The sequence below is a fragment of the Fistularia commersonii genome, chromosome 1 (genome assembly GCF_037954325.1).
Source record: "Fistularia commersonii isolate RoL2024-O1a breed Wild chromosome 1, RoL_Fcom_v1.0, whole genome shotgun sequence".
Classification (NCBI taxonomy): domain Eukaryota; kingdom Metazoa; phylum Chordata; class Actinopteri; order Syngnathiformes; family Fistulariidae; genus Fistularia; species Fistularia commersonii.
In genome coordinates, this window is record NC_141284.1 from 8,268,542 (window position 1) to 8,412,720 (window position 144,179).

Below are 144,179 nucleotides of genomic sequence, written 5' to 3' on the forward strand. Positions count from 1 at the left end.
CAATAGTATTGATAGTTGATACATAGAATTGAAATGAGCACTGATGGCAGACTGTACAAATGTACAAATATAGTGGTTTAGGAAAACCACACAAGAATTCTACTCTGTAAATCATGGGAAAAAATACTGACCTGGTTTTGTTATAAAAGCTCTGCCTTTGAAACCAATAAACACAATTTTCAGTGTATGTGCCTTCATTTACTAATCCACATATTTTATAAATAAATATCTGGATTTGGTTTATATTTTCAGAAACAAACTCGCAGTAAAAAGTTTAAAAAAAAAAATGGAAATCATTAACATTTCTAATTTCCAAATATACCAGAAGGAAGCTACTCCTTATATTGTTTTCGTTGCCAGATAAGTGCCGGTCACAACTCCGTGCGCATTCCAATTTGAATGAGAAGACCAATCAAAGACTTCTCCAAGCGGAAGCCGCCACCCCATACGTCACTCCTATCCAATCATCACGTAGCTCTGTTGTTCGCCATTCTTTTTGAATTGAGTTGTAACAGCATACTCCAACCTTCTCTGACCGAAACGAAGTAGTCACTTAGTTGTCAACAAACAACAAAAATACACGCTACGACAACCGGCATTAACTTGACGTTGTGAGTCCAACTTGCGCAGATACCGGAAATGATAAAGAGATGAAGCTGCAAGTTGTGGACCGAAAAGGATTTTCCCGTAACTGTTTATTAGCCTGCTAACGAGCTAAGTTAGCCATTGAAGTCGACTTCAGTACTCGACAGTACTGTTTTTGAAGTGAAACTATCAACTTATTCAAGGTACGATTCAACAAGACAGTACTGTAAGTATGTTGTGACAGAAGTGTGATTTTACTCAAAAAACAATCGATGGACGTTTCATGGACCACCCCGACGGTTACGTTACAACCCTTACAACGAGGGTGCAGTTTTCTCATTTTTTAAAAAAACAGGTAAAGCTTTAGAACAGCATTTAATTATAAGAAGTATGGCTTAACTGGGGTGTGGGGAAATGCGGAGTTCTTGCGAGCTAACGCTATATTTTTTGAGAATGACTTGTGAATCTTTTATGTTTATTTAGTTTCATTGAGGATAGTTTGGCTTGAATCTGGCATGTGCATTAGCAGGTGTAACTGATGTTGTATTACAGCAACAACAGATCGCAAGTTTCTGTAAAAGCATTTGCTGAAGTTTGCATACTTCAAATTTTCGTGCTATTTCGCCTGTTCTAGTTCATTTTCCTCCGTGTTGGTTTTCCTTCGCTCCCTTTTTCTGCCTAAATGTATTCTTTCCCCCTTTTCCATACATTCTTTTGACAGTTTGGACGGTTTGGTGCCTCCTCCTGTCCCAGCCATGGCTGACAGCAGCATATTGACTCTAGGGACAGCTCGGAGTCTGCTAGTGGATTCTTCAGTCTGTGACTCCAGGATTGGGGAAACCACCAAGGACAATGTTTTTACGGGCATGGCATGTGAGGATGGGGAAGGTCAGGCGTTTTGCTAATTACAAATCTTCGTTCTCTGTATAGAGGGAAATGTTTTGATTTAATTAATGAAGCTGGGGATGCATGCATCTGTTGAACAGAGATGTTGATGCGATGAGATAACAACTTTTATTAATCCCGAAGGAAATTGTTGTGCCAGAGTTTCAAGTAAAAAACATAACAGTAATAGATAATAGTAGAAAGGAAGAAGAATAAGAAATATAATGAAATATGAATTGTCTAAATACATGTCTTTTTAGCGTAATTATTTTGCTAATTGGTCAGTTAGCATTAATTAATATTTTACGGTCATTGTGTTACTTTCTTTCTCTCTCCCATTTCTCTTTCTCTTACATTTTTTTCAATATTTTCATAAAATGACCTAGTAATTAGGGGTGTTGCAGGTTAAAAGGAGCTTAAATCACAAGCTTCATTATTTAACAATTTTATTGTCGTTGTTTGAAACAATGTATGGTGTTCACTGCTAACAAAAAGTGCCGATTAATAAAGTATAAATTATAAATAATTGAGATTAACTCAGTCATATTTGCATCAACTCTCCAAGGGATACTAAAATTTCAATTAGAATAATTTATTACTGAGCTTTTACAAGAGAAACCTAAAATAAACTATTCCTTTGTCTGGTTCAAATATTGACAAAGAACTGCAAAAAAGGAGCATGCATGACAATACAGATTGATGTTTTATGTTTGGAATGACAGTAGTTAAGTATTTTTCATGTATCATGTAACTGACCCACATCGTGATGTATTTACAGTGTAAATAAGGACTCATCTAATGATGTGTTGATTTGCATTAACTTATAGAACGTAGGGGAAAAGATATAACACTCATGTTACATATTCTTGACAGTCTTGACGGGGATGGGGGGAGACGGGGGGTAGTAGTACAGTTGTATGTGTTCCTTCAGCTCACAAGTTTTCAGTATGCTTTGCTTTGTTTACATAGAGCCCAGTAACGATGCTGCTTGGAAAACATGAATATTATCAAATATTCTCTAACAGTATTATGATATCATTAATTTGTAATTTTATGTATTGGCACATAATTTGGCACATAATTTACATCATAGGGAAGTGTATTTTATTCAAAAACTATTTTAGTGATTAATGATGTTTTTTAGACAGTGCTACTGGTTGGCATTTTATTTCTTACAGACGTCATCAAATTATTTTACAAAAATACATTACAAATATAACTGCAACTTCATTCTTTAAATCATATCAAAGGTTAGAGTTGTGTTTAATGCCAGAATTAATTTATCCAAATGTTTTGCTGCCCTCTAAATGTTGCATTGAGCTGCAAGAGCTATTAGTGCTAGCAGTCTACCTGCACCCTTTTTCTGCCTTATTTATGTAATATTCGAAACTGTACTCCCACTGTCGCTCTCTGTCAGATATGCTGCCAAAAGTGGAGACCAGGATTGTGCTAGTGGGTGAGGCAGGCAAAAAAGGAACACTTCTCAGAGCACTGCAGGTAAATTGTCCCTCTATCAACCCTGCAGATCCACAATGGACCTTCATTTATTGATGCATGCTGAGCTTGTCAATATCACTGCTGTCTTGCTTTTGAAAAGCAAGCCAAGGAAAATTGAAAAACAATTTTATTTAGTCTAAACCTGTCATTACATTAGATCTTGGGAAAACACAAGATTAGCTTGGTGTGTGACGGAATATCATAAATACCAGCAATATGCTGAACATAATTTTTTATGAAATTACTTAGGGGGATTTAAGCACTCATATGAGAGGATCCTACATTACATGAGGCTCATAGCGTTAAAGTCTCATTTCAGTGTTCTGAAGGTTGTCGAAAGTCCTCATGCTCACCTCTGGAAAGATTTAAGATACTGATCTTAATCTATTGCTTTTGATTTTGTTGTACGATTCAGATGGACTGGATTCTTTGGAAGATAGGAAGATTGGATAGGATAGAACTTAATTGATCTCTTGGGAGACTCCCATTAGGAAATTGTGGTATTGGTTTTAAAACTGAAATGGCTTTTTGATTCCATCCCCAGCAGAAAATCTATACCTACAAAAAGTGAAGCACAGCATGTCACTAAAAGAACAGCTTGTCCACCTTAAAGGTCAGCATACCTGAAGTATGCCTCTGCAAAAGTTTTTCAGTTTTTCCCAAGCTGGAATGGAACAAAGGCACAGGAATAAATGAATAGTACATTTTTTCTATCTTCTTACAGGAGTTATGGTCCACTGAAACGGTGTGTGTGTGTGTGTGTGTGGGGGGGGGTACTTTTTCTGGTTTTACTTTTCATTTGAATGTTTACATTTTTCTCAATCTCTATGTTCACTGTTTTGTCAGTTGTGTGTTACTGTGTTTATATGGAGGTGTGGCAGCAGACTTAAGTGCTGCTACAATGACTTCTGTCCCTCTGTCTCTAGAGTCTCCCTTTCTCAAACCATCCACTTCTCCCTGCCAATCAGCAGTCCTGTCACCATCAGAGCCTCATAGACTGCCCAGACTGCTTGCTTTGTCTTCCCATTACTGCCCCTTTCCTATACTCTTTCTGCTTACTAAAAGCTTCCTCACTGAGTAAACCTCTTCTCGGCCCTCCCCTCTCTTCTCATCTGATGTTAATTCCTATGAATTTACTTTTGTCTGCAAATATATTTAATTTCCTCTGCCAGCCTTGTGCCCTTCTTTTTGTCTTTTAATGTCTCCTCTTATGTTCCTCGCTTGGTCATGCCTTTTCAAATGCTGGTGTTTTGATATCCTCTTACTGCTGGTTGATTTTCACAGGACATCAGAATAATGGAGGTACCGGTGGTAAAGATAAGAGGCAGGAAGTCGGACACTGAGGAGAAAATGATGATAAAATCTATAGTCAATATGGTACAGTACAGTGTGTGTCTCTGTTTGTGAGTGACACTTTGATGGGAACTTGTGCTGCATGAGAGTAAATTATCACTGGGGCCTCACACAATCATCCTGCTGATGGTGAATCAATTTCTGGGTGACTTTTTAAATAACGAGTATTTGGCATTCTATTCACTTGTGTATATCTTTTAATATGATGATTACTTTTACATGAACCAATAAAGATCCATTTGATCTTGCCAACAGTAGCAATGCACCAAAGAACCTTTAATTTTTGAATGTACCATGTAACATGTAATTTCTCATGGAGCTAGGGGAGCATAGACAACAATCTTGGTTTTATGGTACACTGTAGAGTCAACTTGTAATTAGATTATTAGAGACATCTTGAGTTCTTAAAACTTTGAGACATAATCAGACTTAAGTTCCTATACAGCTTCCAACAGCTAATGAGCTCACCAGTGATGACAAATTAATTTCATTAGAACAATATCATTCAGTGTCTTTATAAGGATTTAAATTATAAGCAACAGATACAAAAAGTATCAGATTCTGGTACATACTCACAAAAAAGTCTGTTAAACTTCTGCCTTGATTTCATAAAACCTTGTTTTATTGGCAATGGGACAAGTACTATTGTCTCCTTTGTAATAAAATTTCTGATTAACTCTGATTCAGTTATTTTTGGGATTTTAGTTGTTTCTCCCTTTGCTCTGCTTTTATCGTTCTATTGTCTTATACCTTTGCCTTTTTTTGTCACATGTATCTTTATTTCTAACTTTTTGTCTAAACTTAAAACCCATCTTAGTATTGATTTACTCTGTGGTTGAATTTACTTTAGTCTTTAGACACTGTAATTGTTTAAAAAATCTGAAGAAAACAAAAAGGAAATTAATAATAGTAATGGTAATAACAGGCAAAAAGGGTATATCACTGTTGAGCTCTATAGTTCCTGCACATGGTGGGAAGAGATTCCAATCAGCTTCTGCTGTCCTTTTCAAAATGATAATTATGATATATTACCTTGACATCAATTTTTTTCTAAGTGGAACTTCGATACAAACAAAAATAACTGCAGAACCACAGCATTGAGTTAAGCCATCAACAACATAAGATTACTGCCTGCCTTTGTGAGGTCTTTGGAAATTGCACTGTTACTGCACTGTTACTTTCATTTAATACACTTTATACATGGTAATATTAAGACTGTAACACTATGACTAATTCGGGGTTTGTATGTCACTTTGCTTCTGCCTCCCCACTTATCACTTGTCTTTGCCTGATTGAACCCATTTTTGACGTTTAATATGTTTGCAGGGTAGCCTTACAGATCTCAGGGCTAATTTAAGCTTTCGCTCTGCTTTGAACAGTCCAGCAGTTACCTCGTAATTTAATTTTTGCTCTCAGTTATTGAGGTTATTGATTTGTGCAACCCTGCTCTTAATTCAGAATAAGGTTTTCTCTCATCTCAGTCAAGCTTATCAATGTTGTAATCTGTGGCACAAAGAGAGAATTCAGTTGCCTCTGCAGTGTGAGTGGGTAAATGATTAACCACCACAGTTTTTTTTTTTTTTTTTTTTTACAATTTTCACTCTATTCAATGGATTGACGGTACAGTGTATCAAGGGTTCCTGAACTTGATCTATATATCTAATAAATAGCTATTTGAGGTGATATGGGTTGCCTTCAAGGATATTGGTGCTATACGTATTTTATGGAAATGTCAATGGAAAGAGTAGTAAAAAGGGCCTTTCTAACAATAGAAAAATACTGAAATAACTTACTACTCCCTGTATATATGGAAATACTAAATGTAACATTGAAAAGAAAAAAAGCTTGACAAAGTATTTACATTTTTACTGATACAGCAGTAGCAATTCAAGTTTTGCCTTCTTGTGTGTACATGTGTTTCAGAAGTTATTTTCTAAGATCATTGCAACTGTACATTGATGGGAACTGCTTATTTACTAACATGCTTTTTCGTGCACTATGATAATTTGCTGCTTTAAAATGCATGCTTCTTGGTTACCTTTAGTGTTAAGATCTATTATGTCGCTTAATGCTCCGCATTTTGACTCCCTCCATACAGGACATCAGTACTCCATACCTATTGACCGATAACATCAAGGAGTTTGGGGATGAAGAGAACACAGAGTTTGAGACCGTGTTTGTCCTGACAGATTTTAACTCTACTGACTATAACTACCTCTACAAGCGCGACAACCGCATTGTTGGACCTCCAGTTGTACTACACTCTGCTTTGAAGGAGGAAGTAAGTTGTCATTTCTAATAATTTTACTCAAAAGTAGAAAAGCAGGGCAATAATGTGTATTACAGATTTCCACAGATGGGAGTGCAAGTGAAAGAGGATTTTGAAATCTTAAAACCTGGCTTTGTTTTACTATATAAGTAAATAACCTGTCCAGATCCTGCAGTCGACTTAGGAGGAGCCTAATGAGACTCTGTTGTATAAAATATTATGAGACTGAATACAAATATTTTTCACACGAGCTATGGGCATTACTTAGTTTTCAAGAATGCCTATGTAACCATCAGGCAATTTATTATTGATTATTTCTATGAAATTAATTTGTGATTTTTGGGTCAAATTCCATTTTTTCTGACTGCAATTCCCTTGGCATTGAAACATTAAGTTAATTTGCTTGAGGACAGAAATGATAATGGAGGAAAAAAAAAAATCTTATAAGCATTTGATAAAAGAAAATATAAGGGCACAAATGCTATCAAGGGATAAAGTTGATGAGCCATACAATGAAGTTGTGGGAAAGAGTAGCAGAGAAGCCAGACTGAGATGGTTCGATCATGTAGAGGAGGGATAGAGAATATACTGGTAGACGGATGCTTGAATTGGAGCTGCCAGGCAAGAGGTCTCGAGGAAGACCAAAGAGAAGATTTATGGACGTAGTGAGAGAGGATATGAAGGTAGTTGGTGTGAGAGAGGAGAATACGGAGAATAGGGTTAGATGGAGAAGGTTGATTTGTGTGGCGAGCCCTGAAGGGAAAAGCCGAAAGAAGAAGATATGCAATACCAATGTCTATCATGTACAATCTACCCAGAGACAATTGCTATCAGAGAAGCAGCTTACTTTTCCACCATCAGATTGTTTCTCTAGACAGCAGGTATTATGCCATTTTTCACAGTTTTTATTCATAGGGTCAAAATTAACAGCTACCCTGTCCGACGTGGTTAGATTTGGTGAATAAATCTCAGACACTATCTGTCCCACATCAGAGAATATAGTCGCTGAATAAAACACCATACTGTGAGTCCCTCTGCGTTTTGATTCATAAGCCACACACACACACACACACACACACACACACACACACACACTCGCTGGAAGCCTCAAACAGCGGAGTAAAACCCTGAAACAATACGTATTATGGGTGTGGATACACAAATGGTCGCGAGAACTGAGGAGAAAAGATGGCTACAATTCTTTAAATTCCTTTATCTCACTGCGCTACTGAAACAAAAATCTATGTGGCATTATTAGGTCATTTATTTTCATTTTCTATGTGAAAAATACTGCAAAAGACTTGTGAACAGTCCAGGGTGTGCTCCACCTCTTGTTCAATGACAGCATGGACAGATTCCACCATCCCTGCGACTAAACAGGATAAGCGGTAGCTAATAAATGAATGGAGAAACATTTTTCAAGTGAGTGGCTAGTGAGTCAGTAGCTCATTTTTAGGGCCTGGGTTGTTTGCCTTACCTAAACAGCTCCTGCTGACTATATTAGAAATACTGTTTTTATTCACTTTTTTTTTTGTTCTTTATTTATTTTTCTCTTTCTTCTTTCTCTTCACAGCCTATACCATTTTCATGCCGGCCTCTGTACTCTACCACCATGCTGAACCTGTCATTGTGCTTCACTGGCTTCAGGGACAAAGACGAAGTGGTGGGTTAATTTTTCAACAAAATTGTCAGTAGGAATAGATAAAGTAATTACTATTTTATCTTTAGGAATGATCTGTTTGCTGATTGCAGGGTCTTTTAGGGAACATCAGGTTACTTGATGTAGAACACAAAGGTTTCTAGGAGGTACTGAATGAACAAGCTGTTTAGTTTTTTCAAGCAATTTATTTTTAATCACGAAGGCCTTCATACTTCTGACTAACTGGAGGAAAAATCCAGACTTCAGCCTGTCAGCCTGCTGTAATTCTTGTTTGTCTCTAGCATAATTTTGGAATACTAATAGGTAAATAACTTTATTAATTAGTAAATACTCAGGGGCGAAACTGTTAAGTATACTCGAACTTCTTCTTGTTCTTCTTCTTCTTTCGGCTTTTCCCTTCATGGGTCTTCACACCGAATCAACCTTCTCCATCTAACCCTATTCTGTGTATCTCACTCTCTCACACCAACTCCCTTCATATCCTGTCTCACTACGTCCATAAATCTTCACTTTGGTCTTCCTCGAGACCTCTTGCCTGGCAGCTCCAATTCCAGCATCCATCTACTAATATATTCACTATCCCCTCTGTACATGACTGAACCATCTCAGTCTGGCTTCTCTGACCTTTTCTCCAAAACGTCTAACAAGAGCCATCCCTCTGATAGACTCATTCCTGATCCTATCCATCCTGGTCACTCCCAAAGAGAACCTCAGCATCTTCATCTCTGCAACCTCCAGTTCTGCCTTCTGTCGTTTCGTCAATGTAACAGTTTCTTGTCCATACATCATCGCTGGTCTCACCACTGTCTTGTACACCTTTCTTTTTATTCTGGCTGAAAGTCTTCTATCACATAGTACCCCTGTCACTTTTCTCCACCCATTCCAACCTGCTTGAACTCGTCTCTTCACCTCTTTTCCACACTTTGCGTTGCTCTGGACTGTTGACCCCAAGTATCTGAAATGCTCCAACTTCTTGATCTCCACTCCCTGTAGCCTCAATGTTCCACCTGAGTTCCTTTCATTGACACACATATACTTTGTCTTGCTGCGACTAACTTTCATTCCTCTTCTTTCCAGCGCATACCTCCGCCTCTCTAGATTTTCCTCTACCTGTTGTCTGCTCTCACTGTAGATCACAATATTATCTGCAAACATCATGGTCCATGGGTATTCCTGACCTCATCTGTCAGCCTGTCCATCACCAGTGCAAACAAGAAGGGGCTCAGAGCTGATCCCTGATGGAGTCCCACCTCCACCTTCAACTTCTCTGTTACCCCTACAGCATACTGCACCACTATCTCACAGCTAACATACATGTCCTGCACCAGTCTAACATACTTCTCTGCCACTCCAGACTTCCTCATACAATACCAGAGCTCCTCTCTTGGCACCCTGTCATGATTTTTTTAGGTCTACAAAAACACAATGCAGCTTCCTCTGGCCTTCTCTGTACTTCTCTATTAGCATTCTCAACGCAAACACTGCATCTGTAGTACTCTTCCTAGGCATGAAGCTATACTGCTGTTAACAAATGCTGGCCTCTGCTCTCAGTCTAGTTTTCACTACTCTTTCCCACAACTTCATTGTATGGCTCATCAAATTTATCCCTCTATAGTTGCCACAATTCTGCACTTCCCCCTTTTTCTTAAAGGTGGGCACCATCACACTTTGTCTCCATTCTTCAGGCATCTTCTCACTCTAAAATCCTGTTGAATAATCTAGCCAGAAACTCTACCGCCGCCTCTCCTAGACACTTCCACACGTCCACAGTTAACGCATCTCACTCTTCAACCTCTTCAATGCCTGCCTCACTTCACTTTTATCAATCTCTGCTACTTTGTGGTCTACAATCATCACCTCTTCTACCCTTGCTTCTCTTTCATTTTCCACATTCACCAGCTCTTCAAAGTACTCTTTCCATCGTCCCATCACTCAAGCATTTGTCAATACATTTCCCTCCATCCTTAATCACCTGGACCTGTTGTACATTTCTTTCCATGTTTATCTCTGTTTCGACAAGTTGTTTCGACAATTGAGCATACAGGTCATTGTACACCCTTTGTTTTGCCTTTGCTACCTCTATCTTTACCTTACGTTGTATCTCCCTGTACTCTGTTTCTCCCTGTGTACTCTGTCTGTTTTCTTCAGTCCTCTTAATATCCCACTTCTTCTTTGCTAACCGCTTTCTCTGTATATACTCCTGCACTTCCTCATTTCACCACCAAGTCCCCTTATCTACTTTCCCTCCTGATGACATACCAAGTACTCTCCTACATGTCTCGCTCATAATACTAGCTGCTGTTTTCCAATCATCTGGAAGCCCTCCCTGACCACCAAGAGCCTTTCTCATCTCCTACCTGAAAGCCATGCAACACTCCTCCCTTTTCAGCTTCCACCACTTTGTCCTCTGCTCTGCCTTTGTCCTCTTGATCTCCCTGCTGATCGTCCTACAAACCAGCATCCTATGCTTTCTGGCTACACTCTCACCTACAACTACATTGCACCCACTGATCTCTTTCAGGTTACCTCGTCTATAAAAGATGTAGTCTACCTGCCTAGAAAAAAAAATGTTCACTACAGCCATTTCCATCCTTTTTGCAAAATCTACCACCATCTGTCCCTCTGGGTTCCTATCTTGTATACCAAATATGCCCATCACTTCTTCATCCTCTCTTTTGCCTGCACCAACATCCTCATTGAAGTGTGCACCAATTTCCACTCTCATTTCTGGGGATATTCTGCATGACTTGCTCATTCCAGAACTTCTTCTCGTCAAACTCACATCTCACCAGCGGGGCATAGCCACTAATAACATTGAGCATCACACCTTCAATCTCCAATTTTACAAACTATCTGACTTTTTTATCACTTCCAGAATGTTCCTAACGAACACCTCCTTCAAGATAACCCCTACTCCATTTCTCTTCTTGGCATTACCATGATAGTACAACTTAAAGCCTGCTCTAAGCTTCAAGCCTTACTAGCTTTCCACCTTTTTTCCAGGACACACAGTATATCCACTTTCCATCTCTGCATCATGTTGACCAACCCTCTACCTTTTCTTGTCATAGTCACAATATTCAAAGTCCCTACTCTTCAGTCCCAGACTGTTGCTTTTCCTCTTCTCACTCTGCTTCTTAACACGCCTTCCTCCTCTCTTTCTTTGAATATGTTTATTGAAAAAGCAATAATGCAATACTTGCCTGATATGGAAGTATGTATGTGTCTATTAAACCTCTTGACTTTTGCATCGGTGCCTGGATTTCCCTGGAAGACAACTTATAAACTGGTTGCAGGAATGGTTCTAACTGCAAGGCAAGGAAGGAATGGGCAAGAAAGGAGTAGGAACTCTCCTGCGGTTTGAAGGCCAGCAGGACCACTGTGGCAAGGCAACTAGTCATCCTGCAAGGCTTGAGAGTGGACTGAATGAGTACTACAATTAGAATGACAATTTAGAAAGTTATTGTGTTCATTTGAAACACAACTGGACAGACGAATCAGCTTTTGTTGGAAGGATACACATTGCCCCCCCCCCCGCACCCCTCAAATAAATAAATAAATAAATAAATAAAAAGTGTATTGAACTATGTGTAGACAAAGATTGGTAATTAATTATTCCAGCTGCACCACACATTCTGTGATCAAATCAGATATTTTCTTCCTCCCTTGTGTTTATATACTTTGTAATACCATGTGTCAGCTAAGTTGACTTGAAGCTATGTTTCTGTAATATGCAGTCTTATTGTCCTAAAGTGGGTTCCCGCCACATGCTATATGTATTCATAGGTATCACTATAACTGATAAATGAATGAGATGCCTGCCTGATCATGGGCACCTTATAACCTCAAAAACAATTGATCAATTTTCAGAAGCACAATAAACATGTGAAATACGGAAAAGAAAAAATATATAGCCTGTAAAACCTTGTGTTGTCCAGGAAAGTTGTTGAAAGAAATTAAACCGTCCCAATTTTCTCATTCCACTACATTCTGTATTATATTTTATATATTTTCTGGAGCAGAATCATTTTGAAATGGATTAATAAATGTAATTACAATCCTCTGACGCTCCAAAAATCTGTGCCTTCACACAGAAGACCTCACATCCACATTTGGCCTTTATTCCTGTCTACCATAGTGGCTGGCTTTCTACCAAAACAGTATGGACAAATCAGAAATGTTTATGAACCCTGAATTTATATATATGGTTTTTCCAGGGGAATAAAGAGTCACAGGTGTGCAGTAATATAACATTTTAGCAATAAAGAAAATAGTGTTGCCTTTAATCCTGTGCTTTGCATGTTGTTCCTGCAGAAGAACTTGGTGAACTTGGTCCATCACATGGGGGGAATCATTCGGAAGGACTTCAGTACCAAGGTCACTCAACTCATTGCCTACTCCACCCATGGAGAGAAATACAGGGTGTGTACAAGATTTGTTTGACATTTTTCCCCAGTCCTTTAAATGCCTTGGTTTTCCTAGGTTTTACAAAATACATTCATAGAACAAAGATCCTTTCTGTCTATACTTATCAATACTGATACTGTTCATACGGAGTAGAAATAAACTATATTTTGGCAGCTGAAAAAATTAATCAAAATCAGACAGACTGAAATCCAGATAAAATAATATTCCTTCTGTATTGTTTTTCCGAATAATCATAGAAATAGATAGAATGTAAATATATAACACTTTCCCCACACTTTAGAAAAGAGCTGATTTGGAAGTGGAGACCTGCAATATAACTGAACAAATTGTTGAGCACCAGAGACTTGTCTGTGACCAGGTCAGAGCTTCTGGAGGTGTTCTCAAAGTGTCACTCGCAAAAGAACTACTGGCTTCTATAGCCTCAGCCGGGATAAAATACTGGATGTACCTCGATTGACAAAGAAGGAAGCGAGAAGGTGTAATGTGTTGACTAAAAAAAAGCATTGAAGGATGAGCTGGGAGCACTGAGAAAGAAAACGATTGTGTTGACAGAGGTGTGCACCAGCCCTCAGAAGGATGCTGATGAACTTGCTGAGAAAGCTGAAAACAACACAGGCAGTGCACTCATGGCTCAAATGATGATGAAGTTATAGGACAAATGCTTTGAACTATTACACATTGAGAGATGGAGAAAAAAGGAATCAAACTACAAAATATGTACCAATAATCATACACAAAGTTATATCCAGGTGATCCTTAAGTTCCATTATCACTCAGAAGGTCATATGTACATATCTGCTGTTGCGTGAAAAACTATTCCAAATGTAAATGATTGACATTATTATAAATAAATATATCTGTAGTTGGACATGGGCAATAAGTTTGTTTACAGTGGCATTAGAAGCATTAAATTAGATTAACTGATACCTGCAGAAATCCTGTACTAAAAATTGGTTATTGACAAGAGCAAATTCCTCTCACTGGTAAACCTGATGTTTGAAGCATGTTGATTGTAAACAAAGTGCAACTTATTAAGACTGTCACATATCTACTTCTCATTGCCTTGACCATGCCTTTTACCATAAAGCTCAACACATGGCTTTCACGAGGTAGTAGTTTGACTAGAGATGTGGTAGAAGACTAGCGAGACAACCTGATGGGAAGGTTGCTTTGGTGGCTGAATGCTTCATGGACACTTACAAAAATGATTGGCTCACCCTTTTGTGATGCAGATGTAGCATGTGTGCACCAGGTACAAAACTAAAAAAACAGTCAAAGCTCTCCAGGTCTAATATCTGATGCCTTTGTTGTAGTATCTAATCTCAGGAGATTACACCTTGGTTCCAGTCAGTTCCTTTCTGATTAACCACCTTTGGCGCATCACAACCAAACAACCCCAAGAATGACAATTTAGATTCTCTTGTGATCTTACAAGTCACGTTTTGTCCCACTGTCTCTATTGTCACTTATTTGGTGTTGATTGCAAGTAGAACTAAGTTCCTTGTAAAGTTCTTTGGCATGGCTGGCTCAGTGTGCCTATTAATTATGTTGTAAACAGGAGCCTCCCTAGTCCAACCTACATCATAGTCATCATAGTGACTTTATTTGCCTAAAAAAATGGTAATTAAATTCTCACTGGATTTCTTTTCTTTTTCTTTTTTTAAAAATAATTATCAAGTGGTGTGATCCTTGGAGACAGATGAAGATGGGTGCATAGACTGACACAAGTCAGTCTCTTGCTTCTGTCTGAGAGAGATGATTGATGCTATACTATGTTTAATCATCTATGCTAGTGTTTTTCCATTTAAGATGTTCTTCCTTGTATTATCCTCTTCTTGGATATTAATTCCTTCCACTGTCTCTTCATCAAAGTGCCGGAATTTTATTTTCTTATTTATGTCAGACAGTAATATTTGTTTTAAAATGTGAAAAGTGGAAGTTTTTAAAACATGACAATTTCTGCTTGATCCTGATTTTGCCTGAAGTACTTTATCGCTGTATTTAGGATGTCAACATTGAGATTACTATCATGTGTCAGAAATAATTAGTCCTTTTCACTTTAACATTTCATTACTTTCAACAATTCAACTTGTGCCAATGTCCTGCAGCTTGCTGTTTGCATGGGGACGCCAATCCTCTCTCCCTCATGGATTTATAAAGCATGGGCTAGAAGAGATGATGTGTAAGTTTAACATATAATTTGGATGTCTAATTTTTTTAGTTTTTTCCATTGTAGGGCTGTGCCAGTATGTTACAACTGAAACAACTAGAATATTATGTTTACACTTATATACACTTTGACAAAATTTGAAAAGGCCACTTAGTCACTTAGACTAAATATTAATAGTGTGTGTGTGAGTAACTTGAAACAAATCCATTTGAAAGAAGCATGATGTGGGTCAATTATAACATATTTTTTTCCTCCTACCTCATGTACAGGTCCTTTCATGCAGGAGGGGAAGAGTTTCGAACAGAGTTCAAAGTGCCTCCTTTCCAGGATTGTGTCCTAAGCTTTCTGGGTTTTTCTCAGGAAGAGAAGGCCAACATGGAAGAGAGGACTCTCAAGCATGGTGGGTGCAAACTGTATTCTCAGAGACATTTTTTGTTTGGAAAGGTTGTAGAACTCATACTAGAATTCCTCGCCTCAATTGAGAAATCTTGTTTTAACAGGACTACTGTGGTAGGTAACACTGTAAAAGATGATTTGAGAAATCATATTTTAGTGAAGAAGTTAAATGATAGGAGCTATCAGAGTAGTTGTGATACTCCAAGGACATGGACCAAAACTAAATGAATGCTTGCCATTATTTGTATTCTGTGTGTCAGGTGGTAGCTACTTGGAGGTTGGAGATGACAAATGCACACACATGGTGGTAGAAGAAAACTCTGTAAAGGACCTGCCTGTTGTTCCCTCTAAGAAGATCTTTGTAGTGAAGCAAGAGGTGGGTATCTTGTTTTGAGAATGTAATATCTTATTTGATAGCATATTAATGAGCAGTCTTCGGGTAAGGCTTGAAATAAGTATATAAAGTGTCTGCATAATATAGTTTGTAAAATCCACACACTACCCCAAAATAAAGCTGCCAAAAATGTTGAACACTCCAAATCTGTACATTTTCAATAATTAAGACTTAATTATCTGGCTTTAAAATTTAGCAAGAACTTAAAACCATTATTAAAATATTTGCACATCAGGCTCTAATGCTATTTCTAACCTTTTCAATAAGATAACATAGCACTTTATTGATCCCCATATTGGAAATTTGTTGTCACAGCGCTCAACAATAACCATATCAATATTATGAATATATATGTATAAAATAGTAGAGACAAAAAATTGATAGCAATAACAGCAAAGATAAAAAAATAGGTAAAACGATGGAGAAAACAGGGGAAAATTTCGATAAGCTGGGTGAAAATGGACTTACAACAAAGTTTAAAAAAATTTGAGAGTGGATTAGGACATGACATGTGTGAATGAGTGAGGTAGTTGTAACCCAGATGCACCTCCGGCAAGTCAGAGTTGTGTGCTGTCCAGACTGCTGTCGTGCAGTCTGATGGCAGTAGGTACAAAGGAGCGTCTGAAGAGTTCAGTTCTGCAATGGGGTGGGACGAGCCATTTGCTGAATGACCTGCCCATCAGCCACAGCTAGTAGTGCAGTGGATGGGAGAGATTGTCAGGGATAGCTCCCAGCTTGTCCTTTACTCTACCCACCAGCCCCCAATTCAAGATGGTCCAAGCACACCCCGGGCTTGACCGGGCTTTCCTCACCTGCTGGTTGAGCCTATTGATCTCAACAGTCCAAGCATCACCCCACTAGCACATATAGAGAAGAAGAATGCGCTGGCTACCATAGACTGCTAGCCAGCGCTCCTCAAGACCTTCTACCAGTCAATGTAGCCAGCTTGTTAATCATTATTGCTTATTAATCATTATTCTTCTAATTAAGTGTTGACTTTGAAGGATTTTTTTTCTTGCTGATCAGCAAACATTTCTTAATTCAAACCTAGTGTAAAGTACTTTTTCTGGGCCTTTTGTACTGCTGAACAGTTTCCTAAGAAATGTTGAGGAACTGTCTTTCAAGGTTTTTTTTTGTTATTTCCGGCTAATATTAGCCTGACCTTTTTAAAGGATAAATTTAATTATAAAACAATAGCTTCGTACATTTAAATTATCAAAGAGAAGTAACTTACTTTTCTAATGGAATTTCAGAATATTCCTGGTTTGATTCCCACACTCCTCCTAGCCTGCTGACGTGTTGTTGAGCTGATCACTTAACCCCTAACTGCTCCCCTGGTACTGCTCATGCGGCTCACTTTCTGCTCATGTGTCATCCATGATGATTTGAATGCACTGGCCAAATTTCAATGAGGTTATGCTGTATGTATAACTGAATGTGACAATAAAGTGCTTTCTTCTTAAGAAGAAGAAGTTGCAGACACAAGGAAATGATAAAGCCGATGACTTCTGTTTTTTTACCCTCCCAACTAAGTGCTAAATAATTATCTGATCGGGTTTTTTTTTTTTTTTTTTTTTTTTTGGCTGAACCTCAATCAACACAATCCCTGCTCAACTATTTCAGAGCCAGTGATCAATAATAGATTTCCTTTTCTGGTGGATAATTAATGTGAACCAATGTAGAGGATGGTTTAACTCTTATTTTTATTTATTTTTTTTATTTTACGGGTGTAAAAGAGTGACTGATTGTGGTAGAAGTATTCGTTAACAGGCGGTTTGATCTTTTTTGTGTAGTGGTTTTGGGGAAGCATCCAGATGGACGCTCGGGCTGGAGAATCCATGTATGTCTATGAAAAGGTTAGTTCATTTTGCTAGTCCCCACGCACTAAGAAATGATTGGATGATACATAAAGGTTCTTGCTTTTCCTTTGTATTCTTTTTGACATCCTAAGGTTATGATTATCAAATAAACAGCAAATTGGCTATTTTGTTATAGGCCCATTGTGGTCAGAGGCAAACAAAACTTTCAGGTTGTGAGTCAGTATTTTAGAATAGGTTACATAGAAATTGATATTGAATCTAAAAAATTTAACTACTGCTTAACTCATTAAATTTAGTTCATTAATACGGTCACTGACATCCAATCCTTTTTAATGACAACTGGGATTTATTGTGGAAAAAAAAAATGCTATTTGGGCACTCCAGGAAGGTTTTGTGTCAACATCTATGCATTTTTTGTGCTTCAGAATGACAGTCCAGCCATGAAGAAGGCTGTGTCCCTCCTTTCTCTCACCACGCCCAATAGTAACCGCAAGCGGCGACGTCTTAAGGACACACTGGCACAGCTCACCAAGGAGACAGAGATCTCCCCCTTCCCACCACCTTATAAGAGGCCTTCAGCAGAGCACTCACTGTCCATGGGCTCTCTGCTGGACATTTCCAACACTCCTGAAACATGCATGGTCCTGGCAGGTAGGAAGAAATGGATGGTGGATAGACAAAGCCTGCCTTGTCCAAGCTCTCACTTTGTAGATATGTAATGAATTAATCTAATACCTTGAAGCATTATTTCTTCTTTTCAAGGGATGAAGGTTAGTTGCAGCAGGATGGAAAACATGTGAAACATGAACCAAAATGGAGCGGTGAAGCTCCAGGAAATAGAGATAAAGAGGATGGATGATATTAAGTACTTAGGGTCAACAGTCCAGAGCAATTGAGTGTGGAAAAGACGTCAAAAAACGGGTTCAGACAGGGAATCTGTGATTAGGTGATTAGGGAATGAAAGCAGGGCCTGAATTAAACTTTTTACTGCAGGGAAAAAGGGACCTGTTGCCTTTGAGAGGGAACAAATGGAAAAGTTGGAAAAAAATGCTTTAAGAGAGGCTACTCAACCTGTGGAGGCAGGGCTTGAAAACTTGTCATCCATGACCTGAGAACGGTAACAGAAATCCAAAGGCTCCTCTCTCTCGGGTTACCTGGTGTGAATGAGATTCATTCGGAGCAGTCACCGAGCAGTGCCCATGAAGCGGCTCAGCGTTCAGTATCTTGCTTATCAAAACTTTGACAGGCTGGGAGATCGAATGAGTTACATTACATTTTCAAGACACCCATTCTCCCATTATTGTTCAATTATCTTATAGTTTCACTCTGCTGGCTGTGCTTGAAAACATCTGAGCCTAATTTTCAAGTAGGAAAATCGGTTATCTCTCATATGAGGCTGCATTACATTTCATGAATTAACACAATGGCAGTCACAGAATATTACTTGTAGCTGCTGTTGGATTGGATGGTTGTAAAATGCTTTTACCATGAGTCTGTCACTTTGATACTGGCCAAATGGGTCTTGGCTTTGTCAATATTGCTGTGATCACTTTCAAGCATTGCTTCATTGAACTATTGTTTGAATGTATGATTAGCTACCATTACATTTAAATTTAAGTTTTGAAAACAGCCCTATCATTTTATTTTTAGAAATAGCAGTGGAGGAACTGTCCATATCCAGTCTTGATTGTTGATTTGTAATTTGTATTGTAAATTAATATAGAGTCCCCTCTGTAATTCAGGTCATGATTATTTATATATCAAAGGTTCCCTGGTGGTCTTTGAAGCACATATTAACACCCCCCTCCCCAGAGAGTTCCAGACCATCCAAGAGTTCAACTCCAGTTGGGTCCAAGCAGTCTGCACGATGGCAAGTTTCCAAAGAGCTCTATCAAACTGAGAGCAACTATGTGGACATTCTGAGTACGATACTACAGGTATGTGTTTGTCTGTTTTGGACAATGTGAATAACTATAGGGCTCGTAGGATAGGCAGTTGGTTTCCCCAGCAACAGTCTCAGGGCGTGCATGTGTGAGTGCGGCGTGCATGTGTGGGTGCGTGCGTGCATGCATATCTTTGTGTGGGGTTTTATCACTATCCCAAGTGAGTGTCACACAGCAGGCCAGTGAGAGGAAAAAATGACCTACTTGACCATCTCTCCCTCCTTTCTCTAGTCTTCTAAAGTTGCTTCCTTTTCTTTCCCATTTTTGGCCTCAAACATCTTACATATTTTTAGCCTTTATTTCAATCCTCTGCCTCTTACACATCCTCTGGGATTTACTTCTATTTTTAACCTATACATTTCTGTCTCGAACAGTGCTCAACACATACTGGTCATACACAGTATGTATAGTATACATATAGTATACATACTGTATACTGACAGTGAACCTGCATATGTTAAATTCACAATAATATCTTGCCTGTGTTATGCTTTTCATCAGAGGAAACTCTGTTGAAGATTTTTCCATAATCCAGGCATTTTGAAATCTGAAGGGAATGGCCTAAAGGAGAAGAAGAAGACATTTTATAATCACTGTACGTTAGGAAGGAGTCTTTTTGATGCTGATTTCTTGCAAGTGCAGTTCTTAAGTTTTATTCAGACCTCACCAATTTTCATTCTTAATGCTGTTACACTCTAATAACTCAAGCTACTTGTCTGAGTCCAGCAGCTTCTATTTTCACTTGAAGCAAATACTTCATGCAAATAGTTGTCGAGGTGGGCTACAGACCATAATTGGGTTTTGGTTGTCAACACAACCAGTTATGCTACTTGACTGTTAAAAATAAGAATTTCGATTTTTATTTTTGTCTCCAACCAATGCCAATTGTCATAATGGTACAAATTGACTTGAACACAAAGATGTGAAAATAGACAAATTAAGCCAGCGGACTCTTAAATTTTATTTCTGCATTTGTATTAATTCTAGGAGTTGTTGAGTGTATCTGAAAAATTTCTCTGCGTCATAATAAAACTTTCAGTAGTAGTTTGAGACCTTTCTCTCCTGCTTTTTTGTGGCTGTAGGCCAGGCCTTTTTTAGAAGATGTAGATAATGATACAGATTATTAAACATTACATACAGAAAATTCTAGCTATGGATGTGGTAGTTTGAGCATGGTTGAAAGAAAAAAAATGTTAAGATGAATCCTGATTGTGCTTGAGAAATATTTTTGGTAAACAATGCAACATATCATTGGATCATAGTGCCATTTTTAATGGCCTCACCCTTTATAATGATGCCTTTGCTATCAGGTTATGTTTGATATTACTTTCACAATTGAATGTTCCCTTTCTTTAAAGTCAGTAGTCTGCATGAAACCAACCTTCTAAGAAAAATGTTTTATTGATGATACCATGGAAAGGTGCTACTTTAGCAACAATAATGAGGTTGTATAATCACCTGTGTAACATTTTACACCTTCCAATGAACTGTGTATCTTCCCCTTTTTTTTTGGAATGGAGATATTAGTTATGGGGATTTAAGTTTAATAAAGTTGTTCTCATCTCATCTCATCTCTCATCTCAAGGTGTTAACATGCAAAACATCTGCTGGCCGGTTACATTTGACCAAGTACATCTAACCCTATTCTCTGTATCATCCTCTCACAAAAATCATACAATGTGATTTTCTGGATTTTTGCTTTACATTCTGTCACTCACAGTTGATAGATCTTCTTTTCCTTTCACCTTTTACCCTTTAGGTGTTACCACAGCGAATCAACCCTCTCCTTCTAACCGTGTTCTCTGGATCCTCCTTTCTCACACCAACTACCTTTATATCCTCTCACTACGTCCCGAGACCTTCTATTTGGTCTTCCTCTAGACCCCCTGCCTGGCAGCTCCAATTCCAGCATCCTTCTACCAATATATTCACTATCTCTCCTCTGTACATGACCAAACCGTCTTAGCTTGGCCTCTCAGACCAAAACATGTGCTCTTCCACTGATAGACTCATTTTGTATCCTATCTGTTTAGATAATGATGAAAATTGTTCCTGGAGACAGAGAGACTGGAGTCACTGGATTGGAGCTCTCACATCTGACTATATTCTCTTCTGCCTTAACTGTCATCCTCATTGAAGTATTGCACTGAGGAAGTTTCCTTTTACCCCAGTTGATATATAGCTTAGATATTGATTACACTTTAAGGTAGTGAAATGGATTTGTTTCAAAACCCTAGGCATAACAATTTTTTGGCACCCGTAATAGCAATCAGGAATCAAAAAATAATAATTTTACTGATTCCAATGAGTTATGCTGACTTTCTTTAAGGGGAGCTTATTATGGTTGCTAGGGTTTCCATGCACCCAGGGAAAAACTTAAGCTGTTGACCAGATCTAAATTTGTGGAAATCACATGGAAAATGGAAAATGGACTATAACTGAAATTTTCTATGGATATCTAATTCTACTGATATCTTGCAGTGTTTTATTGATATATGAAGATATCTAAATATGTCTTTATCTCTAGAAATGTTTGAATCTTTTGATTGGTTTGAAAAAAATAAAACTGCACAGGTCATATTGTTACTGCTAATACTTATGTACTGTCTTGTGTGTTTTTGCAGCTTTTCAAGCTTCCATTGGAAAAAGAAGGGCAGGTAGGGGGACCCATAATGGCCCAGGAGGAAATCAAAACCATATTTGGAAGTATCCCAGACATCTATGAGGTTCACACCAGAATAAAGGTAATGGTAATAAAGGTAATGGCAGTGAGCTCATGTCATGCCACTGTCACAACAAAGCAAAACCTTTTGAAGAATTGGCCCTGATTTGAGTGTGTTGTCCGTCAGAATGACCTGGAGAAGCTGCTTACTGACTGGTCAGAAGACAGGAGTGTGGGTGACATCATCCTCAAATACGTGAGTATACAAATTATCATTAGATTTTAGTTTGTTATTGATGACTTTCTTTACTCTTCCCAGAGTTTTTATACAGTGTACAGTGCTTTTGTACAAATTCAGTTACATTAAAATATTTAAGATTTCAACTGCTGTAAAAGTGTTTAAAAGTGAAGTTCTTTGATCATAGTTGTATATTGTATCCTATAAAAATGGAAGAACATACTGCAGGACTGAGGTATTTGGTCAGCTAAAAGTCCATCAAGAATTGCTTCTTGCCTCTTTGTCTGCTTTGTTTAAAAAAAAATGAAAAACTGCACAGGAAGGAACTGAAATTTGGCTCCATGATAATGAAGCTATTTTTGAGTTCCTTGTCTATGTGAATCACGTCTAAAATGGCTTCAGCAATTTGGTCAGCATTTTAACATCGATATAGACAGAAGTTTTCTCCTCACTTTGTTTCCAGTTATATCCCGTTTTAAATGCATAATAACCCTTCCTATTCACATAGATTAGAATAGTTTTCATCACTGTGAGCAGTAGCTAGAAATTTATAACTGAACGTAATGTCATTTAAATTGTGATACCCCATATGACTTTCAAATTTGAGCAAGACAGTCAGCATACAGCACATGCTACCTGCTAGGATTTGTTTCCCTTTTGTAATCAGAAATGTGTATTCAATTGTACCATTGCTATTACATGTCATCATTCTTTCATTCTAATAATGCATCCCACATTTCAAATGCAAATTTAGCTCGTATAAGAATAGTTGGTTCTAAAAAGAAAATTCCTTCATTCTTTGCGATTTAAAAGCATGTTGGATATATTTCCTGATACAAGCTGATGGAACCACTACTACTGTTTAATTTCCACCTTGTGAGGTTGTGCTCTGTTACTATAGTAGATCCAATAATTTGTTCTGAAGGAGTGCCAAAGTCACAATCATGTAACTTCAAGAAGTAGAAGTTGATGGAGCAAATAAGTTGTCTCTTTTGGGGTTGACTCTCTAAATTCCTCACACACATTCTCAGTATTCAAGTCAGCTACTTGATTATGCTGATTTGAGTTTGGCAGCTGTTTGGCAGTCTTGACATATCAGGAAAAAAGGTCAAGAGAGCCAATAGGTTGTTGTTTTGATGAACCAGACCTTTAAGTTGGTTTTAGCTGCCCAGTTGTTCCGGCAGTAATTCTAAAGCATTTAACAAAGCAAGGTAAGGCAAAAAAATTTCCCTCCCTCTTAGCTATCTTAGTGCTTTCTTTTTCACACACTTTTTCATGCACTACTTTGTTTCCCTTCTATACAGTCGAAGGAGCTGGTGAAGGCCTACCCTCCATTTGTCAACTTCTTTGAAATGAGCAAGGAGACGATTGTTCGTTGTGAAAAACTGAAGCCCCGCTTTCATGCCTTTCTGAAGGTAGTACTTTTCATTTGCTACCTGACCATAGACTTCAGGTTTCCTCATTTTAAGGGTGAGCAAATGGACATCGGTAAAATCATTAGAAAGGACGCCACTTACTTGATTCAAACCACTGATTCTGGTAATGATTTTAGGTGCCACAGACCATTCATTTCCCTGATGCTGCAACATATTGGACCATTTCCTATAACTGCCACCCCTATTAATCATTTGAATCGAATAATAGAAAAATCTGTCTCTTGTTGGAATTTATTGCACTGAAAATTTGTTAAATAAAGCAGAAATCTGGTTTTATTTTGGTGCTCTTTATTTTGAATATGAGCATTTGTGATACTACTTGCTTTAAGCACATTTTTGATAGTTTAGTAAATGCAGCCCCAAGGATGCATATGTCAGTGTTTTCCTTGGTGTTGGTCACAAGTCAGGACAAATGTGGAGGGTTATTTTAGGAAGGGCATTCCATGTAAAACTTGCGCCAAACTAAATATATGAATCACAACTGTGGCTTTATCCTTGTCAAATCTTGTGGCAACTGCACTTTCCATGAGTACTCTTTTTTTTTTGACATTGTGGTCTGTAGTGAGATTAGGTTGCAGTTTTAGGAAAAAAAAATCTGCAGGTGGGGGTATGCCCTGGAATGGAGAGGGATAAAGGTTAGCTGCAACAAACTAGAGGGAACCAAGTGTAACGGTGAGGCTACAGGGAGTAGAGAGAAAGAAGGTGGAGGATTTTAAGTACTTTAAGTACCCAGGGTCAGCACTCCAGAGAAATTGAAAGTTGAAATTGAAATTGAAAGAAATTGAATAGAAAAGGGGTGAAGAAATGTTTATAAACAGGTTGGAACAGGTGGAAAAAATGTCTGGAATAATGTGAGATAATAGAACGTCATCAAGTGTGAAACGTAAGCTGTACAAGACAGTGACAGAAGCAGCCATGTTGTATTGTCTAGAGACAGTGGCACTTAGGAAGACAGGCGGCAGAGCTGCAGGTAGCAGAGAGGAAAATGTTGATATTGTCTTTTGGATTGACATGAGATTTATGAATACCGTAAAAGAAGACATGAAGGTAGTTGGTGTGAGAAAACAGATCTTTAATCCATAAAAAAAGTGTTGAAACATCTATTAGCATATTTTTGTTGTTGATAATGAGGACTGAAGCCTTGTTTGTGATATTGATATTTATTATGAGGTCTTTTTAAAATTGGAAATGTAAAAGATTTGGATCCTCCTCAGCATATGGATTATTTTATTTTCAATTATATCTACATGTATAGAAAAGGCACATAAAAAAGAAAATTATCTCCTGTCCCTTTAAATGAATAAATTGTCAGGGGGTTATATGATTTTTTTTTTTAAGTTATTCATTTGTTTAAATGACTTTTGGTTGGATTTTCATTTATTTGCAATTCAGTTATTCTAGTGGTTATTTTTTCAAGGCATTGGTGCCAATTCTCATTAAGTGTTCCTTCCTAAAATATTAACTCATGTCAAATTGAAGAACCTCCTTATTTGCACAGCCTCTTGGTTTATAGACAGCTGTGTGAAGTGTCACCTTTTGTTAATGGGCATGGAACCACCCTTGCTGATACTGTTAATCAACAAAGAAATTCATTTGAAACAGTTGCCATCTGTCAAATACTCCCTGTGAGCAGGCATCACTTAATTGGTGATTAAGATGCAGAACAAATTTTAATTGTATTATTCTGTCTGTCATTTCGATAAACACTCACACTTGAATTTATAGATCAACCAGGCCAAGCCAGAGTGTGGCAGGCAGTCTCTGGTAGAGCTGCTCATCAGGCCGGTGCAGCGGCTGCCTAGCGTGGCCCTCCTCCTCAATGGTAAAACACAAACCTTCCTCAAACTTTTACATAGTATCTTGTTTCTTGAAAAAGTGCATCCTTCTCTCCTTATCTTTCTCTTCCCACACATGCTTCTTGTGTTATCTCCCACAGTTTTCTCCCTGTCAGTTCTCTAAACTCTTTCTAAACTCTTTATTTTTTTCATCGCAAACCCTCAATCTTTCACCTATACAGATATAAGGAAGCACACAACAGATGACAACCCTGACAAGATTACACTTGAGAAAGCGATCGAGTCTCTGAAAGAAGTTATGACGTGAGTCATGCATTCAATTCATCATTTTGTGATGACATTCTCATGATAATAAACGCAGCATTTGGCTGTATGAGGTCCTTTTCAGAGTGCCACATGCATATTTTGCTGTTAGTCTGCAATGTACAGTACAAGCAAAACACTGTCAATACTTCATTGAAAAAGTAATTATTTGTATTAACAACACTAACCTAATGCAAACCTGTTTATTAATGAAAGTCATACATAAACATTGTTTGTGTATGTATTGTCAACATTGTTTTGGGCCCATTTTTGTAGCCTTTTGTGTCATTATAAAGTGACAATGTCCTGGGTTCATCGGAGATGTTTGTGCCCAGAACACTAACAAATGGCATTTTGGAAGGTTCCTCTCTGGTGCCAAAAAGTTTCTCATCTACCACTTCTGAAATGAAAGAGCATCAACTATTCAAAGCTCCCCTTTAATGACTGCGCTTCTTGATTTGTCCATTCAATTGTATACGAGATCTGCCAGTTCTGGTCATGAACCAAAGTCACCCACTTTAAAACATAAATTGATAAATTTAAATAAATTGGGAGGTTTGCTTTCTACCTCACTCCATCTATTCAAGACAGACGGATGCAGCATGTGCATAACTACAGATACTGCAGTGCACTGTAAACAAATTTAATGTGCCAGAAAATTTTGACACAACTCTCCAAACGAAAACCCCATAGTATTCCCCATAGGACACCCCATGACATCCTCTTTCCAAGTCTAAAAAGCACATCCAGACAGAATTAGCATACTCCTGTGAACCCACAATATTAGTGTAAGAGTGAAGAACAAGTTCCTTATTCCACGTCATCAAGGATTCAGAAGCTTGATTGTCAATGTCCAGTGTCCTGCACAATGAAATTATTGTTTTGCTGTTTGCAATGCTTTTGGCCACCATGCACTGGGGAGCGAGAAAACATGTCAACCACGGTGGGCGCCATATTGTGTAAGAGAAGAGCGGAAATACAAGGACAAAGGAGGAAGGAGAGGGAAAAATAGGCCACCCCCAAACTAGGCTCCTGTAGGCAGGCTTAGTGTGGGATTAGGAAAAACACCTCAGCACTTAAGCAACGTAATAAGACATTACAACAGTACTCGAGACTTGTGTGGTGGGGGGAGGGTGTCGTAATGGTGGCGGCCAGATGTCACAGTACAGCCACTGGAGACTGTGTGTGCTGCCCAACAGGTGCTTGCACAGGCCCCGGTTTGCTGCTCTGCAACGAGGGGAAGGAGAGGGTCTGGGAGCCAAGAATCCAAATTGTTCCTCCTGAATCAAACTATAATAATTGGCCAGACTCTCAGTATCATGGTGTGAATTTTCCCTCAGACGCAAGCCTGTTGTCCTGTAGTTGGCAAACATCTTCCATGACCCCTTGGTGTTGAATGGAAATCACTCTGTAGTTAAACATTTTCATGTCAGTGAGAAATTTGTCTATGGATGCCAGTGAAATACTGCTGCATGTCAGTCCATGAAGAAAAAAGAAAGCTAAAAGAAGGAGAAAATGTTTCAGCATCACTGACCAATCTCTGACCAAAGATGGCGCCTGATATTCATGTCAACGATGTCCACTCGAAGGATATGGCTATAGGTGACTTAGGTGCACTTGTTAGCTGATCTGACAGGTTTCCTAATGGTGGAAACTTCAAAGACAGCCATGAATTTTGCAAAATAGTTTATTATCTGATTATCTTTTTATTTGCTATCTGATCATAGTTTCAGTTGACAAGAGAAAAAAGTGCAAACTTAACATCAAATGCTTCAAGAAACCTTTTTTTACTAGTGGAGGGACTCCGAACATAAAGTGGATCTGATATACCTTTGAATACTGTACATACAAATAAGATAACACTTCCCACAAACTAAGAATAATGACTGTTGTTTTTATCAATGGACTTCCAAGTATTGTCAGCAGTTTTTTTTCCCCTCTAATATGAGTCTTTGTTTATTTATTCTTCACAATTCTTCATTGCTTTTACTAAGTCTTCATCCAACACTTATTTAAAGGTTTAAGAAATAATTTGCCTTCAACCAGGTAATGTTGGATTTGGCCCTTATCCAAATTCCACCCAGTGCAGCCTTAGTTATTTATTAAACATACACACTTAATTGAATTGTGGGATTGTACATTTTTAGATGCTGTAATTTCCTGCCTGCTCCTTATACAAGAGCAAATACCATTTATTTAAAAAATGAAAGGTTGTCAGGATACCTCAACTATTAAGAACTTTAGCTGCAAGCAATTGGTGATGTCAACCAATATTTTGTACTGATAGTTTTTCACCAACGCTTGAGGCAGACAGATACAGTGACATAAGTCAAACCTCTTGATTTCTTGCTCTATTGGTCAAATGTCTGTCCTCCTGCCTGTTATCAAGCCTGAGCTTAATGTTAATACAATATCTCTCAATTCCAAGGCTTCTACAGCAAATTCAAGTCAAAATAGCAATTGGTCTGGGATGAACTCTGTAATGAGGTACTGGCTGCCTCTTGAGGGTAAAATGTAGCCTTGACAATGACATTTTGAGGTATTGGTAAAGATAATACTTTTAATTTTTTTCAATGTGCCCATATTTGAATTTTCAAGAATACGAACGCAAAAAAAACAACTTATCCAGCAATAGAAGAGGTTTTCTGTTTGTTCAGGTATTCAAAATCCTGCGTAATCTGTAGGGTCCTTACTCTAGTTTGGACAAAAAAAGTCCTTAATGGGACACGTACATTTCTTTTGACAAGCTGCTGTGTTTATAATAAAAAAAGGTAATAAGCTACAGTTCTTCATATTTATGTTGATGAGGTTTAGCTTAAAAAAAGGCGTTGAATGAATAAATATCTCATGTTTGTTTGTCACTTTGTGCAGGGATTTTCCTGACTGACCTGAGATTGAAATGCCACAAATATGCACACCCTGCAGTATTTAGCCCTCGCAGTATTTAGCCCATGCACATTCGTCTTAAATATTTTAATTGAATACTCCATAATTCTATTTTATCATCTCACTGAGGGGACTGCTAAAATAATTGAAAGGCACATATGTATAAAAAAGCTAGCATCAGACAAATGAATGGTATTTTTGGTCTTTTCCTTCATTAGCCACATCAACGAGGACAAGAGGAAAACTGACGGCCAGAAGCAGATCTTTGATGTGGTTTATGAAGTGGATGGCTGTCCTGTAAGTCAAGCTTCATGAGCTGCAACATCTTGACATGCTGTTAAGTGTCTTTTGAACATCAGACATTTAGGTCTGAACTCTTCAAAAATGTTTACACTCAGCCCAGATGCCCTCCCTGGTGGAGTAGTTAAAACATGTATGTATTTGCCAGCTGAATGGTAGTTTTATTCATTTTTCTATGTTTAAATTTATAATATTCTCAATTGCTAATCATCAACAAAAATTATCAGAGGAGCAGCACATGTTATCAGAGGAACAGCACATGTTAGATGTTTTGGAGAGAAGGTCAGAGAAGCCAGACTGAGATGGTTCGGTCATGTACAGAGGAGGGAGAAAGAATATATTGGTAGACGGATGCTGGAATTGGAGCTGCCAGGCAAGAGGTCTCGAGGAAGACCAAAGAGAAGATTTATGGACGTAGTGAGAGATGATATGAAGGTAGTTGGTGTGAGCAAGGAGGATACGGAGAATGGGTTAGATGGAGAGGGTTGATTCACTGTGGTGACCCCTGAAAGGAAAAGCCGAAAGAAGAAGCTAATCATCAACAAAAATGCTGTTTTTTTTGTTTTTAATAATTAGGTTTGTGCTAGTATTGTGCTTCATGCAATTGCTTTTCAACATCTATATTTTACGTCAGTTATCAAATATTTTTAATTTCTTTTTAATAATGTTCTGTTCTATGGTGTAACCTGTTTCAATGTCCTTTTTCGATCTTGCAAGATTGAAAAAAAACATACAAACTTTAATTATTCAAATATTACAGTCATTTATCTCTTCATTCGAATCCTCTCCAAATCTTCTGCCTACAATTGGTTCGCAGGCCAACTTGCTGTCATCACACCGCAGCCTTGTTCACAGAGTGGAGACTATTGCTCTGGGAGACCAGCCATGTGACCGAGGGGAGAATGTCACACTATTCCTTTTCAACGACTGTCTTGAGGTAAAACCACAAAACTGACCCATCTTACAAAGGAGATGCTCCCGTTTGATTTTTACATTTAACAGCTGTTCAATATCAATGCATCCATCCACCCATCATCTCTTATCCTGGATCGCAGAGATGCGAAGGCCAATCCTAGCTGTCATTGAGCAAGAGGCAGGGTACACCCTAGACTGGTTGCCAGTTGATTGCAGAGGCACATATAGAGATAAACAACAAATCACTCTCTCATCCACAGAACTGGGCAATTTTTCCATTTTTTTTCCCAATTAACCTTCTGCATGGTTTTGGGGTATTGTAAGAATCTGGACAACCCGCAGGAAAGCCACGTAAGATATAGGAAGGACATGCAAACTCTACACAGAAAAGCCTCCTGTGGGAATCAAACCAGGGCGGATGCACAATACTGTATTGTGAATATATTAATTCTGCAGATTCATTATAATTCATCATACTAAACCTCTGCCACCTCAACAACAAAATTTGATACTGTCCAAGTTTGCATTTCAAGCTTCACCTACCCAAACCCTTAAATTCACTAATATTTTTTAAACTCAGTGTTCCTAATGGTCATCCCCAGAGACTAGAGAGTGGTAATTGGTGCAGACTTCAATGGGCATGTAGGTGCAGGCAAAAGAGGGGTTGAAGAAGGCAGTCTTGATGCTATACCCATTAAGGTGTGGAAGTGTCTAGGAGAGGCAGCGATAGAGTTTCTGTCTAGATTATTCAGCAGGATATTAGAGAGTGAGAAGATGCCAGAAGAATTGAGACGAAGTGTGATGGTGCAAGGGGATGTGCAGAATTGCGGCAACAATAGAGAGATAAATTTAATGTGCCATACAATGAAGTTGTGGGAAAGAGTATTGGAAACTAGACTGAGAGCAGAAGTCAGTGAAGAGCAGTATGGCTTCATGCCTGGAAAGAGTACCATAGATGCAGTATTTGCTTTGATAATGCTAATAGAAGTACAGAGAAGGCCAGAGGGAGCTGCATTGTGTTTTTGTAGACCTAGAAAAAAAGCATATGACAGGGGGCCAAGAGAGGAACTCTGGTATTGTATGAGAAAGTCTTGAGTTGCCGAGAAGTATGTTAGATTGGTGCAGGACATGTATCCTAGCTGTGGGACAGTGGTGAGGTGTGCAGTAGGGGTAACAGAGAAGTTGAAGGTGGAGGTGGGACTCCATCAGGCTTCAGCTCTGAGCCCCTTCTTGTTGGACTATGATTTTTGCAGATGACTTTGTGATCGGTAGTGATAGCATAGAACAGGTTGAGGAAAATCTAGAGAGGTGGAGGTATGCACTCAAAAGGAGAGGAATGAAGGTTAGTAGCAGCAAGATGGAGTATATATGTTTGAAAAAGAGAAAACTGGTTGGAACGGTGAGGCTACAGGGACTGGGGATCAATAAGTTGGAGGATTTCAGGTACTTGGGGTCAACAGTCCAGTGCAGCAGAGAGTATGGAAAAGAGGTGAAGCGATGGGTTCAAGCAGGTTGGAATGGTTGGAGAAAAGTGTCAGGAGTATGATGCGATAGAAGACTATCAGCCAGAATGAAAGGAAAGGTGTACAAGACAGTGGTGAGACCAGTGATGATGTATGGTCTAGGGGATGGAGAAAAAGAGGGAGGGAGAGAGACCAGTGTTTATCAGTTCATGATCACCACATCATTCAAGTGGCCTGCCTTTTATTCAATCTTTCTATTCACTGCTTTACAAATTCTTAATTTTTCCTTTCTTTTTTTAAGATTTATAAGTATTCAATAACAAGAGCAAAGGAACCATTATCAATTCAGAGGCAAAGGAACATTTATGCTATAAAACAAATCCATTGCACTGTCTCTGTTTAGAGAACAGTTTTTGTCTGCCTTTGCCTGGAACCCTGCTGTGTTTTCTGATTAATCTGAGCTCAATGTATGTACTAAGTGAGCGAAATGTATGAACCAAGTATTTTTTCAGATATAAGTACAGCATATAAACATTTGTCATGTAAAATTGCATCATTACCCAATATTAACAAGTTGTCAGGTCACTGTGTTCTCTCGTTGTGTTTGTGTGTTTGTGTGTTTGTGTGTTTGTGCGTGTGTGCGTGCGTGCGTGCGTGCGTGCGTGCGTGCGTGCGTGCCTGTGTGTGTCTTAATTTGCTTAGAGCAATAGAAAAACAGGAAACCAATCAAGAAATTGACGAGGTGGAAAGTTGTGCTGATTCAGGGGATGTCATTGACACTTGCTATTGAGCATCTGTGATAGCATTTGTTTCTTTCTAATATTTCATCACATTTACATGTCCATAAACAAAATATCACAAAGCAATCCTTGTTTGGGCTGTATTTCTGTGTATGTAGTTAGTACCTTTGTTTAAGAAAGCTCTCCACTATCATTAATATATGCTTGCTTCATGTATTTGATTTTTTTTCCCCCCTCACACATTTACATACAAAGTTGCTGAGTTTGTGTGTGTGTGTGTGTGTGTGTGTGTGTGTGTGTGTGTGTGTGTGTGTGCGCGCGCGTGTGTGCGCACTTGCAGATTGCAAGGAAGCGACACAAGGTGATCAATACATTCAAGAGTCCACTGGGGCAAACTAGACCACCGCCCCCCCTCAAGCACATCACTCTAATGCCACTGTCACAGATCAGAAGAGTACTGGACATGCAGGATACAGAGGGTAACACACACACACACACACACACACACACACACAGTCACACACACTGCTTACTTATACTGAATTAGGTTGTGGATAATAATTGGTTTAGTTATTTATTATTTTTCCTATTATCCCAGCCTCAAAAGACTGTTCCTTGTGTAATGCAGCTGCTCTTATTTAATGGTCAAAGTAGCACTGAGTGTGTTAGAGAAGTATCAACAGTCATAAGAGGCATTCATGACAGCTGGATTTTTTTCTTTTGTTTATTCACAGTTTCATTGAGTGTCGCGTAAGGCACCTTAAATGAAATGTATTATCATCATTATTCATTAATTTTTCAGAAAAGCTTGTTACTACATTAGTCAATGAACAAGTTCCTTAACAGATGTCAATTTTTCCATGTGCCCTGTTGAAAAAGTGGGGGGGAAACACAATTGATTTTCCAGTCCCAGGAAACACTTGCGAAACGAGACATAAAGAAGATCAGTATTGGATGTATAAGAAACCAAATGGCTAGAGCTTGGCTTTCAGCAGTTCTACATAAAGGAACATATTCATTTGTGGTTGTGATCTGTCCATTACTTTTGCAAATATACTGTTTTATTCCAGAGTTCGAGTTTGTAATGGTGTAATGGTTTATTTATACAAATAAAAAACATAATAGGAAACCTCAGTTGAGTCATTGTCAATTTAGCCCTCACTCTTGTTAATATCCTTTCATGAATTTAACTACTATTTCCCAGAGTACCCACTGGTTCATGTTGTGTTTATAAGCTTGTAACCTTTTCAAGATACAATTACCATATAATCCAGTAAGATAAAGGTCTTGGTAAGGCTGTAACTAACCACATTTTTTCACTAGTTTAATTTGATTCATAATCTAAATTTTAATATCAAGTTTGTGCGCTGGCTCAATCCTAAAAATGGCACCAATGTGTTCAAATTTACAGGCTGGAAAAACTCTTTACAAGGAGGAGATAAGACTACACTTGTTCCTCGGATATAGACATGTTGGCAAGAACAACTGAAGCAGAAACCATTTCCCTTTTGTTATGCCCAGCCTTATAGATAACTGCTCAGAGATTAATATAAGAGGGATGACTGATATTTATGGCTTGAGATAAGGCAATAATTTTTGTTTTCCTTACACCACTGTTATTTGTTCTTATTTATCCATCTGTTTCTTTTGCCTTTCTCCTTGTCCAACTGGCCTATTCTGTCATTTTCATTACTTTCTCCCTAATCCTCTTTCTCCATCTTGCTTTCCTTTTCTCTTTTTGCTTCCTCATCTCCAGAGTGTGTGAATGCATTCGCCTTGCTTGTCCGTCCTCCCACTGAACAAGAGAACTTGTTGTTCAGCTTCCAACTGGCCGGAGAGGAGACGGTTAAAAGTGTCTGGCTACGAACACTTTGTCGCCATGTTGCCAACACCATCTGCAGGGCTGACGCGGTGAGGAGACTCATACATACATACAGATGATGCAGGTAGTAGGAGGTTGAAACCTGAAGCTAAGAAAAATATCAATCTCCAAATCAGGAGTGACTTATCCCAAAAATATTAGTACCTTTTTGAGATTTTTTCATTAAAACAAAAGAAGCTTTGAGTTTTTTTCTGTGAAGATCTCTCATCTGCATTGTTCAAGTACAATAATAAACATATTATTATAAACAATAATGTTTTGGGGCAGCATGGGTTCAGGGCAGCAGATGGTGAGAGTGGCCATCTCAGATGGCACAAGACTGTGTTGTTGAGTGACACTTAACTGCTCCCTGGCTGCTGCTCAAGTGGCTACTCACTGCTCATGGTTCATCCACGAGGTGTAAAATGAAGAGAATGATTTCCTGCAGGGGATTAATGAAAGAAAACAAATAGGCACATGTATGAGTTCCTACCAATATGATATTTTTACTGTATGATTGAAGCAATGCTATAATACAATTCATTTTTTTCTAATTAAGGGTAAGGTGCCCTGCCAAATTTCCCACAAAGCGCACAAATCAAAAAGCTATGGGCACCATCCATGGGCTCGACTGGCAGCCAGTCAGTTGAATACATGACACAATAACTGATAAGATACATAAATTGCAATAAATGCTGGATCTTCTTGCGGCACCATTTCTTTTTTTTTTTGTTTACTGCTTGGATGAACATCAGCTGAAAACGGTGACAATGGACCACCACAGATGCCACAGGGTCCATTAAAAAAGAAACATGGTAGAGACATACGTACAGTTTCGCCACAAAATTTCCATCAGGTCCGTCAGTCCTAAGAGTATCCTTAAACCTAAAGGTTTCCTGACATGGCACAGAACGGTGTGTGCCAGAGTTTGGTCGTCCTGTCTCATATCTCCTCTTTAAAATTATGACCATGCTGCAATAAGATAAGGTCTGATACACACATCTTTATACACACACATGTTGTTTGTCATATATCCTTCATTAAATTTTAACCAAGTACTATTTTACATCCTGCATTTCAGCCATGATTTTGGTGTCACTTGCAACAATGGCTAAGGATGCTTGTACACAATTAATAATAACAATATTGATAATAAAATATATTATATTATATTATATTATATAATAATGACTGTCGTAGTTTTGCCACACTCACTATAAATATATGTACATTAAACAATTTTTTGAAGGCCAACAAGGTTTCATCCATATAGAATGATTCTATTCAGATATATGCATCATCTCCAGTACAACTGTGTGTATCTGAGGGTGTTAGTTGTGTTATTCATCTTGCATCAAGGACTAACTGTATCAAACAATATCATTTGTGTAAAACTATTTCAGTGGTGCAGTTATGCACGTTTAGGTTGAGTATATTTAAATGAACACAAAGTGCGTGTGCTTGTTGATGGTTAACAAAAGACACTGTAAGTCAAGACTAGAAGAATCGAGAAGATGTTTCTCACAATCCCGCGGTGACATGAATTTAACAAAATAATAATAATAATAGAGTGCAAATTAACAGTAAAGTGCACGGTTAGCTTAAACAGCAAACATCAAACTTATGAGGTATGAAGTATACACTGCACACATATACAGTCTGATATTTGATTGCATGAGAGTAGCAGCAGGGTTTTTTTTGTGTGTACATAAGCTAGAGTAAACTGTTTTTAGGGCTTGCTCCACAGAATCCCAAGTCACTGGCGGTTTGATTGTAAAGAAAATACAATATGAGAATGGTTTAAGGAATTAATGGAAAACCTACCTGTTATGGAGTGATGAAGCTGACTTGCTCCCCACAGACTGCTGTCTGTTTTTCTATGAAGGATAATGATTGAACCCACTGAAAAACAGAGCCTGGGCTGTGTTGGTCATAGGGAGCAGCAGGGGGGGATGTTGGCCTCCTGTCTACTTGCCACCTCACAGCTGCATTCCTGATGCAGTGTTCACCGGTCTACAGCACCTTGTGAATACCAACAAGATACATCCCTTCTTGTTAAAATTCCTAGTGTGATAGAATAAAGCGTGCATGCAGGCGTGTGTCCATGCGTGCAGCCTTGTGCGCACCTGCTAGTGTGAGACACAATACCTTTTGCAACTATTTATAGTTGCAACTATTATACAGCTAAATATATTTTATCTGCTTGACAATTACATGAATCCACATTGTAGGTCATGCTGTATTAAATTGACATTGTAGCCATAATGTTGTCTTGTAACCAGGAGGACCTGATTCAGTGCACAGATCCAGACTCATTACAGGTCAGCACTAAGGATATGGACAGCACCCTTAGCAAAGCTTCAAGAGCCATCAAGAAGACCTCAAAGAAGGTAAAACTCTTCTCTCACCATTTTCAGTTATTTTACCTCCAGTGAAGGCTCATTGGGATATAAACACATGCTAATACATTAAATTGACAGAGGAACTGTTTTCAATAGTGGATAACATTATCTACATACTTCTACTGTCTATTTTCATGTTATGAAACAATGTATTTCTGCTGTTCTCCAACTTATACAGGGAGAGCTGCTTAAAGATTTATATATGAAACTCCATAAAGGTGATACTGCTTGATGAAATATTTTGGAACCAGAAAATAAATATTATGACGATGTGGGGAAAAAGGGCTCAAAAGGCTCCTCAAGGGGGTATTTTAGGGAACAGTAGTTCCTTGGTTACTAGGTCAACCAAAGGTTACAGAGAATTTCTGCGGACTAGTCAGTCTACCAAAATAATACTCATTCTCTCACATTTCAAAATCATATTCACATACCTTGAAGTGTGTTAGTTCACCATATATAAGATCAGACCACATGATTTTATGATAGAGGTTAATAGATGTTTTGAAACAAAGACATTAAAGATAGTGATTTATTTTTCTTATTCTTCTCAAACTGACACACACGCACAGGCAGACAAATATCTTTTCCTGCTGGTGGTAGAGAAAAGTTCCAGGTCTGTGTGCTTTTTGATCTTAGTTTTATTAATATATAATTATGACACTATGATAAAGCAGATCACCAAAAAGGATTTGCAGAATTTGCAAACTAAATTAGATCAGCACATGAAGTGAAATGTAAGGGTAATAAAAGTCTGTAACAAAAGCCTGTAGGTCAGTGTTGGCTTATACCTCCCACTTCCTCACATACATGCATTCTTAAACATATGCATATGGCATATGGCGCCAGCACTACGGCTTAACTATGGATCACAGTGAAGTTGGTAGTTGTGTAAAATTTTTGGGTGGCATGGCGCAGGAGGTAGAGCACTCGTCTCTGGCTCTGAACATGCCTAGTTTGATTCCCAGCTCCCCCTAGTGCAATGTTAAACCAGACACTGAACCCCTAACTGCTCCCCTGGCACTGGTTGACAGCAGCCTACTGCTCATGGTTCATCCATGATGGGTTGATTGCAGAGAACAAATTTCCCCACAGAGATTAATAAAGGATAATTTATTATTTTTATTATCAAAATGTAAATAAAAACAGAATACAATGATTTGCAAATCTTTTTCAACAAATATTTGAAAACACTATAAAGACAAGATAATTAATGTTCAAACTGATAAACTTTAATGTTTTTGCAAATATTCACTCATTTTGAATTTGATTCCTGTAACCCATTCCACAAAAGCTGGGAGAGGGGGATTTTTACCGCTGTATTACATCACCTTTCCTTTTAATAACGATCAGCACTTTGGAACTGAGGATACTAATCATTTAAGCTTCATTAGTCAAATTCTTCCCACGTTTGCTTGATGTACAGCTTCAGTTGTTCAACTGTCCGGGCTCTCTGTGTTCTTATTTTGCACTCTATAATGGACAAAGTTCTCAATAAGTCTGGACTGCTGGCAAACCATTCTAGTACCTACACTCTTTTACAATGAAGCCACGCTGTTGTAATGAATGCAGAATGTGGTTTTGCTTGTGAACAACAGTCTTTTGGGGATGCTTCTTTTTTACCAAATTATAACACTCCCCTGTTTCCAATTCACCTGTGGATTATTCCAAACAGGTGTTTTTTGAGAATTCCTCAACTTCCCCATTCTTTTCTTGCCTCTTTCCTAGTTTTTTTGGAATAAGCTGCAGGCATCAAATTCAAAATGAGTGAATATTTACAAAAATTATAACTTATGAGTTAGAACATTAAATATAATGTCTTTGGAGTGTATTCAACTGAGTATAGGTTGAAAGTGATTTGCAAATCATTGTATTCTGTTTATTTATGTCTTACACAATGTCCAAACTTTATTGGAATTGGGGTTTGTAATTGCCTGCTCATTTGTTCATTTGTCTTATATATGTACAATTTGGGTAATTTAAATGCTTTTTGGTATGATTTATCCCCAAGTTTTTGGCATTTGTTTTTCAGTGTGTCACAGTAACGTTTTGATTTAATTTTTGACAGTTTCTTTTGACATTTAGGAGCCTCCTTGCTATACTGAAAAACCTCAATTTCAGATCTCACTGGAATTATGTTTGAAACCTCAATTTGTTAATTAAAAATATCTTTTCTTAGTGCAATCAAGCAATCAATAGTCAAACACTTCATTCTTTAAGAATAGAGATAAGAGAGGACAGGTGTCCAAAATGGACATCATCTCCTTTTTATTAATTAATTGGTCTATACCAACGCTTCTTAATTATTTTCTGCTGCCCCCCTGGAATATGTTATATGTTCACATCTGTATAAAATTTTATCGTTATTAACATTTAAAAAATGAAAAAAGAACGAAATATAAATAACTTTTTTAACATTGTTTTTTTGTCTATGCATTTAAAGTGGATCAATTTTCCTGAAATTTAAAATTTTTTACATTTTTTGACGACTGAACCATTTTTGATACTGAAAAATAAAAGTAAATAAATTAGATAAATGATAATAAATTCAAATAGATCAGCAACATAACTCAGGAGCACAATATATAAAACACTTTAACATACAACACAAAAATGAATTAAAAGATTTGTGCAGATTTTTTAATTATTGAGATGAGAAAGTCAGGAATGGCTGCAATGAACATGTTTTGCACTGCATCGCTTTTCGAAGCAGGGTTTGAACCAACTCTGGCTCACAATAAACACAGTGGTATTTTCCCGTCTCCTACCATAACCACAGTGAAGCCAAGTGAAATACTTCCTCATATATTCTCGTCTTAGCTTTTGGGTGACTTTTGTTTGTCTCATTATCTCCATCTCTCACTGCCTTTCATATCATCCCTGTTAAATATTTTCCATTGTGTCTCTTGAGGGTTTGTTCACTGCACTTCATATCTCCTGCTCTGTGTGCATGCACACACAGTACGGCATGTGTGCGGTGCAAAAAACCCTACACTGTAGAGCTAGTGCTCTGCGCACATTCCGACAATGAGAGTGCCACTACCTCCTACTGTGACTGTGCAATTACACTTTATTCTAGTACAGCAAAAATATGGATGTTTCCCAGGTTCACGTGCATCCCCTGGCATCGCGTGGAATTAGATGATGTTGGCATACCTTTTCTAAAAATACAATTCACAGTGATTCATAACTGTTGGCAAGTAATTCACTTAACAATCAATTATTGCAGTTCCATAACAGCTCAAAATTTTTTTAGTGTTTTTCAAACAATGTGCCATATACATCTTACTTCATTGTGATATGATTAGTTATTTGTTTTATAGAATATGAGCACCAATATTTACTCAGGTGGGTAGCACGTTGGCGCAGTGGATCACACTTCTGCTTCACTGCACGAAGGACCCTGATTCCCAATGGGATTCCCACTGATACAGGGAGTGCATGTTCTCCCTGTGTCTGTGTGGGTTTCCTCTGGGTTCTCTTCTTGCCAAATGACAGCTGGGATAGGCTCCAGCATTCCCTTGACCCAGAGTGCAGAATAAGCTGTTGATGATAGATTGATTTACTCAGCTGGCTGGAGCAGCAGTACCAAGACTATCAAACAACCATGTAATAAACCCCAGTTCAATCAATGGAACCTTTTATTTTATTTCTTCCCCCACTTTTTGCAGGTTTTTTTGGGGGGCGCTGGGAAGCAAAGTATTACTTACAGACAAATATGGCAGATGAAATATTAGCAACAATATCTTAGTCCGAAGTTCAATCGTAATGGTTATTGGAGCAAATGGTCTGTTTGGTGAAAAAGTAAGATGTGTCGGATACGTTTGGTTTGATGTGTCACAAGAAAAAACATTGTGTTTCTAGGTAACCAGGGCATTTTCATTCACAAAGACCCCAAAGCGTGTGATTCAAAGGGCATTCATGGCAAACAGCACTCCAGATGAAAAGAGCCAGAGACTAAGCTCTGAGAACCGCAGCAGCTCCACCCTGGCCGTAAGTCTATCTACTCAGTTCCCCGAATAAGTCATTTGGTCAAATGTTCCTTTTCCATTTGGTTTAAGACTGTAATTTGATCTGCCTATAGAACACAATTAACATTTTTTCTTGGCATGTTCTTATGTTTTCAGTTTTTCAAATTGTTCTGAAATGTTCTAAATCTGAAACCTTATTTCTCCTTTTAATCAACTATTAACTGTCTCTGTTGCTTCCTTTGCTTTCCTTTGTTCCTATCCATTTCTGTCTCCCTTTGCAGAGAACTAGACATTGATCCTTGCATCAATCCATGATAGGGCAGCTTTCGGCCGGTGTCAGGGATTTTTTATCTAACTTGACTAAAATCCAGGAAAAGGGCCTGGACTCTCAATCGTGCTGGCCAATTTCTCTGCCTTTTATTATGGGTCACTGTTAATGTAAAACTTTTCCAGACCTTTAAAGTGATGGTCAATATATTAATGCCTCATTTTTAGCAATTGTTTAAGAGAGGAAGAGCTGTGAGGTGAGGATTTGTGACATTTTAAATGTTTGATAACTTCTTCTTTTGGCTTTTCCCTTCAGGGGTCGCCACAGCAAATCAACTTTCTCCATCTAACCCTATTCTCTGTATCCTCCTCTCTCACACCAACTACCTTCATATCCTCTCTTACTACGTCCAAATGTTTGAGAACTCACTCAGCTAAATTATGAAAGTTACCTCCAGGGAATTATTCATTCATATATGAAGTTTTCTTACTCAACACTGTCTTATTTCATATCATGGTGAATATGGAAAATATCTCCATGCAAGCCCATTAGATTCTAAATCATTCAGATTCATTTTTGAGGACAGTCCCAATATTGTGAAATATAACCAACAGTAAATTGAAAAAAATAGTCATATTTCAGTGTTGTTGTCGTCAACCTGATTTTGGCACATTACTGTATTTGATTACAGTTAAGGATGCTATATTTTCTAGAAATGGTCTAGTTGCTATTAATGAGCCGAGGATATAACATCAGTGCAAAGAAAGACTTTCCCTTGTAAAATATCAGTTTTAAATTACTCGGTCTCGTATGTGCAGTGACTCTGCTGAGGGCTCAAAGTAACAACTCCTTCATTTGATTCCCATCAATGTCGTCCTCCTTTTCTTCTTAACCTTGATTGACGAAAAAAAAAAAAAAAAAGACAATTTCACAGGGATACTTGCTAACAGGGGGCATATATATAAAATTTAGTTTACGACTCAAACTCTGTGCACAGACAGAGTCTGTCACAGTCTGCAATGGTCTGTTTAAATAAATCTCTTACTGTAACCTTCATCTTTTTCCCACCCCCATACCTCATCTTAGGTTGATGTGTGCATGCCCTTATGCTGAAATAATCTTTTGCAATATATCCATAGGGATCTACATGACATTGGTGTTGCCACCTAGTCTTGTAAGAGTGGAATTTATGAGCGTGGACTACACAGATGGCTTTGAAGATAAATATCTGTCAAACCATTAGTGTGAGGCAAACAGTCACATGCAAATCTAACCACTCAGCCATCTTAACTGAATGTAGTTTTGTTGAATTCAAAGAAAAAAAAAACATTTCAAAAGATGTGTATATCAGTGCAGCTCTCAGCAAAGGAAAGCAAAGGAACAGATGTCCTTGGTAATACTAATACTGAAAAAAAAGTTTACTAAGACAAAGTACTAATTCTATTATTTGTTTAATGCTTGGACATTAAGGAGAATACAGTATACTACAATAATGCATGCTTTTTGACTGAAAATTATGCACATCTTTGATGGCTACACCAAAAGATTCATCATAAAAAAAGAAATTATAATAATAAACTTTTCTGCTTTGATGTTTTTTAGCTAGATCTTGTGAATTATTTTTTCTTTTCAATAAGTTGATATCACTTGGTGACCCCCCCCAAAAAACAAAAAAATAGTAGTTAAGCTAGAGAACATCAAAGTAGACAAAAAAGTGATTACTTTTTGTCACTCTGAAACTAGAAGTGAACCTTATAGTTGAAAAATGACAGAAGAATTGTGATCAATATCCTCAAAATAGGCAGGCAGTTACAAGAATATAGTACCGTTATTTATAAAAGAAATTAACTTAGTTCTAGTCAGAAATGACCTTAAACTTAGCCAGAACTTCCCTGTTGGTTAGTAAGTAGATACTTGACAATCAAAAAGACTGGCCAGTCTGAGCTCAGCAGCTATTTCCCTTCACCGAGCCAACACATTTTTGTTAGATGGTAACAGAGAGCTTGTGTTTTGACCACCTCTTTTTGAGGTTCTATTTTGGATTGGAATTTATCGTCTATCGTCAGATCAAAGCACAACACATTTCAACATCATCCACGACAAATTTAACAAGTAAGATTAATTAAATGCATTATTGTTGACAAAAAACTAAAAGAGCATTTCTTGAAAGTCAATCAAATGGGCTAGCTTAGTGCTTCATCTTTAGACAGTTTAATACCCATTCTATTATTTAATTTCATTTGGACTATTCTAATTAACCGCAGACATTAAACATTGTAATCAGTTTTCACTGCCAGTGGTTCTCCTTGGCTTTTCTGTGTAATTTTTTGTTTTCTTTCCTTTTTCCCCTTCTATACATTCCAGACGAATGCATGTCTTTTGTTTTACCTGTCTTGTAATTTTTTATTCTAGTGTTTATCTCAGCATGTCTTTGCATCATCTTGTTTTCCCTCCTGATTTGCCCCATATGTTTCCTCTGTTATGTGCTATAGATGTCTCGCTCTACCTCCACATTCAGTTTGAGTGACTCTGCCAAGAGCAGTGCAGTAGTCCAGCGCTCTAACTCTTTGGATCATCCTCCTGTCCGAGCCAGGGTCCCTGTCTGTGTCCGACCCAATGGAAACCAAAGCATTGACCCCTACTATGGCCCTAAACCCCAACAACCCAATTCTACAGTCCATATTCCTTTACGGACTCCAACAGGACAGACTAATGCTGTCTCCCTCAGCTCCCAGCTTCCCACGTCAACTGCTCAAATCGTTAAAAGTTCCCTACCAAAATCTGGCCAGTTTGGTCTCAAGCACTTGCCCAGCCAAGGATTCCAATCAAAGACCCCAAATAGGGAGCACACCCAATTTCCTCTGGACCCACACAAGGCCTTCCTATCCAGTCCTCGCAGGGAGACACTGCTTTAAAGCCCAGCTGTGCAATTTGACACGAGAAAACATCGCTGTGGACCTTCTAGTGCTTTTGGTGCACGGATGCCATTTTAATTTCAGCTTTACTACTGACTTAACTCTTATTTCCTTTTTAAAACACAGATAGCCACTGGTGGCACCCCCAGTACCAAATCAACTTCTTAAAATCCTAAACTCTGCAACCATAATTTTGTTCAATAACAGAATTTTGTTAAATAATGATCTGAACTTTGGACACTGTTTGGGTTACAAAACAGTCTGAGTGTAACTCCTCTTCCAGCTTAATTTATGAATGAAAAGGACAGAGATTTTAAGGGTTGATTTAGCTCTGTTTTTTCGGTTCACTTACTGGTGGTAGTGGTTTGGGAAAATGCACTTGGTTGTAAAAGGGCCCAGGAGCTGCGGCTAAATAGTTCCTTTCTGGTGGAAGCACTCATTTATAGAATCATTTTTGTGTCCATATATTTATTGTTCTATTACTAAATTTTGAAAAGACTTATCTTACTAACAAACTTTAAGTAAGTATAAGAATTACTAACATTTGTGGCAGTAAAAGAAAATAATGGGAGAAAAAAATCCTAATGTCAAGTCATGCCTTTAAATTTGAATGCTATGCTTCTTGTTTCTCTTGGCTAGTTTACGCAAAAACAGCTCCCTTGAATTAAAATGTCAATGTATTCACTGGAGCCAAGCTGACTTCTCATTTAAGGTTAAATGTATGGTGGCACATCACCCCTGCTATCTACCCCACATTTTACCTGCCTCTGATGGCTGAGCCGTCTGGCATATCCTGTCCTACATTCAGCATGCACTTTCAACCACCTCCCAAAGATTCTATCAAAGCTTCGAGACAGTTGATGTTCAAAAAAAAGCCTTAAAGTTTTTCCTTTTATTTTCCCCCATACTAAAAAACATACAAGCAACTAAGTGCGACTTGCCAACACACATTTAACTTGTTCAGTGATGTTTATTTCAAATATAGACAAAACTGACTGGGGCTTATCTGCTCAGTCAGAATGTTGTCAGTCCCCATGCTTTGAAACAGACTCAAATTAAAAAGCTATGAAGGAATGAAAGAAGGTGAAGTGATGTAATACACATCTGTCCAGAAAGTATTCAGTTACATGGCAGTAACTAGTAGTTAGCTTTTTAACTTGGATGATATCATGTATCAATAAACATTCGGGACCCTCTGTCCATTTGTATGGTGGGGACACAATTTCACAACCTAAGGTTTTTTTAAATCTGGAATAAATCTCTCTATATGAGCCAGTTTGAAAATTTTTGCTGCAGACAATAATTTTATACAGATGTCGTTCTAATAAAAAATAAAAAAGGCTGAAGTAATGACACGACATCCATATAAATCACATAGGTACTGTTGACAACATGGACAAGCAGGACTTATATTGTTGCCAGTAAGAAGCTTAATCCTGAATGGTGCCATTTTGCAAACAAATGTTGCAAAAACATCATATATTCAGCTCTGTCCATGTGACATTGAAGTCTCAAGACATTTTGCTGCTTTGTTGGTGTACTGTAACCCATCTAATTGGTTCACATGTGGATCATGAAATCGATAGTTCAGCTTTCCTAAACTGATCGTGCCACCCAAAAAGAACATGAATCAGTAAATGGTTTGATTTGATTTTTCAGATTGAATTCTGGAGAATATGCAGTACAAATTATCACATTACACATTGGCTTTGCAGTATTGACAGCATGTTCCTATCCCATCTTGCAGCAGTCGGGGTGTTAGTGGTGGTGTTTCGACAGGGTTGACGTACAACATACAAAGTGCAGGTAAAATGCTACATTGACAGCATAGTGATTTTACCCTCTTAATTGCTTCCAATAAAACCCCATCTGAGGAAGTTTTATTTTGAAGAGCAAGAACACCTATCTTTAACACTGCAAGTATTTCATTTGAGGCAGGCACAATATGTCTCCAGTGGTGCACATGTGAATGTGTTTGTCAAATTCAGACATTTTCACATTAACAGGCTAGCATAGAGCTTGTAGACTTGGACCTGTAAAAAAAAAAAAAGAGCACTAAATATCTACCTTGGTTCGCCAGAGAGGTACGGGCTAGATAGCTCACAAAAGCAATAGATAATTAGAATACAAACCTGTGAAAATTAGTGAACAGTTGACCAATTTATTGGCTAAATGAATCAGTTAAAAAAAGAAAAAGAAGAGCTCTGCAAAGCAATAACAAAAATAATTCAGTCCTTAGTCCAAAAATAAATCCTCCAAAAAGTATCCCAAAAATGTGTGTTATCCAATTTCTGGGTTAAGTCTAAGTGATCCAATATCAGGTTCCTCTGAGAAAAAATAAATAGTTCGCCACACCTCTTTCTTGATCATCCTCACTGGGCTGGGCTTGCCATCTTGGATCGGAATCCGTCCCTCCCCATAAAACCAATCTTCATCAATCTTGCAGACTGACTGATTCCATTCTAGTTATATTCTTAATATGAGATCTCATTAATTTCATTTCTGTTATACATTTATGTAACCAGTAACTAAGGATACACCCTATTTAACAATGAAATGATGTACTCATCACATTAACCCATAATGTTACAATATTAGAATTTGCATTACTTATAAACCTACTCCCCAGTGTAAAGAAATGATATTGCTTAAATCACACAATAAAGTATACTTTTAACTTTAAGAACCAGAGTGCTTATCTTTTTTTTAATGCACACTCATTATTATATCATTACTTTTTAACCTTTTTAAACCATTACAATAATAATGCAACATGTTAACATTACTAGGAATTGAATCTCCTTTTAACTTGTAAAAAATATACGTATGAAACTCTAAATGATTGCATATGCAATGCAGTTATAGTGAAAACCATTACCACTCGTTAACTGGCTTAAACAGTGGTGTAAGGTAAACAAAATAAGTGCCACGTTCCTTTTAGTGTTCAGAACACGGTAGCGCCAACGAACTAGAGCATTTGCGACCTCTTGTCAGACAAACACAATGATATAGTATATACCAAAGTGGGTTAAAACATTGACATTACCATCAAACGCTAATTGTTACTGCTATAACTCATACCAGAATTCAAGATGAACTTAACACAATTCTCAACATCTGCGCCGACTGGTTTTATTGGAATCCTTCATGTCAGTGAACTAAATTTTAATCTCCCTTCATGGCTAGAAAGGGCTGATAAGCAGATAACAAAAACGTGCTCAGATCACCTGAGTTTTCAACATGATAAAATTCAATGTCAGAGTCTTGCTAGTGTCAAACTTTGTTTTTCAGGTATAAAGGTAACTTAAAAGACTAAATGGATGGAAAATGATCAGTTTTAAAAGTGTAGTACCTCAAAGAACCTCAAAGAGGAAAAAAGATTGGGCTGAAGAGAGAGAAAGAGTCGAAGAATCTAGTTGATCACTATTCTCTGGGCAATGTAGTCAACCAACTATATGTAATGCCTATATTACTACATTTTAGTAGCCCTATTTTCATTGGGGTTACACCAGCTTAGATGTTGTTCCAAGCATTGCCTTGGCCAGCCATCCATGTAACATTCAGACAGCCTGTCGGTGAATCAGACTTTAATTTAAATATTCATACAAGTGAGTACCGCTCAAAGTCTTTGACCAATTGCTGACAGAGAAATTGCACTAAAGGAGAAATGTAACTGATGCGTATAAGAAAATAAACATAATTGAAATACAATATGAAATGGGAAGAGAACAGTATGAAGGAAAACTTGTTGTATAACTTGTCAGTTATATTCTGTAACTAATTGTTTTTGATGACGATAAGATTAATTATGATAGGCATGACAGATCAATAGAACAGTAATTAAGGGTAGTTCAAATGTCTTGACTACATGTATTATTGTCAAAATCTTCTTGTGTTGGGAACTTGGAGTAAAGTTAAAGAAGAGAAAAATAGTTTGATAACATCAAAAAGAAAAAAAGAGAATTATATTTATATATATATTTGTGTGTGTGTGTGTATATATATATGTATATGTGTGTGTATACATATAGATAAATTACTTGACAAAATTGTGCAATATTGTGCAAATTGTCTGTACCAAATATAATATATTTACATAATAAATATACGATGAGCAGTCTAAATTACACTCAGCGAGGTGGAGGGGGCTGGCTTGGCGATGAGTGGATGCAGGGTTGCTGGGCATTTAGGAGTTGGACAGCTTTGGGGAAAAAGGTTGCCCTTTGGGTTTTGCAGGCGGGGCAGCGGAGTCTGCGACCTGAGGGGAGCCACTCGAAAGCCGGGTGTTGGATGGGGTGTAGGATGTGGGACTGATCTGCGAGGATCTTTTTAGCTGTTTTTGATATTTGAGTGTAGTTAAAGCAGGAGGGAGGTCTGAGGGGTTGGCCTATTATTTTGGAGCAGACTTTGATTCCTATCTTCTTGAGTAATAGAGTGGAAGCAGCAGGTGAAGGACAAGGTTGTTATGTTCTCATTGAGGGTGTAATAGAATGTGGTTAGAATTGTGCTGCTATCCTCAAATGACTTCAGCTTCCTTAGCAGGTACTGCCTTTGCTGACATTTTCTGATTATCTCCTCAGTGTTAAAGGAGAACTTCAGGAGGTTGTTGAAGACAGTGCCCAGATATCTGTCCTCCTTCACGTTTCAACTGGTTCCCCTTGTATGCTGGTGGTGATTGCCTTTGCCAGTAGTTGCTGCCTATTGGAGAATGTGATGACCATGTCCTTAGTCTTGCTCACATTCTGCTTCAGGCAAGAGGCTACGCACCAGAGTGCGAAGTCCTGGAGTGCTGGGCCATGGTGGAGTGCAGGACCAGACAGTAGGGACAGGAGGCCAGTGTTTTTGGAAGACAACACTGTCTAAAAGCAGAGGAGTAGTCGGCAAAAAGGAGCCTGGCTGTGTTGTGAGGGGTTGCAGGTGTCTGTGGATAGCAGGGGGGCTCAATACGTCGATCGCGATCTACCAGTCTACCTCGGTATTACTGGTCGATTGCATGACACCAAAAAAATAGACTTCAGCCTATCATCCATCCCGTCACTTGATTGATATATAGGACGATGACATTTTTGTAGTGCATTTGCCTCATCTGCCAGAGTACCATCACAATACCAAAGAAGGGTAATGTGAACGACATTTTCGGACTGTTCATGGAAAATACGACACAGACATCCTGCCGAAAAGCAAGCTGAGAAAGAGTAAGGTGAAGGAACTAAAAGTCCATTTGTCCGGATAGCAGTCACTTTTCACACAACATACTTTAAAAGCGAAAATCGCGACTAAAGCATCGTTCCAGGTGAGTCATGTCATCGTTAATAAGGCTGGCTGTAAGCAGCTACTGTCCAGGCTATGCGCCCCTGGCTGATTCAATTCAGTGAAAGTACAGTGCAAAACATGATACAAAAAAATGTACCGTATTTTGTGCTCTATATGGCGCACCTAAAAGCCTTTAATCTTCACAGTGGGCCTTATAATCCGGTGCGCCTTATATATGGATCAATATTGAGCCGCAAAAGGTCTTGCAACTACAGGAAGGAGCTGACGACTCCATTGTCTCCTGTATAGAAAATGGAGTTCCTGAAGGGGTGCATGCTGGAATATATGAAGCATGCATTTTCATTTCCATTTGTGTGTATGTGTAAAGACCCTAAAACGTCTCCTTTCAAGAGACACGCGTACGACGCAGGGTTCAAACTCAAGGCGATCAGTCACACAGTAGAACATGGGAATAGAGCAGCGGCGACAGAAATCAACAATAACGAGTCAATGGTGCTTAAGTGGAGGAGCCAACTAGATGACCTGCGCCAAGTATAGAAGAGCAAACAGAGTTTCCGCGGGAACAAAGCGAGATGGCTACAGTTAGAGAACAAACACGCTTAAGGTATTTCTCGGTGCTTTCATTTTATGAAATGCTTTGAACTGTGACAAATTGAGTTGGAAATATATTGGTTGAATGACGGTGGCGCAAATACCGGTAAGAGTACTGGTTTGTACAGTACCGTATTGCGAATGCACTAACTTGTTTTGGGAGGGAATGGAGTTGTCAGAACGTTGGTTTGTATTCAATTAATAAAGTTTGACTGACTTATCTGACTTTTGTTGACATTCCCTTTAGTGCAGCTCCATTTAGTGGATGCATAACCCAACCCCAGCCACTACTGTAGCATCTATTCTATGCGCCTTATTATGCGGTGTGCCCTATATATGAAATTTATTTTAAAATAGGCCATTAATAACCTCCCATTATCATCTGGTGTGACTTATAGTGCGGAAAATACGGTGCATATTGATTTTTTGTTGTGCAATTTTGGCTCATGCGGTTATGCAAGGCACATCAACATACATTGTACATATGAAGAATGTTTTGCATTTTTGTCGTGGGTAGATCCTTTTGACTTGGTTATTTTTTAAGTAGCTTGCATTCTGAAAAAGTGTGAGCGCCCTTGGTGTATAGAGTCGGTGAGGAAGATCTTGGTATCATCCACCCCTCTATGAGCCCTATTGGTGAATTGGAGAGGATCAACCAGGGGTTCAGTTACTTATTTGATGTTAGGTTTTCCAATTCTCTCCAAGGCCTTCATCACCAGAGAGGTAAGAGCCACTGGCCTGAGGTCATTCAGGGCCTTAGGGGTCCGGGATGGGAATCACTTTTGAGTGTTTCCACATCTGGGGCACTGTGCTGCAGGACAGGGAGTTATTAAAAAGGAGATGGAAAACTGCAGGTGCTCGTCACAGAGCTTGGGGGTAGGTCCACAGATCCAGTCTGGACCAGGCACTGTAGAGACCCTAGTTTTCTGAAGGGCTCTCACCACCTCCTTGGTGTCAAAGAACAGGTCAGTCTGTTTTGAGAGTGGAGCCTAAGGTCTCTATCTAGGATTTGTTGTCACTCTCTAAGCGGGTGAAGAAGGAGTTGAGGTTATTGGGATGTGATGTTGGCTCACTCCCTGGGATTCGAATGGGTGAACGAGTGGGGGAAGCAGTGTTCACCAAGGCCATATTTTTAATCCCCTGCCAAGTTGAAAAGAGGTCATCTTGTGCAAAGGTTTGCTCCACCTTGTTCTTACAACTCAGCTAGGCAGTTCTTATGGCTCCTTATTTACCTCCTTCTCAGCCTCAGAGCCGGTAAAGAAGATTCTTTTTTTTCTTATTAAGTATCTTTTTTTCAGTTCTTTTGTCACCCAGGGTTTGTTGTTCGCTGACGTGGTGACCTTTTTAGAGTGTATGAGGTTGAAGCAGAAAGATATGTAGGATGAGACAGTCTCCATCTGCTCACTGTTATCCCCGGATGCTGATACAAGATTATCCCAATCCGTGGATTCAAAGCATCCCCGAAGCCTATCAATGCTGTCTGGTATTACTCTTTGTTACTCCACCAGCTCTCCTTACCAACGATGCAAAGGCAGGAGCAAGCAGGATGGCGTGGTGGACTTGATATGCTCTAAGGCTGCATTGGCATTGGGGTGGGTGTAAACTAGGATTAGGAAAAGTTGCAAGAATTCTCTGGGGAGATTGAAGCGGTGCAGAGAGACTGCTAGGACCTCAGTGAGCTGAGGCCCTGACAGCCCCCTTAATAGACCATTGGCGGTTAACGTATAGGCAGACCTATAGGCATGGTGTATTCCCCGTGCTAACAGCATCCCAGTCTAGCCTTATGGGATGACCGAAACAGTCTGTGTGCAGTGAACCATCATTGATATTACTATTGTTTAACCATGTTTCTGTGAATACAAGGATAGAGGCAGTCTGGTACTCATGAATGTGGTTCACATTGCCCTGGAGTAAGTCAGTCTTCCCACAGAGCAAATGCATGTTAGATAATCTGACTGAGGGGAGCACTCAGTATTTACCTCTCCCATCTTGAGTCGGGCTCTGATATCGCCCTTTTTCTTTCCCCTTCTGTCCTTAGAAGCCAAGCTGCTGGTGGCCAAGAGGAGGGGGATGGGGGGGACGCAAAGTGTTGATAGGGGGGAGCAGAGCCTACAGTAGTGTTGTGAGGGGGTGAGGAGTTGGGGAGTGGGGGATGAGGCCCCAGATCCACTGCCAGAGCTCACTGGGGTGTCAAATGTATTGAAGAAAAGGTTTAGCTCTGCAGCAAATTCAGGGCCACCTTTGGCTCTAGGTGTGGTTTTCCCACAGCCTGTCATCTTCCTCACCTCCTTCCAAACATCTTACGTCTTCTTCTATTTCATCTTGGATTCAAAATGTTGAGATCTTGGATCCTTAATGTTGAGTTTTACCTCCCTCAGCTTCCTCATCAGCTTCTTCCTCATCAGCTCCATCAGCTGGACCCAACGAGGGTCTGGTAGTCCTCACCTATGAAGGCTGTCTTAGTTTTTGACAAGAATTCGCCATGACCTGGATGACTGAGGACCTCCACAGACTACATGTATTGAAATTGATAACACTGGAAATTGACTACAAAAGTACAGTATTGCAGGTGAATAAATCTTGAAATATAAGATGAGATCGACTTTATTGATCTCATGACAAGGAAATGAAATTGTCACCGCAGCATCACAAATAGTGCAAATAGTAATACTGGAAAAAAAAAAAAAATAAACAGATAAGTAAAATCTAAGATATGTGAGAAAAAAAACATGCCTTGTGATTGGAGGATGTGCAAAATAGGGATGGAGGAATTTGGGTAGTGTAAAAAGAAAAATCTACCAACATTTCTTTGTCAAAACCCCCTGCTTGATAATGGGACCTGTCACTGGACCACAGTTTTATTTCATTAGACAATATTATTGTGCTTGAGTTACTAAAATTCAAATTTGTCAAGTCTTGCTGTGAAATTAGCTTTGCAATGACAAATAGTAATACCTGCTGTACTTCTGTACACACGGCAATAAATCGCAGCTTCATTGCAGTTTTGTTTCATATAGACTGTCTCTTGACCACTATTCATAAACCCATATGAGTTATTAAATATACAAGATATATAGTAAATTATATCTAAGGGGAAATTAGTTTTAGTGTTTTGTCCTTTCTGACAGATATGCACATTCACATTGTACACCCAAGAATTATCAATTAAATCAAAGATATAGAGATCTACCATTAATAGAGTGGAACATTGACATTGCAGTGATAAATTACAAAAATGGATGCATTAAAGACATCGTGTAGCAAATATCCAGTTAAATCACAATATTAGAAAGATGGAGGCTAATAGAATGAAAAGGCTGCATAAAAACCAAATGTCTACATTCTCATGTTGCTCCCAGGTTGAAGAATAGGTTGTTTTAGCAAGAGAGAAAATCTAAAGTGTACATGGACTTTGCATTTACCGGCTCTGAAGCTGACGTCACACACTGATGTTGGGTGAGAAGGCCTGGCTCTCAGTCTCCACCCCAATTCATCCCAAAGGTGTTCTGTTGAGTAGAGGTCAGGACTCTGTACAGGCCAGTCAAGTTTACCCACACCAGATAGTCATCCACGTCTTTATGGACGTTGCTTTTTGCACTGGTACACAGTCATGTTGGAAAAGGATAGGGCCAGCTCCAAACAGTTCCCACATATTAGGGAGCATGGAATTGTCCAAAATATCTTGGTATGCTGAGGCTTTCAGAGTTCCTTTAACTTGAAAAAAGGGGCCAAGCCCAGCTCCTGAAAAATAACCCCACACCATAATCCCCCCTCCGCCAAACTTCACACTTGGCACAATGCAGTCGAGTACCACAAGTACTTATCTCCTGGCAACGGCCAAACCCAGACTGGTCCATCAGATTGCCAGATGGAGAAGCACGATTTGTCACTCCAGAGAGCGCATCTCTACTGCTCTAGAGCCCAGTGGTGCCATGCTTTATACTACTGCATCTGATGCCTTGCATTGCGCCTGATGATTTGTTGCTTGGGTGCAGCTGCTTGGCCATGGACCCACTTTTTGACACTCTCTGCACATTGTTTGTCAGCCAATGTGAAGGCAACATGAAGTTTGAAGATCTGTAGCAATTGACTGCAGATAGTTGGCGACCTCGTCACATGATACGCCTCAGCATCTGCTGACCCAGATTTGTCAGTTTACATGGCCTACCACTTTGTGGCTGAGTGTCTGTCATTCCCAAACACTTCCATGTTCTTATAATACAGCTGACAGTTGAATATTTAGGAGTGAGCAAATTTCATGACTGGATTTGTTGCACAGGTGGCATTCTATCATAGTTCCACACTGGAATTCACTGAGCTCCTGAGAGTGACTCATTCTTTCACAAAGGTTTGTAAAACACAGTCTGCATGCCAAGGTGCTTGATTTTATACACCTGTGGCCATGGGATTGAGTGTTACACCTGATTCAGATTATTTGGTGTGCAAATTCTTTTGACCAAATAGTGTGTGTGTGTACACACACAGACAGTGGCAAGTTTTGTTATTTTAGCTGTTTACAAAAACATATTCAGAATACAATTATATAATCAATATGGGCTTATAGTGCAGGCTCTCTGCTGTAATTTGAGAGTATACACAACCAAATTGGAGCATAGTTTAGGAATTACAGCTTTACATAGCTTCCTTTTTTTCAAGGGACCAAAAGTAGAGTGGATTCCAGGTTATCGTTTGCATTTGGAAGCTGTTGCTTTGAACATACAATGTGTGGTCAAAGGAGCTCTCAATGAAGGTGAAACAGACCATCATGAGGCTGGAAAAAAAAGAAATCCAGGGAGATAGAAGAAATGGTAGGACTGGCCAAATCAATTGTTTGGTACATTGTGGGAAGAAAAAGTACACTGATGAGCTTGGGAACTCAAAAAGGCCTGGATCGCAGAATCTGTTCCATGGTGAAGGAAAAACCCCTTCACAACATCCAATTAAGTGAAGAACACTCTCTCGGAAGTATAACATGAAGAGAAGACTTCATGAGTAAATACTGTATTTCTGCACCATAAGGTGCACCGGATTATAAGGCACACCTTCAATGAATGGCCCATTTTGAAAAAAAAAATCATATATAAGGCGCACCGCATTATAAGGCGCATAGAATAGAAGCTACAGTAGTGGCTGGGGTTGGGTTATGCATCCACTAAATGGAGCTGCGCTAAAGGGAATGTCAACAAAACAGTCAGATAAGTCAGTCAAACTTTATTAATAGAATACAAACCAACGTTCTTACAACTCTGTTCACTCCCAAAACAAGTTAGTGCATTCACAATATGGTACTATACGTACCTGTAGCTCTTACCGGTATTTGTGCCGCCTTCATTGAAAACAATGTATTTCCAACTCCATTTGTCACAGTTGAAAGCGTTTCATAAAACGAAACCACCAAGGACCACCTCTAAATTCAGTGATGTTAAGTTTGCTAGCTAGTGCTGTTACCTTCATTCAAATAGTGACTGTAGAGACACTTCTACATACTGCTCTCTGTTTAACAACCAACTGTTCAAGTTTTTCCTCTAACTGTAGCCATCTCTCTTTGTTCCCTGCTGCATTATTGGCGCAGGTCATCTTGTTGCTTCCTCCACTTTCGCACCATTGATTTGTTATTGTTGAATTCTCCTGCTGCTGCTCTATTCCCGTGTTCTACGGTGTGACCGATCGCCTTGAGTTTAAACTCTGCGTCGTAAGCGTGTCTCTTGAAACGTGCAATTTGGGGTCTTTATACACACACAAGTGGTGTGAGACTGAGACCATTTTTACCGCGGCTACTTTGGCGATGCACGCACGCACACACAAACATAAATGGAAATGAAAATACATGCTTAGTGCCCTTGTATATCCCAGCATGCACCGCACTATTTTGTCTACGGGAGAAAATGGAGTCGGTGGCTCCTTCCCGAAGTTGTGAGACCTCTTGCGGCTCAATATTGATCCATGTATAAGGCGCACTGTCTGTTTTTGAGAAGATTACAGGCTTTTAGGTGCGCCTTATAGTGCAGAAAATACGTTACAAAGTATTCACCACAAGGGGCCTCAAAAATCAGCCTCAAAAATAGAAAGGCCAGAATTGACTTTGCCTTAAAACATTTGAAGAGGCCAGCCCAGTTCTTGAACAGCATTCTTCCAACAGATGAAACTAAGATCTTCTTCCCATGAGAATGATGGGAAGAATTGAACAGCTAATGATCCAAAGCATTTCACATCTTCTGTAAAACATGGTGGAGGCAGTGTGATGGCATGGGCATGAATGGCTTCCAATGGCACTGGATCACTTGTGTTTAGTGATGATGTGACAAAAGACAGAAAGAGCCTGATGAATTCTGAAGTGTATAGGGATATACTCGCTTGCCCCATCAGCCAAATGCAGCAAATTTGATTGGATGGCACGCTTCACAGTACAGATTGACAATAATCCAAAACATACTGTAAAAGCAACCCAGGAGTTTTTTTTAATGCAAAGAAGTGGAATATTCTGCAATGGCTGAGTCAACCCCCAGATCCTAACCCAATTGAGCATGCATTTCACTTTCTCAAGACAAAACTTGAGGTAGAAAGACCCACAAAAAAAGTAACGACTGAAGACTGCTGCAGTAAAGGCCTGGCAAAGTAGTCCAAAGGAGGAAACCCAGCGTTTGTTGATGTCCATGGGTTCCGGACTTCAGCCAGTCATTACCTGCAAAGGACTCTCAACAAAGTATTGAAAAGTAACATTTAACTTAATGTTTTTGTACAATTACTTTTCAGCTACAAATCACATATCTTTGTTCAGCCAGTCATTGCCTGCAAAGGATTCTCAACAAAGAATTGAAAAGTAGTATTTTACTCATGGTTATGTTTATTTGGACAATGACTTTTGAGCCCCTGAAATGAGCATTTTTGAATTAAACCTGAAAGTCTGCACTTCAATTCCGTTGTGGTTTCATTTCAAAACCAATGTGGTGGCATGCAGAGCCCAAATCATGAAGACTGTCACTGTCTGGGCCTGACTATATTTTCACACGCGTGCGCGCACACACACGTAATTTTGAGGATTAATTGTTATTGTACAACTACAATGCTCTTGGTCATTCCAAGATGTTCAACCCCCAAACTTGAACATTTTAGTAAAAGTGAAGTTTTGGCCTTAAGAGAATATCTATATGTACACCATTATTAGGCAAGTGTTAATGTGCAGAATTATGCAACAAAATGAAACAGATTATCCCATCTCACTTGTTTGTCACCCGTTTAAGTGAGAATAATAAAACGGAAAATTTATGAACAAACATTTCTGGGAGAGAAAAAAAAAAACAAAACACACACACTCCTCAATGATCAATATAGCCAGTCAGTTTCTCAATCTGGTCAAAATCAATTTTTTGTGCAGCTACAACCACAACTTACCGGACCCTGTTCAGAGAGGTCTACGGTTTACTTGCACTATAAATTTCCTGCTTAATGGCCCAGAAGTTCTCAATTGGGTTTAAGTCACGTGAAGAACAGGGCCGTGTCAGTTTTTTATCTTGAAGACCTTTAATGCCCAGCCACTCGGTGGAGTACTTTAATGCATGTGGTGGAGCGTTGTCCTGGATAAAAGAATGAAAGTCTTCTTGAAAGATGCACACTTTTTTCCCCCTGTACCACTGCGTGATGAAAACCCCTTCTAAAAATTGGCAGCAGGTCTGAGAATTGATTAGGTCAATTTTCAACCCAAAAACATCCCACTAGCACATTTGTAATAATACCTGCCATTAGCAGTACCCCACCACAGACACTTAAATCTCTTTTTTTGATCAATTTTTCCTTGCGAGAAGAATCTGCCTAATTATTATCCACACCTTGGTATAGGGCGGTGGCTACACTAAGGCTACACCCTCCCTCGTTACTCAAATACACATCACCTGTTATGCATTAAATCCAATTAGCATTCAAGTTTATACAGCTTGGAGTTGGAAATTATGGATAACATGATGTGGTCAAAATAATTACTTGCTGAACAATTGTGTATTGTGCATATAAATGTATATTAATATTACTTTCTATCATAATACTTTCTATTTTTGCGTGTGTGCGTGCGTCTTAATTTGCTCATCTATACACACATATTAGGAATGTTGTGAAGGTGAAATAAGAAGTTAGATAGACTTATAAAGCTGAAACTAGAAATTGAAGTTGTCATGCTCAGTGTTGTGAGTGGCCATGCCCCGCAGGTGGGTTGTGAGTTAGAAGAGAAGCTGAAGTTCTAGAATGAGTTAGCTGAAGTGATGCAGAATATCCCCAGAGATGAGAGTGGTAATTGGTGCAGACTTCAATGGGCATGCTGGTGCAGGCAATCAAGGGGGATGAAGAAGTGATGTGCAGGAGTGGTATACAGGATAGGGACACAAAGGAACAGTTGGTGGTATACTTTGCAAAAAGGATGGAAATGGCTGTAGTGAACACTTTTTTTCATGAAAAACAGGAATATAGGGTAACTTATAAGAGTGGAGATAGGAGCACGCATGTAGACTACATCTTGAATACACTAGGTAATCTGAAAGAGATCAGTGACTACAAAGTAGTGATAGGTGAGAGTTGTTGTGCATTGTTCTACTCTAGCCTCACACGGGACACCGTGCAGTGAGCGCAGTGAGTGGAACTAGAATTAGTTATTAGTAATAATTATCAGTGGTGATTATTAGTTATAAAAGTTCTTGGACTATCACTAACTCAATAATGAAACCAATCTTCATTCAGGGCACCAACTGTAAAGCTGGAAAACAATAACTTATGAGTGGAACACAGTCTAGAGAGATAGGTATTTATCTCAAATGTCAATATTTAACAACAATGATATTTTAGATAAATAAGGCGTAAGTCATGGTCAGAGCACTGACCCTGTCACACAGTCTTGTCACAATATTCGCACAAAGAATACCAAGAAACTCCCCTTTTGAAATTCAATATAGTTTATTTGCCAATCTGAAATGCAGGCGTGTGTGTTTGACTTCAAAAATGGCGGCGGCCTCAAAAAACTACAAAATGGCAGTCTGAATGCAGAACTAGCAAAATGGCAGCGGTTGTAGTCCGAAGGCTACCAAATGGTGCTACTGTGTGACCGGGGCCGGACGGCACAAAGGAATGAATGGAATGCCACAAGATAGTGTCCTGTATAAAAATTATGTGGATGTGCGTTTGTGTTACGAAAAGAAAGGAAAGTAGAGAGAGTTAGATAAGCGGCAACTTAACAAGGTAACGATAGCAATGAAATGGGAATAGAGTAATTACCCAAGGCATGACAAGAAAAGAGCAGTTACAACCCTACCATAAAACTGATCAATAACCCATACTTGCCCAGATGCTAATACTAGGCTCTTGTAATGAGCTTATCAGGGATGTGTTGTTCTGGGATGAGAGGGCCAGTTATGATGGCTATTGCGTCGGACCCGCAATAGATTTGTGGTTGTCGACAGGAGTGAGGTGTCCTCTCGGTGCACCACCGGGGACGAGAGGCAGCTGGCGATCTGGAGGCACAGTTGGCTCACAGAGATCTTCAGGTGTACTCTGCAAGTTCGGTAGTCGGGTCAGGATGTCGAGCTACAATGACTTGTATGCATGGTTGGACAGTAAGGAGGGAGAGAGTGATCTATACAGGTTGGCGAGACCGAGCGATATAGATAGAAAAGATGAACAGAAGGTTCGTGTGATTAAGGACGCATTGACAGATGCTAGAAAAGTGATGGGAAGATGGAAAGAGTACTTTGAAGAGCTGATGAATGAGGAAAATGAAAGCGAGGTGCAGGTAGAAGAGGTGACTATTGTACACCCCAGTAGCTGAGGCTCATAAAAGTGAAGTGAGGAAGGCATTGAAGAGGATAAAGAGTGGGAAGGCAGTTGGTCCTGACGATATACCTGTGGAGGTATGGGAGTGTCTAGGAGGGGCAGCGGTGGAGTTTCTGGCTAGAAACAGGATCTTAAAGAGTGAGAAGATGCCTGAGGAATGAAGAAGTGGGATTGTGCCCATTTTTAAGAATAAGGGGGATGTGCAGGATTGCTGTAGTTATAGAGGGATAAAGTTGATGACCCATACAGTGGAGTAATGGTTAAGAGTAGAGGAAACTATACTGAGAGTAGAAGTCAGCATTCGTGAGCAGCAGAATGGCTTTGTGTCGAGAAAGAATACTACAGAGACAGTATTTGCTTCGAGAATTCTAATACTGTAGGCTAAAGGAATGCTAAAATTACGGAGAAGGTCAGAGGAAGCTGCATTGTTGTTGTAGACCTAGAAAAAAAGTATATGACAGGTTGCCAAAAGAGCAACTCTGGTATTGTATGAGTAAGTCTGTATTCGCAGAGAAGTACGTTAGACTGATGCAGGACATGTATGCTAGCTGTGAGAGTGGTGAGGTGTTAGACTCTTCTTGTTTATAGTGGTGATGGATAGGCTGACAGATGAGGTTAGACAGGAATCTCCATGGACCATGATATTTGCAGATGACATTGCGATCTGTTGTGAGAGCAGAGAACAGGTTGAGGAAAAATCGAGGGGTGGAGGTATGCTTTGAAAGGCAAGGAATGAAGGTTAATTGCAGCAAGACAGAGTATGTGTGTGTGAATGAGAGGACTCGGGTGGAACGATGTAGGTAACAGGGAGTGGAGATCAAGAAGTTGGAGGATGTCAGGTACTTTGCGTCAACAGCCTAGGGCAGTGGAGAGTGTTGAAAAGAGGTGAAGAGACAGGTTCAAGCAGGTTAGAATGGGTGGAGAAAAGTGTCAGGGGTACTATGTGATAGAAAACTGTCAGCCAGAATGAAAAGTGTAAAATGCAGTGGTGAGACCATGGTTGCTGTATGGCCTAGAAACAGTAGCAATGACAAAAAGACAGGAGGTAGAGCTAGAGATCGCAGAGATGAGGATGTTAAGGTTCTCTTTGGGAGTGATGAGGATGGATAAGATCAGGAATGAGTCTCAGAGGATCAGCACGTTAGATGTTTTGGAGAGAAGGTCAGAGAAGCCAGGCTGAGATGGTTCTGTCATGTACGGAGGGACAGTGAATATATTGGTATACAGATGCTGGAATTGGAGCTGCTAGGCAGGAGGTCTAAAGGAAGACAAATGAGAAGTTTCATGGATGTAGTAACCAACTACCTTCATATATACTGTTTCGTTGGGCCCAGAAATGTTTTGACAGTGATACAATATTCATGATTTGGGCTCTGCATGCCCAAATCATGATTTGATTTGGATTTGGATTTGGATTTGAAATTAAACAACTACAATGGAATTGAAGTGCAGACTGTAAGGTTTAATTCAAGGGGTTGAACAAAGATATGTGATTTGTAGCTGAAAAGTAATTGTACAAAAACATTAAGTTAAATGTTACTTTTCAATACTTTGTTGAGAGTCCTTTGCAGGTAATGACTGGCTGAAGTCTGGAACCCATGGACATCACCAAACGCTTGGTTTCCTGCTTTGGACTACTTTTCCAGGCCTTTACTGCAGCAGTCTTCAGTTGTTGCTTTTTTTGCTTCAACTTTTGTCTTGAGCAAGTGAAATTCATGCTCAATCGGGTTAGGATCTGGATTGACTCGGTCATTGCACAATATTCCACTTCTTTGCTTAAAAAAACTCCTGGTTTGCTTTTGCAGTATGTTTTGGATCATTGTCCATCTGTACTGTGAAGCACCGTCCAATCAAATTTGCTGCATTTGACTGACTCTGAGCAGAAAGTATTTCCCTATACACTTCATAATTCATATGGCTGCTTCTGTCTTTTGTCACATCATCAATAAACACAAGTGATCCAGTGCTATCTTAAGCCATGCATGCCCATGCCATCACACTGCCTCCATCATGTTTTACAGAATATGTGGTATGCTTTGGATCATGACCTGTTCCAATCCTTTTCCAAACTTTCTACGTCCCATCATTCTGGTACAGGTTGATCTTAGTCTTATCTGTCTAAAGAATGCTGTTCCAGAACTTGGCTGGCTTCTTCGGATGTTTTTTGGCAAAGTCAATTCTGGCCTTTCTATTTTTAGGCTGATTAATGGCTTGCACATTGTGGTAAATCCTTTGTATTTACTCTCATGAAGTCTTCTCTTTACGGTAGACTTAGATACTGTAACACCAACTTCCTGGAGACTGTTCTTCACTTGAGTCGATGTTGCAAAGAGTTTTTTCTTCACCATGAGAAGGATTCTGTGATCATCCACCACTGTTGTCTTTCATGGAGGTCCAGGCCTTTTTGAGTTTCCAAGCTGACCAGCACACTCTTTTTTTTTCCTCAGAATGTACCAAACTGTTGATTTGGCCACTCATAAAATTTCCACTATCTCTGATAGATTTCTTCTTTTTCCTCAGCCTCAGGAAGGTCTGTTTCACCTTCATTGAGAGCTCCTTTGACCGCATGTTGTGTGTTCACAGCAACAACTTCCAAATGCAAACGCCACACCTGAAATCAACTCCAGAGCTTTTAACTGCTTCATTGATGACAGGTTCCCAAGGGAAGAGCCCATGTAGCCTTGATTTTTAGCCTTTTTTTTTGCAGCCTTCTGAGTCAATTTTACCAATTACTTTTGGTAATTGGTACTTTGGTAAAAGCTTTGGTAAGAGTCATTCCTAAACCCTTGCTCCAATTGCTCTCAAATTACAGATGAGAGTCTGTACTTTTTAGCCCATATTGATCATATAATTGTATGCTGAATAGTTTGCTGAATAGCTAAAATACCAGCCTTGCAATATTGATTTGTAATGAATCCAGAATTTATGACATTTTTGTTTTTGTAATTCCATTACAGAAGATAGGGAACTTTATCACAATATTCTTATTTTCTGAGACAGTCTTGTACATATATATATATATATATATGTGTGTGTGTGTGTGTGTGTGTGTGTGTGTGTGTGTGTGTGTGTGTGTGTGTGTGTGTGTGTGTGTTTATGTATAAAGAAATATATACACTCACCAGCCACTTTATTAGGTACACCTGTCCAACTGCTCGTTAACACTTAATTTCTAATCAGCCAATCACATGGCGGCAACTCAGTGCATTTAGGCATGTAGACATGGTCAAGACAATCTCCTGCAGTTCAAACCGAGCATCAGTATGTGGAAGAAAGGTGATTTGAGTGACTTTGAACGTGGCATGGTTGTTGGTGCCAGAAGTGCTGGTCTGAGTATTTCAGAAACTTCTGATCTACTGGGATTTTCACGCACAACGATCTCAAGGGTTTACAGAGAATGGTCCAAAAAAGAAAAAATATCCAGTGAGCGGCAGTTCTGTGGGCGGAAATGCCTTGTCAATGCCAAAGGTCAGAGGAGAATGGCCAGACTGGTTCGAGCTGATAGAAAGGCAACAGTGACTCAAATAACCACCCGTTACAACCAAGGTAGGCAGAAGAGCATCTCTGAACGCACAGTACGTCGAAATTTGAGGCAGATGGGCTACAGCAGCAGAAGACCACGCCGGGTGCCTCTCCTTTCAGCTAAGAACGGGAAACTGAGGCTACAATTTGCACAAGCTCATCGAAATTGGACAATAGAAGATTGGAAAAACGTTGCCTGGTCTGATGAGTCTTGATTTTTGCTGCGACATTCGGATGGTAGGGTCAGAATTTGGCGTCAACAACATGAAAGCATGGATCCATCCTGCTTTGTATCAACGGTTCAGGCTGCTGGTGGTGGTGTAATGGTGTGGGGAATATTTTCTTGGCACTCTTTAGGCCCCTTGGTACCAATGCAACGCCACAGCCTACTTGAGTATTGTTGCTGGCCATGTCCATCCCTTTATGACCACAATGTACCCAACTTCTGATGGCTACTTTCAGCAAGATAATGCGCCATGTCATAAAGCTGGAATCATCTCAGACTGGTTTCTTGGACATGACAATAAGTTCACTGTACTCAAATGGCCTCCACAGTCACCAGATCTCAATCCAATAGAGCATCTTTGGGATGTGGCGGAACGGGAGATTCGCATCATGGATGTGCAGCCAACAAATCTGCACCAACTGTGTGATGCCATCATGTCAATATGGACCAAACTCTCTGAGGAATGCTTCCAGCACCTTGTTGAATCTATGCTACGAAGAATTGAGGCAGTTCTGAAGGCAAAAGGGGGTCCAACCCGTTACTAGCATGGTGTACCTAATAAAGTGGCCGGCGAGTGTATGTTTCTATACGTATACATGTATACGTACATACATGTATATATACATATACATATACACATATATATATATATATATACAAGTATATATAATTAAATACTTATACATACTTAAAGTATATAGATGAACTTTTTTCTTGAACAACTACTTATTTTCCATCATAATTTGCAAATAAATTCTTTAGAAATCAGATATTGTGATTTTCTGGATTTTTTTTTTTGCAGTCTGTCTCTTATAGTTGAAGTGTGCCTATGATGAAAATTACAGGCCTCGATCATCTTTTTAAGTGGGAGAACTTGTACAATTGGTGGCTTACTAAATGCTTTTTTGCCCCACTGTGTATATATCCGTATATATATATCTATATATAGATGTATACATATGTGCGTGTATACGTTTTTTTTGTGTGTGTGTACCGCATTTCAAATTAGATGCTGCTGATTTAAAACCTGTTGGGTGGAATATTCCAAAAGTTACCATCAACACTGTAACACTGCATTCTTCTTTCTGTGCCACTTGGAGAAGCAGTCACACAGCAGTCAGTTTATTCATCGAGTCAATATCTTCCTCAGTATTTCTAAAGCCCTCAAGCACCATTTACCAAATGATGCTGGTTCTAGATGGTTACCATTCATCTACTCTCGCCATTAGAGACAGTATTGCGAACGTGTTTGCATGTGTATGAGCATGTTTGCATGCTACATGGACATGTTGCATTTACAGTGTTTGCTTTGCCACGCTGTGTAATTTTAGTGGCAGTGGGACAGATCAGGTAACCTTTTGCGGCCCTTGCACACAATTGTGGGATTAAAGGCAGCTGCCTCATGTGTGTCTCTTGGTGTTTGGAGGTTGGTGATAAATGAGGTGAGAGACTTTGACAAATCACAACATTTTGGGTCAGCTCTGAATTGAGAGGAGGGATACACTTTGCTTTTCTTCACCTCAGTCCTCCTGCAAACTATTTAGGATCTCCTTCCTAATTGTTGAACCATGTTCTTTTTATATTCAACCTGCTCGTTTGCAAATACAAAAAAAAAGAAATCAGAAATCTGGTGAATTCAAAATTGTATTGTTAAACACAAATGCACACAAGCAAGTCTGTGAAACAAAACCTTTTTAAATGGCTTTTTAATGGCATGATGGACCATTTCAGATAAGGTCAAACAATCTATTGCCATCCAAATCTTAATTAATTAAGAAAAGTTTAAAATTAACACCATCCTAACTTTGACCATTGAGGAAAAACAAGTCAGCAATTTTACAGAAAAGGAGCCTTCATTTTTGATAAACATGTATGTTTGGGTGTTTTGGAATGCTGTTGTTTGTATTTGACATTTGAAGGAGGCCAGCTACTAACGGCATCATGCACATAGGTTTACTAAGTACCAAAAGTTCATAAGAATACAGTTCATTTTCATTTTTTGTTTAACATAGGTGGTGACCAGAGGTTCACTACATGTATACATTCCATGCTTTTAGTCACCACTAATCCTTGTAAAATATTCTCTCTCTGCCTCTCAGGCACACCACTCCCCCTCCATGGTGAACCTTACTTCCATGTTTGAGAGGAGGTACCACACCTTCAGTCGATCTACAACACACCTTCTCTGAGGCCCCACTGAGCCCCACTGGGACCAAATCTGTCTGCCACCTTGACATTGACTATCCCTACATGCCATATCTGACTGGGCTGATCTATGCATGTGTATACATATTCAACCACAGCTATTTGTAAAAAAAAAATTGCAAATTGATATTTTTCTGTGCTGCAGCTCTGAGGACACAGTGGTTTTGGAATCATGCACTGAAGCAGGAGACATGCTGATACCAGTCAGTATCAGGATTGCCCAATCCCTCATTTGTAGCTGAAACTTGGCTAAGTAGATTTTAAAAATCAAAGCTGCTACCATGTGTGTTCAGCTATATAAAAGTCTGATCCAACAATGTGTTCTTGCCAAACATGCTCAATTTGTAATAGGACTGCATATAAGGAACCACCTGTACGACGCCCGATTGGGGCCTGTTTCTTTTCAGTTTATGGTTGTTAACGTGCAAAGATGAAGGATTCTCTAATCTTTTATTTTCTTCTCTATTCTTTTTTTTCGTTATTTTGTGCTGAAATTCAGACATACTTGTTACTTATAGTGTTGCCCTTTTTAAGTAAGAATATTAACTGCAGGAAGATAGTCTCAACTTTAGGCTGGATGCTATTATCACAGGCACAGAGCACAGTAAAATATAATTTTATTTGACCTGTTGAGGAGTATCTATTTAACAAATGCAGTTTCTCAGTTTAAGCACTTGTGAAGGTTTACCTCTTCGCGCCTTTTCAATGTATACTGAGACCCCACTGAGACCCTACTAACTGACATATTTTATTAGAGCAGCAGTCAATTTTTTCCCACATCATAATCATCCTTGTCCTCAATGTATTCTTAGTGTCCAGCTTTTATAAAGCTTGTATTTTAACATCTGATGTAAGATAAAAGTTGAGGAATAAAAGCACACACCTCCTCTGCTGCACAGTGGTTTGTTTTTTAAAAGATCTTTTTTAAGTTTGTCTTGACTGTTCATCTGTTTGTGTTTGTGTTGAAAAAGGGTTGCTGCTTCAGTGTGCACATTTATTCTTGTGGAATAAATTTTAGTTATCTTTTTCAGTTCTCACTATTTATGTTGTTTTACTTTTCTATTTTTCCTTTCTCTTTATGTCCCATGAATAAGATGAGGTTGTCTCCAGTTGTATCATCTTGGTATTAAATGCACTTAAAATACACCTGAACATATAACGTTGTCTTTATTTATTGAGTAGTAATTGGTAATGTATTTTTGTTTTGTAATTCTCAATAATCCATGACCCAATCCTGCTCCAAAACTAACTGGACCAAAGTATGCCCAGCCATGGAGTGTCCTGGCTGCCAAATACAAGCCTTAAAGTGGAAAATCTCATTCCTGCCTTTCAAGTAGTTAAAGCAGGGGTCTCAAACTTGTGGCCCACGGGCCGCATGTGGCCAGTGATTCTGTATGTGTAAGCACTACCTCAGTGCTAAATAGTTACGTCTGTCTCATTCCAGAGGCCCCATGCATCGGAGCACCCGGACTATACCGTCAATGTGACCGTGCCCACGTTGCCCAGCACCGGCCTGAATACACGTGTAAACCACGGATGTAAACAACTGGCCGCTGTAGCAACACCGGGGAAGGCAGCAGCGCTGAATACTCATGTAAACCACACACACACACACACACAACCCGTGTGTGTGTGTGTGTGTCCGTGTTAGCATTAGCTCCATGCTAGCCACTAGCTGAACTTTTCAAACTTTATTAAACTTTTTATTTTATTTATTTCATTTAATGTTAAACGGGCACCACAAACAATTCGTGTTTCCATGGTTTCTGACCTTCAACCAGTCAATAACTGCCATGCTCGACATCATATGCAGGCGCAGGACCCTGAACCGATCTGGTACCAGCGGAAAGTACGTTCTCCGTGTGTCAGCTGAACACTAAAACTGAAACTTCACAACGCAGTGACACCTAGTGAAACTGTATATATATTACACAGCCCTTAACATGTCTTTCTCAAAGCCTGCACTGAAGAGAAAGGTTGGTGATGAGCACAGACAATTTCGGGAAAAGTGTGAAATTAAATATATTTCTTTGCGGAGCACAGAGGCACCCTGACGTGTCTTATTTGCACAGAGAAAGTTGCGGTGCACAACAAATACAATTTGAAACGTCATTGCACAACTAGACATGCTGAGGACTATGCAAAATACCAGAGAGATGAGAGAGCCAACCGAGTTGCCAATCTTAAAATATGTCTACTGAAGCAACAAAATGTCTTTAAGAAAGCAACCAAAGAGAATAATGTAGCAGTCTCACCTATGTAGCAGTCTCACCTATGTGGTTAGTGAGATGATTGCTTAATTCTTTTTTTATTTTTTTATTTATCTTTTCATCTTATTTTGTGTAGAAAATAAAAATTAAGATATTTGAGAACAGTTGAATGTTTTATCAGAGGTTTTCTTGTGGAAAATCTGATGCGGCCCAGCCTCACCCAGACCCTAGCTCCAGCGGCCCCCAGGTAAATTGAGTTTGAGACCCCTGAGTTAAAGGATTTTAATTTGTCTTGTTCTTGACAAAAGCAATAAAAGTTACTGGAATTTTCCATGTGAAAGTAAATTATCCATCCATTATCCAGAGTTGGGTCACGGGGGCAGCAGCTGGAGCAGTGACCTACCTCTGACCTACCTCTCCCCTGCCACAATTTCCAGCTCCTCTGGGGGGGAACCTGAGGCATTCCCATGCCAGCCTGGAGACATAGTCTCTCCAGCGTGTCCTGTGTCTTCCCTGCGGTATCCTCCCGGACTGACATGCCCAGAATACCCCCCCAGGAGGCACGCAGGAGGCATTCTGACCAGATGCCCAAGCCACCGCATCTGACTCCTCTCTATGGGGAGGAGCAGCATCTCTACTCCAACCTCCTGCCAGATGACCAAACTTCTCACCCTATCTGTAGGGAAGAGTCGGGCCACCCTGCGCAGGAAACTCATTTCGGCTGCTTATATCTACAATCTTGTTCTTTTGATCACTACCCACAACTCGTGACCAAAGGTGAGTGTGGGAACGTAGATCGACCAGTAATTGAGAAGCCTTTTGGCTCAGCTCCCTCCTAACCATAACATACCAGTACAGAGTCCGAATTGCTGCAGACGCCCAGTGATCGATCTCCCGATCCTTCCCTCACTCGTGAACAAGACCCTGAGATACTTGAACTCCTCCACTTTGGGTAGAACTTCTTCCCCGACCTGGAGTGTGCATTCCACCTGTTTCCAGTTGAGCACTATCATCTCGGATTTGGAGGTGCTGATCCTCATGCCGGTCGCTTCACACTTGGCTGCAAACCATTCCAGTGAGAGCTGGATATCATGGCCTGATGAAGCCAACAGAACCACATCATCTACAAAAAGCAGAGACTCGACCCTGTGGGCACCAAACCGAATCCCCTTGACACCTTGGCTCCGCTTAGGAATTCTGTCCATAAAAGTTATGAACAGAACTGGTGACAAAGGGCAACTCTCACCGGAAACGGGTCCCAGTTACAACCGGCAATGCGGACCAAGCTCCGTCAGTCAAGTCCTTCAGGGACCGAACAGCCCATACAATGGGGTTCAGTACCCCACGGAGCACCAATCCTGCGGGGGGAATCTGAAAAAAAAAAAGATTCCATATTTTGAGCAAAGTTTAGAATTTCAGTGTAATTTCAGCAGCTCAGGAGCATAATGTCCAAAATGGCAAGAAAGTAATGGTAGATTTTTCAAAGCAGTGGTACTGCTGTCAGTTTTTAGGTTGGAAATAATACACACCGCACTACACAGTAACATTAATTAAAATGAATTAGTTAGATGTTTTGGAGAGAAGGTCAGAGAAGCCAGACTGAGATGGTTTGGTCATGTGCAGAGGAGGGATAGAGAATATATTGGTAGATGGATGGTGGAATTGGAGCTGCCAGGCAAGAGGTCTCGAGGAAGACCAAAGAGAAGATTTATGAACGTAGTGAGAGAGGATATGAAGGTAGTGCGTGTGAGAGAGGAGGATACAGAGAATAGAGTTAGATGGAGAAAGTTGACTCGCTGTGGCGATCCCTGATGGGAAAAGCCGAACGAAGAAGAAGAAGAAGAAGAAGAAGAAGGAGAAGAAGAAGAAGAAGAAGAAGAAGAAGAAGAAGAATTAGTTTGATACTTGTATGTGTATGTGTATGTGTATGCTACAGTTAAAACCTTTACAAGATGAGACGGACTACTATCAGTTGGATAGCAATGTAGCCATCTATTAATTATGACCTGACCTAATCGGCAATTTGCATACAGCACCATTACTTCTAACCATCATTGGAAAATATATATACAACTGAAAACTAAATTAATCTACTTCTTTGGATCAGGCGAAAAGTTTTAATTAATACTTTAAGTCTCAGAACAAGATGACTACAGAACATATATATGTGTGTATTTGCATTCCAGCAAAGTAGAAGTTTAACATGTAATCCTGTAAAGGCTGATTTTAATTATCTTCCTCATGAGCACTCATCAAAATAATGGGTAATTCAACAATGAAGCTTTTTGACTTGAGCTTGACATATTTGATTTGCAAAATATAGTCTTCGCTTCCGTTTGACTTTGGGATTTCTGATAGCATGCTTGCGATTTGCATATGGCTTTGAAGCAAGCGCACAAATGCTCCTCAGAGCTCTTCTGCACTTCTTGATCATTTGATGTAGAAGTCGGCTCTGAAGTATTTTGGATCCCCTTAGACAAAGTGTGCCATGCCAGTTCCTCTTCTCTTCTTAAATCAGTGCTGTGCTTTAAAATTCACTCGTGAACCAACAGTTAGTTGGCTCTTTGAAAAAAGTAGATCCAGTCTGCAGTCTGGGTTTAATTTGGGGACCATCAGGTTTTTGTTGAAGGTTAGACATTGACTTTGATAACACGGGAAAAGTACCGGGTTATTAAAAGATTTTTCTTTTCTCTGATTCTGATCCTGATCCTGAGTCCACTGATGACTGTGAGTGTTGTCTTCAGGTTGGTCAACGGTCAGTTTAAGGTTGTGTCAAAACCAGTGGTGGGCTATCAGGGCCTGCAAGGCCTTCTCTGCTGGCCTAAAAGATATCTGAATCACAAACGTTAATTATATTTTGTCCATGAATACTTCTTAAATAATTCCAAATGGTCTGTCCACTTCCTTTCATAGCTTTTCTCCTGGTTGTGCCGCTTCAAGACATGCATTTTCATATTAATCAATCACATTTCAGCCATAATCTGTTGCCAGGCAGAGTCAAAGTCAAAGGAATCTGTCTGTGGGGGGGCCTGCACAATTGGTTCTGCAAGCCCTTTACGCAAATGATAAGTTTTGATGACGGTGTTGCTTCAACCAATCAGATTTTGAGTTGGCGACATCAAAGCCTTCTAGCAGGCTACAGCAATGTCAGCTTATTCACACCCTCTGATTGCATAGTCAGAGGGTGGACAAGTGTATTAGCGAGGAGAAGGTACTAGCGATCTGCGAACAGAAATATAGTTGTGTTTGTTTTGTTGACAATATCGATATTGTCAACCCACAATGGCTGCAGAAGGAGAAGAAATGGATTTAGTTGCTAATATATCGTTAAAGCTGAGTTTTGAAGAAAAGCTGGACATAGTAAAGAAAGGTCGGGTAACTTCTAAGCTAGCGAACCTGTCACAACCAGGAAAAGGATTTGTCCGACATTTTCAAGCCTCAAACTATGACCGGTACCCATGGCTCACAGGCTCCGAGGTACACTGCAAATTGTATTACTGGGAGTGCTTGGAGACGAAGCGCACGGATAATCTGTATGACAGAATAATAGAACTCTATTTTAGGAAAGGAAGGGGGATGGATTTTGTCTACAAATGATCAGAATTTTGGAGAGTAAAATGCCGCTATTTTCCTTAATAATACTGAAAGTTTATAAGGTTATTACAGGTGTTTTTTATGTGTCCCAGCTGTTTGCTATAAAGGCATTTATTGTGCTTTCTGTCCTTTTTGTTACTCCTGCTATGAGACCGGACTTTGTTTCGGTGTGTTCAGATTTCATTCAGGGACAAACGTCATAATGGTAAGGAACTGATAAAGCAAGAATGGTTTATTCAAAGTCAGGAAATACACTTACAAGATATCCCGGGCCAGAGATATCCCGGGGTAGAACAAATGTCACCCTGAAAAGATCATTCACCCTCTCTGCACATCTGCTGAGACGCGTCCAGCGGATGTGCAGGTGAGGAGATTCTGGCCCTGAGCCGAGGAGGCGCAGCCATTTTATACCATCGCCTCAACGGTTGGGTTTATTTCCCTAATGAGGACTTATTTTACACACTCTAGGAATTTGGGCACTTGGGGTGCCAGGCCGCATCCTGGACAAAGCTGAAGGGTGCGCGATCGATTAGGCGCTGGTTGTGTCAGTGGAAGTTGGGCATCCCTTCGTTGTCACATGATGCATTCCCGCGGGCAAATTTTAACACTACACGAGTTATCTATCTGTGATGCACCCCTCTCTATACTGCATTTCTGCATAATAAAATGTTTTTTATTGCTATAAACTTATTATTGAGGGGTGGATTGATTCGGGGCACCACTTAAGGCCGAGGAATAAAATGCACGGCCCGCCACTGGTCAAAACTCATGCCCCAAAGAGCCTGACATTTTATACCTCATTTTATTGATTCTTGTTTTGTTGGCCCTTGTTCCAAGTGGGCTTTAAAAGCCAATTTGGCACATTTACAATGCATATTTCCATCAGCGGTAATCCATAAGAGTGACTTGTTTGATTAACCCTGTATGGAATGGACTGATTAATAGTATTCTGGACCAAAGCGGGGTCAATTAATGATTTTCAGGGGAAATTAAACCAAACAAAAAAAAGAGTTGTAAGTATAGCAACCGCTAGTAATACATACATAAGCCTTTTTGCTAATTATCTTACTGTAACATTTTTGGCTATTTTCATTTTTCCAAAAATATATTTTTTTCATAATCTTGAGGCAGATATGGAAACGACTGATCCGAAGAATCAACAAAAACACAAACTTGGAGAAATTGGGCTAAATTTGATCAAATTGCTTTTTAAAATACATCCTGTTATGAAAAAGAAGTTTTCCTTTTGCCATCATAAATCCTGCTCCTCCTTCAGGGGTCAGCAATGTTGCCCTTTCATCCCTCTGCTGCAACTGCCTTTGGCTTTGGAAGTAATTTAAACTTTTTTTATCTTTGTTTTTTTTATTTGCAATCTGAATTTTAAGATTATGCTATCATTATAATTGTGATTAAATTAAAACATGTTTAATTTCTTATTGCTCAAATATGTTCCATTACTGCTGATGTGCTACACCCACTGGCAATGCCATTTATTGAGCGTTTACAGCCCTGATGTGCAGACACTGTGCGATGAGGTTCAGGAGCAATCACATTAACCAGGTAAAATAATTAATTGAATTGGCTATTTAATTTGCAAGTACATATTTTGCAGAGTTCAGCGAAATAGTCCTATTTTTTTCTGGTGACAATTGATTGTTCGCTATTTCAGGCAGGACTGTAGACCAAGTCAAGGGCCAACTGAAGACAGTCTGGTTTGCCTAAAGTTCTTTCTTCAGAAAGAATGCTGGGTATTCAAATTTTCTTGAGAAAAATGTCTAGTGAGCACCAGAGTCCTGCAGAGATTAATTTAGTGAGCTTTATTTTTGTTATGGAGTACAAAGCCTGAGCTGTCCTGCAGAACAACTACCCGGTAATCTTTCCACACCAAAACATCACCTTCAATAATGCAAAATTTGGCTATTTTTTCCCTGCTGTTTTTCTTGTCTTTTTTTGTTTTTTTTTCAGATGCCATGGCCGTTTTGTCCAGCACCTTTTTTGCATAATTTTCTAATGCTCTAGGCATTTTCTGGTGTCCAAGTTATCTTCTTCCTACCTCATGTTAGACAAATCCTGTTTTTAGCAGAATCTGCTTATCTTTGCTTTATGTTAAACAAAACATAATTTTGATGGGGTGCTGGTTTTATATTTTTCCTGCCTTCACGCTAGACTTCCCAATTCTAATATCCAAGTGTCTGTTGTCTGCTTTTTTAAAATAATTCAAACTGTCCCACATTGAAACTGTCACTCAATTGCCTCTGATGCCATTGCACTCTCCTGGGACCCAAACCATCTGCTTTTTCCCCCTATCCTAATATTGTCTGCAGTGCCATCTTAGCCTTTCTGCAACCACATCCTTAAGGTATCAGTCTCTGAATGACAATATAGGATAACAGGATATGAGGGAGCATTCCCAGCGACCAATACCATATGCCATGGGGTGCCCGGTCCCAGGAGCGGCATGAGCCAAGGAAAGCAGTCTCTTGCAGGATATCTGGAATGTATAATTGTCTTCGGGGCATTGTTTGAAGCCGGGTCCTTAGTCGCAGCCTGTGTCAGTTTGTCCTTTAGGTCCACTGTATAGGTCTATCCATCACATGCATTGTATGATGTCAGGGCAGGCAGGGTTCTTGTGGTGACCAGTCTGATCATCTCTCTTTGTACCTCAAACCCAAGTACTCACCACTCATTAACCGTGTGAAACCAACTGCGAAAATCATCAAGGTATGGCCAGCGGGGTAAGATTCTGTACTCCAGGACAGGCTTGAAGACACAGGCTGGAGTATGTTTGCCTCTCAGGCCACCTGTGTCGCTCACATAGACATTGACTTTTACACCCAATCAATAGTGGAACACATCAACACTACAATTGACAGCGTCACAACAGCGAAACAGATTACCACATACCCCAATCAGAGGCCATGGATGAAGGGAAGTGCAGCTCCTGTTGAAGGCATGCAAGAAGGTGTTCAGATCAGGTGATGCACTGGGCTACAACAAATCCAAGGCAGACCTCGAGGGGGGCATCAAGAGGGCTAAGCACAAACACATGCAGATGCTCAAGGTGGAGTACCACTTTGTCAACTCTGACCCCCAAGTCATGTGGGAGGGCACAGATTACAAGAGCAGCAACACTACATCAACTACTACTTTTATGCTTGGTTCGATAAGGACAATAAGGAGAAGGCTTTTAAGATCAAACTCTCTGATGACAGCCAGCTGCTCACTCTTTCACACACAGACATACAGAACGCACTGATCCGTATCAACACATGCAAGGCTTGTGCTGAGCAGCTCTCAGGAGTCTTCACGGACGTCTTCAACCTGTCTCTGGCCCAAGCAGTAGTGCCAGCGTGCTTTAAAGCCGCTTCTATAGTGCCACTGCAAAACCATTCCTCTCAAAATTACCTAAATGACGACCGCTTAGTTGCACTAACTCCCATCGTGATGAAATGCTTTGAGCGACTGGTCCTAGCACATGTCAAGGAATGTCTGCCCACCACACTTGACCCACACCAATTTGCTTACTGTAGCAACAGGAGCACAAAGGATGCTGTATCCACAGCACTGCACTGTGTACTCTCACACCTGGATAACAAGAACACTTATGCTAGAATGCTTTTCGTGAACTTCAGCTCAGCATTCAAAACAGTCATCCCCTCAAAATTAATCACAAAACTTGTGGATCTAGGAATCAATACCTCCCTCTATAACTGGATCATTGAGTTTCTGACCAACAGACCCCAACATGTCAGGTCAGATTCCAACACATGCACCTCCATCACACTCAGCACGGACACTCCCCAGCACTGTGTGATCACTCCCCAGCACTGTGTGATGAGCCCCTTCATCTACTCCCTCTTCACCCATGACTGCAGACCTATATTTGGATCCAACTGCATCATAAAGTTTGCAGGGTCCTCAAGGTGTGTGCTGGACAGCCTGCTCGGGTCTTCCAGCACCTCTTCAACCTCTCTCTGAGGTTGTTGAAGGTGCCTGACCTCTGGAAGACCTTCTGCATTGTCCCAGTGCCCAAAAAGGGACATCCAAGTGCTCTCAATGACCAGTGGCACTAACGTCAAATGTCATGAAGTCGTTCGAGAGGCTTGTACTCCAGCACCTGAAAGACCGGCTATCTGCTTCCCTGGACCCTCTGCAGTTTGATTACAGGCAGCACTTGGGTGTGGCGAATGCAGTTATCCTCCTCACTCACAGGGCCCTATCCTATCTGGGAGGTACAGAAAGCACTGTGAGAGTCAGCTTCTTTGACTTCTGCAGTGCCTTCAACAGCATCCTACCCACCCTCCTCAACGACAAGCTGTTGAGTATGCAACTTTATCATGACATCACTGCCTGGATCCTGGACTACCTCACAGATTGGCAGCACAGGAGAGCCCCAAGGCACTGTCCTGTCTCCATTCCTCTTCACCCTCTTCACCTCTGACTTCCGGTACAATTCCGGTTCCTGCCACCTGCAGAAGTTCTCCAATGACTCTTCCATTGTTGGATGCATCAGTGATGACCATGAGGAGGATCACAGAGGTCTGGTCATGAGTTTTGCTGAGTGGAGCAACCAGAACCATGTCCTACTCAACATCTCCAAGACCAAGGAGGGGGTTTTGGACTTACGGAAGAATCGAAGGAGACAAGTACCAATCACCATCCAGGGCAAAGAGGTGGCAATAGTGGACCACTACAAGTACCTTGGGGTCCACATCTACAATAAATTGGACTGGCCACACAACACTGATGCACTCTACAAGAAGGGTCCGAGTAGGATGTTCTTCCTGAGGAGACTGAGGTCATTTGGCATCTGTCGCAGGCTCCCAAAGACCTCCTACCAGTCTATGGTTGCTAGCGCACTCTTCTTCTGTAAAGTGTGCTGGTGGGGCCGTGCCAGGAATAGTGAGGTCAATTGGCTCTAGGAAGATGATTCGTGAGGAAAGCCTGCTTGGTGGTGGGACCGAACCTTGACTATCTTCAATCAGTGGCAGTGGGGAGGGTGAAGGACAAACAGGGAGCTATTCTGGACAATCTTTCCCACTTCCTGCATGATGAGCAGTGGCTGATGGGCAGCTCCTTCAGCCAATGGCTCATTACATTACATTACAGTCATTTGCCAGATGCTTTTATCCAAAGCAACTTACAAAAAGTGCAATTCAGTCACAATTCAGGCTCATCCCACCCTGGTGTAGAACAATCGCTTCAAAAGCTCCTTTGTGCCCATGGCCATCGGACTGTACAGCAGCAGTCTGGATGGGACACAACTCTGACCAGCCTGAGGTGCATATAGGCTGCCTCCACAACCTCACTACCTTACCCAATCACTACCACACCCATTCATGTCGTGCAGATGCAAACTGCATTTCGTTACTCTGTATCCTTACATGTGTAATGACAATAAAGTTGAATCTAATCTAATCTAATCCACTCTGTATCCTTACACGTGCAGTGACAATAAAGTTGAATCTAATCTAATCTAAGTCAAAGCAGGCAAAGAAAAATCCCCACCAGGCTTGGCCTGTTTTAGTGTTGAGCATGGCGGACTCTGAAAAATTAATTCCTGATCTCATTTATACTTGTCACTCCCGAGGAGAATCTCAACAATTTCTTCTCTGCTACCTGTAGCTCTTCTTCCTGTCTCCTTCTCAGTGCCAATGTCTGCATAACGTCCAACATCTCTGGTCACAGTACTATTTTGTTCACATTACCTTTTATTCTTGATAATATTCTTTTATTTTGCATTACCCCTGACACTGTTCTCCACCTGTTCTAACCTGCTAAAAATGAAAAAAAAACAAAACAAAAAAAACAAGTTTCTTGAGGCCTCATAGACAGTCAGTAGCAGGGATACAAGATGAGATGAAATAGAGATGTGTATGGAATATGCAAAGTAGACAGGTACTATATAAACAAACTACAAGCACTTTGTATGGTCAAGTAAAGTCTAAAAGGTAATGTGAAATGTTTGGGGTCTGCAAATTGCAGTGAGGTAGTTGTCTCATTTGAGCAAATCTACATTGCAGCACCAAGGTTCAGCAGTCCTGCAGCTGTTGGAAAGAAACTGTTCCTCAGTCAGGTGGCCCCGTACTGGATGCTCTGAAGCCTCTTCCCTGGCAAAGAGGGATGAAAAGTCCATGTGCAGCATGGGTGGGTGGGTTGAGTCCTCCTTGATGCTGTTGGCCCTCTTTCTGCATCTAGTGAGGAAGATGTCTGTGGTGGTGGGAAAGCTGGTCCCAGCAATCCTGTGTAGCCTTTGCCGCCACAGAGCAGTTGCCATGCATCACAGTGATGCAGGAACAGAGGACACTCCCCACCACACTTTTTTCCAGCCTCAAAGTCAAGCCATTCTCAGTCCATCGCTGCTTTGATGTCTGTAAACATAACTATATGACAGTTTGAGTTCCTAATGAAGCATTATTATGTCAGCAAGGTGAACAGGAGTGGGCTCAGCACACAGCCCCGAGGAGAACCAGTGCTGAGGGTGATGGAGGAGTAGGAGTTGTGAATCCGGATAGCTTGCAGTCTGTTTGTGAGAAAATCCAGCACCTAGCTGCACAGTAAAGAAGTCTGAGTATGTGGAGTTTCAGTATCAAGGTGATTGGGATGATGCTGTTGACCGCAGATGCAAAGCCAATGAAGAGAAGGCACATGTAAGAGTCTTTACTGTCCAAGTGGGTGAGGGCTGTGTGTTCCACTGATGAGATGGCTTCATTAGTGAAGCGGTTCTGCTGGTAGCCATACTGGTGAGCGTTCACATTGAGATTGATGTTGTCTTTGATATGGGCCATGAGTAGCCTTTTGAGGCACTGAGGCACTGAGTGACTATTGGAGTGAGGACATCAGGCTGGCAGTCACTCAGGCATGTTACTGTGGAGCTTTTGGGAATGGGATGATGGTGGATGTCCTCTTTCGATGTTGTAGATGTCTGTTAACACCTCTGACAGCTTTGGGGCACAGTCCTTGAAAACCAATACTGGGGCCCAGCTGGTTTTGTGTGGATTAATCCTTTGCAGGGATTTTTCCTCCTCAGCAAATGTCACACTTGAGGGCTCCTCCTCTGGTGGTATCATTAGTCTGCTGCTGGAAGAGGTGGATGGGTCTTCAAACCTTGGGTCCCTCTCATTCATGCACATGCATTCTGTCTTATTGTGGCTAATTTTCATTCCTCTCCATTCCAGGGCATACCTCTACCGCTCAAGATTTTCCTCCACTCTCACTTAAAGATAATGTCATTTACATTTAACATTTAAGATTTAATGAAGTGGATGATTCAATTTTAAATGTTCTGTAGCTACATGTGCTGGTGGGCTTTCAACACTAATAATTATGGTCAGAAATCTCAGAAATCCTAATTGGTTGTCAGGGTTCACAGCTGATCCCTGTTGTAATCTGCGCCAGCTGCAGCAGATGCCGCTAATTGAGATCCCTATAAAGGGCAGCGGCACTCTCTGCCTGGCGCCGGGGGATTGTGGTCTTCATGGATTACTGTGGGACCCTGCCACGACCCGGACCTCACCCCTGCCAACCCGGACCTCACCCCTGCTATGACCGGACCCCAGGTGTGACCTCCTTTCCCCTCCCGAGTCATGGCCGAAACCCAGTTGGCCGGCGTGACCTCTGTTCCCTTCCCGAGTCACGGCCGGCGTGACCTCTGTTCCCTCCCGCATCCCGTACTGTTCAGTCTGCCACCCTGCCTGGGGCCCGCCCCGTCTGCAATCCGTACTGTTGAGGCCCAGCCTCTGCTGTCCCGTCTGCAACTCGTGACCTCTGTTCCCTCCCGCAACCCGTACTGTTGAGGCCCAGCCTCTGCCGTCCAGTCTGCAAGTCGTCTCGTCCAGTCTGCAAGTCGTCTCGTCCAGTCTGCAAGTCGTCCCGTCCAGTCTGCAACCCGTCCAGTCAAGGCCCAGCTTCTGCCGTTCTGTCTGCATCTCGGCCAGTCTGCAACCCGTCCTGTCCAGTCTGCAACTTCAACCGAATAAAAGCGCTTTCCACCCATCTCTGTCCCGAAGTGTGGTTGCCTGCTCGAGTCCGCCCCAGCACATCGTGACATTGGTGAAGAGGGTGAAAAGCCCTGCTCAATATTTTCATACAGTTGGAAATATATACTGTATATTTTGATTTCACTCACTACACCGTTCTAGCAGTAGAAATATTTTTGAAAATACAGTGTTAGAATGGTATTAATTGAATACATTATATGGTAGTCAATTTCTGTAATCACGATTTAACACTGAGGTGTTATATTTACTATAATATAATTCTTTCTATACTACAATTTTTGCTACTTAAGCCACATATAGATTTGAGATGTTAGTCTGGATTCCCCTCTGTTCTATTCTTTTCAGCAGTGAACCAAAGATCGCAGTTGCACAAATCAAAAGAAAAAGTTCCTGTTTTAATTGAAGAGGGTTCAAGAGCAGATATACTTTGACTATAAATTGGATAAGAAATCTTGGCAAGATCCATGCTTCGTTTTTTCCAGTGTACTTTATTTTATTATTTTGATATTCTGATGCAACTGGGAAGTTTCAAAACAACCTTTAAACTTCCCTTAAAAGTATCAGATACACTGAGACCTTCAAAGTCAGACTGTAGGAGCTGTGCTGCCTGGGATGTTGTTCAGATAGCTGAGAAAGTTGTACACTCACACAATGAAAGCATGCACACACACGCACACAAATACCTGTGCAGCATGACCTCACATGTCCTTTTTCCTGGAGTTTAACTGAAATCACATTAGCAACCACATAGTCAGCTGACACATAGCTATGTTTTGAATTGAGAGCTTGTCATTGCAGCCGCATTAGAATTTGTGTCATGGCAACAGGCTGAGAACAGACATGCAATCTTTTCAAAGCATTTGCCCATAATCTGTGTCTCCTGGATAATGTTTGGGACGTGCCTGTGCCAATGACTGGTGTAGAACACCATGCCCAAGGCAAGGTGAGACTGGGGAATTACAGCAATGAAAAGGCCCCTTACCTTTTCATGGAGGACCCAGTCTTTTCATATATGACTTTGTCTTCACTTCAGAGTGCCTCACACTGGTTGTTTAAGGGCAAAATGAAAGCAAGAGGGGCTCAGAGGAGGAGGTATTGGGGCTTAAACTGGATTGGTGTGGAGGTACAATCCTGTTGTCACTCACCACTCAGTGAGCAAGGTGTCATCATGCAGATTTAATAAAAGCATATATCCTTTATTAATCCCTGTGGGGAAATTAATTCCCTACAATTAGACCATCATAGATGAACCATGAGCAGGAGGCTAAAGTCAACCAACGCCAGGGGAGCAGCATCTTGGTCAAGAGCACTTCAACACACGAGGAGGAGCCAGGAATCAAACCAGGAATATTTGGCTCCAAAGACAATTACTCTACCTCCTGCACCACACCAACCCCACTCTGCTCTCTGTATTCTAGAAGAATGCACACATACACGCAGCCAGAGTACACCTTTTGACAGAAGGATCAATTGACAGTGAGGCTGAGAAGTTTCATAGGTGAAGTGACTTATGTAAACACAACCAGACTCTGAGCTTAGTCACTGTTTGAAGATCTCTATCAAGTACACAACACTGTAGATGGATCAGGTCTCAGGAGAGAAAAGGTTTGGAGAGGAAAATATTTTCTTATGGACAACCATCCGTCAAAAAAAGATTGTAATACTATTTGCAGTTAGTGCCATTTTAACTTTAAATCCAACGGACCAGTATTGTTCAGAAAAAAAAAAAATAAAAAATTTTCTTTTGTATTTTTCTATTCTCATGTCCAGTAATATATTTGTCAAAGCACCCCTTTTTGGAAATACAAGAAAACAAAAACACATTGAAAGACTTGAAGATTCGCATTACAAAATAGGCAGATCAGTTTTTGCTTGGTCGGATTTAAGTAGACAATCAATTTTCAAACTCATTCTCATGTTGTGACTTGTGACCACCCAAGTTCAACCATCATGAATTATGTATAACATTTTGTCCTGACTGCTTGCCTGTTCATTGTAGCAGTTAGTATGCCACCTTTCTTAAGCTTGACCCTCAAAATCTGATGGCTGACATGTTCTTCACATGCTAAAGTCTCCTGACTTACCTTTCAAGCACAGAATATTACATTTCTCATTCAGGAGCGAGATATTCCCAAATTGATAGACTGTGAAAGAAATCACCTCATAGCAACAAAAAGACCCTCAGTCATTTTGCAGCTTGACAGGATTATACGACTGGCATAGATCCCTTTCAGAATAATAATTTTGGGCACCCTCTGTATAACAAGTGCGGTCCAAGTCCAGTGCTGACGACAGCACTGAGCACCGGGCAACACATAATTTTGAATTGGTTGAAAAATCTTTCGAGACCAATTCCACATGAAATTGCCTTCCCTATACTCTCTAGTTCCTGAAGAACTGGCCTTGGCAGATACATCCTCCCATAACACTGACAGCTTAACTAGAATTATCTTCTGATCTTTGGTTGCCTCCTGTTCAGACTTAAGGTTTTGGAGTGTGTACAATACTTTGAGAACTGCAGCCTCCCTCCCAAATTAACCCTCATCTCTCAGGACCGGGCAGTGTGCAGCAGATCACATTTTGATTTTCTTTTTTGAGGATGGACTGTTATTATATTTCCCCCATTTTTTACGTGCCCGCAAGAAATAAAGGTGCCTCCGCATGGTGGGGCCTGTAGGGTTCCTTGCTTTAGGAATATTTGAACAAAAAAGTTGTCTTGATTGGGACCCCATGTCACTGTTACCATAACCACTGCTCCATAACTATATGGTCTTAACTTTTTTCTGGCCCCTTACCCCTGTGAACAGAGAACAGACAATCCATAAAATTAAGAACATGAAGAGAGTTGAGAAATCATCTTGGGTTATCCTAGGGTCATGGCTGCTCAGGTACTTAAAAAAAAACAAACTTCAAGCTTTGGAATCCTGTAATCATTCCTGCACATCAGAACCAACTCATAGTTTGCTTTGGCTCTTAACATCATAACCACAGTTTCATCATTCTTTTAAGATGACAAAGCTTTGTGTCAAATTGGCAGGCAAAATTTGCTTGAATGTGACACCAATTTTGGGATTGATTTTCTTTTTTAAAGTTACAAGACAGCGTACAACAGTATTGCATATAGCGTTTAGCAACTCGCCCAATCCTGAAGCCATTTAAAACTTGTGGCTTTCCAGTTTCTGTGATATGCTGACTTCAAAACTCAGACTGAAATTTAACTTTTACTAATGACAGGTTGAGCTGGGAATTCAATTTTCAACCATTGACAAGAAAGTTATTTCATTTCCACAAGTGTCTTAAATAAGCTGCTTTCCTCTCAAGATTCATGATGGATAACTAATTGAAAGACAAAGATTTCATGCTGAATCATCCTTAACTGACAAAGATTAATGATATAATGAATTCTCATTCCTGTTCAAAATTACCAAATATGGCTTAACTTCAACATACCTAATCAACAAAAATATTAAAGCCAGATAAAAAAATAGAAATAAATAAATGTAGCCCATAGAATTTGATGCCACACATTAGCTTCTTAAGTTTGCACAGCTTTTCCAGTCTATTTTCAACAATGGGGGTGACATATGCAATCAAAATAAATTAAGACACAATAAATACCAGAAAAGGAATACACTGCTAAACAAGAAATGTGACAATGTACTTTAAAGAGAAAAACAACAAACAAACATATATAATTCTTGCTATGAATAACTTTGGCTTTTGAAATACACATAAAGTAAAAACCAAATAAATGGAACTATAGAAACCACAAATATTCATGAAATGCAGAAATGTATACATTTAGTACTCAGATTTAGAAAGTGCCACCAAATCCATCAAGACCAGGAAACTGTGAATAATACACACTTGTTCTTGCTCCCCAGTTTGGTCTTGTGTCTACCTCTTTCCATTTTAGTGTGTATTTATGTAGTGCATGTATGTATGTATGTATGTAGTTTGCATTTCCCTTTTTTCAATGAGTGTTTGTCCTTTTCCTTTCTCCCTGTTTCTTGCAAGTCAGGTCATAAATTGAGATTTGTATGGTGTGGTAAACTCCTATAGCACGATCAACTGAAAAAAAAAGTGACCAATCATTGTCACCTAATGACACATGGACCCCTCTCCCATAGGCAAGTCATCCCTTACAGGTGAGGCTGTCATCTCTCCCATGCCATTCATTCCTTTCTGGTGGGACTGTCATCTCTGCCATGCCGTTCATCCCTTCTTGGTGGGGCTGTCACCTCTGTTACGCCATTCATCCCTTTCAGGTGGGGCTGTCACCCCCGGCATGCCATTCATCCCTTCTGGGTGGGGCTATCCTCTCCAGAGTAAGCTCCATTATCTCTGTTTCATTCCTGAGTCCAGAATTTGTCGATGCCGACCGGGCTCCTTCCCCCATCGACCCATGCTAGCTGCCGTCACCACTTCCTAGTTCCTGAGACTCCTGAGTGACGTGACACTAGAAACAACCTGGACCCAGCACAGCCCTCCATTCATCTTCCTAGTAAAATAAAATAATTCACCTCCTAACTGTCCTTGTGTTTGGGTCAGACACACCCTCCTGAAACCCATGACTTGTGGACAGAATGAGCAGTTAAGCAAATTTAAAAATAAGTCATGCCAAATATGTTTTTGGACAATTAAATAAATTAATTTCATGGGGAAAGGAAAGTTTTTTTTTTTTAATCAATAAATGCTGTCTAGTGATATGATCAACCTGAATGAAGTGTCTTTCTCACATTAAGGCAATTATGTTAAATGAGGTTGAAGTACTATACTCCATTAGATTCTGTAGTTATGTTTTGAGAGGAAATTTAATAAAAATCTTGGCACAGATGGTTGGAATCACGACATAATAGCAGATGATATGTCATGTTAATCACTGCAGGCTTAACTCAGTGTTAAGTGTTTTTGTTGCTCATGTAAATAATGATAACATACCTGTGGCATTCACAAACAAGCTGTTGTATACACCTGCGTATAACTGTGATGTCATTTCTAGACGGACTGTGTAACTATGGGACCAAGGCAGGCCTATGAATGACATCTCCACCCCATGGAGTGAAACAAAAGCAACTTTAGAATGTGCTGGTATAACTCTCCTGCAATAATCAGACATATTGACCCTCTCAGTAACCGCTTGCAGGCTTTTCTGGTTGCGTTGAATCACAGTCCCCTTCTCTATTCCGAAGAGGTAGGAGAGTGGGTCTGCAGATCTCCAGAATTCCAGGATTCAGTACTGACAATGAGCGAGTGGCGTGTCAGTGGTTGTGAAAGTGTTGTGAGACCTCTTGACTTTTGAGTCCTTCAGCGAGATGTTACCAGGAAGATCATCAGGGCGATGGAGGGGTGTGGCTGATTTATGATATTTTTGGCAGTTTGAATCGCCAGTCAGCTGTCCCTTTTGCCTGGGGGAAGTCGGGGCTGGAGGTAGTATGCGTGAATCCATAGGCTGCACAAATGTCTCTGAATTCAGCTGATGCAAACCGCATGGCATTGTTGCTGATGAAACCGCATGGCATTGTCACTGATGAGTCTCAGCAGTATCCCCGTTCTGACAAACACACATTTGATTCTGCTGATGACTTGTCAGCTTGACACTAAGGGAAGGTAAGCCATCTTGATGAAGTGTGAGTAGTAGCAACAGACTACAATCAGATAGCTTTTCCCTTGCAGCTCTGAGATCCGCTGCCACCATCTGCTAAGGTCCCTCCAGCAAGGGCATGTGTTGTACACTGTTCTATTCTAGCCTCACATGGGGTACCATTGGTGGCGCAATGAGTGGAGCTAGAATTAGGTATTAGTAAATCACAATTTTACTTGCAATTATTGATGATTATTAGTTTTCAATGTTCTTGGAATATCATTAACTCAATGATACCAACCCTCATTCGGGGCACCACCAGCAAAGCTGGAAAATAACTGAGTGGAGCACAGTCTCAAGAAACAGGTATTTATCTAATAAGATTAATTTCTTGATCAGAAATGGGCAAACTTTTTGGCTCAGGGGCCACATTGACTTTTAAAATTTGACAGCACAAGATACATAAAAAGAAAAAACACATTTGTAAACGGTACATATTAGACTCATCTGACATTTGCTTTGAAAAGAAAATCAGCTTCATGTGTGTCAGTATGTTCACAGTGAAGGCTATTTTCAACCTTTTTTGAGCCGCAGCACATTTTTTACATTTACACAATCCTGGGGCAAACCACAAACCAAAATGACACAAAATGAAACTCTAACACAGTACATATAATACATATAGTAAATAATATAATTTTTAATGTATCTATACTTGGTGTTAAACCTGGGGCTGTTTCAATGAACACACAAAGGATATCCTGGCAGTAATGGTAGAAAGACACACACAAAGCTCTTGCTCAAGCTTTACAACCTGGCAGTATTGATGATTCTGCCACATTGTGCGACTTTTTTGATTTAGCTACAAGTTCAGCAACATGGTAGCTAGCTTTGAGGGCTCTCATTTACCTTTGCGGTTTTTCTCCAAAAATTGCTCATTTCTCATAAATTGTACGTAAGTGTACAAATTAGTCCACTGGCTTGTTTTGTACAGAAGGGTGTTTCGTTTGGAGATGGCGTTTAAGCTTGCTTGGCAATTTGGCACTATTGGATAGCTTCTCACCAAACACCAAGCATGACTGAGTCGGTGCCATTGCATCCCCGGCACTGTTCCCTCTAAGCTGCGCATTTGCGCAATCGAGCACTGCTCCAGCATTCTCCGCGCAAAGCAAATCTATGCTGCGCGCAAAATAAAATCTGGGCTGAACTGTACCAGTAATTAAAATAAATGTGTTTATTTATAGTTAAGCTTTGTTGTGTGCAGAGAACACTGCGCGATTGCACCAACGTGCGGCTTAGAGGGAACAGTGAATTTCCCGGTAAAAGTGAATCCAAATGGAGGATAGCTTTCGCTATATTGCTTAGAGCTCCCCGACTTTTCTTTTTTCTTTTGCCCATCTCCATCACTGTCAGTCGCTCATCTTGCTGTGATCCTAAACTGCCACCGTTGCACAGAACTCACTCTTACATTAACCTCTACGTCATCGCGTCACAGATGCAACACTCAACGATCTCTCACGGGATACTAGTGTGCCTCGGCACACTGGTTGATAATCACCGGGCTAAATCACAAACCCGATCTGTGTCATTCAGCTCAGGAAAATTCTCAAGTAGCTCCAAAAATGAAATAATCTCCTCTGTGAGCTCCACATTCTTTGATCCAATCATTCACATCAAGTATGAATTGTGTACCGATATTTGGCGGGCCGGATTAAAAAGGCCAGCAGGCCGGATGTGGCCCACAGGCCGCAGTTTGCCAACCCCTGATCGAGATTGATAAGGCATACGTTCTACCACTGACCCTGTCACACAGTCTTGTCTCAATATTCCCACACAAAATACCAAGAAACCCCTTCTGAAATAGTTACTTGACAATCTGCAACGCAAGTATGTGTAGGACTACATAAATGGCAGTGGCCTCAAAACTATCAAAATGGCTGCAGCTGTGGTCCAAAGGCTACCATGTGACTGGGGCCAGAGGCCACAAAGGAATTAATGGGATGCCAAAAGATAATATCTTGTGTTCCCCCCACCCCAAAAAATAAAATTACATGGAGGTGCTTTTGTGTTAGGAAAAAAGAGGAGAGAGTTAGACGAGCAGCAAGTTAACAAGGTAACAATAGCAATGACATGGGAGTACAATGATTACCCAAGACAACCCCAACACAAAACTGATCAATAACTCATGCTTGCCCAGATGCTAATACTAGTAATACTCTTGTAATGAACTGATCAGGGACCTGATGCTACAGGATGGAAAGGCTGGTTCCGATGACGATCGCGAAAGACCCGCAATGGATTTGTGGTCATCAGCAGGAGTGAGGGCGTACCACCCGGGATGAGACGGCTGGCTGTCTGGAGACGCAGTTGGCTCTCGGTTGGAGTTTCAGGTGCAGTCTGCAGGTCTGGTAGTCGGGTCGAGACGTCAAGTTTGGAACCACGACTTGGATCAGCGGGGAAAAAAAAATGTCTTCGCGCTTATATACAGCCACCTCTTGTACTATAGTGCAGCGTGAGGGTCACTGTTCTACTCTAGCCTCACATGAGGAACCATTTGTGGTGCGGTGAGAAGAGCTAGAATTAGTTATTAATCATAACTAACAATCATTAGTGACGATTATTAGTTATCAATCAAAGTTCTTGGAATATCATTAACTCAAAAACGATACCAACATTTGTCGGGGCACCACCAGCAAAGCTGGAAATAATAAATGAGTCATTTGAGATTGGTTTGCTGATCACTGCTGCTCGGATGCAATCCTCAACAGCCTTCTCTTAATTTGCTTCTGTCCCTTCGCTCAAGGGACTCCTGGGCACTGTAAGACACAATAAGCCCTGGCACTCTGGTGGTGCTCCGTCCAGGTCACACAAATTTATCAGTTGCACCAGTTGTTTGTGATTGGTCTGGTTGATGAGGCTGTCCAAGGCCAGTACATTGTGAATAAACCATTCACAAGTCCACATTGCTGCCGGTCACCCATTCTCAATTTGAAAATAGCACCTGTCACTGCTGTTCCCTCTTAGCCATGCATTTCCAAAATCACGCTCTGCACCAGCATTCTCCACTCACACCAAAGCTGAACTGTAAATAAATTAAACAAATTTATTTTATTTGCAGTTCAGCTTGAATTTATTTTGTGCGCAGCATAGATTTGCTGTGCGGAGAATGCTGGAGCAGTGCGTGATTGCACAAATGCACGGCTTTAGGGAACAGTGCCTGTCAGTGTTAGGGTGTGTGAGCAGAAAGAGACTGGTTTGACTGTGTGGCATTGGGGGACAAAGTAGGCTAAAGTAGGTGCTGCTGCGAAAATGGCTCTGGCTTTCTTGAGTGCCTGCTCCTCGCATTGGTCCCATGTCCACTCGTTTTCTGCCTTAAAGATCTGTGATGGGATGCAGCGTTATAGACAGGCCAGATAGGAACTTTCCCACATAGTTGGTTGAACTCCAACAGTTGTCTCATCTCCCTGACGTTTTTCAGACAAGGCATTTCGGTGAGGGTTCTGCCTTTGCTCTTGTGGCTTTATGCCCTCGGCACCAACAATGTACTTTCAGTAACTTAACTCAGATTTGCCTCTACAACAAGAATTGACAATCCTTATTTAGTAGCATGGCCTGCTGTTCACTGGGAATATGACTGTCATTCTTCCTCTGAGCCTGGCTGTTCTACTATTTCAAATTACACAACAGTCCCCAGAAAGAGCTCGTCACGGTTAACATCACTGGCCACATCTTAACATGCCACCACATTGGTCATCTCAGTCTCACGCATAGTCCTGAAGCGCTCTATTTTTTTGCATTTCTGACATACCTTCGCATGAGCTGGACACATTTCTTTCTTTCTATGGTCTCTGTAGCATCCTGAGCATGTCTCATCTTTTATTCTTTTTCATGTTTGTTTATGCCAAAATGCAGTGTTGAGCTAACTTGTACAGACTTCTCACAAAAGCTTCAACACTTTCCCTGGGCTTTTTGGTGCACTTATGAAAACATGAGCGGATGGTATCACGTTTGGGTATGAAATGGTCATTTAACTTAGCTAACACAGTCTCATAGTCAAACCAAGGTCGCACATCCTCTGCAACCGCTCCTTATAGAAAAGACTCAAAAATGGCTTCTGTGTCATGCGCCACTGCATAGAGAGGGGTGTTCACTTGTGTCTCACCAGACTATTGAGCTTGGTTGCTTCTTGAAAACTTTCAAAGCATAGCTTCCATATTAGCCACTCAGTCAGCTGTGAAAAGTCAAACTGTGCTGGTGGTTGGAATTTTGCCATTCCTATGTAAGTATATCCCATTTCTGACACGTCAGGTTAATCACTGCAGGCTTGCTCACGTAAGTAACAACGATAACATATACGTTTAGCATTCACAGACGTTGCTGTATACACCCACCTAAATATGGGAACCAAGGCAGGCCTATGCATAGACATTCAACACAAACCAAAATTGAAATACAAAATTATCATTGAATTGGGTTTTTTGAAGGAATTTGAATCAGTCTCAGTGCTAAACTTCCAGTTCCAAATGCCACAACTTCGCTGAGTCAAATATGCAGGTTTATTTCTTCAGCTGCTTTGTCCCAGTTTATAACGCATTTTAGATTTAAAAATCGGCACTTGTTGAGGGCCGAAATGGTTCACTGTTTATTGGAAAACTTGGGATGAATTTATTGCACATATTGACCCTGAAACTAAAGCATTTGCTTGTTAAATAAATTCAATCAGTTGCAACAATTTCTCACAGAACCTTCCATGGTATCCAGCATTTCCTGGGTAATTTCTTATGAAAATACTTTTCCACAGCAATGAAATTCCTTCAAAGAAAAATTCAACATTCTTTGTGGTCGCAAGAAAAAAGTACAAAAAGGAAACTTATTTAGCTACGTTTTCTGCTTTCAGATGTTTTCTGGTCTGATCCAGAAACTTGAACCTGATACTGACTAAGCTTATGCATTCTTGCAGATAAACAACATTAAATACATGAAAAATCTGCATTTATTTCTTATGGCTGTATAAGCAACACATGCTCATCCCATTGTGTCAACTATCTTACCATTGACCAGTTGTCCCCACATCCCTTGTGATGAAGGTTCTGAAGAGACTGGGGGTTAGCCAACCTCAGGTCACAGGTGAAGTTGGAGCAGGACCCTCTGCAGTTTACTTATCGGCCCCACTTAGGAGTTGAAGATGCCATCATCTACCTACTACAATGAGCTCGATTGCACCTGAGTGGTGGAGGGGGTAATGTGGGAATCACATTCTTTGACTTCTCCAATGCTTTCAACACCATTCAGCCACAGCCATCAGGTGAGAAGCTACGGTTGATGGGTGTCAACAGCTCAGTGATCTAAATTACTGACTACCTGACGGGCAGGCCATAGTTTGTCCGTCTAGGCAGTGTTCTGTCTGAAGTGGCGGTCAGTGATGCTGGAGCTCCTCAGGGGTCTGTGCTTTTTCCTTTTCTCATCACCTTGTACACCCTGACTTCCAGTACAACACAGTCAGGCTACTTACAGAAATTCTCGGATGACTCTGCTGTTGTAGGAAGTGTACGAGGGGGAGAGGAGGGGGGAGTACAGGACGCTGGTAGACAGATTTGTTGACACGACTGAATGGAACCACTTGAGACTGAATATAAGCAAGATAGGGAGATGGTGATCGACTTCAGGAGGAAGATGGACACACCGGCACAGCCTCTAGAGCGCAGGGGTGAGGTGGTGGAGATGGTTGAGAACTATAGATTCCTTGGCATTGTGATTGACAGCAAACTGGACAAGAGAGCCAACACATAGTCTGTGTACAGGGAAGGAATGAGCAGACTGCACTTACTCAGGAATCACAGATCATTTAATGTATGCAGTAAGATGTTGGAGATCTTATCAGTCTGCCTCCAGTGTCATTTTTTTTGCAGCTGTGTGTTGGGGGTGGATCAGAGCAAGAGGCTCCCACAGACTAGACAGGGTCATAAGGAGAGCTGGCTCTGTGATTGGTTGCAGGACAGAGAACTTTGAGACAGTGGTGGAAAGGCGGACGCTTAAGAAACTGTTTTCCATCCTGGAAAACCCTGACCACCCCCCCCTCTACCTCACACTGGATAGACAGCGGAGCAGCTTCTGCAGTAGACTGTTACAGCTCCCCTGTTGAATGGAAAGATACAAATCTTTCCTACCTCATAACATACCTCCATACAATAACTAACTCTAATCAGTTACTGCGCTACTTCACATTGTGTCTTTGCTTATTATCTATTCCTGAATATTGGTAAATATGGAGAGACTTTTTTCTTACTATGGTTTATACTTTTACACTCCAGAGTTAATTTTTTACGTGTATATTCAGCCTGTCTTGTCCTTGTATGTTTTGCTGCTGTGAAACAAATCTATTTTTTCCCCTAATTTTTTCAACAACCCATTCCCATGCATCACATACTGGCACATCAGGCACCCCTTTCTCATCAGGTGTTGAGTCAGGAATGCAATTTCTCCTTTAGAACACAAACCTGCAAAATTCTAACCCCGCTTAGTAAGAGAGAAATAAAAAGTGTCCACATAGACTGGACGCTCCAGGTCTGTCGAAAAATTATATGAAAGGGGTTCCAATGCGTCGGTTAGTGAAGACTTCAACAATGATGTATTGGGATGAAAATGGGCTGTCATAAGCAGCATTCCCTGAGCAATTCCTCATGCATTTTCTCCCAGATCCTAGATACAAAGACTTGATGGTGGAATGAGGCAGTGCAGGAATACGTACAGAGGAAGCAGTTAGCAAAGAAATGGGACACTGAGGGGACTGAAGAGAACCGACAGGAGTACAAAGAGATGATACAGATAGCAAAAGTAAAAAAAAGGGCATATAATGACTTGTATGCTTGGTTCGATAGTAGAGGGAGAGTTATTTATACAGGTTGGCAAAACACAGAGATAGAAAGGAACCCTGTGGAACGCAGGGACTGGGACCTCAGGATATTTTTAGAGCAGAGGCTCTTCCATTATCCACCAGCCCGAGAGTTCATCCACCACCTGCCGAGGTGGAATGCTAGAACCCGCCTAGCTTGGAGAACTGAACCATAAAACAATGTGAATCCCGTCAGGTTCAGAACCTCCAACTGCAACAAAAAGATATCTTTCCAACCCCAACTGCCCAACCTTTCACAAGTGTAGCTTCACAGTGACCAGACAGCTGGGTCCAAGCTCATACAGGATCCTACTTGCTGCGTGCAGTCTGAAAGCTTATACCTTGCAAGAAATGTGAGTGAGGACTTGGCCTCACTCAGCGACTGGACAATAGAGGACTGCTGCTCAGGTCCAGCGTTATCCAGACCAGTAAAAGTCCAGGATGAGCCTCTGCTTTTCCTCTAACAAGCCCCTTGGTAACACTAGTGCAAAGAACCTGTACCACCTTCACTTTGAAATCTGTGCACTAAACTTTCCTTTCACTCCTTACCAGTTATTTCCCCTAAAGGCGTCAGGCCCTAGGTAGCACCTAAAGGCCTTCACTCTCCAGCTGAGGCCACCGGGTAGGGTGGGAAAAGTGTGGCCACTCCATTGGCCCAGCAGTATAGTTTTGCGCTTTTTCCAGTTCAGTTTGCTGAGCTTGCCCCACACCTCCACACTGGAGACAGTGATTCATGTTGAGGCTGCGGACATGAGGGACATCTGCACAAAGGCATCACCGATGATCTCCCCACTTGCAATCAGCTGGTGGACGAGTGCTTCAGACTTCAGGAAGGACACCACATCTTGATTCATTCTGGACGCTTATGTCAGATTTTTGTGTCCTACATGCTTGCAGACTGCATGCAGTATACCCTCCATGGACACCGTGCTGTCAGGCAGCATAATCCATACAAAGCATATATACGGAAAAAGGCAAGTGGAAAATGGCACATATGGCCCGCAAACACGCTTTAAATCTTTGCTTCTCTCTCGTGCACCAAAAGAAGCGCTGACAGTTGATGTCAGGTGCTGTTTGCTGGCACTTAATTAACACGCCAGAACATTCGTAGTGCATTGTAGGACTTGTAGTATTAATGGCTTGCAACATATCGGCGGGCTAGCTCTAATAGTAATTAAATATTATCATGCTGGCCAAAGATAATCCCTCCGTGGAATGGATTTGGCCCACAGGCCTTCATTTTGACACATGTGATTTAGACCTTTTTCTCAAAATAACATCATGCAAAAAATAAGGCCTATGATAACTTCTGTTATCACTTTTGTGTTGAAGACAGAATGGTTATAAAGATCTACTTCTACTCTTTGCGCTGAATACCAACAATGGGATGACGGGGGCTGGGCTACGTGTGAGAAATAGAGGGATCCCCTAATCACTCTCCCATTCCTTCCTCCGTGTACCCCCCCCAACCCCAGGACTATTTTGCACCTTGCAATATTGTTATTTAAACAAAGTTTAGTAAAATCCATCATGTTGCTGTTGTATTACATACTATATACTATATAGTATGTATATACTATATTTACATACTATTTATACCAGTGGTGGGCTGTGCATTTCACACCTAAGCCTTCAGTGGTGCTCTGAATCAATCCACCCCCCCAATAATTAGTTTATGGCTATAAGAAAAACATTTTATTATGCAGAAATGCAGTATAAAGAGGGGTGCTTCGCAGATAGATAACTCTTTTAGTGTTAGAATTCTCCTGTGGGAGCACATCACATGACGACAAAGGGTATGCCCAACTCTGTACTCTTCCGCTGACACCCCCCGTGCGTAATCAATCGCGGACGCGGCCTGGCACCCCAAGTGCCCAAATTCCAAATGTGAGTAAAACAAGTCCTTATTAGCAAAATAAATCTGACCATTGAGGCACTGGCATAGAATGGCCGCGCCTCCAGAACCTCCTCACCTGCACATCCACTGGACCTGTCTCAGCGGGTCTGCAGAGAGGGTGAACGATCCTCTCGGGGTCACATTCATTCAAGCCCGGGATATCTCTGGCCTGGGATATATCTTAATATCTTATACCTGACATTGAATAAACCATTCTTGCTTGATCAATTCCTGACCATTATGACGTTTTTCCCTGAATGAAATCTGAACACACCAAGACAAAGTCCAGTCCCGTGGCGGGAGCCACAAAATCTGACAGAAGCCACAATAAATGCCTTTATAGCAAACAGCTGCGACACATAAAAAACACCAATAATAACCTTATAAACTTTCAGTATTATTTAGGAAAATAGCAGCATTTCACTCTCCAAAATTCTGATAATTTGTAGACAAAATCCATCCTCCTTCCTTTCCTCAAATAGAGGTCTATTATTCTGTCGTACAGATTATCCATGCGCTTCGTCTCCAAGCACTCCCAATAATACAATTTGCAGTGTACCTCGGAGCCTGTGAGCCAGGGGCACTGGTCATTGTTCATGGCTTGAAAATGTCGGACAAATCGTTTTCCTGGTTGTGACAGGTTCGCTAGCTTAGGACTTACCTGACCTTTCTTTACTATGCCCAGCTTTTCTTCAAAACTCCACTCTACAAAACAGCTTTAACAATATATTAGCAACTAAATCTGTTTCTTCTCCTCCTGCAGCCATTGTGGGTTCATAATATCGATATTGTCAACAAAACAAACACAACTATATTTCTGTTCGCAGCTCGCTAGTACCTTCTCCAGTTGTCCACCCTCTGACTATGCAATCAGAGGGTGTGAATATGCTGACATTGCTGTAGCCTGCTAGAAGGCTTTCATGTCGCCAACTCACAATCTGATTGGTTGAAGCAACACCGTCATCAACACTTATTATTTGCATAAAGGGCTTGCAGAACTGATTGTGCAGGCCCCCCCACAGACAGATTCCTCTGACTTTGACTCTGTCTGGCAACAGATTATGGCTGAAATGTGATTGATTAATATGAAAATGCATGTCTCGAAGCGGCACAACCAGAAGAAAAGCTATGAAAGGAAGTGGACAGACCATTTGGAATTATTTAATAAGTATTCATAGGACTATAAAATATAAAAAAATATAATTAAAATATAATTAATGTTTGTGATTCAGATATCTTTTTTTTTTTTTTTTTTTTTTTTTTTTTTTTTTTTAGGCCAGCAGAGTAGGCCTTGCAGGAATGCAGCCTCAGGGCGGCACTGGCCCGTGTCTCTCCAAGCCTGCCTTGGGGGGGCACGGAGCAGTGTCTCCCTGTGCCGGTCCCAAGCCCGGATAAATGCAGAGGGTTGCGTCAGGAAGGGCATCCGGCGTAAAACTTTTGCCAAAACCAAACATGCGAGTCAACCAAAACTATACCATACCGGATCGGTCGTGGACCGAGTTAACAACGACCGCCATTGGCACTGATGACCTACAGGGTACTAATGGAAATTGGGCTACTGTGGGTCGAAGAACAAGCACAAGAAGAAGAGGAGGAGTGAGTGTTTGGAAGCAGAGAGAGAGGAGGAAAGGAAAGTCTGGGACTGAGAGTCGGGACTTTGAATATTGCTACGATGACAGGAAAAGGTAGAGAGTTGGTCGACATGATGCAGAGAAGGAAGGTGGATATACTGTGTCCAGGAGACCAAGTGGAAAGGTAGTAAGGCTCGAAGCTTAGGAGCAGGCTATAAGTTGTACTATTATGGTACTGACAAGAAGAGAAATGGAGTAGGAGTTATCTTGAAGGAGGAGTTTGTTAGGAATGTCCTAGAGGTGAAAAGAATGTCAGATAGATTTATGAGTCTGAAATTGGAAATTGAAGGTGTGATGTTCATGTTGTTAGTGGCTATGCCCTGCAGGTGGGATGTGAATCTGAAGAGAAGGAGAAGTTCTGGAATGAGTTAGATGAAGTGATGCAGAATATTCCCAGAAATGAGAGAGTGGTCATTGGTGCAGACTTCAATGGACATGTTGGTGAAGGCAATAGAGGGGATGAAGAAGTGATGGGCAGATTTGGTATCCAGGATAGGAATGCAGAGGGACAGATGGTGGTAGATTTTGCCAAAAGGATGGAAATGGCTGTAGTGAACACCTTTTTCCAGAAAAAACAGGAACATAGGGTAACTTATAAGAGCGGAGGTAGGAGCACGCAGGTAGACTACATCTTATATAGACAAGGTAACCTGAAAGAGATCAGTGACTGCAAAGTAGTTAAAGGTGAGAGTGTAGCCAGACAGCATAGGATGGTGGTTTGCAGGATGACTCTGGTGACAAGGAAGATGAAGAGGACAAAGGCAGAGCAGAGGACAAAGTGGTGGAAGCTGAAAAGGGAGGAGTGTTGCATGGTTTTCAGGGAGGAGTTGAGAAAGGGTCTGGGTGATCAGGGTGAGCTTCCAGATGACTGGACAACAACAGCTAGTGTTATCAGGGAGACAGGTAGAAGAGTACTTGGTGTGTCATCTGGAAGGAAAGTAGATAAGGAGACTTGGTGGTGGAATGAGAAAGTGCAGGAGTATATACAGAGAAAGAGGTTAGCAAAGAAGTGGGATACTGAGAGGACTGAAGAGAACAGACAGGAGTTCAGGGAGATGCGGCGAAAGGTAAAGATAGAGGTAGCAAAGGCAAAACAAAGGGCGTACGATGACTTGTATGCTCGGTTGGATAGTAAGGAGGATGAGAATGATCTATACAGGTTGGCGAAACAGAGAGATAAAGATGGAAAGGATGAACAACAGGTCGGGGTGATTAAGGACAGAGAGGGAAATGTATTGACAGATGCTAGAAAAGTGATGGGAGGATGGAAAGAGTACTTTGAAGAGCTGATAAATGTGGAAAATGAAAGAGAGGCAAGGGTAGAAGAGGGGACTATTGTAGACCACAAAGTAGCACAAATTAGTAAAAGTGAAGTGAGGAACGCATTGAAGAGGATGAAGAGTGGAAAAGCAGTTGGTCGTGATGATATACCTGTGGAGGTGTGGAAGTGTCTAGGAGAGGCAGCGGTAGATTTTCTGACTGGATTATTCAACAGGATCTTAGAGAGTGAGAAGATGCCTGAAGAATGGAGACAAAGTGTGATGGTGCCTATTTTTAAGAATAAAGGGGATGTGCAGAATTGTGGCAACTATAGAGGGATAAAGTCGATGAGCCATACAATGAAGTTATGGGAAAGAGTAGTGGAAACTAGACTGAGAGCAGAGGTCAGCATTTGTGAACAGCAGTATGGCTTCATGCCTAGGAAGAGTACTACAGATGCAGTATTTGCGTTGAGAATGCTAATAGAAAAGTACAGAGAAGGTCAGAGGGAGTTGCATTGCATTGCGCATTGCTACAGGGAGTGGAGATCAAGAAGCTGGAGGATTTCAGGTACCTAGGGTCAACAGTCCAGAGCAACGGAGAGTGTGGAAAAGAGGTGAAGGGACGGGTCCAAGCAGGTTGGAATGGGTGGAGAAAAGTGTCAGGGGTACTATGTGATAGAAGTTTTTCAGCCAGAATAAAAGGAAAGGTGTACAAGACAGTGGTGAGACCAGCGATGATGTATGGACAAGAAGCTGTTACAATGACCAAAAGACAGCAGGCAGAACTAGAGGTTGCAGAGATGAAGATGTTGAGGTTCTCTTTAGGAGTGACCAGGATGGATAGGATCAGGAATGAGTCCATCAGAGGAACAGCACATGTTAGATGTTTTGGAGAGAAGGTTAGAGAAGCAAGACTGAGATGGTTCGGTCATGTATAGAGGAGGGATAGAGAATATATTGGTAGACGGATGCTGGTATTGGAGCTGCCAGGCAAGAGGTCTTGAGGAAGACCAAAGAGAAGATTTATGAACATAGTGAGAGAGGATATGAAGGTAGTTGGTTTGAGAGAGGAGGATACAGAGAATAGGGTTAGATGGAGAAAGTTGACTCGCTGTGGCGACCCCTGAAAAGAAAAGCCGAAAGAAGAAGAAGAAGAAGAAGAAGAGAAGGCCTTGCAGGCCCTGATGGCCCACCACTGCTATATACTGACTGCTTTGCACTGAACTAGACTCAAACTTCTGCCGCTATTCTCCCAAATACACAATACTTATACATAGATTATAGTTATATTCTGTTTGTTTGTTTGTTTATTTATTTATTTATTTTGGATTTATTTTTTATTTTTTATGGCTTTAAATCCACTGCATTTTCTCACTCACTATCATCATGCTGCTATTTTATGGTATTAATTACTGACTATTTTTTGCACTGAAGTGAGCAGAAACCTCTGCTGCTACCCACTACATTCATATTACATATATTAATACATTTTAGTTTTTATGCTGCTGGCTCTCCATCATCCTTTGTATCTGCATGCACTTCATGTTTTATAGTTTAATATTTACTGTGCACTTTGCTGTTTAATGTGCACTTTATTATTTTAATAATGTCATCTCACTGTGGGGTAGTGAGAAACATCTTCTCAATTCCCCTGTAGGTCTAGAACATGTGGAGAAATTGACTATAAAGCTGACTTTGACTTTGACTCCCCGTGGACTCTGGCTGACCTTCACATTATCAATAGACTCGATGAAGAACATAGCCCTGCTGGATTTTAACCATAAGTTTTCTCTGCTTCCCTTTCAAAACCAATTTCTCCATTAACTGTTTCAATGAGCCCCTATACGCACTCAAGCTCCAAAAACATTGTTGCTCATTTGCAGCAGCTGGAGGCTAGGCACAGCAGTCCCCATGAGGGGCAAGATGCTGCCTAAAATATCATTCAGACTGTGAAATGGGACTGATATAGAGATGAGATGTTCTGGTCGTACTTGTAGTTTTTGAACTAGCCATCCTTTTGGTTTATAGGCGAGAAAGTCACACAAGATCAATTATTTCCACCCTTGGGTAAAAATAAGCATTTCTGGTGGGTATTCAAAGTGTTCCATGATTCATTGACAGGAACTTTTTAAAGCTCATTAATATTCAGTTTCAAGACCCTTGAATCAAGCCATTCTCATAAAAAGTTTCCTATGATAAGACGGTTTCTCGAACAAGTTCCCCATAGTTACAGTACATTTGTAAAACCAGGGCTGATTGAAGAACTGACAAGAAGGAAAGACATGTTGTCAATCAGGAAAGGTTCAAATAATAAGGTGCAATTCAATATCAAGGCAATACAGAATGGTAAACAAAACAAAAAAATCAACTTGCTGTGAAGTTGACTTTACACAGTGACTCCTTCACACAACTTAGGTTTGCGTGAGAAATTTCTGCACAAATAATAAATAAGGCACATTATTTAGAACATCAATAACACATTGAACTCAATAGTTTATTTTAATAAGTTCAATATTAATATTAATATTAATATTAATATCAACATTAACATTAACATTAACATTAACATTAGTATATACAATTGTTGGTCTGTCTACAGCAGGGGTGTCAAACTAATTTCTCATCGCGGGCCACATACGGCCTAGGTAGATGTCAAGTGGGCCGGACCATTAAAATAATGCATACTCAGCAATAAATAACCAAAATATCATGTCTTTCCTCTGTTTTGGTGGAAAGAAGTACAAGGACATAAGGAAAATTTTGGAATTTAATGAACAATCCTTTTACAAAACATTTCATGAAACACCTCATATTTCCCTTGACAAAAGTGCAATTTACTTCTATCATTCACATGTTTGCATTGCAATCATGTGATCATGCGATCCCACTGATCTTGCAAAGGCACAAAACTTTAATAAGTAATTGGTATTGAAAAATATAGTAATGCACTTTAAGATTAAACGAGACATATAAAGAAAGAGATTTTCAAACTATTTACACATGTCCATATAAAATCTAAATTGAATCCCTGCCTTCACCCTCCAAACTAAAAAGAGTGCTATCAAATGTGTAAGGAAGAAAGTATTTACCTGTCCTGTAAATGTGTAAACTTCATACATGAAACATAAATACACATACAACACATTCTGAAAACGCATGGAGTTGCATGAACAGTAGAATTCCACCATGCTTGTTTGTCGTGAAGCTGGTGACTAACGTTAAATTGCACATTTTCGCTAACAATTAGCTAGCTGGCTTTTGCAGCTGAGTCACTGATTTCTTGGCTACGGGTGAAAGTGGACCGCTGTTTCCTCAGACCCGCCAGCAATTCGTTGATCTTATCTCTTCTCAGTTGTCTTTGCAAGCTGTCATATTTTTTGCTGTGATGAGTCTCGTAGTGGCGCTGTATGTTAATATTCCTTAAATACCGAAACTTGTTGCAAACACGCCATGCACAAAGGTTTCCCATGCGTCTCCGTAAATAAATAGGACGGAGTCAAATTTTCTTTGAAAATTCGACACTCTTTAACTACTTGTCTCTGTTTTGATAACGACATTTTGGCTAATGAGGGAGTAGCGGGGAGGTAAAACCAGGGTAGAAACAACGTCATAACAAGCAGCAGGTGGTACATTGATAACGTCTGCTGATTGTCCGTCTCAGTGATGCGGATTGTCGTCTACTCTGACCAAAATAGTGCGCCCCTAGCGGAAAATTCTTGAATTGCATTTAATTAAAAAAATTAAATCCTTGTCTTTTATGCATTTTTTCACTTTCAAATTATCCTGCGGGCTCGGTCGAACCCCCTTGCGGGCCGCTTCCGGCCCGCGGGCCATATGTTTGACACCCCTGGTCTACAGTGTTTTCATTCAAATTGATAAGAATTGTTGGGTTGACATCCATTATGGTAGATGATGATAGTAAAGCATCAATGGAAGGTTGATATACAGGTATTTATCATCTAAACTTTAATGCTACTAAAGTTACATAAGGGTTTGACAGTGAAATATAGCTTTCATGTTGTCATTTCACGTGAGTCAGAAATATAGTTATTTCAGCAATTAACTCAACAGTCATTTTTCCAGTTTGAGAGCATATCTTACTTGCGATGAACTCTTGTTTCTTTTTTGAGCCCAGACATACATGCATTGTAGGTCTGATACATTTCCTGCTTTGGTTTGAGCTCCTTTCCTCTCTCAGACTGCCCATGCGTTTTTTTTTTTTTTTTTGGTGAATATTAAGAACCAATGAAATGCTGTTGTTTGGGTTGATCAGGGGAATGGTTACTTCTTGAGAGTGAATTTCTTTACCTGTCATAATGTCCTGACTGACGTGGTGCATGCCTTGATTGTGTTTACTTCTGTTGCTTTCTTGACTTCAGGAACCGGTGTGACCCTGTGTAAAGAATAAATAATATAGACTATGAATGACTGCTCCCGGTCAGTTTGCCTGATTTGCTTCCAATATTTGTTCCTAACCTCAAAGATCGTTGATACTGACCTATTTCAAAAGTTTAGAATGTTCATCAAAATGTGTGGAGGGGTTGAAGCGGTGCAATATAAAGTTTAACCTTGGTGGTGAGAGGCCAAAACAAAACATAAACAAAATCAAAATTCTCATTTGGGAATCCCTACTTCAACATTGGTGGGACTGCAGCAGAGCATTTTTTGGCCAAGAATGGAAAATCTGCTTTGTCACAACAAATGGTGTCTCTAAAATCAATTAATGGATTTCCACCGATATTAACTGTCAGGTTTCCTTGATGTCAAGGGTATTGTCTGCTCTTGTCCCTCCAACAAGACCCTTGATGAATTAGTGGTGATGACAGTTTAATTATAAAACACTTTAATCTCCTCTCTGAATCTCTCTCTATTAGAGTACATTATTTCTCTTTGAATCTGGCTATCAAATAAAACCATTTGTTTGCTAGACCTTTAAATGATAAAGGCATAAGCCTTGACCATTAATCAATGTCTCAAATGAAGAAAATTAGCCATGTGACTTTAGAGGCTTCTACTTATGAGCCCTTAAACAGGAGCGTATGACAATGGACTTGTCACTAATCTGAACGTTAACTCACCTCAGATCACATCAAAGGCAGCAAAAGGCTAATGTTATTTACATGTTTGATCATAATAATGATAGAATTGAGGCTTGACAAATCTTTTATACCACATGCGCCTTGTCTGCATGTGTAAACTTGTTGTGGTGTGTTCTTGTAGATAAGCTCAGAGCTTAGGGGAGATTGCAAAATACATCCCTCTCTATTCATCAGAGGAGTTCTCTCTATTCCACACAAACAAAGATTGTTTGTAAGAAAATGGAGGAGTCCTTGTGTGTTTTTCTATAACAAAGGATAGTTCTTTTGAAGAGATGTTCTAATTTTTACATTTTTTTAGGATGATTGCAATCAAACATGGCAGTTGATGAGGTGGATGTGAGATTTGAGTATGAAAATGTTACTTTAGTGGATGGAGGACCCAGTTTTCCCTTGCCCGGACGCAGGTCACCAGGGCCCTCCCCTAGAGCCGAGGGCTCTGTGGTGAGCACCTGGTGGCCAGGCCTTCACCCATGGAGCTTGGCACCGCCTGAAGGAATGACATGGGTCCCTCTGTGCTCACCACACACAGGAAGGGCCAAGGGGGTTGGGTGCACTGTGAGCCGAGCAGTAGCTAAAGCTGGGCACAGAAGCTGGCTCTTGGAACATGGAATGACTACTCACTGGCAGGGAAGAAGCCCAAGCTGGTGCCGTGTCCTGGCCGTGGAACTGTGGACCAGCCCTATTACCCTCGGCACAGACCTTGAGGGGGGCATGGGAGTTTGCCCAACCAGTCTACATGTGTTTAGTGGATCTGGAGAAGGCATTCGACCATGTCTCGTGGGCAATCATCTTGGGGTGCTCTGGGAGTATGGGGTACCAATCCCTATCATAGGGCTGTCCGGTTCCTTGTATGATTGCGTTGGAGCTTGGTTCGCACTGCCCATTGTAAGTCGCGACCCGACTACAGATAAGCGTGGGAAGATGGATGGATGGATGGATGGATGGATGGATGGATGGATGGATGGATGGATGGAGGGATGGATGGTAAGCATGATGGCAATCTCAAGTTAAACATTGTGAATGAGCTTGATTCAATGAAAGACTAGTTACATTTCCTGGTGATTGCATTGCTTCTAATGGTGAGGTCTTGAGCCATGGTTGCCAGGCAGTGGAAGATTGAAAGAACCAATACAAGGCGATATGAAGAATGAAGGAGAGGATCCAGGCAGGAGCTTCCTTAGAAGATAAGTCAGCATACCACAGCTTCTCCAGTTCAAAGGCTTCATCAATGGCGTCCTTCCACAGCACCATCAGCTCATGATGTAAGCAAGTTGGCGGGATTCAGACCAAAGGATGTGGTCACAATGTTGTTGTTGTGATATTGGGGGTAAGATGACCCTTGAGACTAGGTAAGGTTCAATCTGCCATTCCCTAGCTACATTCAGAGAGCCCAGATCTTGGGTTTAGGAGCTGCTCCTCCATTTGTCCTACTCCCAGAAAATTGCTCATCAGTGCTGGCACATATCCTGATTGGCAAGTGGTTGGGTGTTAATGGACACCCTTTTGCGCTATAGCTTTTTGACTAGACACCGGAGTAATTTGTTGTGTCTCCATGTATACCCACCTTGAGTGAGGCTGGTTCTGCAGCCAACCAAGATGTGCTTGAGGGTATCTCAGACTGTACACAGTGGGCAAGATAGGTCCTTTCCAACTCATACTGACTTAAGCCTAATTATCTTCTCCCATTGCAGACACAGAATGCATAGATAGAATGAGACAGGATTCAACAGTGTGCCAAGGAAAAATTACCCTAACACACACAGTGATGACAGACCAGTGACCTTGACATTGCACGGCATAAAGTCACTGGAGCGGTTTGTCCTGAGGCACCTTTGCTCAGTTGCCATCATCTTCCCGCTGAACAGAGCTTACCCCCAGCTTGAGGAGGCAGGCAGCATGTTGAGAGTTATGTTCTTTGACTTTTCCAGTACTTTGAACACCATTAGACCAGACTTACTCAGGAGTAAGCTGCTAGACATGCAGGTGGATGCTCCACTAGTAGCCTGGATTACTGACAACTTCACAGGCTGCCCATTGTATGTGAGGCTGCAGAACAATGACACGATTGTGGGCAGCACAGGGGCACCACAGGGAACGGTCCTGACTCTTTCTGTTCACATCTCTGACATCAGCTTCTGCTCACAGTCCTGCCACCTGCAGAAGTTCTCAGAAGATTGCCATTGTGGGCTGTAACAGCAGAGGGTAGGAGGCTGAGCACAGGAGTGTGGAGGACAGATTTTTGGACTAGTGTGGACTAAACCACCTGCAACTCAACAGAATGGAGATGAAGGAGTTGGTGGTGGACTTAAGGAAACGGAGGACCTGTCCAAATCCCAACAACATCAATGAGGTGGATGTTGTAGACGAGTAAAAGTACCTGGGCAGCCATATAGACAATAAACTAGACTGGACTAAAAATACAGATGCTGTGCACAAGAAAGGTCAGGGACGCCTGTTTTTTCTCAGGAGACTCAGGTCTTTCAACGTCTGCAGAGCCATGCTGCAGTTGTTGTATCACATGGTGGTGTCCAGTGTCATCTTCTATGCTGTGGCGTGCTGGGGCAGAAGGCTGAAAGCAGCCCACACAAATAGACTTTTAATAAACTCATGAGGACGTCTGGCTCCATCCTGGGAGTTGAATTGGACTCATTAGTGGAGTTGTCTAAGAGGAGGATGCAGAGGAACCTGCTCTGTATCACTGTCAATGCCTTTCGCCTCTAACATCTATGCTGTAACAGCTACTCTCGAGTTCACAAGAGGTGGCTGTACATGGACAATTTTTCCCGCTGATCCGGACCATGGTCATAAGCTCGACATTCCGGCTACCAGACCTGCAGACTACACCCAAAGATCTCTGTGAGCCAACCGTGTCTCCAGATCGCCAGCCGCCTCTTGTCCCCAGTGGTGCACCCAGAAGACACTTCACTCGTCGACGTCCACAAATCCATTGCAGGTCTGACGCAATCGCCATCATAACCGGCCCTTCCATCCTGGAACATCACATCACATCCCTGATCAGCTTATTACAAGAGCCTTGTATTAGCATCTGGGCAAGCATGGGTTATTGATCAGTTTTGTGGTTGGATTGTAACTGCTCTTTTCCTGTCATGCCTTTGGTAATCACTTTATTCCCATTGCATTACTATTATTACCTTTTTAACTTTCTGCTCGTCTAACTCTCTCCTTTCCTTTTTTTTCTTAACACAAACACACCTTCACATAATTTTTACACAGGACATGCTAAAATCCCAAGCCACGATTGTAGTACATTATGTTTACCTCACTGTATAAGTCCCATATCATGTGATGGCTGCCCAGGCCAGGGGGCCGGGTTGAGAATTTCCCCTGCACTATTGATCATACAATAATAAGAAGGGCAGCGGGGTTTTCGCTCCACCCACTATGTTTTGTATGCATCAAGGATTGCATTACTTCATACTTCTCCACTTACATCCCCCGTGCGTAACCGTTCATGCGCATCCACAGCTTTGTCCAGGGTGCGGGCCCCCGAGGCCCCGACACCCCAAGTGCCCAAATTCCAAGAGTGTGAAAAACAAGACCTAATAAACCCGACCTTTGGGTCAAAGGAATAAGATGAGTGTGCCCCCCTGGCCAGAACCTCCTCATCTACACATTTGACTGGATGTGTCTCAGTGGGTGTCTAGAGAGGGTCAATGATCCTCTTGGGTTGATATTCATACTGGCCCTGGAATTCTCGTAAGTGTATTTCCTGACTTTGAATAAACCATTCTTGCTTGATTAGTTCCTGGCCATTGTGACATCTTTCCTTGAATGAGATCTGAACACACCGGGATAACAAAGTCCGGTCCCATGGCAGGAGCCACAAAAACAGACAATTATCTATTGGTGTTTCATCCATTCCTTTGTGCCTTCTGACCCCGTTCATGGGGCAGCACCAGGTCATAGCCTCAGACTACAACCGCCGCCAGTTTGGTAGTTCTGCAGTCAGACCGCCATTTTGATAGGTTTCTGAGGCTGCCGTCATTTATGTAGTCCCTCAACACCAGAATCTCAGATTGTTAAATAAACTTCATCATATCTCAAAAGGGGAGTTTCTTGGTATTTTGTGTGCGAATGTTGTGACAAGACTGTGTGACAGGGTCAGTGCTTGGACTTGCGCCTTGTTAATCTAAAATATCATTATTGTTAAATATTGATATTTTAGGTAAACCTATTTCTTGGGACTGTGTTCCACTCACCATTTATTGTTTTCCATCTTTGCTAGTGGTGCCCCGAGCAAGGGTTGGTATCATTATTGAGTTAATGATATTCAAAGAACTTTGATTGATAATAATCATGACTGATAATTGTTAGTTATTATTACTAACCAATTCTAGATCCACTCAAAACGCCACAAATGGTAACCCATGCGAGGCCAGAGTAGAACAGTGCACAGTAGCCCTATAGGCAAATTGGAGAGAATCAACCAGGGGTTCATTTTATGATTCTCTCCAAGGCCTTCATCACTAGAGAGGGAAGAGCCACTGGCCTGAGGTTGTTCAGGACCCTAGGAGTCCCCTTTTTTGTGATGGGAATCACTGTTTAGTGTTTATACATCTGGAGCACTGTGCTGCAGGACAGGGATTTATGAAAAAGGAGATGGAACACCCCAGCTGCTTGGCACAGTGCTTGAGGGCATGTCCACAGATCCCATCTGGACCAGGTGCTGTAGAGACCCTAGTTTTCCTAAGTACTACCTCCTCGGAGTCGAAGACCAGGGCGGGGCAGACTGGTTTGAGAGTGGAGACTAAGATGTCTATCTGAGATCATGTTGCACTCTCAAAACGGGTGACGGAGGAGTTGAGGTCGTTGGGGAGTGATGTTGTGTTACTTCCTGGGATTCGAATGGGTGAACGACTGGGGGAAGCAGTGTTCACTGAGGTCATATTTTTGATCCCCTGCCAAGCTGAGCGGAGGACAGAAAAGATTTCACTGGATTCATTGGTGGTTCTCTCAATTCCCACTACCCTGTTTGATTATCTCCATTGCCATGACGAATGCTAGGGGGTAAATGGTACAACTTGCTATGGTACAAATTTCCAGGTGCTGCCAGGCAGTGGTGTTGTTCTCAGCTGTTATGCAAAACTGGAAGTCCTGGAAGTAGCTCTTGACCTGATCCTCGACATGTTCAGGTTCACCAAAGTAGTTAAAAGTCCTCCACAAGATCTCATGGGGGACCAACTTAAAAGTATGGGTTAGGTATAAGAAACATGAAGGTTTCTTTGTTTCATCTTGGCAGTCTTAATATGGTGCCAGATGACATTGGCATGCTCCAGACATCCTGAGAAGCCCCGGATACCGGCCTTCTGCACGGATGTGTCAACAAAGTTATTTCTCTGCCAGAATGTAGATAGCCCTTAGGCAATGACACTAAAGTGGGAGAGGTGAGTGGAGAGTTTTGGAGGGCTGTGGCAGTAAGGTGATGGATGTTGATCAGAACCAGCTGAGTAAGGATGGAGAGGTAACAGAGGTCAATGAAAAATGAGGGACTGAGACCTATGACACCAATAAAGACAGCAAACAGATTAACCAAAACACTGACAGCTGAGAAGAAGGAACAAGAAACTTCAACGACTTCACAGTCAAAACAGAGGAGGAGCAATCGAAAGCTAGTGCTGCCTGTTATCAGGACCGGCAATCAGGCGGCAGGGACACACATGGGCGAAGACAGCAGTGACAGTGAAAACTGCTGTTCCAACTTCAGAGATGTATCCTTCCCAAACACATAATTGATCAGCCAGGAAAACATTTCCCTTGTGACTCTGCTGAAGAGCTATCATCAGCAGTCTAAATGCATGAAAGGTGTTGAATTAGAGCGCTTCTTTCTGGACCTATCCTGTTTTTATCATTCAGTGAGGCACTATGCTGAATACAAAACAGTTTTCTGTTTTCACTGACCAAGAAGTGTACAGATTAAAAAAAACAGTAATATCCAAAGTCAGAAGACAGATATAGACTGTGTGCACAATTTTTAGGCAAGTGATTATTTTGACCATATCATTTCATCCATCATTTCCAACTCCAAGCTGTAATAACTTGAAAGCTTTGGATTTAACCCTTGTGTTGTCTTGCGGGTCAAAAGTGACCCACTACCATGTTTAGCTGTAGAAAAAAACGCCTTAACCCATTTGTTTCCAACTTGAAATTTTATGACTTTTCCCAAAGAGACCCCATAATTGGAAAAAGTGATACTTCTTTTTTGTTTATGTTTCCATGTGGGCTGTACACCACTAGGGTACAAAGATTGGGTCGAATACAATGTTAAGATTGCAGGGGGGTTAATACATATCAAGTGATGTGTATTTCTGTTACAAGGGAGGGTGTGGTCTAAGGAGATCAACACCCTGTGCATAATTATTGGGCAGATTTTTTTTCTCAGGCAAAGTGGGCAAAAAAAAAAAGTGATTTCACTGACTCTGAAAAGTCAAAAGCTGTAAAATGTCTTTCAGAGAGATGCGGCACTCTTGAACTATCCAAAATATTGGGGTGTTATCACAGAACCATCAATTTTTTTTAGGCAAATAGTCAAAAGGGCTGCAAGAAACGTGTTGAAGAAAAGATGCAAATTAACAACCGAAGATTTGAGAAGTATCAAACATGAAGCAACCAAGAACCTATTATCCTTCAGTGCTGCCATATTCCACAACTGCAACCTACCTGGATTGTCAAGGCGTACGAGATGTTCAGTTCTAAGAGACATGGTCAAGGTAAGAATTGCTGAAAACCAAGCACCTCTGAACAATACACATAATTTGAAATGTCAAGAATGGGCCAAAAAATATCTGAACACAGATTTTTCAAAGGTTTTGTTGATTGATGAGATGAGAGTGACTCTTCACAGACCAGACGGATGGGCCTGTGGTTGGATCAGCAACAGACACAGAGTGTTACTTCGACTCCGATGCTAGCGAGTTGGGGTACTGGTATGGGCAGGTGTTAAAGATGAGCTTGTTGGAACGTTTCGGGTTGAAAACAGTCAGAATAAACTCTGAGACCAACTGCCAATTTTTAGAAGACCCTTTCTTCAAGCAGTGGTACGGGAAGAAAGTCTGCATCTTTCAAGAAGACTGATTTTTATTCAAGACAACACTCCATCACATGCCCTACCTCTCTGAACAGTGTCTGAGAGGATATGGTTGCACCTGCACAAAAATTTGATTCTGACCAGATCAAGAAACTGACTGACTCTATGAATGTAAGGCTTGCGACCCTTATCGGAAAGAAGGGTGGCTATATTGGTCACCTTTTTCTAACACTTCAGAAATGTCAATTTGTAAATGGAGTTTGTTCTCATTTCAACAGATTTGCCCATCTCACTTGTTCGTTCACCTTTTAGTTGCATAATAATTCTGCATGCTAATAGTTGGCTAATAATGGTCAAACATCACTTTTATTAGAATGTTTAGGTTAAAGGACTTTGGATTGACCTTTTTGGATTGACCAAGAGCACGGTTGTTGTACAATAACAAATTAATCCTCAAAAATACATCTCGCCTAATAACTGTGCACCGAGTGTATTTAGTGTTGGACATGAGCCCCGTCATCACTATTTCTTACTGCCTGGTTTTTAGTACAGCTCTTAAAACCAGTCATCTTCCATGGCCACTTTAACACCAGAATGTTAAATCTTAACATTCCCAGAGGCAAGGAAAAGTACTTTTACTTATGAAACCTGTTGTTCAGGCACTCAAGGTGATGAAGGCAGTAGGGTGGACGGGTGTCATGAAGGGAGAGGACACCAAATTTGGGGAGCATGTGGTTCCGGGAAGGTGCCTGGTGGTCAAAGCTACTTTTGACCTCTTCTTGTCCTGGCAACTGGACTTGATTTCCTTCAATTCAAGGTGGTTCACCCCTCATCTGAAAAGCTTCTTCAGTTCTGGGCTAACTTTTACCATTGTCTTAATCAATATCTACGTCCCTAACAGAAGTGTAGAGGTGTTTTTTTTTTTTTAAAGAGCCGGTGAGAAGTCAAGACTGCAGATCATGTTAATACATTTTCTTAGGGGTGATTTTAATAGCACATAGAACAAACTTTTAGATCATAACCATACAGAGTATCATCAGCGTCTCAGCACACTCTGAGGTGGCTGATACCTTTCCAAGGCCAGGTGGATGAAAGGAGAGGGATGCAGACAACACACATTGTCCCATGCATACAAGTGCAAAATCTCCCTTGCCCATATTTTATTGAACACATTTTAAAATCTTAAACTTGCAAGGTTTTACCTGTGGGTTTAAATGACCATACCTTGCTTTTAGGTAAGGTCTTTCTCAGAAGAATCCCACCTACAAGTGCAAAGTAGCATTTCAATATGGTTTTGACACATGATCAAAGGTTTAAGGACATGCTAAATTATTTCTGGATTGGTTATAGACAAAGATGATTTTACCTATTTAAGCAATGATGGGACCATGAGAAGGTTTGATCAGACTGCTGTGTCAAAAGCACACTCAAAATGTCACACATGCCATCACTCCATCAATCGAGGATCTAGGGACTGACTTTGTGGAATGAGAATGAATGAGTGAGTCCACTGAAAATTGAGGGCACACTGAGGCCTGGGCTAACCTGCTGGTCATAAAAGGACAGGGTAGACTGGTCAGGTCCTGTATCCAGCGTATTGCAGAGATGGAAGCCCCCTCCAGCTGCTTCTTTTGGTTGGACAGGAAACAGAGGCAGAGGAAACAGATCCACTTCCTGCTGTTTGACACAGGGAAGGAGCTGAGTGAACTGGGCTTGATTAAAAAGAGGACAGTCGAGTTGTGCTCCTAACTTTACTCCAGTGAGTCTACTGAAAGTAAGACTTGACTTTAGAAATTGAATTTATACTGGGATATTTTAGCCGATGTTCACTGCAGCTGTCATGCAGGAGGGCCACCATCGCTGAGTCTGCGGCTGGTGTGCACTCGTCAAACGCATGCCCTCTGTTAGCTGAACCCTGACGCATAATGAGAACTAACTTACTGAAAAAGTACAAAAATAAAACCTAACAGGAGGACACAACGATGAACAATGTAAACAACATGGAGCACTGTGCAGAACTGTCTCCACACTACAGCGTCACAATGCCTACAGCTTATTAGTCTGTTTGTGTAAGTGTTCGTGCATGAGGCTTGTTTGCAGCTCAGTTACAAATTTGATTGAAACCTCTGTTTGTAGGCTGATTTGTTTGTGATCAGGGGTGTTCATAAGCCGAGGTTCTACCGTAGTTCTTAAAACCATAAAATCTTAGTGTGTGGAGCCAGTCTTGACGTGAGCTGCTGCTCCACACCGGAACTGATGGTAGCGCTGTGCAGCACAAAGACTGTGATTTCAAAACAGCTGGAGGATACAGCTTGAACATTGACATTAATGCTAAGGCGATAGGCTCTCTGCTAGGGATTCAATGTAACCGGATGGTAGGAAGAAGCTGTGGAACTGTGGAACAGAAACTGTCTGCAAAAGAAAAGGGACTCCTCCTGTGCAGGGCACTATTGCAACAAACGTGTTTCCAATTTAAAAAAGTGTCCTTTCTGTGAGCTGTGTGAAAATGTATTTCATGGTTTTACTGGATTTAAGAGACTCGCTGATTTTTTTTAGACTCCTAATGGATGTTTTTAATCTCTTTGGCATCACTTTCTCTGTATCCCGATTTTATTTGCAGTGTTGTGGCGGACACAAAGGGGTGTGGTCTCTCACCCCATGGGACTTGGGGTCGAGGGGCGTGATTAAGCCGGGAGTATATAGATGATCCCGGATGTTCAAGTTCCAGTTTGTAATGTGTTGGTGTTTCAATAAACGTTAAAATTCCTGCAACGCCTCCGCCATCGTTCATCGCTCGAAACACCACAGTGTCAAATATACAAAGACAACTAATTTAAAAGGCAACTTTAAAACTTATTAATTGGGAAAGCTACACTGGCTATTTATTTCACTCAGAGGGGCAGGTTGTATTCTGGGCCTAAACTGGACTCTGTTGCCTTGTGAAGCAACATGAAAGCAAGGATGAAGTTGGAGACATTGTGCCTCTGATTGACTCATTCCTGATCTAATCAGTCCTCGTCACGCCCAAAGAAAACCCAAACATCATCATCTCTACTACCTCCAACTCTGCTCCCTTTCTTTTCTTCAATACCACTGTTTCTAAACCATATAACATTGCTTGTCTCCCCACTGTCTCGTATACCTGTCTTTCCATCACTAATAGACATGCGCCCCGTGCATGGAGCCATTTGCAGTTGCACCTGCTCGTTTTCTCACTTTTTCTTGTTTTTTATCACCCTTTTAACTGGTTTGTTCATTTTGTTCACTAACTTGTTTAAGCTGTTACCGCTCTGAAATGTTGGTGGAGTGAGTTTTTTTCTTGTTATTCGGCGCAAATGCACTTTTTTACTCTGGCGGGCTCTACAACCACATCGCTGCTTTGTTTACATGAGGGATCAGCTGATTGTCCTGAAGCTGGCTGATATTGTGACCAGATCTGCTGACATTCTTGAGGAGATCTGGAGAAGAACACAGAAGAATCAGCAGAGGAGAGCAACAAGGAGGGGACAACAGAGGCTAATGGAGAAAAGGATATATAAGCTGTGTCTGCTCCATCACCATGGGCAAAGTGAGGTTGCCTGCTAACATAATGGAGGAGCTAACAACATTAGCCAGGAGTCAGACGGAATACTGGGAGTGCCGTCAAATGTGTTTTACGGATACATGGCTGCACCAGGACACTCTCAATAATGATGTCTCCATGGATGGCTTCTAGACTGTCTGAGCTAACAGACAGCTTTGGGAGCAGTATGTGAAAAGGAAGGGGACTTGCCATTCAAGTGAACAAGGGGTTCAATCCTGCTCCTCCAGAGTGTATCTGTAACCCAGACATTGAACCGTTAGCTTTTGGCCTCCGTCTGTATTATCTGCCACGGGAGTTCTCACATGTGATGGGGACTCTGTGATTCACATGTGAATCACACGTGATTATGTTCCTCCATTTGTTAACCCATCCTTGGCACGTGATGTCCACTCCACCATAGTCCAGTTAAAGATGAAGATATAACTACAGCAGAACATCACCAGAGAGGTCTGGAGGGGTTTGAGGACCATCACTGGCTTAAGTATCAGAGGGCAGTAGAGGAGTTGAATGAAGCAGGGGATGGGCCAATGAACTTAATCTGTTCTTTAACAAATTTTATTTCATGGCCCCTGCATCCGCTGCTGATATCCCCATCAACAGCTTTGCTGCCTACCATTGACCATCACCTACTCCACCCTCTCCCCCTCCTTACTGCCTCTCATATACTGTGAGAGCAGCAAATAAATATTACAATTTGAATAGTCATTATGTGACCAAACATGGGGGTAGAGATAATACCAAAGAATTGTCTGATGAAGAACACACAATGTAGTCAGATGCTTTGTTAGCTAAACTGCAAAACCAACAAAGTAATACATTTTCGAACACAGAATATATTAAAGAGTCTGACCCTGCAGCACTAATATGTCCAGAGAAAAGCATGCATTTGAGACCACCCATCTCTTGTGATGCACTGTAACATGGAGGGTTGAAGAGTGTTATGGGTTCCCCCAGGAGGACAGACACAGGTACATAGAATTTCAGGTTGGTTTATTCAAGCATTTTCGAACGAGACTGGACGATCCCTGAAACCTTGGGTCCACCTTAAATACTCAGGCTTGATTAGCCGATTCCCCTCTGGTGCGGCGTGGCCTCCAGGTGTGGAGGATAACCGCAGTGATTACTGTGCAGCTGGCCCGGGGCACCGAGGAATCGTGACAGTACCCCCCCTCCAGCCTCCTACTCCATGGACGAATGAGTAAAAAAAACAGAGAAAAAAAACAGAAGCACTTTCTGCTTTTTGTAGAGTTGATCAATTGCATATCTTTAGCAAACTACAAAACACATTTTTAGTTTTTATGAAGGTCAATATGTTAAGCCTTCTGAGAACACTGATGTAATGAATTTTTTTGTCTTTACTGTTTATGTTGTTGGTGGCTATGCCCACAGGGATGTTAGTTTGAAGAAAAGTTCTGGAATTAGTTAGATGAAGTGATGCTGAATATCCCCAGAGATGAGAGAGTGATAATTGGTGCGCACTTCAATAGTCATATTGGTGCAGGACATTGAGGAGATGAAGAAGTGATGGGCAGATTTGGTATAAAGGATATGAATGCAGAGGAACAGATGGTGGTAGAGTTTTCAAAAAGGATGGAAATGGCTATAGTGAAGTGTAACACCACTGTGGTGTAGTGTCTGGAAGGAGAGTAGATAAGAGGACTTGGTGGTGGAATGTGGAAGTGCAGGAGTATATACAGAGACAGCGGTTACGGTGACCTGTATGCTCTGTTGAGCAGTAAGGGGGAAGAGAATGTTCTATACAAGTTGGTGAAACAGAGAGATAATGAAGGAAAGGATGTACAACAGGTCCGGGTTGTATTGACAGATGCTAGAGGAGTGTTTGGAAGATGGAAAGAGAACTTTGAAGAGCTGATGAATGGGGAAAATTAAAGAGAGGCAAGGTTATAAGAGCTGGCTATTGTAGACCACAAAGTAGCAGAGATTAGTAAAAGTGAAGTGTGGAAGGCATTGAAGAGGATGAAGAGTGGAAAGGCAGTTGGTCCTGATGATATACCTGTGGAGACTTGGGGCAGGCAGCAGTAGAGTGTGTGATTTGATTATTCAATAGGACCTTAGAGAATGAGAAAATGCCTGAAGAATGGGGACGAAATATGATGGTGCCCATTTTTAAGGACAAGGAGGATTGCAGAATTGCGGCAACTATAGAGGGATAAACATGATAAGCCATAGAATGAAGTTATGGGAAAGAGTAGTGGAAACTAGACTGAGAGCAGTCTAGAGCAAAAGTATGTTAGATTGGCACAGGACATGTATGCTAGCTGTGAGACAGTGGTGTTGTGTGCTGTGGGGAATAACAGAAGTTCAAGATGCAGGAGGAACTCAATCAAGGATCAGCTCTGAGCCCCTTTTTAGAGTGGTGATGGACAGGCTGACTGATGAGGTTTGACAGGAATCTCCATGGACCATGATGTTTGCAGATGAAATTGTGATCTGTAGTGAGAGCAAGGAAAATCTAGAGAGGTGGAGGTATGCGCTGGAAAGGAAAGGAAGGAAGTTCTGTTGCAGCAAGACAATGTATATGTGTGTGACTAAGAGGAACCCTGATTGGAACAGTGAGGCTACAGGGAGTTGAGATCAAAAAATTAGAGGTTTTCAGGTACTTGGGGTCAACAGTTGAGAACAGCAGAGAGTGTGGAAAATAAGTGGAGGGATGGGTTCAAGCAGGTTAAAATTTCTCCTGAGGGGAAAAGCTGAAAGGAGGGGGAGACTCTTTGTTATTAAAGGAGTATTTTCCTGTTTGATCTACATCATATGTTTAAATAAATATTTACAGAATAAGCTTATTATCCTGATAACCACCAGTAGTTAATCAAAATATGTAATTTACTGCCTTTTATAATGGAACAGAATCAGTATTGAGCAGACTTAAGTTTTCATTGTGTCGGATCTCCAACACCATTCAGATTTCTCATATGGCCCCTTGTAAAAATTAATCGCCCACCACTTAACTGGGAAAATGTGCCAAATAGACCTGTCTTGAAAACAAAAAAACATATCCTCAGCAATTTTGGAGCGTTGCTACTCTAGTAAACACATTCACCCTCTAAATATTTATCCTGTAACTGCAACAGTTCTGTAGATAAACTCAAACTTTAGCAAGTTATAATCACAACTCTTCAGCACACAAAATGCTTATAACTTATCAAGTATAGTCCCTTGCCCCCCTCTCAGAAGGCCCTGTGAAAGAAAAGTTTTGTCTACAGGTTTAGCCTGTTGATTGGCATGCACACCCGTCCAGCTCTGGTGCAAAATTATCCTTTGTCTGGACGGGGGTCAGTGTGACCTGACTGACGGTCATGGATGTTCCCTACATTTGCTGCTGCAGGGTGTGGGCACTCTTGCATGTGTGAGCACCCACGTCATGCTGGCACTGACAATTTGTTTTGGTGCCAACTACGGAACTGGGCAGATGGGGTGAAGGTGCTTGATTTGTGCTTGAGACAAACAGGACTGGTCTGTTTGTGTCCGCGCTGCAGCAGCTGGGGATCCTTTGCCTCCTTTGCCTCCCCAGATTGAGGTCATGGAGTTGGACTTCCCCTGGCGAAGAGCAGGGGAGGAGGGGACTCCTTACCACAGTTGCCCATCTTTGTCCTGCACACCCTCTCCATCTCTGGCAGCAGCAGCAACGATGAGGAAGATGAGGTGGCTCGGGCTGGCAGCAGCGGTGGTGGTGGTGGCAACCAGCCAAAGCGCCCTGCCACCTTGGCCCTCAGTCAGAGGGTGGGTGGTGGCAGACGATGGATGGATTTTTTTGGAGATAACAAACATAAGAAAAGGAAAACAATACTATGAATGCTATCCAGCTGGAATCCACCTGTAGCTGCATAGTCCACTGTTTACTCGTTTCATTAGCATCATGCACTGAGCCTAGGAAATATCAAGTCTGCTCTGTCCTCAGTCTCTGTCACCTCATTCACTGATCTGTTAAAGCGACATACTGTAGCCCAGTGCCCCATTTTGTGACAGATATGGCAAATAGGTTTCTCTGTAGGGCACTTTTCATCTGTGGTTTCCAGCATGCATTTTTCGATTGAAACCTCATGTACTGATCCAACTGTGCCTCAAAGCAGACTCACTTATGCTGTGATCTCGTCCAATTGTCTGATGGTCTGAATTGTATGCACCACCAGCTGCAGCTGTCCAGTATCCCGATGACAGTACAGTCTCACATAATCTCCTCTCTGGTTGCAAAAAACTTGTAGCGCTTTGATAGATCGTACAGGGCTTGGATAAAGCACTCAGATCCCTGCGCTGGTGGACTTGCTGGTGAAAACATGCCCATCCGTGGATAATATTCCTGCGCAGAAAGAAGTGGTCATCGAAGTTCCCCACTGAAACAGGAAAGTAATTGCAGTGTCCGCACTCAGCGTACGTGTATGACTCATAAATGTTTTCCCCTTCATTGCCCATTGTATAAAGTAGGCAGCTCACTTGCAAATGTCTTTCGTCCTGGTTACACTGTAATCCTGTTCTGCTCAAAGAATTGTTTCAAAAACAGCCACTCTGTCACCTTATTGAAGAGAATGTTTGCTGGGGGATTAAACTTTGCCATTTAACATTGTCTATCTTCCGTCTTTGTCTCTGTGTGTTGAAACACTTATGACAACATGTTGAAGGATAAAGGGAAGGCTTCGCTATATTAACTCTATCATTGGCTTTCGACACACAACTCAGAGTGATCAACATACAGTATTTGTGAATGTCTTTCTTATCTGTGGCCATCAAACTTTATAAATCTGCAAGACGGAAACCTGACAGCAATAAAATCTTGTTTTAAATGGGTGTTAGGAACAGAAAGGAAAGCACAGAGAGAATTAGATGAGCAGCAAAGTTCAAAGTCTGTCACAGGGCGCAGGGCGGGATCAGGCTGGGAACCACATCACCCAGGCTGAAATCAGGGTTAGGCTCTTATTTAGGTGGGCTGGCAGGGTGTCGCTGGCAATTCCCTGGCCCCGAGACAGAGTTGCACAAGGCTGGGTCTCACTAGACTGGGTCCCAGGCAGCGTTGCAGGCAGGGCGTCTCGGGAAGGCAGGGTCATAGGTCGGGCCCCACAATCCTTCAGCCCTGGTACCTCCCGTCGATCCTACCTTTGAGCCTTCTTGATCCCTTGTGAATTCCCCGGCCCCGAGCAGCGCATGCCGCTGCTCTTTATGGGGTCGGGTAATTAGCGGCAGCTGGTGCAGATTGCCAATTTGATCCAGCTGTGTCAGACCCTGACAAAGTCAGCATTATTGTAAATTTCTTTGTATGTATTGGACATGCAGAGGAATCGAGAACCCTTTTCTTGTAATTCCACAGTGTCATGAAGTTAACAATACAATACTAATAATACCAATCAAGTGCAAATTAGCAGTGAAGTGCACTGTTATTTAGTAACAGTAAACATCAAACTATGAGGTATAAAGTACAAAGTGCAGGCAGATACAGACTGATATTTGATGATCCGAAAGAGTAGCCACAGAGCCACAGAGTTCAGCATCTTGGGGTGAGCCAGAATGTAGGGAGTGGGAAAGTGGGGAGAGAGTTCAGCATCCTGACAACCTAGTGTATAAAGCTGTTGGTGAATCTGGTGGAGCGGGCCTAGAGGTTCTGGTACCTTCTCCCTGAAGGCAGGAGGCTGAACAGGCTTGTGTGCGGGGTGGCTGGCCTCGCTCACAATTGAGGACGCTTTACGGGTGAGGCAGGTGGTGTGTAGGTCTTTCAGGGAGCGGAGTAGACCACCAATGATAATTCCAGCTGTGTTCACGATGCCCTGCAGAGCTTTCCTGTTGTAGTCCGTGCAGCTCCCATCCCACACAGTGATACAGCTGGTCAGGAAGCGCTTGATGGTGCCCTGGTATAAGGTGTGCATGATGAGTCTAGGGGCTTTTGCTTGCTTGAGTTCGCAAAGGAAGTAGAGGCAACACTGTGGACCGCCTTCTTGTAACGCAGTGTTTGTGTTCCAGTAGAGATTCTCCTGGAAGTCCGCCAGGAATTTGGTGCTGTTCTATTGATGGTCAGTGGGGGGATGCTTGGTATGGTCTCTCTGGAAGTCAACAACAATCTCTTTGGTCTTGCTGGTGTTCAGCAGGAGGTTGCTGTCTCTGTACCACGTGGTTAGAAGATGGACCCCCTTCCTGTAGTGTGTCTCATTGTCCTTGGCAATGAGACCCACCAGAGTTGTGTTGTCTGCAAACTTTACCATGTGATTGGTGCTGTAGGTAGGTTTGCAGTCGTCATCAGCAGGGTGAAAAGCAGGGGATTCACCACAGCCCTGAGGGACCCCTGTCCTGAGTGTGTTGCTGCTTGAGATGTTGGTGCCGACTCATACGGCTTGTGGCCTCTCTGAGATGATTTTTAGCAGCCAGCTTCAGAGGGAGGTATTGAGCCAAGCTGTTGTAGTTTGGTGATCAGCTGTTGTGGGGTTATGGTGTTGAACGCACAACAGTAAGATAAATAAGAACTCAATCACAAGAACTCATTGGAATACAATGTGCAAAAAGCGAACCAAAAAAGCATACCTTAGAAATAGGGAAAACAGACATTTGAGATGAAAACCAATGAGAGCTGTTCTAATGAAGCTAGCCAGTAAACCTTTTTTTTGTGTTTAATTCGGCCCGCCTTTGAGGGCCTAATGGATACAGAGATACAAGTAACAAACTCATTCAAGTTCAAAAGTGTTCCACTGGAACAACCTCTCAATGCTTGGCCCCCTCAAGTCATTTTTGGAAAAAAAACAAAAAAACAAACAAAAAAAAACAACTCAAATATCCCTCTGTTTTGTGAGCAGAAGTCAATTTCACAGAAGCCAGAAAAAACATTGCATATTTATTTATATAAAATGTTTGTATATAATGTGAAATAATGATAATAATGAGTTAAGGACCTGCCTCGTTTGAAAATATTTGGCTGTGGCTACCACATCATGGTTGCCATTTGCCAGTGGGACCCTGACGTAATAACTGAATAACTAATATTTTGCTTTCAGATGATTAAACCTCTGAGTAGTGATCATCTTCTGTCTTCTGCACACCATCTGTCCACAGTTATTCAGTCTAAATGTTATGATAGTACATCCTATATATCTAGTCTTCCGGTAATCAACCCAGGCAGTGCATAGGTTGGTACTTCTGGTCTTCCTGTCCAGTTCTAGGTGACTGCCCTGTCAACCAGTATCTGGTGTTAGGCTCCTCTGGTACTGTTGACAATTCCTTTCTATGCTCTTCTCATGTATTGATCCATATGCTCACTCAACTTAGCTGCCAGTTGTCTGACAGGAGCTTCAGTGTTCAGAGGGACCCTGTTTTAAATGAGAAATTTTTTTGTCCTAACGGAGGAGTTTGTTTAAAAAATAATATTTTTTTCATACAAAGTAGGGTCCTTGTATTTTCAGGTAATGTGATGTGATCTGAACTTTTCATTGTGTGAAGGAAATTGGATGCTGTTTTCATTTATGATAGATCTGTTGTGTAGGACTATGTGTTGATATCCCTTGATAAAAGCATACCTAGGGCAGCGATGAGACTCTGTGGGGTTCAAGTGAGCGATGGCTTCCTTCGGGTTGTCAAGTGAGCGCCCTCCGTGAATACCAGCATCCCAGGTTCACTCCCTAGATGCCATCAGCTCCCTTGAAGGCGCAAGTTGGATCTTTTCAACCACAGCCACTGGCTCCCGATCTCAGCAGCCCTGGAGAGGTTCTTGACTGCCTGTCTGTGGGTTGTGTCCTTGTACTCCCATCTCTCTGAGTAGCCGAGATGTTAAGGTGGCTATGAAACCTCTGCAGCCTACTTCCACTGGACGAACCTTCGCTTCCAGCCTTGTTGCTGAGCATCTACAATGAGATCAGCTTATCTCTGCTTCTTCCGTTTATAGGCCTCCTCCACTGCACCCTCCCAGGGCACCGTAAGCTCTATGATGTGAACAAGCCTGAGTGACGATGACCACAGAACGAGGTCTGGTCACAGGTTGGTGGCTGCGATCTCAGCTGGGAAGCTAAGTTTCTTGTCCAGGTCTGCCAGCAGCTTCCAGTCCCGTGCACTGCCGAGTTGCCCAAGGTCAGTTCTCACGGGGCGAGGCTGGCTTGCGCCTCCAGCACGTATGGAGTTTCATGCCAACAGGATGACGGGGGAAGAAGGGCATTCATGCTTGTCAGGTGAGTTCCCAGCACTGCTGCAAGACATTTTAGTGCTTGGTTGTGCTGCCAGGTATAACGGCCTTGGGTGAGGCTGGTCTTGCATCCCACTAAGATGTGCTTCAGCGTTGCTGGACTTGAGCATAGAGGGCATGTAGGGTCTTCGCCATACCACTGGTTTAGATTTGCAGGAGAAGGCAGGCATCATAGGCCGCCCTGATGGTAAAGCTCGCCCTGAAGCCCTCCATCTCCCACAGATCTTTCCAGGAGATCTTCCGCTTCTCGACTCCCTCCCACTGCCCTTGCTTCGCCTGTGACACAGCTTGTGCGCGCCTCCCTGCTTCCTCTTCGGGGTGAACTTCCTGGACCACCAGCTTGTGTCTTTGGGCTGGATTGGCTTTGCTCCAGACTGGTGCACTGGCCCCAAGCCCAAGTCCACTCCTCCCCTCCTGAACTCGGCTCACGATGTTCTGATGTCTGAGGGCTGCCTTTGCCTGTTCAGTTGCAGCCAGCGGGGTCCACTTCCTCCCAGTTGCCAGGATGGGAGGCGCTTGGGCAACGAATGGGTCACTCAAATCCAATAGCATCATCTCCAATCTGACTTTGGCACACTTGTACTCCTCTGCCAGACTGGAAATGGGCAGGTGTAGCATCGCTTTGCTATGGAGCCCAATGCTGCTGAAGCACCTGGGAAGGCCAAGCCGCTTCCTTGCATTTGAGTTGACCAGTCTCTCCAGCTTTTCTACCTTTGAGAGCGGAACTTCATATAGGGTTAGTGGCCACAGGAGGCATGGGAGTAGGCCATACTGCACGCACTAGAGCTTTAGCTTGCCCTGAAGCAGGGTTCTGTCAATGTTCTCCAGGCCGCTGGCAAACTCCTTCCTGAGTTGCTCTATTTGCTCTTTATCCTTGAGAGAGGCATCATACCAACAACCAAGGCTCTTCACAGGCTTCTCAGAGACCATTGGAATGGGTTCCTTGCCAATGTAGAAGCGGTGGTCTAACAGTTTCCCCTTCACAATGGAAATGCTTCTGGACTTGCTCGGCTTGATCTTCATGCGCGCCACCTAGATGTTATCTTGGAGCTTACCTAGCAGCATACTGTACAAGTCATGGTTGTGGTGAGTGTTTTGAGGTCATCCATGTAGGCTCTGACTGGTGGCAGCCTCAGTCCAGGTCTTATTCGCTGTCTGCCAACCACCCACCACGAAGCCCGTATGATGACCTCCATGGCCAAGGTGAAGGCCAGGGGGAGATGATGCAGCCGGCCATGATTCCCACCTCTCGCTGTTGCCACTCCCAAGCCTGGATAAATGCAGAGCATTGCAACGGGAACAGCATCTGGCATAAAACTGGGGCCATAACCGAATATGTAAATCTAACCTACAACTCTCCTCGCGACTGGATCAGTCAGATCCTAGGTTAACAACAAACCGCCATTGGTGCCAATAACCTACAGGGTACCAATGGCATGATCAGAAGTAGAGAGAAGAGGAAAGGCAAGTGTTTAGGACTGAGAGTAGGGAATTGGATGATGACCAGAAAAGCCAGAGAGTTGCTTGACACTTGTTGTACTATCATGTTATTGACAAGAGGAGTATGAGTTATCTTGAAGGAGGAGTTCTTGGAGGGGAAATGTGTGTCAGGTAGGCCGGAAGGAATCTCCATGGACCATTATGTTTACATTGTGTTCTAAAGTGAAAGCAGGGACCAGGTATACTCTTGAAAGGAGAGGACTGAAGGTTTGGCACAGCAAGACAGAATACATGTGTGTGGATGATGGGAAACCACGTGGAACAGTGAGGCTACAGGGAGTGGAGATGAACACGGAGGATTTTAAGTACTTACCCACAATATCCCTATAGAAGTCTCCCAACGTATCAATAAAGTTGATCAGTAAAGGTGATGAAACACATTCAAGCAGGCTGGAACAGCTGGTGAGGAGTGTCATTGGTAATGCATGATAAATGAGTATCAGCCAAAATGAGAGAATTGGAGAGAAAAATAGACCAGACCTTGTTGTATGGTTTACAGGAAGTTGCATTGAGGAAAAGACAGGAAGCAGAGCCAGAGGGAGCCTGGATGAAGATTTTCAAATTCTCTTTGGAGTGATGTGGATGAATAGAATCAGGAGTTAGTCTATCTGAGAGACAGCACATGCTGGATGTTTTGAGATAAGGTCAGATGCCAGACTGAGATGGTTTTCGACATGTACAGAGAAGGGATAGTGAATATATTGGTAGATAAATGCTGAGGTTGGAACTGCCAGGCAGTAGGCCCGGAGTTGGACTAAAGAGGTGATTTATCGGTGTAGTGAAAGAGGACAGTTTTGTATGTTGGTGTGTAAGAAGAGGACATAGCAAATCAGGTTAGATGGAGGATGTTGATTTGCTGTGGTGATCCCTGAGGAGAGTAGCTGAAAGAAAAAGAACAGGATGTGGTGTAAAACTATTTTTGCTTTCCCCTCAGAATAGAGGGAGATGTGGGGAGAAGCAAAGATTCAAGTCTTATTCTAAACATAAATATCTATCTAACCAGACTTGTATATTTTGCAAAGTTGAGAAAAATACAGATCAAAAGAGTTTATTTTTAATTTTCAGTGATCATAACATTAATTCAAATGTCTTTTTTTCATTACAGACTGCTCAAATTACAACCTGGAAACTGCTGGACAAATTCAGCAGTGGAGCAGGTAATGTAAATTATGAGACAACTTCAGAAGTGACACAGAAGTTAAATCACAGGTGACCTTAATATATTAGGGAATCTTCAGAATGTTCAGTGAGGTTAATCCTCTATGTTACTGCCCAAACTGCTGTCTTGTATTTAATATTTTTGCAGCCATGAAAACTTCAACGTTTTAAAATTTCATCTGACGGTGCATCACATGTCCTAACGGAATCTTAGCTGCTATTCATTCTTCATTCCTGTAGTAGGTGCTGTTTGCAGGTTAAGGAGACACACTAATAATTTTGATGATTTAGGTTATAGTGTCAAAAATAAATATGAATAGAAATAGAGAGATTGGTAGAAGACAGAAGATAGCAAGACATCCACGAATAAATAGACAGCAGCAACAACATCAAGGATAATAATGGACAACATAAAGGAACAGTCTTCTTCTTCTCCTTTCGGCTTTTCCCCTCAGGGGTTGCAACAGCGAATCAACCTTCTCTACCTAACCCCATTCTCTGTATCCTCCTCTCTCACACCAACTACCCCCATATCCTCTCTCACTACCTCCATATTTCTTCTCTTTGGTCTTCCTCTAGACCTCCTGCCTGGCAGCTCTAATTCCAGCATCCGTCTACAAATATATTCACTATCCCTCCCCTGTACATGACCGAACCATCTCAATCTGGCTTCTCTGACCTTATCTCAAAAGCATCTCACATGTGCCGTCCCTCTGATGGGCTCATTCCTGATCCTTTCCATCCTGGTCACTCCTAAAGAGAACCATAGTATTTTCATCTCTGCGACCTTTAGCTCTGCCTCCTTTCTGTTTGTGACTGGAACTTTTTCTAGGCCATACAGCATCACTGGTCTCACCACTGTCATGTACACATTTCCTTTGATTCTGGCTGATAGTCTTCTATTGCATAGTACCCCTAGTTCTCCACCCATCCCAACCTGCTTCTTCACCTGTTTTCCACACTCTCTCTTACTCTGGACTGTTGACCCCACATACCTGAAATCCTCCAACTTCTTGAGCTCCACTCCGAGTAGCCTCATAGTTCCACCTGAGTTCCTCTCATTCACACACATATACTCTGTCTTGCTGCGACAAATTTTAATTTCTCTCGTTTCCAGTGAATACCTCCACCTCTCTAGATTTTCTTCAACCTGTTGTCTGCTCTAACTGCAGATCCCAGTGTCATCTACAAACATCATGGTCCATGGAGATTCCTGTCTTACCTCATCTGTCAGCCTGTCCATCACCACTGCAAACAAGAAGAGGCTCAGAGCTGATCCCTGATGGAGTCCCACCTCCACCTTGAACTTCTCTGTTACCCCTACAGCACACCGTACCACTGTCTCACAGCTAGCATACATGTCTTGCACCAGTCTAACATACTTCTTCGCCATTCCAGATTCCCTCATACAATACCGGAACTCCTCTCCTGGCACCCTGTCAAATGCTTTTTCTAGGTCTACAAAAACAAAATGCAGCTCCCTCTGGCCTTCTCTTTACTTCTCTGTTAGCATTCTCAAAGCAAGTACTGCGTCTGTAGTACTCTTTCTAGGCATGAAGCCATACTGCTGCACACAAATGCTGACTTCTGCTCTCAGTCTAGTTTCCACTACTCTTTCCCATAACTTCATTTTATGGCTTATCAGCTTTATCCCTAATAGTTGTCGCAATTCTGCACATTTCCCTTATTCTTAATATTGGGCACCATCACACTTCATCTCCATTCTTCAGGTATCTTCTCATTAACTGGTCAGAAACTCTACCGCTGCCTCTCTTAGACATTTATACACCTCCACAGGTGTATCATCAGAACAAACTGCCTTTCCACTCTTCATCCTCTTCAATGCCTTCCTCACTTCACTTTTACTAATCTGTGCTACTTTGTGGTCTACAATAGCCACCTCTTCTACCCTTGCCTCTCTTTCAATTTCCACGTTCATCAGCTCTTCAAAGTGTTCTTTACATCACTCTCCTGTCACCTGTTGATACATTCCCTACTCTTTCCATCTTCCCATTACTCTTCTAGGATCTGTAAATACATTTCTCTATCCTTAATCACCCAGACCTGTTGTTCATCCTTTCATTGTTTTTTCTCCGTTTTGCCACCCTGTGTAGATCATTCTCTCCCTCCCGACTGTCCAACCAAGCATACAAGTCATCATACGCCCATTGTTTTGCCTTTGGTACCTCTAGCTTTACCTTAAGCTGTATCTCCCTGGACTCCTGTCTGTTCTCTTCAGTCCACTCAGTATTCCACTTCTTCTTTGCTAACCGCTTTCTCTGTATATACTCTTGCACTTCCTTATTCCACCACCAAGTCTCCTTATCTACTTTCCTACTGTCTCCTTATCTACTTTCCTTCCAGATGACACACCAAGTCCTCTCCTACCTGTCTCCCTGATAGCACTAGCTGTAGTTGTCCAATCATCTGGAAGCTCTCCCTGACCACCCAGTCCTTCTCAACTCCTCCTCTCAAAACCATACAACACTCCTCCCTTTTCAGCGTCCACCACTTTGTCCTCTGCTCCGCCTTTGACCTCTTGATCTTTCTTGTCACCAGAGTCATCCTGCAAACCACCATCCTATGCTGTCTGGCTACGTTCTCACCTACAACTACTTTGCAGTCACTGATCTCTCTCAGGTTACCTCATCTATCTAAGATGTAGTCTACCTGGGTGCCCCTACCTCCACTCTTATAAATTACCCTATGTTCCTGTCTTCTCTGGAAAAATGTGGTCACTACAGCCGTGCTTTTTGCACAAGCTACCACAATCTGTCCCTCTGCGTTCCTATCCTGTATACCAAATCTGCCCACCACTTCTTCATGCCCATTGAACTCCTCCAATTACTTCCAATTAATTCTCCTCAAACTCACATTCCACCTGCAGGGCATAGCCACTAACAATATTGAGCATCACACCTTCAATTTTAGCATGTTTGGTTTTGGCAAAAGTTTTACGCCGGATGCCCTTCCTGATGCAACCCTCTGAATACCCTCTTATCTTGGCTCGGGACCGGCTCAGGGAGACACTGGTCTGTGGTCACCCGAGGCTGGCTCAGGGAGACACTCGCCAGTGCCGCCCTGATGCAGCACAGACAACATAAAGGAACAGTAAAGGTGAAAAATATACAACCAAAACTAAGCAACAATATCAAAAGAGGGACAGTAGCAACGACAAAAATAAACTAAAAAAACAAATTAGGCAGGATATGTGCAGGCTGGGACCAACAAGAATAAAAAAAAAAAAAGCAGAGTTAGAACATGATACGTGAATGGGTGAGGTAGTGAGGTTGCTGTAGCATGGTTGCATCTCAGGCCACTTAGAGTTGTGTGCTGTCTGGGTTGTTGTCATACAGTCTGATGGCCCTTGGTACATAGAAGCGTCTGAAGAAAATCTTTCCACTAATTACCAATGTTTTTCTGTCAAAAGTCAACCAAGCATCTTCATCAAGATGCCTGTGTGTGTGTGTGTATGAGAGGAAACATGCAGATACTAATGTGTTATTGATGATGTAATACTGGAAAGACTTGCTGGAAATGTTACACCACTCTATAGGGAGGGATCTGTAAAAAGAAAAGGAAGACAGGCAGAGGGTTTATCCTTGATGTGGAAATGAGTGTAGACACTGTAAGCACTAGTGTTCTACTTTCAACCTTCCGTATATTTGTCCACGAAAGAGTTTTAGCAAGGGTCTGTTCCAGGCAGGAATTTGAGCAAGTTTAGGCCCACACTTGTATTTATCATGTATGATCCAAGCTTCAGCAAAGTGTGATGCAGTTTAAACCTGGTCATCAAGAGTCCTTTGAAACCTAATCCATCCACTTCTCTGTTTCCCTGCATTAATTTGAAAGTGATATTGGCCAGTGATCAGGCTGTTTAAAGCAGATTCCAGCATGGTAGCCAAGAGCTGCGCCTTTGTTGAGGAGTTGGAAAGTGAACAAAGATCCTATCTTGTGTTTGGCTCAGACATTGAAATTCATCTCTGTTCAAGCAGTTTTGAAAGAAATATGCTTTTCAGAAGAGTTACATGGGGAGGAAGAAACATGGTGCAGTGTGACCTTTTGACCTGTTTTACGTCAGTTTTTCTTGGCAAAATCTTGCTTAGAGCTGGTACATTCACATAGTTATAATGTACACTTTCGACGGTAGACAGAAAACCAGTTTGCAATATGTGAGCGATTCTAAGCTCTGTAATAGCTGGCATGTTGAAAAAAATCAAACAAAACAAAACTACAATAAAAAACATCTTTACAGTAGTACACTGGTTCTGATTCCAGACATCTCTGAGCTTCTTTTTTTCTACTTGTAAAGAGTGACCAAACAGTGACAAACAAAAGTGAGATTTATCTTTTGTTTCATGCAATAATCATGGCTTAAACCTTTTAGTTTGATAATATTAAAGATTCAAGATTCTTTGGGTATGATTTTTTCCTGTAATTACATTAGCTCAGGGCTAAACCAGAATCTGATGTACACTTGCATTATAGGATGTCCAGTATGAATGACTAATACTATAAATTAACAGTTTTGGCATGATGTATATTTTAGCAGATTTATAAAAATGAATGAAGGCATTGCCTACAAGTCTTTGCCCACTGCTCTTTCTATAAATCTGATTCAAATTTAAGTTAAGAAAATGAACAAATGGTTGGCATACCCTCTTGAAAGAATGTAATGTATTTGCCTATTTGCAAGGTTCACTTTTCCTCCTAAAGGACTAATTCAATGAAACTGACCTTAGGGATAGAGTGTTTCATTATTAACATTTGTTCATCACACGTCTGTGGCAGGGCAAGGAATGGCTAAGTACTTCTGATTTTGAAAAACGTAAGACATGACATTTTGAGTGATGTAAGTGTCACAGTGTACTCTCTAGACAAATACAGCTAAGAAGCAGGAAACTGAATTCACATTTTCTCAAACGATCAAAGGATCCTGGGATTTCTCTGGCAACAAATTATAGTGCTTCTAAGTATGCTATAATGTGCATGTATAAGTTTTAAACTTGAAAAAGGGAAAAAAGAGAAAACAGTTAATTAAAAAATAATCTAAAGGACCATATAAAGTACACATCTTGTGTTTGATTTAAGATAAGAGAAGGTCCAATCCAGTGAGCAACATTTCAATATTTAGAAACCTCAGCTTTTGGGTGTGACGGTAAGTTGGCGAGACTGGCTGGTAGCTGCTATGGTTGTATAAGGATATGAGCTCAGCATGAACAAGAAGTGTTTAAAAACTGGGAGTTGATTACAGGAGTAGGGCAGTGTGAGCAATGAGTCTATACCTGGATCATGAATATTTGATTCCCTCTATAGTTGAGGAAAAAATATTCATGAAATCACGACAACTTTACTTCTCTCGCCCTCCATCCCAGACCCCTTCTTACTCCCTCATGACTCTCTCTCCTTGAGGCTTTGTATCTTGGCCCTGCTCCAATCTCCTCTCCAGTAATTGCCTCATCCAAAAACTTCTGAGAGAGAAGAATAGGAGCTATGTGCACTCTTTTGTGTACCGATGACACTGATTGTTCACAAATGAGCTGGCAGCATATTAATTCAGCAGGAGGTGATAAGGGGGCGCTGCCAAGGGCTGCAGGACAAGTAGGGTGTGGAGGGGGATGCAGCACATATAGGGCCGACTGAGGATGAGTATATGCATGGTGAGGTAAAACAGAGGAGGACAAAGAATGTTTGAACTGACAAAGTGCTTCATTTAAGAAAGACATCAAGGCAGCATAAATTAAACTCTTCCAGTCAGAAAACAAGTCTATTAGGATCCTCACGTTTGCCTTTTTTTAAGCTCGAGAGCTGATAACTAGGAACAAAGCTCAGTCATGCAGATAATGATACTGAGTGACACAATTCATCTACATTAGAATGAAGATCCTCCACGAATCTTTATTTACAGTCTTGAACATTAGTTTGAATGGTCGGTTACAGATCTAATGAACTCATCTCAGTTTGAAAATGAATCAAATTATTTATTATTATTTCACATTATTTAACATCCTCTTGTCCACCACACCATGTTGAAAACAGTGACAAAAGTGACAGAGTACATCACTCTGCGGCAAGTCAGGACCCCAAAGATACAAGATAATAAAAGCTATTAACTACAGTAAAAACAAGTGGTTAATTGGATTGGTAGATGTCACAGCTTCATCAGGCTCCAGCGGGCTGGCTATGCCCACTTGCCAGCTACAACCCAGGTCCCGGTCTTCAGTTAATTCAGGATCATTGTTCAATTGCCCACAGTATCCTGTCTTTCGCTAATTAATGTCACCTGTTTGACCCACTTTAAAAAAATCCCTTCAACCAGGCAAAAGTTTTTTGTGTATTGTTGGTGATAGAACTCCTTTAATTCTTTGTGTTGTGGCCATGCTTAGGATTCCCTGGGCTGACATTTCAACAGTTGTCAAGACTTGCCTGTATTGGAGCGGGGGGGGGGGGGGGATAGTCTGAAGGTATTGCAGAACAGACACTGGAGGATGTGCATGCTGCCCAACAGAGGAACTTGCACTGGCCACTGTATGCTGATCTGCAACGAGGGGAAGGAGTGGGGGTTGGGAGCCAAAAAGACATTGAGTTGAGGGGGTGCGTGCATGTGTGAGCCTGCGGACTTCAATGTCCATTCAGGCCCATCCGACTGTCTCCGACAAATACGCAGCTTTTGAGTAGACCTTGGAGAGTTTGGACACAGAGATAAAATTTACTGGTGGTGGGGCATCTTATTAGGATATCTCCTGGATGCTATCCAGAAGCTGTAACGGGCTTCCAAGTTGGGGGGGGCAATGTAGATAATTGTTTTCGGTTCAGGTGGACACAATTTTATAGCTGCCTGAAGTCTTTATGGTTATCCTGGTGGTATTGATCCAATCGTCTGATTTTCCATCAAGCCAAACTGCCAATTTCTCCAAGTTGGCATTTATCCTTGAAAAAGTCTGTGTTGACAGCCCTGCACATTCCAAAGTTCTGTGATAAATAAGGAAACCGCTTGGATGTTGTCAGCATCCTCAATGGAAAGAATGAACAGGCACAAGATCCTCCACTTCCCCAGGAGTCCATTGTGTATCTGGTTAGAAACGTTCAGTCAGAGCACGAGGGCTCACATTAACCTTGTTGTCTTGTCAAAAATTTGGTCAATTGTGTTGAGACCACTTGATCAATTGCATTCTTGGGTTTCGGACAAAATGATAAGAGAGGTTCCGTTAGTTAAGACAGACACAGCGCAAGACAAAGAGCAGGATAGATAAGGGCAGGGAAGCATCCACCTTTGTTGAGAGCCAGAAGAAAGAACCGGTGACTGAAATTTGATGTGCCCTGCTGCAGTCTTTCTACTCTACAAGCCCAGTAAGTGACCCCTTGCTGTACTCTGGATCACCTTCCGCTTGCAATGGATTGTTATTGCTCTTTTCGCTGGCAATTAAGATCCAGTGCTCAAAGTTCTCGATAGATAGCGTATGTTATTTCTCTGCTCACCGGGAGGGCATTTCAGTGGCCGGAGAGCATTTTCAACAACGTTGCCCCTTTTTGGAATCTGGACAACTTCGCCAAACACTTCAAGGGAGTCTTTGAGTTGTCTGGTGACTCCTTCGTATGGAACCAGCTGTAACTTTTCCACAAGGGTTCATCTCGCATGACGGATTACTCCATCAAATGCTATACTAGAGATGTGTTTAGCTGACTGCTCCTCTCCGACAATAGGAGGCGAAGCTACAAACTGGGTGACCTGTACGGAAGCCCCAATGCAAGTTAACTCCATGAAGCTCACAGCTGTGGAGAGGAAGTGCTGCATGAGTTTGGGCCTGTGTATATACTATTGGGTCCTGGAAGTCGCCACGGCCTCAAGTGAATATGGTCGGCACACGAGAACTTGTGGCATCACTTCTGCTTACAAACCGGTCCATCTCCACCACAGGTCCCCTGAATTCAGGCAATTTAATCTCCCACAACCTGTGCCACCCTTTCCTGCTCAGCTTGCTCTCAACTCTCCTCAAAGTTGCCTCATCACCAACTGACCTCTGACCCACTTGGTGTCCTGGCTGGTGCTGTAGATCTCCGGTAGGTGCTGCACCGCAAATACAGTTCTCCTGGTCATTGATGGGTCCAAGGCAGATGTTACCCCTGGCTCATACTTCATTCTGGTTATTTCTTGGGAATCTGACTCTGTTGGGGTCCAGAGTGTATGGAGGGTTCTCCCTCACAACTAGCCAAAGCTGTCAATACCATTACTGGCCACTTCAGTTCTGAAATTGCCAGACCCATCTGGACTGTTTGTTGAGGTGGATGACCCTACTACTAGGGTAGGGGCATTTTCCTCCCACCCTTACAAAATAACTACTCTCCTTCAACCCTGTGCATACAAATTATGGAAACTGCACGCCTTGGAGCAAAGACACTCCAAAGACTCGTGTTCCTCAATAAAAAATCAAACAAATCACTTTTATCTCTTCTTTCATATGATTTAACAGTTAAAAAATGTGTACATAAGTTAAAAATTGTAACTCAAATTTGCCATATTTTACATACCAAATCAGTTTAGCATTTACACAAACAAGGACTTTCTTTACCTGTAATGATTTTATAACTACTGCAGGGGTCACTATTGGGTGACCAACACAGTATCAATACAGTGCCGACAGTTTGTCTAGTGTGTCAATACACTCCTTGAGGTATCCTCATCCCATCACTAAGCTCAAGCTCATTGGGCTTCATCATCCTCTACCACCTAGGGTCCAAGAACAGCAAGGCTGATTCCTTATTCCACCAGACTCCATTCCAGTGCATATTGGACTACTACCCTCTTCTGTTCCCCTGGTCAGTGGACTGTGAGCCAGCGAGTGTGACTATCCATCTGTTGTCTTCCCATTTCATTGGCCCCCTCAAGATCATTGAACAAATCAACCTAGTCACCTTCAAGTTAGATCTTCCTGTTTCATGTCCTGAACATATAATACAGATGTCAGCAAAGAAGAACTTTGGCACTGAAGAGAACAGAGAGGAGTACAGGGAGATATACAAGGTGAGAGCTGACAAGGGTCAAACAAGTGGTACAAATGGTGAGGAGAGTGAACAATTTTATACATATCTGTCAGGGTCTGACACGGCTGGATCAAATTGGCAATCTGCGCCAGCTGCCGCTAATTATCCGGCCCCGACCCTGTCTGGGGCCTGTCCTGCAACCCTGCCTTCCCGAGACGCCCTGCCTGCAACTCCGCCTGGGACCCAGCCTGGTGCGACTGTCTCGGGGCCAGGGAATTGCCAGCGACACCCTACCTGCGTGCCTGCCTGAGACACCCTGCCTAAATAAAAGAGCTCAAACCCTGATTTCAGCCTGGGTGATGTGGTTCCCTGCCCGAGTCCGCCCTGTGCCCTGTGACACCATAATGTTTTGCAGATGGCATTCTGCTTTGCAGTAAGAACAGGGCTCATGTGGAAGAAAATCTCCTTATTGAGGTATGCCCTGGAATGAAGGTTAGCTGCAGCAAGACAATATGTGAGTGTGGATGAGAGATTAGAGTGGACTGGGAAGCTACAGGGAGTGGAGATAAAGAATGTGGAGGATTTGAAGCACTATAGGCCAACAGTCCAGAGCAGTGGAGAGTGTGGAAAAGAGGTGAAGAAACTTGGACAAGCATGTTTAAATGCGTGGAGAAAACTGTCAGGGTTAATGTAAGTAATGTGCTAATGAGTATCAGCAATAATGGAATGAAAGGTGTACAAGATAGTGGTGCGAACCAGTGGTTCTGTATGGTTTACAGAAAGTGGCATTAAAAACAGGTAGCAGAGATGAAGATGTTGAGGTTCTCTTCTCTGGGAGTGAGGTGAATGGATAGAATCAGGAATGAGTCCATCAGAGGTACAGAGCATGTTAGATGTTTTGGAGATCAGGTCAGAGAGGCCAGACTTAGATGGTTTGGTTGTGTATAGAGGAGGGGTAGTGAATATACACTATATGGCTAAAGTATTCGCTCACCTGCCTTGACTCGCATAAGAACTTAAGTGACATCCCATTCTTAATAGAGTTCAATATGATGCTGGTCCACCCTTTGCAGCTATAGCAGCTTCAACTGTTCTGGGAAGGCTGTCCACAAGGTTCAGGAGTGTGTTTTGGGGTATTTTTGACCATTCTTCCAGAAGCGCATTTGTGAGGACACACGCTGATGTTAGATGAGAGGGCCTGGCTCTCAGCCTCCGTTCTAATTCATCTCAAAGGTGTTCTATCGGGTTGAGGTCAGTCAAGTTCATCCACATCAGACTCTGCCATCCATGTCTTTCCGGACATTACTTTGTGCGCTGGTGCAGTCATGTTGGAAAAGGAAGGGGCCTGCTCCAAACTGTTCTGACAAAGTTGGGAGCATGGAACTTAACTGGAACTAAGGGGCCAATCCCACATCATGACCCTCCTCCACCAAACTTCACACTTGGCACAATGCAGTCAGACAAGTACTGTTCCATCAAATTGCCAAACCCAGACTCGTCCATCAGATTGCCAGATGGAGAAGCGTGATTTGTCATTTCAGAGAACATATCTCCACTGTTCTCGAGTCTAGAGGTGGCATGCTTTACACCACTGCATCTGATGCCTTGTAATGCACTTGATGTGTGGCTTGGATGCAGCTGCCTGGCTATGGAAACCCATTTATAAAGCTATCTGTGTACTGTTCTTGAGCTAATGTGAAGGCTACATGAATTTGGAAGTCTGTAGCGATTGAGTCTGCAGAACATTAGTGACCTCTTTGCACCATATGCCTCAGCATCCACTGACCCTCCACTTTGTCAGTTTTCGTGGCCTACCACTTCGTGGTTGAGTTGTTGTTCAAAATACCTCCATGTTCTTATGATACAGCTGACAGTTGACTGGAATATTTAGGAGCGGGGAAATGTCATAACTGAATTTGGTGCATAGGTGACATCCTATCACAGTTCCATACTGAAATGGAGCTCTTTAGAGCAACCCATTCTTTCACAGATGTTTGTAAAAACAGTCTGCATGACTAGGTCCTTGATTTTTATACACCTGAGGCCATGTTTCAAGTAATTTGAACACCTGATCATTTGGATGGGTAAGAGAATACTTTTGGCCATATAGTGTATTTGCAGAAGGATGCTAAGTTAGGAACTGCCAGGCAGGAGGAATTTGTATCCAGGCCAGTCTCATGGCACAGAAGAGGTAACTGTTCTACATTCATTACTCTACTTTGTTACACTCTAAAACATTTTCAAATATTTCAAAATTTCAGCAAAATTAGAAACATTCTTCTGTCCTATTACAATCAAACTGAAGAGGATAGTCTAATCAATATAATATATATGTAATATACTTCCATTCAGCTTACTCATCAGAGGTAACCAAAATTTTCTGGCTTTTTCAGATTTTCAGATATTCTTTAATAGACAAATAAGAGAATTAAAAAATAAAATAAAATTAAAAAAATATATATATATATATTTTCTGCATGCTCACCTAGTTAGTGAAAATTTACTCATGATGTTTGTGTGTGTCTAAAGTCATTACAAAGTTCGGGGGTAGTTCACATCTTAAACTGACTTACTGTACTTTAAACACTTGGACTTTGGTTGTGTTTCTATCAAGTACAGTTCAAATCATAGGATCTCTTCTTTCAGCTTTTCCCTTCAGGGGTCGCACAGCGAATCAACTTTCTCCATCTAACCCTGTTCTCCATATCCTCCTCTCTCACACCAACTAGCCAAATAATATTGGACATGTGTTTGCGTTCTTCTCGTCACAGCTGTGTGCTTGAAGGATGCACGGCTGCCGCAAATAACCAAATTACCATGCGTCTGGAGGACGCGCAGCTCCTGCGAATTACCGTCAATCAGTGTGGGCTTAAAGCTGAGCGCCTCCCTCTTGGCTGCTTGTTCCTGACTGGGCCTCTCCCTGACCTATTGGTGTGTGCCAGAGCCTCCTGCCAAGTCGCCCCTGCCCAACTGGGCCCCTTGAGCTGTGATTGCTGGCACCAAACCCCAGTAATCAGCATTTGCTGGCTTCCAGAACCAGCACTCTCACTGAGCTATGACCCCTTCTCAAGCTCACCTGCTGCTGGAACCTTGGTGGTTGCTGGTGTTCTCCTGACATTGCAATCAGCTATTTGCTGGCTACTGGAACTGGTGCTCTCTCAGGCCAACTCCACTTCAATGCCAAACTGTTACCAATATTGGTAGAGCTCAGTGCTGTATTGTTAACCCATACCATAAAAGTCCTTAACTCTATCCCTGTTTTGGGGATGGAGTCTTGGGTCTATGCGTAGATCCAAGCAATGAGCCTTAAGCTGTTTTTTTGTGGCTGGTTTCAATACTATATGTAACAGGGTCCATGAGCTTTGGGGACTCTTAAAAGCGTTGTGATATTGTTGTTTTGTGCAATGGAACTTTGGGCATTGTTCACGTTTTCAGAAGGTGCCAAAGAAATCTGAATTCTGGGAAAACCAGACATTCCTATAAACAGCTAGACATTGAAGTAATAAACAGCATCTTAACCATGTAAATTATTTGTTGAAATACTTGTCACAAGTAGCTTAGTTTTTGTTTTTTTTTTTTTTCATTTATAACTGTCAGCAAAACCTTTGTTTTCATTTATCCAACTTTGCTTTGTAATTATCTGAGGATACAAGGTTGAAGGAGGAGTCTCACCTTTTATACTGGAATTATCTATCATCAAACCACTCAACCTCCTGAAACACCCTTCTAGAGTGACAACAGCGGGTAACAAGACACTAAATAGAAAGTCTTCTCAGGCACATAATTTCTGTTATGTATCATGATTTAGTTGTTTGGAGCTTAAGGGCAATGGCTTACAATACTGTAGAGCTGACAGTTCAAATTCAGCTAATACATGACAACTCGATTATCACTTTCCTTCTCTGAATGTCCTTGTTTCACAGCCAAAGCAAGGTTGGGTTTATACTCAGGCATAACCTGTTGGGAAACTTTCAAAATTGTAATAAGGCTCAGTGGAAGAGGAACACACAAGAAACTACCTTTCTTTACTTTTTTTGTGATTCAGAAAGAGTATAATTTCATCACTTTTTTTTTTACAAGACAGTTGACGGCTGAACAATCTGATATACCCGCAAATGCTGCCCCCATAAATGTGCCTTCAAAGACTAATGTATAGGGGGAAATTCTTGAGGTATGGAAATAGAAATTAAGAGGGCTCTTTTGATAATTTCTACTGCAGTGTTTCTCACTGTACTGGGTGAGTATACACACTTCCTTGTCATACTGAATGCACCTATGTGTATAGACTTTTTTTTTCTTGGTAGATATGTGTATGCCTCTGAGCCAGAACACTGAAATAAATACTCCATAATGAATGGAAGCACATTTGTGTTTACTGATATGCAACTAATTGGTTTGGAGTTTCTTAGGGCTGCATATCAAAGCTGCTCCCAAGGTTTTCACCAAGGTGACATTTAAGTGAACCATTTTCCTTTCAGAAGCTTATAGTGTGGGGCTGGAAGAACTCATTCTTTAACATCTTAGTTGATACAGGCGATTACTTGGCTGTATGATGAAAAGCTCATTTAATCTGCGATCTGAAAGATGACATTGTCAAAAAAAGAACAGACAGCATGATAAGACCAGTAACATACATACAGCACAGCTGCTGACACAACAACAAGCCTCTCAGGAACAAATGAGGTCTGTTGCATGTTGCAAAGTTGTTACACAATGAGGACAACACGATTTTTTCCAACAGGGGCTATCTTGATGACAAGAATAACATCCTATTGACATTTCACCACCATCTTTTGGGTTAATGGTAGATACACAGTTATCCACCAACTTATTCATCCATCCATCCATTTATTATCTATGACTTTTCCTGCACTTATGGTCCCAGGGATGCTGGAGTCTGGGCTGGGGTACACCCTGGCCCCGTTGTCAGTTTCTCGCAGGACCATATAGAGACAGACAGCCATTCATTCTCTCATTCAACTGAGTGGCAATAATATCTGACCTGGAGTTGATTTTGGCCAAGCCCACCCTTGACCAGGTGGACAGCTGCAGGCAGATGATTTGGTCAAAATAGCAGACCACTTTGGCTTAATTTACTCCAGATCTATGTTTAAAATGAGATTTCAAGGCACTAGTTGTGAGTTAGCTGGTGGAGATGGATATTCTGTTGTTGGCAGGGGTGCCGAACAGTCGAGATTTGAAACGTATGGGCTAAGTGATAGCACCAGGAGTCAGCTGCTGGCTGCAAAATAGAGGGTGCTTCTCAAGCTGATTAGATTACTGCTGTTGCTGCCGATGCTGGGGCTACCATGCGGATCAAGACACTATATGCACTGCCTAGTTTTGATCGTCTTTTGCCAGGCATCACTGGGTCTCAAGAGGAGTCACGGAGTTACAGTCTGCATAGCTTGACTCAACATGAAGTACCAGGAAAAGCTGAGGGCCTGTGAGGTACAACTCCAATATTAGCAGGAGGGCTGCAAAATAGAGGCACATAAAGCCATCAGACCACGTAAGCTGGAGCTCCAGTCTAAGAGGGAGATTGGCCTATTATCTGCTCCCACTGGAATCACACAGGTACTTCTCCTCTCTCTCTCCTCTCCAACAACACAGTTAATCTAATGCTGGTTTGCAATTGGAACTCCCTGCCTTATTTACTAATGGTGTAACATTCACAGAGCTGTCAGTCCTATACCTTGCATTATCTTTTCCTGTCTGAGTTTGACATTGACTGACTATGAGTGGCTGTCATCTTAAGTTCATCTTCTATAGCACAATAAATAAATTGTTATTTATAGTAGTAAAAAAAAGTTATTGAAAACAAGTCGACTTTAATATTCCAGGACTTACTGTCAAGTTAAAATCAGGTTGCATGGCATCCTCTGACCGAAATACCACTATAAACTGATTTGATCCCTCAGCTAATTGAAGACAGTCAAAAGTTGTTAATAGGCATAGACAAAATACCCCTGATGCAAGTGCCTAGATTTTTACCCAGTTCATTAAATAAATCAGCAACAAAGCAATGGAATTCTTAAAATTATAGCTCACTACATTCGGTTTCAAATTCCCATCAAAAGCCCAGACAAAAAAAACTCAGGATATACAAGATGTCTAGGTTTAGTTCAGTCACAATGATATTGAAGAGAGCAGATTTAGGGGACCTCCTATTTACAATGGGGTAAAAAAGTATTTAGTCAGCCACCAATTGTACAAGTGCTCACACTTAAAACGATGAGACCTGTAACTTTCATCATAGGTACACTTCAACTATGAGACAGAATGCAGAAAAAAAAAAACAATCCTTTGTTGGCAATGCCAGAGGTCCAACATTTTCTGTATGTCTATACATACTGTTGCTGGTATCTTGGCTCATTCCTCCTTGCAGATCTCCTCTAGGGCAAGGAGGTTTTGGGGCTGTCGCTGAGCAATTCCCTCCAAACATTTTCTATGGGGTTCGAGATCTGGAGACTGGCTAGGCCACTCCAGGACCTTGAATTGTTTCTTACAAAATCACTCCTTTGATGCCCAGGCAGTGTGTTTGGGATCATTGTCATGTTGAAAGATCCAGCCAGGATTCATCGTCACTACCTTTGCTGATTGATGGAGGTTTTCACTCAAAATCTCCCGATACATGGACCTGTTCATTCTTTCCCTTACGAAACAGTCGTAAGGGTGTCTTTGCAGAAAAACCACCCCAAAGCATGATGTTTCCACCACCATGCATAACTGTGGGTATGGTGTTACTTGGATGCAACACAGCATTCTTTCTCCTCCAAACACAACAAGTTGAGTTTTTACCAAAAGGTTGGTTTTGGTTTCATCTGACCATAGGACATTCTCATCATCCAAATTCTCTCTAGCAAACTCGAGACGAGCCTGGACATGTACTGGCTTAAGCAGGGGGACACGTCTGGCACTGCCGGATTTGACTCCCTGGCGGCGTAGTGTGTTACTGATGGCAGTCTTTGTTATTTTGACGCCAGCTCTCTGCAGCTCATTCACTCGGTCCTCCCGTGTGGTTCTGGGATTTTTGCTTACCGTTCTTGTGATCATTATGACTCCACGGGGTGAGATCTTGTGTGGAGCCCCAGTTCGAGGGAGATTATCAGAGGTCTTGTATGTCTCTCATTTTCTTCACACCAAGTTGCTTCCCTGTTGCAGATTCAGTCTCCTCAGCCTGGTGCAGGTCTACACTTTTGTTTCTGGTGTCCTTTGACAGTTCTCTGGTCTTGGCCATAATGAAGTTTGGAGTGTGACTGTTTGGGGTTGTGGGCAGGTGTCTTTTATTTTGATAATCAGTTCGAACAGGTTCCATTAATCACATGATGATATTAGTATTCACAGAGATTGGTTTATTGGTCTGGAAAACTGGATGCCAATTTTAAAGTACCTGTTTTTTCTGTCCAGATTTCGGCTGTATGTGTTTATTTCTGGATTCATGAATACCACGAGCTGACATTGCATTTAAGTCCAGGAATAGAGTTCTTTTACCTCTTATACCTCTAATACCTTTCGGCTTTTCCCTTTCAGGGTTACCAAGGCAAATCAAGCTTCTCCATCTAACCTTTTTCTCTGTATCCTCCTCTCTCACACCAATTGATTTCATATCCTCTCTCACTACCTCCATATTTCTTCTCTTTGGTCTTCCTCTAGACCTCCTGCCTGGCAGCTCTAATTCCAGCATCCGTCTACAAATATATTCACTATCCCTCCTCTGTACATGACCAAACCATCTCAGTCTGGCTTCTCTGACCTTATCTCAAAAGCATCTCACATGTGCCGTCCCTCTTATGGGCTTATTCCTGATCCTTTCCATCCTCGCTTCCAAAGAGAACCTCAACATCTTCATTTCTTCGACCTCTGGCTCTGCCTTCTATCTTTTCTTAATTGTCACTGTTTCTAGACCATACAACATCGCTGGTATTATCACTGTCTTGTACACTCTTCCTTTCATTATGGCAGATAGTTTTCTATCGCATAGAACCCTTGACACTTTTCTCCACCCATTCCAACCTGCTTGAACCCATTTCTTTACTTCTTTTCCACACTCTCCATAGCTCTGGACTGTTGACCCTAAGTACTTGAAAACCTCCAACTTCTTGATCTCCACTCCCTGAAGCCTCACCATTCCACCCAGGTTCCTCTGGGTGCATAACTTCCGCATAAACTTCCAGAGCATACCTCCACCTCTCTAGATTTTCTTCAACCTGTTCCCTGCTGTCACTACAGATCACAATGTCATCTGCAAACATCATGGTCCATAGAGATTCCTGTCTAACCTTGTCTATCAGCCTTTCCATTACCACGGCAAACAAGAAGGGGATCAAGAATGATCCCTGACGAAGTCCCACCTCCACCTTTAGCTTCTTTGTTACACCAACAGCACACATCACCAGTGTCTCACAGCTGGCATACATGTCTGACATACTTCTCTATCACTCCAGACTTCCTCATACAATACCAGATATCCTCTCTTGGCACCCTATCATGTGCTTTTTCTAGGTCTACAAAAGCACAATGCAGCTCCCTCTGACCTTCTCTATACTTCTCTATTAGCATTCTGAAGGCAAATACTGCATCTGTAGTCTTTCTAGACATAAATCCATACTACTGCTCACAAATACCGACTTCTGCTCTCAGTCTAGTTTCCAGTACTCTTTCCTATAACTTTATTGCATGGCTCATCAACGCCATTCCTCTTTAGTTACTGCTATTCTGCACACCCCCCTTATTCTTAAAAATTGGCACCATCACACTTCGTCTTCATTCCTCAGGCATCTTCTCACTCTCTAAGATTCTGTTTAATAATCTAGCCAGAAACTCCATTGGCTCTCCCAGACACTTCCATACCTCCACAGGTATATCAACAGGACCAACTGCCTTTCCACTCTTCATCCTCTTCAATGCTTTCCTCACTTCTCTTTTACTAATCTCTGCTACTTTGTGGTCTACAATAGTTACCTCTTCTACCCTTCCCTCTTTCATTTCCCTCAATCACCAGCTCTTCAAAGTGCTCTTTCAATCTTCCCATCAGTCTTCTAGCATCTGTCAATACATTTCCATCTCTATGCGTATTCACCCGGAGCTGCTGTACATCCTTTCCTTTGTTATCTCTGTTTTGCCAACCTGTATAAATCATTCTCTCCCTCCTTATTGTCCAACTGATCATCCAAGTCATCATACACCCTTTGTTTTGTCTTTGCGACGGCTATCTTTACTTTATGCTGTGTGTCCCTGTACTCCTGTCTGTTGTCTTGAGTCCCCTCAGTTTCCGACTTGTTCACGGCAAACTACTCTCTCTGTAAGTACCCCTGCACTCATTCCACCACCAAGTCTCCTTATCTATTTTCCTTCCAGATGACATACCAAGTTCTCTCGAACCTTTCTCCCTGATCCCATTAGCTGTAGTTGTCCAGTCATCTGGAAGCTCTTGCAACGCTCCACACAACACTCCTCCTTTTCAGCTTTCACGACTTGCCCGCTCTGCCTTGTCCTCGTGATTTTTCTTGTCACCAGAGTCATCCTACAATCCATCATCCTATGTTGTCTGGCTACATTTTCACCGACAACCACATTGCAGTCACTGATCTCTTTCAGGTTACCTTGTCTATACAAGATGTAGTCTACTTGTATGCTCTCACCACTGCTCTTATGTTACCCTATGTTCCTGTCTTTTCTGGGAAAAGGTGTTCACTACAGCCATTTCTATCCTTTTTGCAAAGGCCACCACCAAATTTTCCTCTGTGTTCCTATCCTGTATATCAAATCTGCCCATCACTTCCCTCTATTGCCTGCACCAACATGTCACTTCATATACCTTATTCCAGAACTTCTTCTCTTTGAACTCAAATCCCACCTGTGGGGCATAGCCACCTACAATACTGAGCATCACACCTACAATTTCCATAGGTATATCTGATATTCTTTTCACCTCCAGAACATTCCTCACAAACTCCTCCTTCAAGATAACTCATACTCCATTTCTCTTCCTTTCGTTACCATGATAGTATAGCTAGAAACCTGCCCCTGAGCTTCTAGCCTTAATACCTTTTCACCTGGTCTCCTAGACACACAGTGTATCCACCTCCCTTCTCTGCATCATGTCAACCAACTCTCTACCTTTTCCTGTCATCATCCCAATATTCAAGGTCCCTATTCTCAGTCCCAGCCTCTTGCCTTTCCTCTTCTCTCTCTGCTTCCAAACACACCTTCCTCCTCTCCTTATTAGACCCACAGTAGCCCAATTTCCACTGGTACCCTGTAGGTAATTGCCATCAATGGCGGTTGTTGTTGACCAGGCCATCTGGTATGAGATTGTTAGGTTTTATTTGCACATTTGGTTGTGGCACAAGTTTTATGCCGGATGCCCTTCCCTCTGCATTTATCCAGGCTTGGGACTGGCTCACCTGAGGCGGCATTAGATGTTTTTATGCCTCTAATATCTTGAAATAAATTAAAAAAAAAAGAGAGAGAAGATACATATCTGGCTCATAACACTACAGTATATGCTATTTCTCTCCAAACACAGATCCCATTAGTTTTCTGCCTTAAGAAACAGAAAGTAAAATCCAAACAGTAGCGTACTTTAAAATCACATTGACTCTGTGAGGAAAGGCCATGCATCTGCATACTTGAGAGGAGGGTTTCGTGAAGTAACAAGATAATGTGGAGCAAAATCGAAGCTTAATAGTTAGCTGAGGTTCAGGGCCAGAAATACAGATTTTTTATTTTTTTATTTTTGCTCTGGTATATAAATAGGTGGCCAATAGGGAGCCATCACTTTGTCTCGCACCCACATATGTTGCTCATCAGTGCATAATGTATGTTTCAATAGCTGACAAGCACAAATCCATCAGTACCCGTGGTGACAGATGTGTTCTGCTTGTATTGAGAGTAAAGAGTATGTCCTACGCTCCTTCACTTGCTTAATGGGAAGTGTCCTCAATATAGCAGAGTAGCTAGAAAATCATCTTTCCCTCTACACTGCATGACTCATATCCCAAGCCAACATTAGCGGTGTTCTCTGAGGCATAAGGGTCAGTGTGTTATGATCAGGGGGTGGATAGTATTGTGGTTATCACCACTTACATTTTTCTGTCCTGACACTACAGGAGCAATGGCTTTTTTTAACCATAACCACTACCTTACCTCGCTGTGAACCAAATGTTTTACCTTAATAACAGATTGAGCCAAACAAATGAATTATTCCACTTAACTACTATAGATGTCTGTGGAGCTTCTCAGTCATCCAGATCATCATTAATTCTTGCCACAAGAGGAAGATTTTGATTAGAATTAACCTTCTGTAATCCAATGCAAATAACCAGGTCTGAATTTTCTTCCATTACATCTAGAAAATACACCATACATTGTAACCCATTCTCACAAAAATAGATGACAAAAACATATTAACAAGCTCATGACTGAACACATATTAATCAATATTTATCTTTTTATTTACTCTAAACCATTCTGAATGTAATGCAAATACATATTTGTTAAAGGAATGAAAATAATTTTGAATTGAGGGAAAAATATATTGTGACACAGTGAGCAGACTGGAGTCTTCCTGGTATCTGTTGCTTCAGCAGTTAGAACTCTGCTGGCCTCCTGTAGTTTAACACCTGAGAGCCCAGGTATATATGTGTGTCCTGTATGGGTGCACAGGTAATGCACTGAACTGTGCTGTGCCTGCACGCTACAGGAGGACAGAATGTGGAGGCACCACAAAGTTAGTTGTGTGGTCATTACAATCTGTGTGTGAATAAAAGAGCATTATTCTTGAGGAAGTGATTTGTCTACTCTGTTTACCTGCTGGAACCCTAGCTTGCCGCAATAATCATTTGGCATATAATGCATGTATGATCAATAGTTACTGTCCATTTACTGTAAACCTAAAAAGAAGGCATTTTATTGTTTCTGTGCAAGAGGTTATTATCTATTTGTTTGTTTGTTTGTTGTTAGTTTGTTGTTTGGTATTCCTTCAATTGATTATCATTAATTCATTCCTTTGTATGTTTGTTCCTCATACTTTTGTTCATTTGTTAGCTCCCTTGTTTTTCTTTAATTGAATAAAGAGGCACGGCATCATGTAAAATATTACCTTTTTTGCAATGTTGGTACTTTTTTAAATCAAAGTTTTGGTTGTACTATACTGTTAATGTGCACAGTAATTTCATGTAAACAGTGCTAACTCTTAAGTGTTATGGTAATCTGAACATTGTTTGCAGCTTTGCTTTTTGGTCTTAATATTTTTCAAGATCCCCTCTGACTGTTGGTGTAGCGGTGTTGGCAAGTTTGCTAAAAGGCTAACAAGATGGACCTGCAAGTCATAAAATCTAGTAATAAAATAGCTGGATCATGTTCCTTTTCCTTCCCGACAAGTGTTTTT

The 144,179-nt window shown here is 41.4% G+C and overlaps 1 protein-coding gene across 4 annotated transcripts; it reads left to right on the forward strand.

Moving 5' to 3' along the window:
• The first annotated feature begins 520 nt into the window (after positions 1-520).
• ect2 (epithelial cell transforming 2) lies at positions 521-66,309 on the forward strand. 4 transcript variants are annotated; one of them, XM_086146589.1, is made up of 25 exons: positions 521-788; positions 1,307-1,473; positions 2,888-2,967; positions 4,252-4,344; positions 6,419-6,601; positions 8,163-8,252; positions 12,564-12,671; positions 14,786-14,859; positions 15,117-15,247; positions 15,504-15,619; positions 17,431-17,493; positions 17,883-18,108; positions 19,270-19,394; positions 22,025-22,144; positions 22,250-22,318; positions 23,605-23,715; positions 25,462-25,558; positions 25,754-25,835; positions 28,940-29,018; positions 29,839-29,958; positions 32,480-32,618; positions 33,896-34,050; positions 36,283-36,390; positions 40,264-40,392; positions 65,076-66,309. In XM_086146589.1, exons 2-25 carry the CDS (start codon positions 1,341-1,343, stop codon positions 65,163-65,165), a joined length of 2,721 nt encoding a protein of 906 aa, XP_086002715.1. In that variant the 5' UTR covers positions 521-788; positions 1,307-1,340; the 3' UTR covers positions 65,166-66,309. The 4 variants fall into 4 exon arrangements, with proteins under 4 accessions (XP_086002715.1, XP_086002697.1, XP_086002724.1 ...); XM_086146571.1 differs by lacking the exon at positions 65,076-66,309 and adding an exon at positions 43,131-47,077; XM_086146598.1 differs by lacking the exon at positions 4,252-4,344.
• Positions 66,310-144,179: the final 77,870 nt, after the last annotated feature.

Excerpts from the sequence above, each read along its gene's own strand:
- ect2 (XM_086146571.1), top strand. The coding sequence starts at position 1,341 with ATGGCTGACAGCAGCATATTGACTCTAGGGACAGCTCGGAGTCTGCTA. Across the intron at positions 15,620-17,430 it reads TCTTTGTAGTGAAGCAAGAG|TGGTTTTGGGGAAGCATCCA; the intron begins GTGGGTATCTTG and ends TTTTTTGTGTAG. Across the intron at positions 19,395-22,024 it reads TTCTGAGTACGATACTACAG|CTTTTCAAGCTTCCATTGGA; the intron begins GTATGTGTTTGT and ends GTGTTTTTGCAG.